Consider the following 144,179-nt stretch of genomic DNA (forward strand, 5'->3'; position numbering starts at 1 on the left):
ACGTAAAAGTTTGACCAAAATGAGATGAAATGCTGCAACGTTCTGTGATGTAGATGCCTGCGGACCAATGAGACAAAGGTATAATTGTGATTTTGGAAACGTTTCTATTTTTTGATGTTGCTTTCTCTACCCACTCAAGTTATTCTGCAAGGAAGTATTTAGTTTGTACAACCAAATTAATATTGGACTACAAATGAATAAACTGAACAAACACAACGTTCACTTTTTATTTTAATAAAGGATGCCGATGTGTAAAACGACAGTACAATCAGTACAACATACTCCCAAAGCATACTGAAACACCAACGAAGATAAAGTCAAAGAAAAACCAAACTAGCAAAATTCATTTTCAGTTATACAACAGCAATCTACAAACCAGCACTAAAATGGCCATAGCCCGTTACAATTGAGTTGGTTAAAAATATATTTTTAAACATTTCTCAAATCACTGGTCATCCAACACACCATAGTTTGAAAACGCAGAAACACCTAAATGTGTTTCAGCTGGTACCGGACTGGAAGTGGCATTCGGCTACTTCAAAGAACCGTCACACATTCATGCATGATAGCAATGCATATGCATGACTTAAACCGCTCTCAAAACGCAACACTTTACCACCCACTGCTCTGACTAATGCGAAAAGCTTTTTTCCTGTTGATCTGTCAACTCCGAAGCAGCTCATTCGAGGTCATCCCTGTGCACAGCGAATCAAGCATCGTGGACCGTTCACAATTAAGAATTGATTTATCTTACACAAAACACCTACTTAATAAAAGCCTAAGCTCAGGGAAATATTTCTTTATCATGTACTGCAACAGACGAGCTGATAAACTCATTAACTAGCACAGCCTTATGAAGAATATTGATCGCTGTGATTTGGAAGCTTGATTAGGGTGTTGTTCGGGATTGCTGATCTCATTTATCGTCGGTGGTGCTTGGCAGTGAGCGGATTTCTGGTCCAGTCCATCCACACCCATTTAACCCTAGAATCTTCCTCCTTTTAGAAGCACTCGTCTAAATAAGAGGCGCGTTTATTCATTTAATCAGCATCTGAGTCACGGAGGATGGAGGAGAGCAGGGGCCTAAGGCCAGTCTATTGAATATAAATACAGGCCTGAAGTTTGAACTCGCTCGGGCTCTCCATCTCACTCTCGTTTAGCGTTGCCCTGCTGAACCTTGTGATTACTAGGGGCATTATTGAGATTGTTTTCTCTTTAGACAACTCTAGTGACTGAGCCAAACATCTATTTTGCATTTCTCAACTTCTACTTAAGTCCTTTTGTTTATCAATGCGGGGTGATTGCAATATTTTCCTGATAGAAACAAATAGACATCTACAGTATAAACATTTACAAATTACTGTTGTTAATCAAAGGGGTAAACAAAAAAGTTATGAAAAGGTTTATTAAGCATAGCAAATACAATGACTTTGGTCTTAAAACTGACACTAAATATTAAATGTCTGTTGTCTATTAAAGATTCAAACCAAAACACAGACTTTTGCAAGTGTTACAGTCAAAGTTTGCATAGGCATAAAGGGGAAAACCCTAAATCACAGACAGTAATGGGCAAAAAGCCCTTAGAGTGAAATATAAAAAAGTTCTTGTAAAATACACTTAAAAAATACAATAGTCAAATCTAGCATAGAAATGTTTTGCCTTAAATTCAAAGTGTTCTCAGAAAACCTCACATGTAAAGATTTAGCAGAATGTATTGATGTGTAAATAATATATCGATTGAAAAACAGATCTTCGTGTACTCGACAGCCCTTTTTATGAAAAGGCAGATTGGTGACTAAGGTTCAGGAATGCGTTTAATATATACTCGCTAAATCCGACCGATTGTAATAATCTACATTTTAAGTATAATCTATTATGATCTGGTGAAATGGTATAAGGGTCGCTGCTTAAATACTATCCATTGCTTTGAATTCGCTCAGAGCCTGCACGGGGTTTATGTGCTTCTTCTGAGAGGATCGCTTTACTTTGTTGGTCTGGCCATCATCTTGCTTCTCGCGCTTGACCAGTGGCTTCTTCTCGGGAGCTTTCATCCTCCAAGAGACGCCAGGCATGTTGAGATTCTGCATTCCTAGAGTCTTTTGGTATTTGGTGGATGCCACGTACGAGGCTTTCACGGTGGACACCACAGCATTCATCAGATTCTTGGCCGCCTGGATCAGAGACATGGCGCTGTCCACCTGTAAATGAAAAGAGAAGGGCGTTTAGCTGCAGAGGTCCAGTGTGTCATTTTTTGGAGGATCTATTCACAGAGATGCTATATAACTTACATAACTATGTCTTCAGAGGTGTTTTAAAACCTTGCATAATGAAGCATCTATACATGCACTGCTGGTACCCTTACAAGGAAACCACCATGTTGTTTCTACAGTAGCCCTAAACAGAAAAACTGCTCTACAGAGTGTTTTGTAAAAAAATCTTTAGTCCTGTGTTAGCCACCGTAGTGCTTCAAAAAGGAGGGGAGGAGTGAGCCGTTGGTTGCAATTCGCGCCCTCCCTGCTAGATGTGGCAAAATGTCATACACTGGACCTTTACTATTCACATGGGCATTCACAAAATGTTCAAGCTTATTCTCCAAACATTGTTTTAAATTCAGCTATGTTAATTTTTTATTAAAAAAGGCTATGCCAATACAATTACAATGAGCAAAGTCTCAATATAAACTTCATAATAAATTTGGCCGAGTAATTAAGGTTAATGAACTACAACTAAAAAATAAATAAACTGTAAAGCTCTATAGACTTCACAGCTTGCCTGTTTAAACCATAAACAGGAAAATAAATGAACTGATGCACAAGTTGTTCTCAGTGCAGATGTGAAAATAAGGTCCTTTCATTGTACTTCAGACTATCATTTCTTTCAACTCAGACCCACAAGTCTTTTAACCCTCTTAGTAAATATAAACACTTACCCCAGACACCACAAGCTCTCCTCCCAGATTCTGCACTTCAGCTTTGACTTTACTGCAGATATTAAGCTGGTGGCAGTACAGGGCGATGCGCTGCAGATAAGCCAACAGATCCTGCTTGCACGCTGAATCTGGACACTACAAAAAAAAAAAAAAAAGAGTCAAACATTCACATCACGGTACAGAAAAACCATTTAGGAACGACAAAACATTTACTGATATGGAACCCGACAAGAAACCACAAACATATAACTAAACTGATATCTAAAGTGAAAACAATGTTAAATACCCAAGTTGTTTTAAGGATACTTGACTTTTGCCTGTGGATACCACAGTGCTTCGGCATTCACCTGTCTAGATGCATGTAGTAGTCAAACTCACTCCGTTTCCCATTATGGCAGGTGAGCTGGGCCACCAAAGGCTCACGGCACTAAAGATTTTTTATTTTCTTGTAAAATGTTTTGTGTTCTTCGTATTGAATAGATAACAGACTTTGGTGATATTTACCATGTAAACGACATGTAACAGTGTTTGCCCTAATAGTTTGGAGAATGGAGAGAATATTGATATTTTGACAAAGTCACAATATCTTCGATAATGTTTAGAAACCCCTGACTCCATATCTTTACAATGAAATGCTATAGACAAGTAGTACTTTTAGGGTGCCTGATCAAAATGACAAAACAATCTTACAACAGTGATTTTATGCTATTTGTGAAGGACTTTGAGATAAAGCATCTGGTGAAAACGTCACATTTCAAGAATTCAAGTATTTTGAAGAACAGCTTGTTTTCAGATGCATATATAAACAGCTTGGGGGTGTAAAGATGTTAACAGATGTCATTTACATTTTACAAAACAGCAATCACGGTTTTTATTTATAATTGTAGTGCAAACTGTAGTTTACACTTCAGTGCTCCGTTACACAGAAAACTTTTACTAATGTTCTCAAGAGAAAAAAAACGCCCATAGATGTAGAGAAATGAAACTAGTCCCATTAAATCCTTCAAAGGTCCAACGTATTTTTTGGAGGATCTACTGACATAAATGCAATATGCAAAACATGACATCTAAGACTTGTCAGCCGCCGTAGGGTAGGGGGAAGCTGTTGGTCAAAATTCGCAACCACACCGCTAGATTGCGCTAAATTTCATACACTTGACCTTTAAATCTTCCTGCGTCTACATCATCGACTGTTTATAATACCTTACCAACCAACCTTTCAAAAACCCACTTATTACAGGACGTATTTCAGAGGAACACTAAATGTGACCGACACGATGCTGATTCATTAAAGGATGAGGCAGAAACTGTCTCCAACCTTAAATTCAATTCAAGTGTAATTCAAAAGGTTCTGCAGGTATATTGCCAAATGAGCTCTCAGCATCCATCTCTTTTAATGTCCGAGGCCAGTAACTCACGAAACAGAAGTGGAACGTACAGCCAAGCACTAGGATGTCTATACTTTATGCCCCAGCATAAGAAACCAAATGGACAGAGAGACGAGGGCATGACAGCAAGACTAAAGGAGAGGGCCGATCGAGGAGAGGTGTCAGAAAGATGAACACTGTGATGAGGAGGGTAACAGACGGCTCATCTTTCATGACAGAGTGAGAATTTGACGCCCTTTGACCACCGTTCTCAAAGCTTATTTTAAAAGTGAAGTGTGCCATTACTGTGCCACTAGCGGTGCCAAATGGAAGAGCAAAAATAATGATCGCCCCTCATCGTTCACCCAGAGTACTGCCACTTCCTCAGATTGTATTAAAAAAAATCTATCCAAAAAACAGTGCAACCATCAACAAATAAAATACACTTACTACAGTAGACACATTTATTAGACCAAATGTTATTACTTTATGATTTTTTTTTAGATTTTTTAAGACAATATTTTTGGTCCAAGAAAAGAAACCTAATCTGGATCTGCTTCGCCTACAGTATTTCAGTACTTGCTGACACTACAACTGCAGGATACTAAAAAAGCGTAAAAGCTTCGGCGGTGGGGATTACATTCTCAGCACCACAAAAGCCAGAGTTTTCCTGCCTATGAGGGGTATTTCCATTTCTCACCCCTACATCAAACTGGGGAGGCTTGTTGATCCAGCAACAAGCCTGGCCATGCTGTGAGCCCCAACAGAGCTGCTGGATTATTCAGAGGCGTAGCTCAGACAGCCTTTGCGTTCATTTTGACCACTCCAGCTGGCTCAAAGCATTCTGGGAGTTGTAGTAAAGATTATCCAGCTGGGCACCCATCATCGTCCCCCAGCGGGAAGTCAGGATGCCTGTGCACGACTCATATCTCGCCCTCTAGCTTCATCAAAGTGCCAGCAGGGCAACAGAAGTGTCCTTATTCAAACCACAGCTCGCACTGAGCGCCAGCCTCTCGCGTGCTTTACTATATCACCCTTTATTACAGCAGTCATTAATAAAGCACCCAATTTTTATCAATCACCGAGCTACCCTACAGCGAGAGAGCTTACCGCAGAGGAAGTCAGATAAACAGCAGAATGAGAGCGAGAAAGAGTGTGTGAGCGCGCGAGAGAGAGAGAGAGGGGTGAATCAGAACAGAGCCCTGCTAAGCATACCAATTAGAGGCGCGACTCCTATTTGAGACAGCTCGAATTGGCCTTTTGAAAGCGTCGCTTGTGCATGCTCAGCTGCTGAATTCATCCACGTCGAACAGGAAATGAAGCCAGCCTGCCCTGACCTCCACGCGTGTGAATGCATGATCCACATCTCACACAAAAGTCTTACTCCGCTTTCTTCCTCTACAGTTTTTTCACATGTGTGGGCTGCATGCAGATGACGGTTCTGCCGATGTCGTGGCTTCCAGACACACGCACCAACACAGAGGTGCGGTGTACGGTAAATCCCTTATCGGGTCTGACCCACGTGCCGACTCTGCATTCATTCATCACTCAGTTTCAAAATGAAACTTTCTATAGAAAGCAATATAGCTTGTGCATTCACTAACTGTACATTCAATATGACCCTGAATACAACCACCTAACTTATTTAGCAGCACTGTTTCAAAGTAGCAACATAAACTTTACTGCACATGCACAATTTTTGGCCCAAACGCAACTTCCGGTACACATCCGCAAAGAATAGTCCCTCTTGATTATTTGTGAAAACAAGCCTAATAAATAAATTACGTTAGCTAGCAAGTTAAAAGTATGTCTAGCCAGCAGTATTTTGGGTTACCAGTAGAAGAACTTGGATAGATTCAAATGAGGAAAGTTAGACTACTGATCCAACAAATTGTTTGTTTATTTAATACAATTATTATACAATCAAATATGAATATAAATTAAAATATAAGTAATTTCGGGCCAGGCGTGTGCATCTGATGAAACCATCAATCTGTCTTGGGCACATCAGTTAAGTTTTTTTTTCAAAAAGGTAGAGGATAACAAAAATGTATTTTAAATTAAATGTTTTATCTTCACTGAGAAATGTTTTTTATAATATTCCCAAGAGGACTTTTATTTTAAAATAATTTCTTTTTTTAAATCAGCTCCGGCTCATGTATGCCGACTTGTAATAAAACAAATGCTTAAAAAATGGATTGTCCACTTCAAGTCCAAGTTCAGTAGGTGACAAGCCTGACATTTATATTTTTTTACCTGCTAACAAAGTGCCAGAATTATTAAGGAACAAGGTGACAGAAGAGCCGTTCTCTTTGTTTCGCTCACCTGCTTATTCACAAAAGAGATGAACTCATGATAACGAATTCACCTGGGCCAGCTCAAGTTTGTACAACAACACACAAAACGGCTACCAAAAATGAAAATTCCCCGGTTTTCTCTCATCCAATTGTTTATAAAAATAACCCATGTTTTCAAAAACCTCTCACCTCTTGCATGTTCCACTCCCGTATTGAAGATGTTCCATCATTTGCATATTTATGAAAATAGAAATGTGTCAAAACCGTTTGCTTTTGCTCTCTATTGTGCGAGTGAAACCAAAGAAAAAAATCATCGGAAAATGAAAACGAGAGGACGTCGGGACTGATGAGCGGAAGAGAATGCAGGTGTTGAAAAATAAGGGATTTCACACTTCAGCGTTAAAAATATCACGCTATAAAAGTGAGTAGGAAGGTCAGGCCGCATCACAGAAAATGTCATCTAGCCTGCTGAATTCCATTCTAAATGGGTGAAGGTAGTAGAACAGCGCGGGCAGGACTCTGACCTTTCTGAACACATCAGGGAGGAGAAATGCCAGTTTCCCTTATTCACTGACACTGCATCATTTCAATGCAGAGAAGCCTCGATTATAAATGGACCTTCTGAAATTCTTTTGTTGCTTATGCCCACTAAGGCCAGGAGATATTGATACTGTGCTGTTCTCTGGAGAGGGGACTGAAGGAGGCGTGCGCTTTCTCTCTAATGAACACAGCACATGACATATGGTGGCGAATACAGCGTGATGGGTATTCTGCATGCAAATTTACAAAGATATGATTAACTGGTGTTTATATCAGTCCCAAAACACGACTTGCCCACCACAGAAGAAGCCAGAGTCCACGGTTTAATGTTGAAAGATTGTCTAGTTTATTCTCAGCAAGAGGAGAGAGACACGATGATCAAATTTAAAGGAACGGATCATCAAAAATTAAGATATCCCTGAAGATATGATCTTCATTTTTGGGTGAACTATCCCTTTAAATTGCATAAGGTTTGTCCTAGAAAAATCCATCTGGGATAAGGCCTAAAGGTGAAAGACATTTATAAAATAATAAAAGTGCCTGGAGAAAGTAAACATTATTTTACATGATCATGTCGAAGATGCATTTGAGAACAAAGTACTGACACAAAGACAACGACCTGTAAGAAAATAACTTCTTGACCGCAAACTTCCTCCTTCAACACATCTCTCAGGTGTGATCTCCATCCTAAATTGTGTTCACAAGCTTTGCAACTGTCAAATTCAAATACAAAGCTAGGCCGACAACAGCAACACCACAGATATTCGGGCTGAGATCCAACACCTCCAAAACGTGAAGATGAATCGCACAAACAACCTGCGAAGGACCTCATCAACATTCAGCGTGTCAACTAGAAACAGCAAAGTACTCAAGGCGATCGACGATTCATTTTAAAAGCACCAGTTAATATCAAAGTCATTTTTTACAGAGATAAAATATTCATCTGTAGTTTCTTTAATAGAGAACTCTGATGCACTTGAAGAGAACAGTGTCTCCTCATGATACTAATGTGTTTTATATTACGTTTAAATGGTCTGGCGGTGCTCATGTTTTTTGTAACGGCTAAAAATAAAGCCATCATGGGCCTTGATGATCAATCAAGTGGCATTTGAAACTGAATGATGATCTCGCTTTTATCCCACCCAATTACCCGAAGAACAAAATAAAGGTCTTTTAATATTTGCCTGTGCCAAATCAATCTCTCATAATAATGTCCTGATCTAGGACCAGAGAAGATTGTTAACTTAATAATGTTGGGACAGCGACTTCAATTTCAAGATTCGAGGTTTTCTGATAGTGTTGTTCTCACTAATGTGCATCACTGATCAGTCGGCATTTGAATAGCCACAGCGTGACATGGCAAAAGCTGCCAACACGCCTGCCAAGAAAGACAACCACTTCCATATTAGAGTTATTAATAGAACCGCCGGCCTCAAACGCATATTAAAAAGCACCAGTTCATTTCAACAAGTTACAAAAGACTACATTCAAATTTTGTGGTGCGTGTTATATCCTTACTGATGTACATATCATTCAACCGAACCTAAATAAATTATTTTGATATGAAATTGGCCTTGGAGGGCTCCAGACTCATTTCCAATCCGTTCCCAGCAAGAACGAAAGATAGGCGAATGCACTTAAGTTTTGTTTTACGTTATATTTACATGCGTTGTGAGAACATGAGTAAAAGTGTCCTTAATACACAAAATCATCGTAAGAACATAATACGAGGCCTTTCATTTTGCTTCAATGAGTAACACCGTAAACTATTAAATCTATACTTTTTGACAAGCACAATTTCTGTTGGTTCAAATTAATTCGGATTACGGTCTCTCGATTTAGCACCAATCGATAAAGCTTCTTTGTAGACTCTGCCTCTTTAAATGAGCAGAACCCAATCTGCTGTCATCAAGCTACTTATTTGTCAGTATCAGTTAGAGTTATTTTGGGAAAAATGTAAATAATTGATTTGCAGGGGGATTTATGTTGTGTCCCTTTTTGCATGCGCTCCTAAAGTTATCACTCAGGGTATTCCTAGAAAAAAAAATTAAGTTGGAGCTCTGCCTTGTTAAAAGTAAATGGGCTGCTAGCACGAAAAGGTGCCGAAACAACCACGATGCACAAACACAAAGCCTAGGAAGGAAAGCTCAGTCTGTTAATAATACGCAACTACTGTATTCATCCAAAACGGTTTTGAGAAATAAAATCCATCTAAATATCCAGCGGCACTTTCTGCAGAAATGATAGGGAGATTTGCGTCAGATTGCAAAAGCATCATCCATCCAGAGCAATTTTTAAAAGGTGCCACAGAATCTCAACTGGACTGAGATGAGCACGCCTGAGCCATTAAAGCACTTTTGTTCTTCGGCCATGCTACCATTTATTTGGCCTCGAGTTCAGGTCACCGCCTTGCTTGAAAATTGAACTTGCAGTCTTGCTATAAAAAAACTGAGGCTTGAGAGAAAGTGTTTTTCATTCTCACAGAAAAGCCTGATGGGCAACTTTTCCTAGGTGTTTGGGTGGATTGATATTGTGTTCTTTCAAATAACGGATTTGACTGTTCCCAACGGGACACTTGGATAGCACTAATGGATCTCTTTATTTTTGGATTTCTCTTTAAGTGCTGATTTTCATAGCTAATGTCAGATTAACTGCAAGGTTTCGGTTTAGAAAATGTTGTAAAAAGATCTGCAGGTGCAAAAGGATTTCTGAGGCAGTAATGTTATTAATAGTATTTATATCGGGTCAATTTCTGCAGAAAAAAAGCAAGTACAATCAAATTGGCTGATCATTTCAACTTACTATTTTACCTGTGGCGAGTTGGTGCATTTCTAAATTTTTATTATAAAGTAATGTGAAAACATTTCAAATAGAAAGTTGAAATTACTAAAACCGTGTACATGTGAATTTGTACTTGCTAAACCATAAGTGTCAAAATATTTAAATTTGAATGTAGCATTTGTAATTTCACATTTAAAATGGTTGGAGATTAAAATACTTCTGCATGAATACTTTTACATGGCACTATGTATATATATATATATATATATATTCAGATATGTAAAACATGCCAATTAAAATACCCAATGCAAATGAATGTCAGATTCCGAATGTCACCATAAGACATGGGAATACCATGAACTGCTGCTAATAACCAACCGTTGTGACATGAAACCAGACGTCCAGGCTGGTGGGTGTCCTCTAAGGTACCCACCATTAAAAACGCTGAGCTGAGATTTTGTGAGGTCTCCTTGATTTTCTGCTCTTCGACAGTAGAGAAAAATTTACAGGCCTGTCACCGTAGAGCAGCCAGGGGCCAGAGCTGGGAATGATCCAACATGTGCTGGTGTCTATGGATCAACATAAATCTTAACTGATTTAATGTAAATTGGAAAAGTACACTATGTATGTCAGAATACATCACCAGAATAAAGCCCACCCGCAAGCCTGATATCCTATGATTGTATCTGCGTGTTATGACTTCACACCCTCGTGTGTACGGGTGATTATTTATGTGCGGCTTGGTGGCATGCAGATTTATATTATAAATCTCAATTACACGGCTGTGTTTGTTCAGCGTTTGGATGAAGCCCCTCGTACGGTGCCCCTGCAGATATCTGCTCGTAAATTCTTAATAAACTGCAGTGCAGACCTTTGTGTGCCAATGACCTAAATCCTGCGTCTTCATCTTTGCACTCCACTAGTTCCTTTAAACTTTAATGGAGGTCCGTTACAGCCATTTAAACTTGCCCCAACATTTCGTGCAGTACCCTGAAAACTAAAAAACCTGGACAACAACAGCGTTACGATCTGCTTTTTGAACAGATTCTAAACACCTGTAGGGTAGATTCGGATTCTCAGATAATTCGTACCGCCCGTGGATTATGAAAAGACCTCTCTCCACTCCTCACCAAATGCCTCGCGCGGGTTCCGCTGTCTCGTTTGCATCTTTGGTCGGCCTCGAGAAGCAGGGGAGTACATTTGTCACATCCTCATTTTGATTAGCTGGATTTAAGTTGTCAAGCTTGCAGCTGGGACGCATCCTCTTGTCTTTTTCCTTCACTGGCTAGACTTGCGCAATACGCCCCATGCTTGCTCTTTTCTAATCTCATTTCTATCCCCGTCCCGATTTAACCCACCTCCTGTACCGGGTTTCTAAATCACGGCATGTTCGTTTGAAATGCTCTACATTTTGGGGCCTAAGAAACCTTTGAACGTGTGTAGAGGCATCTGTCGCCAATCCCGGCTGTAAGGGCGCAACATTTCAATGACATGACAAACTAGACAAGCAGACAACAGTGATGCTTTGGCCCACCGTTGTGTATTCTGTGACAGGCCTTTGATATGACAAACAAGAGTGAGAGCGCGCGAGAGGACAAGACTGGGGAAATGAACGTCATGATTATTTGCTTTCCATCCCTCCACAGGCTCCGCTGAATCTGATGAATCATCCCTCCGTATAAGGAATTGCATTCTTTGTTCATCTTTTGGCAGTTATTCTCTGGCATCATCGTCTGTGCAGAAAAGTTGCGAGCAGCGTCTACATATAGTCCTGCGTAAATATAGATATAAAAAAACTGCCACCTGGTAATCACGCTGCTAATTAAAGACGAATCACACTCAATGGATTCAGGTCTCACGTGGGGCTTCCCATATCTCTGTAGGAATTAAGGGCAGTAGGTGAACGAAAACATTCACAGTCAGGACTGCCACTAGATAAGCTTTCGGTCATACCTGGGGTCGCACGGAGCTTGGGGGAGGGATGCACACGTTTAAAAGCACTCGGGCGTTTACACAGCCAATGCACTTAACTTATTAATGCATGTAGCACTTCGGACCCTTCAGTTCCGCTCATACTGTTACAGTACAAGTACACACAAATCAATCCCATTACTAAACACAATGTTGGGATTACACCACTACATGAATGCATTTTCTTTGACATGCCAGTTCAGGCACACACTCATCTGTAGACTCGCACGTCGGAACCTGAACAGTACCCATCTGTTATCTGTAGGGAACATCACTGTATTCACAGCAACATCAAAGACTATGTTGGATGCGGCTGGCAAAGCTATCCCAGTCCAGTCCCTGAAACGGACATTTAGTATTCCTCTCCAATTGGGTCAGCACAGGTAGCTATACCAGAGACTTGAAAAGTGGAGCTGCGGCTTGCTGGATCAAAGTGTGATCTAAATAAAATATCAAAAAAGCGCTGTCGTTCGGGCGAAGCCTGCTTATTATGCAAGATTATGTTAAAGGAATCTTTTTGAAAGCGCACTGCAGATGTTCACTGACATGGCTAATTAACGGCCGTAGCCACGTGGCAAATAAATAACGTGGGGTATCCCTGGATACCGTGCTGCATGGGTAAAACCGCCAGTCATGAACACGTGCACTCGGATGCGGGGTATTAATATTTAGCAAGGTCAGGCGACGTCCTCTACGTTGCTGAAAAAAAGAGCATTCTTTGAGATATTACAATCACACACTAAAGGTGCTATTTACACATTGAGATGTAGTTTTCGGGCAACCCAAGCACTGCACGATGCACGGTTTTAATTAAATGACAAACTGAGAAGCGATGCCTTCACGGTGGGATGAGTGATGGGCGATGATTCTGCTTTGCAAAACCCTTTTCTGAGCTCTCCATATTCCTTTCAAGCTCGCTACTGATTAGAAAAAAAGAAATCAAAATAAGCGCTCGCAGCACGTGGTTTGATGTTTTCTGGAAATGTTCCCGTATTATTTTCACGAAGCATGAGAACCTGTCATTGTCACTCGGCTTCAGGAAAGAGCTTTCCAGGAAAATAAAGTGATGGACTGTGGGGATTAAATTTACAACAGTCCCGTGGTGGTGCCTGTACAACCACCGACTCATTCACAGCGATTTGGCTGGGAGATCAATTATGGACTGTTGTGATTCACCAGGGGGTCTCGGAGGGACTCAATTCTTTAAGTAAAACAAGAACATGGTTAAAACCCTGAGTGATGATGTCATGCAAGTTGAACTTACTTGGTCTGCTATTTTGCGCCCCAGTTTGTCCATTCTCGAGCCAGCTTCGGCAATCTTCTTCGCAGCATTGATCACATCAGAGGTGTTTTTGAGGCGTCCTTTACCCCTGTGTAAAGAAAATGACAGTTTTATTCACAGTTACTGTTCTGTATGAGTCTCCATTGACCTGTAACTGTATGCGTGCAAGCATGAGCTACAGATGATGCGTGTCAAGACGTCAACACATATGACAGCTCAGGTGTGTATTTGTTCTCATATTGACAAGGTTAAAGAAAAACCCCTTTCGCAGCCTATTGCTCACAGGAGCGCAGCCTAGCGTGCACAGCTATCTGGCCAAGACATCATCAAATCCCTTCCGATTAATTCAACTCATTAAAAGGAACATCCCCTACAACATGCTTTCATTCACTCATAGCCTAAAGACACCGGGGGTAAAGCAGCGAGACAGACAGAAAGATAGACAGATGGAGCGAGCTAACAGCAGTTCCCACCCACTTCTGTGCTGTCTGGTCAGCTTCCTGGGGTCACTGACACTTCAGTTCATTTAATAATTCTGGCCTCATCAGTCCCAGTGTCCCATGGCGGCCCCCCGTAGCGCTCCGGCTACGAGCTGGCCAGCCATTTGCCAGTTCTGTGTGCCCACAAGGGACTGCAGGGCACAGTTGGCAAGTGGCGCAACCTGGATTCAAAGCTGCTCTCTTCAGGCTAAACTGAACAATCCAACCCACAACAGATGGAATTTTGTGTTCTCTCGCTTTCCCTAAAGTCACCCCTCCCCATTATGGCTGTCTCTCCCGTTGTCTGTTGTTCAGAGTGGGTCTTCCTAGAAGCACGTAATGAAGCGCTGCATCTGTCAAAACAGTCACGGGAATTCACCAGAGACGCTGTTTGAAAAGAAGAATAGACCAGAACACGTTTTGAAACATGGAACAAATTCCCTGTTCAGACTGTGACCGGCGCTAGGATTCAGGTGAGGGGTAACTGCAAGGGTGACTATTCCACTTGACATACCATACTCGGATATGCAAATCAGACCAAGCGTGTGTGAATCAGCCACTGATCCTTTCAGATGGGGGGTAGTGCAATTGTGTGTATGTGTGGCGTACAGCCACTCAAGCACCGGACCGCAGCATGCACCGACAGGTGGCTCCCAAATATGTGACAATTTGTGGCAATGCATGCTTTATTCATGAGCGCAAAGGGACACACGCAGAATTGGTGGCAAGTCGTTCCTTTGCAGATATTGAGGCTGGATAAAGGCTCCAAAAATCAATTTCCTCTTTATAGCATTAACCTTCACGGGACTGTGTACACACTCAAGGTCGGGGGGCAATAATTTGGGCGTGGACTGAATTAACTTGCAGAGACCTTCGCTCTTCACATTCTGCAGGTGACACATTGGCGCCGAGTGCCATTTCTCATGCAAATGGCACCAAATCTGTGCGACATCACTGACAGATGCATTGCAGCCTTGTTGCTTTTAAGTTTAGGACGATGACAGGTATCTGGGGGGCCTTCAACAATGTGCTATTGTCTGCGTTTAACCTTCAACAGAAGTAATACCATCAACTCAATAGATCATTGACGATAAATATACACATTACATTTATGGCAACAACGTCTAATGGGTAAAAAATGGTAATGAAAACAGTTCACAACAAAACGTCATTATTGATCAGATGGGCCGTGTGCTGTGGCATGGAAAAGCCTCGCTGGTGATGTCACTTTACAGTGGGGGAAAAAAAAAGTGAAATATGGAGGAGGATATTGTGAATATAGCACAACCACCAGTGCTTTGAATTTGCTAAATAAAATGTGCATTCATATTACCTTCTGTTATTGTGTACGTGTAAGGAACTACAAATGCGGCAAAGTGATGTATACGTCACCAGATGTTTTGCATCAGCGGTTAACATTGTGTATTTTAAGCTTGCCGTTTAATCATTTAACTGGTACTTTGATAAATATGCGTAACTAACATAAATATACATCACGGCCCTGTCTGAAGATTATGTTCAATGTTTTCATAAACCTATGTCATGTACAAATACATTTTGCCCTCTCTCATTGTAATGTCTGCAGGATGCCTGTCACTCCATGGCAGCATTATACAAAGTACAACATTTGCAAACCATATTCTTTGTTGCACGATACACCTAAATTTTGGTTAGGATAGACTGGAAAAATAGATAAGACTTTCTATCGGTTTCACACGCACGCGCACACACACACAGTGTCCTTTGGGAGAGCAGATGGCAGTCTCTCTCATGTGTGGGGTACATGGGTTGGTCACACTTAAATTGTCCCTTTTTGCCATCATAAAGCGAAAGAACTTTGGTGACCTTATCTTCTGCTAGAAGCTCGTCTCATTTCCTAAGGGAACGTTTGAGGAGTAAATACATCAAGACAAATGTATTTAGTAAGAAGCAGCAATAAAAACCGTCCGTATTTATTTGTATGTCTATGAAAAAACCCCAAATAATACTAATTCTACTATAGTGATAGTAATTAGCACTTATAACCACAACTTAACCGTACGTTAAGTTTTCTTCTGTTGTGTAAACAAATAAAAAGTAAAATTAATTTCTCATCCCTTCAATGTCTTTCACAGACGGGAGAACGCAAGAACACACATATGACGGAAAAACAAAAAGGCAGGGAAATGAGGCACGTAAAAAGCCAACGAAAAAAATCCACAGCTCATTTGCTTCCACTGAGAGGGAAGAAAAAGTCCATGAGATGGAACCAAGTGCTTGTCTGAGTTAATATTAAGCCTAGCTAATTGATGGCCGATTTAGGCAAATGACAGGGGAAATTAGGTATAAAAAACAGACCCCGCTAGCCCGACTTTCAATATTAGAAAAGGTTCTCCCTCAAAAAGGCGAGGGTACATTTCATGGGCAATGCAAACTGCCATACAAACCAATATAAAGCTGAACCACTGAGCCGGCACAGTGAAACCGAAGCAGTAATGCATGCCAGAGAAGCCTATTGGGTTGAGTCTAGGTGTGTGTGTGCGGTCCTTTGACAGACTGTCAGGCAGGAGGTTTGCTCTCACCTAGTGAAGTCCGTCATCTCCATCATGATCATACACATCTGCTTGGCCAGAACGATGATGTCATTTCCACTGTCATCCCACTTGGACACCTCGGCATCCAGCTTGCTCTTTTCCTCCTGGAAACTGGCCACCTCCTCGGCAATCTTCGCCTTTGCCTCCTGTGGTAACTGAGCCATGATGGCCTGCCAACCAACAGAGAACATCACATATAAAAACAGACCCCCGCAGAAATCTGTGCATGATACGCTGATGTGTGACAGTTCGTGAGCAAAAAAAGAGACATATAATATGCAATTAAAAAGAAAATTGGTGCTCAATCGCCCTTCCCGGTTTTTTTCCTCTCACATACACCTCCTTTTGTCCTTCCTGTCTCGCTTTCATTTCTTGCATGACCGCCTTGGTCTTGGTAAGCAAAAGAATTTACAGCTTTGGCTGGTGGTGTACAGGGCTATGAAACTTCATTCCTCTAATTCTGTAAAAGGTTCTCAACCTGCTGAGCAATGCTTTCTACAGCCTTAGTAGTCCTGCTAAACACAAGGCATTGTTCAAGACTCAAAAGAAAATGAGTATTATAACCTATAAAATGTCTTAACCAGGCAAAAATATGGTCCAAACAATCTAAACAAGCAACATTTTCTATTGTAGGGTCAAATGTATTGCCTTTTGTGATGTCACTGGAAACATCCTATTAGGACACATTGTAATATGAATCAATAAAAATTCCAAGAAATGGGGCTGTCTTCTCCGTGACATACATTCTAGCCATCGCACTAACTAGGAATTGTAATTTTTGGCATTGTAAACTCAAATTGTTTTTCAAATTTGGAGCACCAGCACACACGTGACCCACATTAGCCGACTGACTGGGATTCCCGATGGAGCCAGGGACTAAATCAAAGACCCCTGGGGGTGGAACAGGAGGCAGGACAGTGATTACAGACTTATATAATCACATTCTCATTCAAGCACAACCTTCACGGCCCCGCTTCTACAACTCTTGAATCCAAAACACTGCTCGCTTTCGCAGCACAAGGTTCAATCAAAAACTTGAGCCATCTGCAATGCCTTTATCTATAAACAAGAGCCTTTCAGTTTGAGATTCTGCCTTCCCCAGATGATTGGGGCTGAATCTTTTTATCGTTATTTTCAACACGCAGTAACTGTATGGAGAGGGAGGGTGAGAGGTCTATAATTATAGTCCTTTGAGTTCCGGCAACACGGAATACGCGTACTGCACAGCGGCTGTAAATATGTAAAGATGACAATGTTCTCTGTCCATTATCAATGCTTACTATCAAATGTATTCAGATTAATATGTTGGACTATGTATGCAATGTTGGACACAATTGCGCTACCATTTTTGCAGTTGTTATCAGGTAGTCCAAGAAGTGTTTATACTGCAGGAAAGATGTCACGCTCACTAACAAGATCCCTATACACAACTTGGTTCACGTTACCGGTCTCTCTTCCTCTCAGTTTTCCACTCAATACAATACTGAATTAATAAAGGAAACAAGAATGCCAATCTTCAGCTGTGTGTACCATCATCGCATCTGTGGAATATTCAAACTAATAACTAAATAATAAAAATATATCTACGCGGTTCCTTCCAGCCATGTCAAGATGGATTTTTATAAGCATTACCAAGGCAACAGAGAAGGGAATGAAGGGAGGGAGTAAGAGAGAGAGGAATGGAGGTAGACAGGAGCTGAAATTTGATGTTTGTTTCTCTGGTGGCGACATCGGGTATGCTGTTGACATAAAATCAGTACAGGATCTTAACACGCCAAAGATTCCCTGTGCTAATGGAGCAGAAGAGCAAAACACTGCTGGATTTGGCAGTGACACCACAAATCTGACCTGTGAGGATAGCATTAAGCACCTCACAAGTCTGCGACGATCACACTAAGTCTTTAAATAGACTGCGGTACAACTGATAAATCTCAAAATGAATAAAAAAAATTATTTTGGAAATTACGGGCTAATGTGACCCATCAAGTGCACTTGTGTGCGTTACACGGACAGTATTTTGCTGACCGATACAGATTCCCGGGGCTATCGGGGGACAACACTGCCACGCATCGTAAAGATAAAAAAAGATTCAATCTAGTGATGGCATGGCTCTCTGGTAGAGAACTACAAAAGCCCTATAACTCTTACCCGTGCGCTCTGTCCTGCAATAAGCTGATCGTCTTCTGTCTGCACGCTGGTCCTGCTGCGAGAATCAAAGTCATCCGTCTCAAAGTCCGAATCATCCAGTTCCTCTGGGGTCTGTGGGGTGAGAAGAAAAGAGAAAGGGTGAAAATGAAAGCGATTTAGCAAATATATCTGCATTTCTTTAACAAGATCCAAATACAATTACTATTAGCAACATGTAGAACAAATGTTTTTTCATTTAAAAATAAAACACATTTGTAAATAAGAATGCCGTTGCTAGGGTGTTCTGGTCTGCTGCCAGGATGTTCTGGGTAGCCGTTATCCCTCAGTCTTCGATATTTTTTTCTCTCTCTTTTTTAATGCGACTAAAGGATTTTCAGCCAATTTTATGCACGGTGCAAAACTTGTAAGATCTTTTAAAAACATTTCTCTTCAAAATGCTGCAAGATGAGGTAACATTCATGTGCAGCATAAACGCAGTGTGGGAGTACGAGCAATACCAAGAAAACTCTTAGATGAGCAATTTTAATAATGGCACTTGTCTTAACCAGTAATAAAACATCATCCATGCGTCTTGAATGGAAGCGAAATGATGGAAGTGCTAAAACAGACCTTGGAGAAGAAAAGGAATAATCTGGTGCATCAATGCAGGGAGTGCATCACATTTTCCCAGTACTCAACTAAACTAACTCCTTCTCTCTAATCCCTGCACTGAATGCAAAGCATGCCTCTTTTAACTCCGCTGCTCTATTAGTATGCACTTGTGAGCAGAGGGACATGTTTGCAGAGGGAAATGGTGGAGAACGGGTGGTGTGGGGGAGAACCCTCACTGACAAGAAAATGCATTTCAGGACCAGATATAAGAAGATGTGGATGTATTATTTCGCCAGGGCTGCAAGCCGTGCTTATCCGACTGTCTGAACAATCCATTTATGATCCTGACTGGCTCACGATGCAGCTGTTCCAATAATAGACACATCTAGAATCCCAAAATCTGCGGCTGAAGCAAACACGGTGAAAACACTGTCCAGGCCGGATGCTCTGGTCAATCGGTTTTTGAATGACATAAAATCAATAAAATAAGTATTTTTAGGGTACCAGCATTATTCTGTATCTTACTCCCAAGACAGATCTACTGTACAAAACCATCCAATGATTATGTCTATAAACCAGGGCAGAAGTGGGCAGGAGTTTGAATGAACAGTCCGAGTTGCCTGACGCAGTGGAGGTAAGATACAGACAGGACCATTCCTGGATACAGTAACCGCTTGGCAGAATGTGTGCGATGGAAGGGCCATTAGTACCAGTGACATCCCCTCAATGGGAGTCGAGGGCTGGCTGGCTGTCAAACATTAGGTGACGGCCGACCAGCGAGGACTGCGATCACAGTACTTACTGAGGTTAAAGACTCTGTCCATCTTAAGTAGCCCAAGTCGCACACTTGTCTGTTCGGATCGAGGAGTTCCCGCATGGCTGGGAAGTTGATGCCCACTGGGCACTAGTGCTGAATGATTGGCTAGCGCTCAAGCTCTGTCTAAACGTGTGAGCTTATCCTTGCATGCTTGGAGGAAGTAACTTTAAACTTCACTATTAAAGTTGGAATTTTTCTTTCTTGCCATCTCGGGATGTCTGCAGGGTATATTACACCAGGGCTCGCTGACTGCACCCCATGAAGATGTTTGCCAGGCCTCTGGGTGGTTTCTTATCGGTTTGGACAATGTGGTTGTGTTAGAACAAGGGCCCAAAAGCACTTGGAAACAACAGGCATTATACAGAACGGAATAAAATGCATAGCAAAAACCATACTTGCCTCTGCTTCAAAGTCGAGCTTTTCAGCATAAGGGCCATGTTAAACTGGTATCAAACAAGCAGACTCCGAGAGCCAGAGGGCTTTTTGTTTTATAACAATTCGATCAATCTAGATAAAACTAGAGGTGGATGACTAGATTTGAAAATGAATGCAGTAATATAACCCTCCAAGGACTCGAAAAGAAAGGGAAAATGCTAATTAAATCCCTTTTTGAAATCAATTACTTATTATAATGCAAATACACAATGTAACAGGTCCCCCATCTAATTTGGTGTTTATTCCAATTCAAGCCTTCGGTTATTACAAAAAACAAGATGTGTAATTCCAGCTGCCTCAAACTGCCAATATGAATCTTCTTGCTAGTCTGACGTTTGAATGAACAGGGTTGGCTGATGTTTTCTGTACAATGGCTGCAAAGAAATAGTCAGAGGTGATTGAAATTTGCAGATCATCAATAGGAGACAGGTCAGTGTGCGTATACGCCATCGATGTCCGTTTTTTCTCTCTTTTTAATCACATTGCTACTTCGGCTTCATTATCCGGGTCATGACCACACTCTTCGTTTTAACTAAAAGCGCTAATACATTCCAAAACACTTCCTCATGAGCCAATTATTCAAACTCTGTGTACATTATCTTCGCAATTAATTGAAAACTTGTTAGCCTGGAACTATGAAAGACGATATTTGCCTCAATTAATAGCTTTTACCCAGTTGCTCCCCTTTTCTGTGAGCAGCGTTAAGGGTCTGTTCGTTTCCCCGTGCGACGGGAAAGGACTGTTGTCTGCTCATTGTCAGACTGTTAGCTAACGCTTCACTGAGAGCTACAAACCATCTGTCCGACGTTACATTTCTGCTCAGGCGAAGACCATTAACCCTCAGAACAACTACAGCTCCCATATTAGCGCTGTTGGAAAGGGAAGTCTGTTCAATTAGGTTACAAGGTGCTTAAAACAAAATTTCCCATTAGTTAGTAATAAGCTGGGACATACGTTATATCTTTCCTTTCACAGTTTCTCTTACACGTATACACAGAAAAGAGTTCAGTCTTAGTTGAGTATCATTATTATTATTTATAGCCACTCGGAGCAAACCATTTATTTCCATTGCCCGCTACTGCCTCATGACTTTGGATACATCGAATTGGAGTTTACCTTCATAATAAAAGCTTTCACAGGGGAATAAGAAAGGACTAAGAGCACAAGGAACGGCATTACGTTTAAAGAGAGCACTGAAAATGCACTTTCTGATTGACATAACTACATTATACTGTAAAGAACAAATACACTCAAACGCTCTTTAACTACTCAATGAAATAATAGAAAATTGCCGTTCTGAGGTCATCTTTATTCTGAAGTTCACTGACACGGCTACCTTCCACAAGATGTGAATTTAAAACATTGTTTTCGCTCCTTTAGGAAAACAGACCAAAATAGAGATTAATATTGACTCTCCTACAAATTTGTATTCTAACAAAATGTAGAGAATAAAATGTCCCCATAAATGCGTTATTTAAAGTTCCCTGGAAGTCATACATTACTGTAATTTTTGTTGATTTCTCTGATAAACTCAATATTGTCAAGATCCTAAGAAACAAACATAACTTGTGGCCTCAGTGGCATAACTTAAATCTTCGTAGTGTTAATGGATACGGTCCAACACTGCATATTACTACTGCACAAGACTGCACACAGCATCCATACTAAAAGAGACATTCAGATTGATCCACTCGTACGGTTTGATTTTGGAAATACTTTTCTAGCCTGCCATCTGGATTGAATTGTTCTCCATCTGCATGGGAGTTTTACCGGGAGTTTTACCAGGAGTGCACGGTTGTGTAGACGAAGCTTTGGGGGAAAACATGTTTGGCATCGTGATTGTCCAACTGCTTTCGTTGTATGAAAGACTTGCTTAAACGTTTTGCAGAACATCTACTTTTGGCATAAGAGGAAATAATAAAATGCTAAGTGATCTCTTTAACAAGGCTTCTCCTCACCCTGATCATAAGCACCGCCTTTCGGATGTCCCTCACGCCGTCGTAGACCAGTCGGGAAGCATCGATGAACTCATTCTCATCCACAGGCCTGCCATTGTTGGTGCTCAGAGCTTCCACGGCCGCCTCCACCTGCTCGGTAAAACGTGGCATCACTGTCAACAGACACAGAGGGACACACAAGGACACGCAACAAGGTCAGAAACGTTTAACATTAATCTAAATCGAAAACACTGAGATTAATTTCCCCGGGAACATTTCCATTAGGACTCGACAAACACGAGTCAACTGAAGTACGATTCAATCAAGACATCTCGCCCGTAGAAATATAGAACTCAAATTAAGATTTGATGAATTCAATTTCGACACTTCTCATCCAACTTGGAACGCCCGAAACATAGCCGAGCCAAACGGCAAAATTCATGGATGTGATGGTGGGTTTTAATGATTGCTCAGGGCAGACTTTTAATCAGGCTTTACTTTATGCCAAGTACAGCAGATGAGTACACTTAATCCAGAGACACGCTTAAATAATTCAATCATCAAGACAGGTGGCAACAAGACCTCTAAAACATCACAAAAAACCCTATTTGCTTTTAAAAATGAAAGACCTGCTGAGGGAAGGTTGGGGATTCCTAAGAAAGAACAGAATAAATCTTTTTAATTTTAATATAATATTCCCAGATGAAACTTGGGTTGTATTTACACTTGGACACCTTCATGCATATTATCGTCTTAACGCACGCTCCATTTGCACCTGGCCACATAAATGTCTTCACAAAATAAACAAATGCACTATTCCTGAGCTATATGCAAACACAACACTGTTCACTTCCAATTACCGTTTGATTTTTTCAGCTTTCAAACTTGTTGACTTAAAACCATTTTATCGTCACCCAAATTCAATTGGTTTTATGGCTGAAATACGGTTACTGCTGCTATTGCAATCCCTGTTCAAATCTGGGCTGATTAAGAGCTGGGTAAATGTAGTCACACCGGGTGATTTGGGGCCAACCCCAAATTTGGTGGAATGAGATGCCCAATTCGAAATGATCTATAACGGTTTGCTCAAGCTTTTAGTTAAGCCGACCCACCAGCTACGCACTACCTCCCAACGTAATGGTCTCTCCCCATAGGCACAGAACACATCTACATTAATACCAATTCTCATTCACAATTTACAACTGCACTGGGGAGCAGCAGATGGGCCGCAAGGAGGAGATAACGTAGAAGACATACGTAAAAAAGAAAGGAAAGTAGTAGTGAAGATTTGGGATTTGCAACTACAAAAGGCCAGCCTGCTGGATAACAGAAAAACGGTGTACAATAATTAAACCATCTTTGGCGAACATCATCTTTTTTGCCAATATGACCCAGAGATTTCATTTCAAGCACACCTCAGCGACAACATTTCCCAATGGGAGATCCTGCACTGAACTGGATGATCTTGTGTCCCAGTAGAATAAACAATCCGTTATGAAAACGTTCCAGATGGCATTGAAACACAATTACATAAGCACACATGAAGTAATATTACACTGTTGTCTTAACGCAAGTAAGATTACGTGAATATTATCCTAACAAGGCTTGATTGCAGTCAGTGATGCCCACAATCCTGCAAAGTTAACACAAGTCTAAAGAACAGGCTAAATAACCTTGTTAAGTCAATGTGTAACCTTGAGTTTAAATCAGCACTTTTACACCTCCCAAACCTTACAAACAAACATAAGGAAACTGCCCAGATGGCAACAGACCTATTTTCAGATGCCTGTGTAGCATTTTTTAGATGTTAAAAAAGAACAATGGATTTAAAATAGAAATTAGTCACACAAACAGAAGTGCCATTTCCAAAAAAGAAGATGAAACACTGATCTAGAGTGCTGATAAACAGCTGTGACTATACGTTTTGTATTAATTATTCTTGGCAACAAGGGATAGTTCACCCATAAAATTTTATTCTGTCATTTACTCATCATTGAGTTGTTCCAAATCTGTACATATTTCTTTGTTCTGATAAACACAGAGACATATTTGGCAGAATGCTTGAAAACAAACCGTTCTTGGACCCCATTGAAGAAAATACTTTATAATTAATTTGTTATAAATGTGTTATAACACATTTTATAGAATGTAGGAAAGCAAACCGTTCTGGGGCACTTTTGGGTCCAAGAACTGTTTGGTTACAAGCATTCGTCCAAATATCTCTCTCTGTGTTCAACCAAACAAAGAAATGTATTCAGATTTAGAACAACTAGACCGTGAGTAATGCATGAAAGAATTTGATCCTTTTAAGCAATATAGACAAGTCTTTATTATCCTTTTAAAAAGCAAAAAGAGAATGTTTACTCCTTACTATACATGCTATAATAATCTGTCTTCGCTATAGACATCGATCAGAACAGATCTGAAGTCATCTATGGTTTGTGGTAGGAGTTCTGATCTTTACCTGTATTCGTGAGAAGCTTAGTGGCTTCCAGAACCTTCTCAGTGTAGACTCCTGGTTCGTAGTTGTCCATCTCAGAGGTGACCACATGGACCACACGGGCAGCTCTTCCGCGGATGGCTCCGGCAGTGCGATCGAGCCCATCAACATCCTTCTCTTGCAAGGCGATCACGCACTTGTTAACATCCTCCAGAATGTGGTTTTCTGTATGAAAAACATAAGAAACAATTGTACAATAACCCAGGTTACACAACCAGTCATGGAGCACTGCTCTACCCACAATGCAAGGCATAATGACAGGAAATCCCCATCCTTCATGCCGCATTTACATTGTGACTTAAGAACATTAACGGGAATCACAAGGGCGGACGGAAAAAGATTAAACGCAGACACTCAGACAGTTTAGTAATGGGTCTCTTGGAAATGCAAATCAACATGGTAAACTGTAATCTGTCCTTCAATGGAGGGCGAGGGCAGTCAGTCAGCCCAAAGCTTTACCAGAACCCATACAAGCCTCATCTGACGGGGGGCTTGTGAGTCTTAATATACGTGACAGAATGTCAATTCCACAGGGGAAAGTTGACAAGTGCTTTTATATGCTCCCGAGAGGCTAGTCAACATCTTTAAAAATGCCATGGCTAAACATTGCATGATCGGGAATAGCCTGTGCCATAGAAATAATGGTATAAAGGCTGTTCAACTCCTCTGCACAAAGCCATTACGGGTCAGATACAAAATAGTTATCAGAGAAGTCAAGCGGACTCTGTTAGCGGCTTTCAGAGCAGATTGAAAACATTCTGTAAATGGTCTTAATGCTGTAAAAAGCTTGTTCGCCATGACATGTCATCCGGGGAGAGCAGCTTTCGCATTCTATTGCTGAATCATACTTTGTCGGAAATGCTTTAAAAAGCTTTCACAAATGGCATTTATAAAATAAAGCTAATACAGTTAAGACGTTGAACACAGCGGCTTTAAAAATGCTGCCAGTATACGCAGGTAATTTTTGCATAACACCATGTGTGCCATGGTGCGTTCATTCAGCGGGTTTGTGAAACACTGATGTAAACTTTCAATTCTGTGCATGGTACAGTGGGAAGATAAAAACTGATGGAGATGGAAAGATAATTCATTTATTTGACAGAGAAAACAAGAACTGTTGTCTATATTTGACTCCTTAAGTGAAAAGCTCTTGAGCTTGTTTTAGACTATCGGACATGACCTTATGGTGCTTTGGAAAATTTAGTAAAACCGATTTTCTCTAGCGGTACCTTCATACATACTCTGTCAGAACTCTGTGAGCCAATATCACGCTACACGTTTTGTGACGCCAACTTACCAGACACGCAGAGAAAGTCGTCAATGGAAGTGATGTCATCGACTGCGTCAGTAAGCACTCGCACCTGCTTTTCCCACTGGTCTTTAAACAAATCCATGTTATCCTGTGCCACCTTGCTGTTCGGCTTTGATGCAAGGGCCAAGGCTGCATTAATCACCTGCAATTACCACAAAACAATCCAGTCATCTAGTAAACCAAAAACACTTGTGTGGTTAGACTGTGCGAGACTCCCCCCTTCTCCATCTGTAAAATACAGTATGATTATTGCATATTAGGACTGAGATTAAGCCGTGTTTATTTTGATGGAAAACTGCACGGACAGAGCACAGATTAAAATGAAAACATTGAAGCCATGAGGGCAGAGTGAATGCGCCACGGGGCATCCGTGAGATTCGGCATACCTGAGGGCATAGCGTTTCCAGCTGGGAGGCGGCCATCCGCACCAGCTTCACTCCTTCCTCATTATTGGAGATGGAGCATGCAAGGTTGGCCACCTGAAACGGAGCAGAATGCAGCGTTTTATGACATGACAAATGAGCGGTGAACAGAAAACTGTTTCCCCTCGCTGCAACAAACAATTTTAATAACATAATACACACCTGCTGTCGCCTGTTAGTCCGATTATTTGATAGAACTGTAAAATAATATGGCAGAAAAGGGACTCCTGAGGATTAGCTCTAAACACAAACTAGGCCTGAAATTGAGGTCTGGTCTTCTGCCCACATGGGGAATATATTTCATATAATTCACAGGCTGACAGCATCAGGGACCGGTTCCTACAGATGATTAAATCACCGGTCCGCCGAGTTGCCGTAACCTCAAGAAACCGAGAGTGGCAAATATTCCTGACACTTTCAAAAACTCAAATCGAGAGTGCTGCGGTAAGCAAGTGCTGCCTGTTGCTGAAATCCACAGCGTTATATATTGACCCACAAACCATTCTCTACGAATTGTGACATTACTTTCATCTATTTATAGTGGCTGTTTTTGGAGGCAAGAAATTAAAACGTCATTTTCGAACTGCAAGGGATGCGCTGCCTTGCGTCTGCTGCGCGAGTATTACCATAAACCGAAATAAGCACAGCACGCTGCAGAGTAGTTCATCACTTAAGAGAGTCGTTTTGATTAAACGTTACAGAGAAGATCTTTGCTCTTATTTGTTAAGCGGAACTGCTCGGCGTCACTCTACCTTTGTGTAATGTGCGTGAATTGGCTGTGCCAGCAAAGGGGAACCCAAAACAAAGTGGAGTGCAAATTTGAACAGAGCTCGGAGTAGTCTCAGAAAACGCCCCACTGACTACAGGAGTACCAGAGCCGAAGCTCTGCACTCTCTTTCTTCCCCCTCAAGCACCACAGTGGGAATCTCTTGAGCAGCAGGGTGCCATTAGCAAACACACTAGTGAAGCATTAAATACATGTATACATGCCAACAGTTTGAACAACGAGCACTTCAGTACGTGCAACAGTGTCGAGCCACAAACTCTCATCTGACAAGACTCGAAAAGAGCGCAGGGACCACCTCCAGTGCCCAGGTGAGATTCTGAAGCACAGTGTTGTTAATGTGGTCACCATGACACGCACTCGGCCAGAACCATCTGATAGAAATCTGCCTTGAGGGCCACTCTGCAGCGTATCTATTGGCCACTCTAGATTACAGCTCAATCACAGTGTGTGATACCGCGGCAATTCAGGGGGGAGAACTATGGCCGACTGTTTAAATCAACTATTGACATTATAAACTGGGGTGGTTAAGGCTCCCAGCCGGTAACTGGAAGATTGCTGGAACAAGTCTGGTGTGGAGTGATCTATTAGCGTCACACTTTTGTCCCTGAGCTGGATACTAAACCCCAAGTAACTCCAGAGGGCTGTGCTAAGGGTGTCATCCCATGCCAACATCTTCAGGTTCACCAGCCTTGGGTACAAAATATATAGACCAAAACTAATTTAATCTATGCAGGGTGCAAATACTAATAGCAGTAGCAAATCACCTTGCAACCCATAAAGGGATAGTTCATCCAAAAATTGAGGATGAGTAACTGAAGAATAAATTATGTAATTCCAAACCTTCTGCAGAACACAAAAGATATTTTGAATCATGTTGCTTACCAAAAAACTTTGTATGGGCACACAACCACTAATACATTGCTTAAAATATATGTTCTGTACCATAGTAGAAAGTCTAAGGGAAAATTCACATTTCGTATCTGTTGCACATGAACGTTATTTTAAATGCAGACACGCACAGGCGAGCACAAATAGGGAGCAATTTGGTCGTGACATGCAGATCGAGATGAAAATATTTCATATATTCAGAGTGCCGCAGAAGCACCACAGGTCATGTGACAAGAGAAAGCGGCGCCGCTCTCATTTTCCGCACTGTTTTAGATGCAAAATGTGAATCGCACCTTATACATGTTTTAAGCAACACGAAGGTGAAAAAAATAAAAGGATTTTTATTTTTTCGAGAACTATCCCCAAACACGTTATAAATAACACATGCCCTTTTGTTGAGATAAAAGATTTTCTGCTTATAAAATGTGCTGCAGTAAATTCAACATTTAAGCCATGTCTGCTCCTATCATGAACCAAGTAAATAACTTGTTGAAAAACACAGATCAACCGCAGAAGCCTTTAAGGTGTAATACTGTACAAGCCTACAATGACTGATTTGCACAAATCAAAATGTCAATCAATAGCTTGCAGCTCTATGTAATTTGTAACTAAACCAAAACAGTTCTATTCAAGTATCAATCTAGAAACTGTCTTTTTCTGAGCGTGGCGCTTCTAAGAGCAACACTCCATCAGAATGGCTGGTATTTCACCCCTTCTGTGGCACTGCTGGGACAACGGAGGGGCAGGTTTTCTTCTTAACAACCTGCCTGGCACAAGCACATAATGAGGACCTGAAGAACTCCACTGACTGCTAGCCTCATCTGCAGCTAAATGTCAAGGAGATTCAGGCTGAGAAACAAACTCTTATTGTGAGCCCATTTTCATTTCCTCTTCAGGTGGCTTATAACTCATCGGTTACAACACACTGGCCGGTCTAGATCTCTTCAAACAGATTGAATGTGATGCGTCGAGCGTATGTGTATTAACAGTTCCTCTTTCATCGTCTAAAAAATTACCTTTATTTAGCAAACAAACAGGTTTTTTTAAACCACATTGTAAAGTATATAGCGTGATGTGACATAACATGTAAATTAGCATGCAACGCCAACTAATGTCTGTCCCTAGCTCTCCCTCTCTCTCCTTTCTTCCAGCCTCGCTCGCTCTCATTTTCTGTCACACATGGCAGTTTAGTCCCTGCACAATCTTGCTTTCCTTGAGCAGCCAAGAACCTTTGAGAACAAGGCCTGGAGGCAATAAAACTAAGCTTGTACTATTTTTAGCCTGTTTTAGAAACGATGTGACTCACGGTATAAGGAAAAAAACTAACAGCCACCGTTGACACTCTCTGGTAAGTTATTCCTCTTTCTGAAATCTTAAGTTCAAAGTCAATAAAAGCAGAGACGAAAAGGAGAAATTTACAAAAAGATAACAAGTACCCCCATGTGTGCAGGTTAGACACAAGTTGACTACAATAAAAAATAGACCTCTAAAAATAGAAACCTTTTGAATGAATGGGGTGGTACCCGAGAACCTAGTTGAGAAACCGAAAGATACACAGCACTTTTTACAGCCCTGCAGAGTGCAAAAAAGGCTGCGAGTTATGGGAAGAGTTGGCTGCGTTTCCACTCCCGCTGAATTCATTGATGCGTCATTGTACTGCAAGTTAAACGCTCTCCCTAAAGCAACAGCCACATCCCCATCTAAACTCTGAACAAGGAAATAAATCCAGCAATACATTAAATCATCTCACTTAGAGAAATGTGGTATACAGTAATTTGTAAAAGTGGGTTATCATTTGTCATTATTTTTGCAATTCCTCTGGGGGATGCTAGTGGAGCAGAAATTACACGCTATTCACATAAAAAATTAAACAACACTTTATATTCGTGTACTCAACGACAGAGCCATTATCATTTTCTATCCAAAAGCTTGGAAACGGTTCAGGGTCATTGTTAACAGACCGAAGGTCGAGAGCTGATCTATGCTCGGATTAAAGAGGTTAACGTAATATCTCTCATTGTAAAGCAAGCCTTCACTGCCTGTCAAAATATATTACATTGCCTTTACGAATGAAAGCTACTGGCAAACAAAAGCATTACCATATATGAGCACATTTTTCAACCTACTCTGTCCATACTGCAACAGAAGGCAAACAAGTGAATGTAGATATCAGAAATATCCTTAAAGCACCTAAACACAGTTTCCTTGTCAACAGGTTGTATACCAACCAAAATATAGGCACTCCAGCCATTCCTCTTAATGTAATAATTGTTTTTAGCTTGCATATATATATATTCATACCCTTACTATATACCTCAATGATATGCAAGAGGCTAAAAAGTTCATTCATAGTCATAAATGCTACACCGCAATAGAACAGGCTTAATGCATTTGTGGTGCTTGAGGAGATTCCCCCTTCCATGTAAAGCACTTTGAGTACCCAGAAAAGCGCTATATAAATGTATGAATTATTATTAATTATTTGCGCCATACTACACACAATCCACAAAAGCTCTTGTGATTTCATCACGGCTATAAAGTGTTCTTAGACAACTATTCAACAGCAATAAGACCTTACTGCTCAATAAGTATTATATTATATTAAATACTATTAATTGTATTGTGTTTGTAATTGTGTTGAATATGTGGTTTATGGCGTAAATCACGTAAAACTGAAAATTCTGTCATGAATAACTCGGCCTCTGTATAAATGTCTTCAGTTGAACACGAAGATAGATTTTTGGAAGAATGTAAGCAACTGACATTTATGGCGCACCATTGACTACCATAGTAGAATATATTTTAATGCTAGTAAAATGTGCCCCAGAACTGTTTGCTTTCCTAAATTCCTCAAAATATATTTTGTGTTCAACAGAACAAAGAAACATAGAAAGGGCAAGTCATTTTTGACTGTAGTATCACTAAGTTACTGCATTGAATATACAGAAATCATGGAGCTAAATTGAATACTTTTAAAGACCTTTTTAAGACTCTTTCCATTCATTAAGACATCATCGCCCCTTCAAGTTTTAATTGGATAAATTGGTGACATTATTTTCTGACCCCTGGGTTGTTTCAATCCTGTATACATTTCTTTGCACTGTCAAATACAAAAATTCATAAGAATGTCAGCAAATTTCAGTCCTAGGACGCCATCCACTTCCGTAGTAGGAAACAAAAGATTGCATGTTTTGGTCTGTTGAACACGAGATATTTTGAATAATTTAGGAAAACAAACAGTTATGGGGCACCTTTGACTACCATTTAATGATGATGTTCCAGATCAGAAAATTGTTAACATTCTTCTGAAAATCTTTCTGCGTGTTCATCCTATGTCCAATTTATATGGGTATGAAATTACAAGAGGGTGAGTAAATGACAGAATTCAATTTTTGGGTGAACTATCACTTTATCTTACATTTACTATATACTGATTGTGAGATAGCACAACTGAACAGTCGCAGTTTGTGATAACTCCTTATTAATGCAACATCATTCAGAAGAGTGGGAACTAAGCCCCAGAGAATTAATTGAGTGACAAACCAAATCCAAGGTTTATTAAAAGAGAAACGAGGCTACGCTAATCGGCATGCGACACAAAGAGCAGTACGCCTCACAGTTATTCCCAGACACCGCCCTCTGCCATGGTTCCAACTCCTTATCCTCCAACCATTTGCACGAAAACTTGCATTTCCCCATTAGTCAAAGATGTTGCTTAACAACCGGGTATAAATGGACCTCCCTCTATTCGCCTAGGCAATGATCAAATTCAGGCAAACTTTAGCGTATGACCTCTTTTGACATATGAAAAGATACAAAATGTAATACCTTGGAAAACAGCTTCAAGCCTTTTTAATACCTTCTAAGGGCCTTCATTTTTTTTCAAAAGGTACTCAAAGTTGGTAAATAAATTTAAAGACCAAGCGGACAACATGAACTGATTCAGACAAAACGATCAATTGGTCTGGAACTACAAATGTTTGAATTCAATATGCAGGGACGCTTACAAAAGAAACCTTACCATTACACAAGCAAAATACACAAAACAATCATTTGTAAATGCCTCTCCAAAGGAATTATCAAAATAAGCCCATGTTTTGTGCATGTAATCCGTGTTTGGATTACAACTGGTGTCCATATGGAGCTGGCACTGGCTGGTATCATGTCTATGCAACAAAGAGTGAGATGTGACGGAGATGTTGATCTTCAGCCCCCATTGAGACTTTTACTCATTCACCCCCCCACCTTGATTCCCTTCAGCAGTTTTTCCTCTGTACACAGCATGTCACACCGAGGGCCAGGGCCACCCCCTGTGGGAAGAGGTCAGTCTAAAATGTCTGCGAATGACGTGTTTCCAGAGGGACAGAGATGAAGATTTGAAAATCTAATGAGGATAGCTAACATTTCTGTCATCTTGTCGCTAGCCCTGCCAATGTGAGCATGAGATATCAAACCCCCAGCGATTCAGCTTGAAAACGTCTAGAAAATAAAACTGCACAAGAGACGAGGCCTATTTATTTGCAGTGAATGCGGGTGACGCAAACACACGCTATGCAGATTTATCGCAAACTCCATCAGAAAAGCCCAGGATATCCAGCAGTTTCATTTTTTCCCCCCCGAGGCAGCACTTAACCTTGGGCTCTAAGGAGTTTCACTCTTTGGCGGAGTTTGAAATGTGATTCACAGTTGTGACTCCCCATACAAATGCAGCGATTCCCTGAAACCCACCAGCTCGGCTGCATTTGTCTCGCGCTATAAAGTATACGTTTGTTGACTCCTGTCTGACACATCTCCAAAAATATGATGCATAAAAGATAAAAGGCGATGGCACACTCGCTTAGATCACGCATTCATGACAGAGCATCCCTGCATAAATAGCGATTGTGCAGGCTTGCGTTTAAAATTTATTTCTGCATCGGTGTGCTTGTTGATGCTCAAATATTTTCCACTTCTTTCAAGTGAACACTACCCATTTCCAGTTTGTGTGATTTTTCTCATCGGCTAGAAACCACAGAGACATCTCTTACAATTCACACTGGCATGCATATTTCTATGTAAACATTTCTAATTTGGATACAAAGGTATTTGGTTATCAGCTTCATCCCACAATCACAAATTTGCTCTGCCCTCTAATGTTCTCTCCCTGAGATTCAATGTTTAACAAAAGAATAGCCAGTATGAATGAGCACAAATAATGTTCCATCATTTGTTTTGAAACTAGAGAGGGGATTTTAATTGGCACTTTACGCTGCAGAAACAGGTGCCTACCTCAATCAGTTTGTTGGCGTGCTCGCGGAAAACTTGGGCATATTCCTTCACCTCCTTTTCATTACCATTCTTGGCAGCCTCGATCAATACCAGCAGAGGAACATTGGTCTCCAGAAAAGAGTCGGACACATGGTCCATCACAGCCTTCCGGAGCTGAAAATATGAATATGCAGAAACAAATCCTTAACTGGTATATTTACATTTAGTCATTTAGCAGACGCTTTTATAAAAAGCGACTTACAAATGAGGTGGACAAAGGAAGCAATTGGAACAACATGAGGAAGAAAAAGCATGAGCGCTATAAAACAGGTCTCATATGGCCTACCACACTACACAGAGCTAAGGGTTAAAAAAAAAGTCAGAACGGATTGGTCAGGCCATGTGTTTTGGATTCGTTTGTAAGATGCATTTAAAAAATATGCATGCAAAAACAGATGTGATGCTCAGACGCTGAATCTCAGAAGTGTCAGGAACATGTCCTTGACATAAGAGCATAAAATATTTCAGAAAAGACTGAAATTATATTTTGATAAAACTTCCCAAAAAAATCATCATGGTGCTATTTATGTAAATGTACTATACAAAAACCCAGTGTAAAATTATTTTAAAATAATTATTACGTAGAATACTGTTTAAACTGTAAAATTACAGAAGACCATACATTTAAAAGAAAAACAGGGTGAAATGCAAAAAAATAAAAACAATAGATATGTTGACAAATATGATGGCTTTAGAGACAGATGGTGTAAGTGGTGCGGCGGAGTAGAAACCTGTCTGCGCAGGTCACGGGTCTTCTTAGTCATCTTGTCAATGGCCGTGTTGAGGGCATCGCTCTTCTCTTTCCTTCCAGCCTGTAAGAAAACAAACAGGAAAATAATCTTGAGACCCTCATCTTTTTACATTTAAACTGGTTACCGCCGTGCTCACTATGGAAAAAAAGGTGGAAAGCTATCTGAAGGCTGAGAGGACACGGCAAACTTGTTAAGATACGTTAAGTTACATTTTCCACATAGGGAGGGAAAAAAGCTAAACAGCGCGAGTCATTGGATGCTTATAACCCCCTGTGGCAAACATTTCATTTCAATGTCGAACACTTTGTGGGGGTTTATGGTTCCTTACCCCCTTGGCGATTACCGTTTCGTCTGACTAACGTGGCTTGTGGTACTGTCAGGAGGCACCCGCCTACGTTCTTTCACCGGTACATTTTTCAGCTCGAAACAATCCTGAGTTTGTGTCACTTTCTTGAGCGTGGCTTAAGTAGTCCGTGAAATAAATCATGACACCAATAGCTCTCCCACAGCGCGTGTACAAAAAGGAAGGGAGAAAAGCACATTCGATTAGTTACAAAGCAACTGAGGCTTTAGAACTGGTTTCCAAACCCCCAGCCCTAAAATAAGTGGATTAAAACCCAGGCACAGGGCTCACTTTAAATTAAACCATTTTGCAACCAGTCAGACAACTCTTGACAATGACCAAGGGTCAAAGGAAGGTAAGCAGGACGAGTCGAGTCCGGTCAAACAGAGTTCAACATGCTCAACGTGATGATGGGCATGACATGTCAGAGATAAATCAAAACAATTTCCAGCTTTGAAGGCCAATGGCCAGCATCAAACCACTCTCACCAGTCAAGTCTATTAGAGTTGGGAGGGTGATCTCATTCACATGCCCCAGACAAATTGCTCATGTGCAGTTGGTAGGTAAATCTCAGCACAGGGAGAAGCCAGAGGGAAGGCCGTCACAGGGGCACAAGCAGCAAAAGTGTGACAGCCAATGAAATACGGCAGTGGCAGCGGTTAGCATGCCCCCCTCCACCCTCATACCCCACTGGGTGGTAACAAGAGAGAGACTATCGAGTGTAAGGGCTGTCAATTCCACATCATTCAGACATGTTGTGCATTGACAGAGCGCAACTTCATCCACAACAACCACCTGGCTTGAACAGGTATAGCTTAAATAAAGTTTATAAACTATACAATCACATATTCCCCTAAAGGCAGAATGTCTTCAGAGTAAAATCAATACGGAGCGAACCAAGAAGCTCTCTTTAATTGGGCAGTCACACTGGTTTGTGTGGTGTTTTCACACATCTGGTTAATGATGGTCAGGTAAAGCCTTTTCGAACATCCCCATGGATCGGTAGAGGGGAAAAAACCCTCGGCAGCCATTATACACAACTGAGACAGCGCCAGTATACAAAAAACAGGAAATAGGAATATGACCTACGGATAAAAATGACAAACAAATAAATCACACGCGCACAAAATGGCCCGGGTCATTTTAGAAAGTGACCATTCCCAAAAAAGAAACACAGATGTTCAAATAAAAGCACAAAGGCACTAAAGCAATTTTAGCCCTACCTTCTCTATGTACACCGAGGGGAGGCAGAAAATAGCTAGGGATCTAAAACCACCCGTTTTCAAAACGGGTAAGTTAGTAGGTTGTCTTTATTACTAGCTCTGTATAAATAATATGGTTTGTGTCCGGTCCAACAGAATCATTGTGAAATGCGTTTGTTTATAGGCTGCATACAAAAAGCGTTCAAAAACAGATTAAATGGCATCTTAAAAACAGTAGCCAAAAACAAATAACATCTTTGTATCTGTACATAGACTACACTTGAAAAGCGCATAGAGAATGCAAGAACGTTCAGTGCTTTAAAAGGGTACCTCAGGGATATAGCACATAAATGTATAATATAAAGAAATGTTTAACAAAACCGTCCACAAAACAGAGAACAACAGATTATGCACAATGGGAAAATTGCTCCAAGCTAGCATTTTGATGTCAGACAGTTATTGTTTTGAAATGTATTGTTGAAGGCGGGTAATGTATCGCAAACGCAGTGCTTTGATGGCTGTTGAGGCATTGCATTTGAAAGGGATGAATTTAGAGAACAACCCAGATATAACTGTTTTACTGTCAGAATGCCAAACCCCCTCAGAGAAATGCCAACTTTAAATTCACACCATTTAAAACACCACAGCCAAAAACGAAAGAAATTAGTCAAATCTATAAATCAGTTTACGGACCCCTTTTTGAACTATCCTAAACCCATGCAATGTTCAAAGGGATTTTAAAATCACATATCAGGCACTGTTGAATGAATTAGATTTGTGCTTGCATGCATTTACCTGTACCTACTTATGAGACAGTTCAGCAAACTCGAATCAACAAAATTGGCTTTAAATCAGACGAGCATATACAAAATCCAGACAGAGTTGCGCATGTCTTGTGTTTGGTGAAATCTCCTGTGGGGCTATGCAGTCGGAATTCTTTCCGCATTTACATTTCTCCCTGTGTGTTCAGCAAAACAAATAAATGTATAGAGGTTTGGAACAAACTAGGGGCGAGTAAATGACAAATTCAATTTTGGGTGAAGTATCCCTTTAAGTCAAGCATTCAGATGGTTCCCGCCACCATGGATCCACAGGAGTATAAAAGGTCTCGATGACGTCGGTTTGCTTGTGACGCGTTTCCTTTTGGAAACCTGAAAGGGTGAGAGAGTAGGGGCCACCTAATTACAAGTCACGTATATCAGATTTTGCATAACTGCAGCCTGTGCCAAAAGACTTTAAATCCAAAAATGTGTTTATACAAACAAAGGTTCACTTATTCAGTCATTTGATTTATGTTAATTGACTGCTACAGAGTATATACAACATACAAGACATCAAATGTGACCACACAGGAAGTGGACGAGGACATTTGCAGATTGCATTCAGACTGTGACGAATCCGAGGGAAAAAGTAAAGGAGGGGGAGGGTACGTTAAGTCAAACGCAAAAGCACTGTGCAAGGCGGAAAGCGAGCGAGCCAGGGAACAAACCAAAGCGCGCATGTGAAAGAGAGAGAGGCAGCGAGAGAGAGAGAGGCAGCGAGAGAGAGAGAGAGAGAGAGAGAGAGAAACTGCAATGATGATCGACGCCAGCCTGCCACCACTCTGTAGCAGAGAGTGGCTGCAACAAAAGCACAGAATAGCATCCCAGCTCCTCTCCTCCGCTCCTTTCCCCTCACCGCATCTCTCCTCCTCACCGAGAACTCCACAGAGCACAGCAGAGCCGTGCGGTTCTCGCTTCCCTAGTGCAGCCTGAGCCTGCCATCAACAAGTTAGGGATGAAGGACGTTAAGCAGTGAAAGAGGAATGCGTGATCTGCAATTAACCAATTGAGCTGACATCATTGCAGAGGAAAAGCAAAGAGGCAGCTAAGGGACGGGAGGACCTGCCTAGCAGTGTCGCTTTGGATGCAAATCGTCAACTTCAAAATTAAGGATTCCTGGAAGGCGACGGATGCTGGTCTTTTCTTATTCTGGGAATTGAATAGCAGTAGGGAAAAGCAGACTGACTAAAAACAGCATCCCAGGACATGGAATTCCTGAATTTGGTTCAACTGGGGGGGCTCAGCACTGCTTTATTTCTCAAGAGCCTGATTCCTTTTGTATTTAGTCAAAAGGCTTTTTTCGCTTTGGATTTCTCTTCCATCTGGTTGCTCCAAAAGTCTGCGGGAAAAGACAGTTGAATGCAGCCTCCGATGTACACAAAAGAATGGGTAAGTTAGCCCTTTTATTCACGGAGTCTGGACCTGAATAGTCAATGTGGTGAATGGGCAATGTAATGAATAGGAGGGGGACAGTAGCTGGGAGGATCTCTCGGAACATCTATATATACTTAAAATACTGTTTGCTTTTGCGGTTTGCAAGAAAAGTCAGGGGAGCAGGTTTTTGCGGCAGATGAAAAAGGTGACTTACGAGCCACGTAAAAAATCTGACCGCTGAAATGGAAAAGGCAAACTGGCAGAGCAACGAAAAACTGCATCATAAAGAATGAAAATGGAAAATGTTAAAAATGTAATCTATAAACCTGACAATAAATTGTAGTGATGTTCCAATGTTGCAGTTAAAACATCAATGAACCATTAGTGCATTAAAATGACTACAAATTAGAGATCATTTTTTTAAAGCATTTTAACTCACACTTGCATCTTTTACATGGCTAACTATATACTAACTAAAATATTTTGCTACTTGGATCAACAAGCTGACTGATTTGACTATGTTGACAAATAGAAAGAACGCATCATAATGAAAAGAAAATTCCTGTGTACTGCAGAGATTAGATTTCCCTCCCCCCGGTTTATTTTCTTATCTTTAAACCCACCCAGGTTTCCATTCAAGGTGGCCATTGGTGGGACGAGCACCAGCGGCACTTTGTGTGATCAGCATGCTACTGTGCCTCCTTCCTGTGTCATGCACAACATGCCCCCAGAAATGCCGATGTGAAGACCTGCAGTTTTACTGCGACACGCAGGGGCTCCTGGCGCCCCCAGACAGCGTGGATAAAGGGGCCCTCGGACTCTCGCTCCGACACAACACCATCAGCGATCTCAGCCCAGACCAGTTCTTCGGTTTCACCCAGCTCACCTGGCTCCACCTTGATCACAACCAAATAACCAACGTGCATGAGGATGCCTTCCAGGGGCTGTATAAGCTCAAGGACCTTAACCTGAGCTCTAACCGCATCACCAAGCTGCCAAACACAACCTTCATCCACCTCATCAACCTGCAGATTTTGGATCTCTCTTTCAACCAGCTGACAGCTTTGGAGCCCGAGCTCTTTCACGGGCTCCGGAAGCTGCAGATCCTTCACCTGCGGTCAAACTCCTTGCGTACAACACCTGTTCGGGCCTTCTGGGATTGCCGGAGTCTGGAATACCTTGGTCTGAGCAACAACAGGCTCCGCAGCCTTGCCCGGAACGGCTTTGCCGGGTTAATTAAACTGCGGGAGCTCCATTTGGAACACAATCACTTGACCAAGATTAACTTGGCACACTTTCCACGCCTGGTCGCCCTCCAATTCCTTTATCTACAGTGGAACAAGATCAACAATTTAACATGTACCATGGAATGGAAATGGACGACTCTGGAGAAACTGGATCTAACTGGGAATGAAATTAGAGTACTGACACCAGAAGTTTTTGAGACTCTGCCCAATCTCAAGATCTTGTTGCTGGATAACAACAAACTGACCAGCCTTGACCCTCAAACCATGGATATGTGGAAGTCCCTAACCTCTATCGGGCTTTCCAGCAACCTGTGGGAATGTACCAAAGGGATCTGCAATTTAGCAACTTGGCTAAGTATCTTTAAGGGCCGATGGGAGCATTCTATCCTCTGCTATAGTCCCGAGTATGCACAGGGTGAGGAAATACTGGATGCTGTTTACGGATTCCAACTTTGCCAAAATTTCTCGGCGCCGGTCATACGGACCAGCACCACCACAGAGGCCATGCTCCCAGAGCTCACAAGCTCCCTGTTCGGAAATATGCAGACCCCAACACAGGACTTCTATCCAGAGGATTTTGGGAGCTTTACGATTGTAACTACCACTACAACCACCACCCAACTGCCGAGCACTGCCCTGTCTACTACCCTAACAGTGGACGGGGCAGATGTTACGGAGGACTACTCCGCCATTGACAACACAGTGCTGACCCAGAGGGTCATTATTGGCACTATGGCTCTGTTGTTTTCATTCTTTCTCATCATTTTTGTAGTGTACATATCACGAAAATGCTGCCCTCCCACTATGAGGCGGATCCGCCATTGCACGGCCATTCAGAACCGCCGACAGATGAGGACCCAGCAGAGACAGCCAATGGCAGACCTGGCCACGCAGGTGCCCTATAACGAGTATGAGCCCAGTCACGAGGAGGGCGCCCTCGTGATCATCAACGGCTACGGGCAGTGCAAATGTCAGCAGCTGCCTTACAAAGAGTGTGAAGTATAAACTTTATTTATTCCCGCAGTTAATGGGTTTACCATTTGTCCATTTCAAAACAAACAGGGTTTGCTTCTGGACTTTGTTTTCCCTTTTTCGGTTTGTACGAACAAGCATATTTCTTTGGAATTGTAAGCTTTGACATCCATGAAAGCTTGATGACTGGGATGAATCTGAAAGAGAGGAAATATAGAGAAATTCACAAGTTTATTTTTGTAATACAAATGCCAGGTTCATATCTAGCTGAGGCAATCAATCTCAGCAGAGGAAAGCTGGATGGGAGATGTGTCACGGCATCACCAGTGTGTGTACTATGTATTCTGCAGCACAGAGACGACAAAATCTATAGCCAAACAGCCAGGAACCCTGTGCTTCAGACAACGGTTTATAAAAATGACATATCTTCTGATAAATGGTGACATTTTGTTTCATGAGAAAAGTGTTACATATGCTGAGCAGTGCAAATTTTAAAGGATGAATAAAAACAGATTTTTACAGTGCACGTTCGAGGCGACACTATAGATCTCACCTGCATTTACGTTTGGGGAGAGGAAATTAAATTACATAAAAACACATTTACCTTTTCTGAATTGAGAACAAGTACTGCTACAAAATTATGCCACGTAATGAAATCTAGATTTGAACAGGGAAATCAGACAACTCGCATTACTTGGCTTCCTCATGTGGCAGAAACGATGGTTTCACTTTGACCGAGACCTAAATTTGAACTAATGAGAACACTTAACGGCCTTCCCGTTTCTGCATTTGATTAAATTCAATAAACTCGGTCTACTTCCCTGAAATCTTAAAGCCTAGCACTTTGTGTAAAAAGGTTAATGTCCAATATGGCTCTGAACTGGTTGTGACTAAATCTCTGAAAAAAGCTCTTCAACAGGAAGTTAAGTGAGAGGGTTGTTCATTCATCACTGCGCATATCTTTTTTTACATGAGATTGCTTAAAACACTGACATCCTCACTGTGATAGAACGATGCTGCTTAGACCACCGCAACATGAATTAAATGATCATGCTACATTACCAAAACACCAGCAAGAACAGACCTTTCTAGGAAAGGGAAACCAAGAACAAAACATAGCATGTAAAAAGGGACACAGGCAATTTTCTCCTAAAAATAAATGCACATGAGCCGCATCGCACAGCTTGAACGCAGCAAAGATCGTAATCATACCGGACAGCTTCAACATTGAGTCAATTAAGCCTGGGGATAGCAAATCTAATATTCCATCACCCAAACCTCTGCCCCAGCAAGACGCAGCCTTCCCAGTCATTACAGATCTAGAACTTGCAAAGAGAGAACACTCGCTTCATGGAAACAAGACAGTTCTATTACTTCATAGCCACGGTCCCGTTGGTCCACAGTGTCAAAAATGCCTTTTTGTCAGTGTGAGAGAGAGAGATTGAATATAAGAGCAAGGACAAGAAAGGGAGAGAAAGGCTGAACCGTAACGCATATCTCAGGAGAGCACGCAGAAGGCTGGGTCAGGAGGCATTTGTATGCAGCGCTGAGAAGACAGACATTAGCATCAGACTAAAGAAGCCGCTGCTGCAGTAGCTCTCTGTAGTGTTGCAATCAGGAGTTGAGGGGAGTGATGTGCGGGGAGGGGGACTTCGGGGTGCGCAAACACCAGTCAACATCTAAATGAAGCGAACGTGGAGTGTCTGAAATAGGGGCTAAAAATCATTAGAGGAAAAGGGAACTGCATGACAGTGACTGACAACACCACAGGCGAGTTAACCATCGCAGGCGAGGCGCAATAGGGCATTTTGCCTCATTGCAGAAAATTATTATTCATCGAGCTATAGCTTAAAGGAAAACAGCTAAAAATAAGTAACACATCATAAAGTCACATCCTGGCAGAGGTTTTTGGTGGTGCGCTTAAAGCTTGTTCTGTGCACCTCATGAAAGTGTTTGACAAATATGGCAGAGGACAAGAGTAACTGTCCAACAGAAATTAGACATGCTTGAGGAGACGGGTTAGGTGTCCTCTAGAGGGTGCTGTAAAAACTGAGTCGAGTTAAAAAAAAATTAAGACACACCCTCACATGTTAGCACTTTTGTCTTATTTAAAATCATGCAAAAGACAGCAATTCATTTCTTGATGGTCCAGACAAACACAAAAAAATAAATGTAGCTAATCATGTCTGTGAATTCGGTGGTGTATCTGGGAATTATTACATCGTTTGAAAAATGAATTCATTCATTTTTAGAACAGAAGAATCAACATTTCCCGAGCCAAGAACATCCACCGGATTATGTCTTGGATTTAGCGAAGCAAACATTTACTTTCTGCATTCCTTCAATTCTCCTTGCATGTTTTTTTAAAACAATTCAATTTACACGCCTCCCATAAAAGAAAAAAAAACAGAAAGCCTTATATGCTGACCTGATCAATAAGATGTGGTGGGGAAAGCTACTTTCAAACGATATAATGGCAAATGTTGTCATCTCACCATTTAATCAGCTTATAATGTGACCGCAAAACCACTACTTTGTAGAGATCCATTTGCACTCCTGTAAACGTTTTTTTAAACTCTTATTTCGCCACACGCTGACATCCTGCTGCTCACACTGGCTAAACCATGAACCCCTTTGAAACCACCATTCAAAACTTCTTTGTGCAGAAATGAATGCTTCTCACCCACCTCTCCCCAAATCCTGCTTTTTCCTTTTGTATTGTAATATGTACTATTTCATATCTGTATAGTGGGTAAAGATGTGGCCAACTGAAAAGATTTTTTTTCCTTAAAACGTATATTTTTAAATAAAAATGTTACAATTTATAAACGCTTTGGTCTAATATGCTCTTCAGCTACACAATGCCTTGACATTGGAGAAATACCGTAAAGCTGGCAGTATTTACAGACAAACACTGGCAAAAAGGTTATCCTGTAATAAGCGTGCTGAATACAGGAGATGGCTGAAAGGCTTTTAAGGATTGTGCTCAAGGTATTTGGGCTTCAGGCAAGGTGCCCTTCTGAGGTGATGGCTTCTGATATCATTAACATTATCATAACCCGGCACTCACCTGCCCTTCGAAACCGAGATAACAACCTGCCTGAATGACTGGCATCATTTGCAACAACACAGCCGAGAATCCACTTTAGCCCAGAGCAGAATTGCATTCAAATCAGCTTAAAAACACCATTATAAACACAAAATGATTGACACTGCTTGAAAATGATTATCTAGCCCAGTGGCTCTGGATTTAAATAATCTAAATGCCGGTGGTTGGTTGAGGGTGGCAGGGAACACTCTTTGCTCAAGAATTATGTGACTACTCTCACGTGTTGCACACAGTAGTCAAACTGTGTGTACATCCATCTGGACGGGTTTTTCAGTCTCCGCTTGCTTAACAAAGAAGACCTCTGAGGAACGGAGAACGTAAAGAGGTGCTGACGCATGACAGCACCAGTGGGAAATTACGGGGTCTCAGACGCACGTGAAAAACTCCCTTTGAAAATAAATGAAAGCAAAGTTAGTCATTCTGAATCCACATCATCCAAACGGCATTATTCCGAGAGAATAGCTGTGTACAATTTGGCCTTTATCCAGCAATTGCAAGATTTATGACGATAAGGTGACATTCAGGCCTTTGTTGAAAAACAAATGCTTTGAACTTGCAAAAGTATCAAATGCCTACTGTTGGTGCTTTACATAAAATAAGTTACTGCTTAGAGGAAGGAGGGGATTTATAGGTATGAGAACAGAATCTAGCTATATACCAACTAAGACTATAGCATCAGAATCTGCAGAGGTTACAGGAGTGAGATTGGCAGAAAGCATATGCCACGGCACAACAGCTACTCTCTTGCATTATATACAAAGAACTGCAGGGCGAGCTGCAGGAAAACCAATTTCCAGCGCTGAATGTACAAGACCATAAAACATAAATAACACCAAGACTGCATCTATATGCCTAACCTTGTAATGCCTATATATCAGGTACACTGAATGGCTGCTTTTATAAAGCCGTTTTAAATGGCTTTTCTATAAATACATTCAATTATCCGGACACTTCAACAACACTGATGTTGTGTCGTCCACAAATAGTGCCTCGCTATTAAGAGACGTGCAGAAAGCTTTAAATCTGCTATTGCAAGTATGCTGCGGTCACAAGACACAATGGAACGATACCCAATCATTTTACTGTAAGTGTAAAATAGAGAAGCCGCATATGTTTGATTCCCACATCATATCACTCTCTCTCTCTCCAGGCGGCTGTTGACCACTGGTTCACAGATCCTGTGCCTATAGACATTTTCTCCTGGGAAGGAGGATTGTTGTGGAGGGAAGGCAGAACATGATTTATAGAGGGCAGCCATTTCTTGGCTGGACCGAGTCTGTAGAAGAGGCTTTGAAGGCTTTTCACTCACTGCAAAAAAAGAAAGCTATTAACTCCAAAGGTCACTTTTTAATTTGGTTGCAGCCCTCCGTGGCAGAGGTCTGTCCTTTTCTTACGAAATGAAAACAGAAGTGATTTAACTCTGGGGTTTAAGCATAAGCGAGAAGATATTTTAGGTCTCTACATTAGGCTTGAATGGTACGGCATGTACTCAAATATTAAGGTTCGTTTAAAACACACAGGAAGTCCCCGAACACGCACAAAAGACGGACAAATTCGAGACCAGATAGAAAGAGGCTAATAATTTAGAGGACTACTCATTGTACTGCGATGCTAGTTCTAAACGTTAATTTGCCAGCTCTGTTTTTACTGGATGAAGATGACATCTTTTTCTCCGGGTATCATTTGTGTCAAGAAAGAGTTCTGAGAACAGGCTCTCAGGGATCATGGTGGATAAATGGACACCTCTTTTCAAAACAAGTCTCTCGAAATGAACTATATTAAAGCAAAGGGCCGAAGCTCCATTAGGCACCAAGGGTAGTCATTCCTCATCCACTCCCTGATCAAAGCATTCGACAAAAAAGAAACGACAGCAAGGGGAGCAATGAGGCAGCAACCGCAAAGTACAAAAGCATTATTATTTTGGTTATATTCAGCTGATGCACTTATACCCTTGGACGATGCTAAATGTTCCGGTGCTAATTACTGGCTGTGCATGAAGTCAAGCACACAAGCCCTAATATGCAGTGGCAAAAAGATAAATAAGGATGCAATCACATGCAGAGTTTTTTTTAGTTGACACTAATTGTTTTCTCAGTGCACATCTAAGCGTAAATGTTCTGTGTATCTATGCTTTGTGACGGTACATTAGCTCCCTACAGGGTTAAAAAAAGCTTTGTCATTGGATTAGTTGTGTATACATGCGTGTGAGTTCAACTGAGACTGTTAGTTATAAAAAAGGTGTCAAAAGCCCTGTAAAAGTTTACAACTGACATTTATAAAATTCCTGATGCAATAGAAACGCAACTAGCGCATGAAAAGGAAAAGAGAACCAATAGATTTACGTGTTTATGCAGCTTTTAAATCAACTCGCATTAAAAGCACTTCAACGCAACTGCAGCCATCGAATCTGATTTCGCCATTGTTAACTATGGCCATCACTAGATGTGGGCGCGCGGGATTTAAATGACAAAACGCTCCATTTATCGCTCACATGGTTGCCAGGGAAACAGTGTTGAGCCAAACTGAATTCAGTGTTCATTACATCCAGGGTGTGACGAACAAAGAGATTCATTATCCTTGTTCTGACCACGAGTAACTTTATGTAGCCTCATTCTCAAGAATTTTGAATACAGTCGAGCTTCGGAAAGAATCAATGAGATAAAAAGGTGCATGCGGAGCTAATTCATTCAAGGCTAATGCGCTGCAGAAGGTTAAGAAAAGAATTGCAGCAATAACTTGTGACTTGTAAACCGAGGTGACCTTCATGCTACAACACGACAACAACAGGGTATGAAAGACAATGTCCCCTCCCAAACAAAGACCATCAGCAATAGCCATTTGATAAATAAGCTGTGTCAATTACATAATCAGGTTAGGCTGAAAGCAGAACTTCGCAAGGACAGAACGCATAGGGTCGCTTGCCGCCCCCCACATGGTCTCCATAACCAAAAGTGAAGCAAGAATGCTATAATTAATTATTCCTATCTGGATCCCATCACGTTTGGCTATTATTCCTCACATCTTCATGTAAGAGATTTGGATCACACTCCACCTTGAAAATGCAAGCAGTCTCTTGACTGTATTAAGTCAATGATATTCAATTAATACCTGTAGAGCCCTAAAAAGGCGCTCTTGAAAAGCAATCAAATATATCGAAGGGCAATTTCCACAGGGATCTTCCTGTCACAAGCAATGAATACAGACCATTCCCATAAGTAATATCACCTGATCGTTCTGTGTGTTTTCAGCCAAAACAATAGTAGGCATGAAAGATAAAGATTCAGCAGGCATGAAAGATAAAGAAAAGATGTGATTGAGCTACTGGAAAACTACTCGTAGGGTTCAAGGACTGAAGAGCTGCTCGTGTTTGAAGCGTTTATGGTGAGCTACCAATTAATCTTGAAAGCGGTTACTAGGGTGGATGCATCGATCTTCTCATCAGCAAAATACTTTAACGTTTACTACTTTAAACATTTACGCTGCTTTACACGGGCCGCTGTTGGATCCAAAAACGCTTCTTGGACTGGAACATAGAAAATCAATTTAGCTTGGTTACAAACTCATAACAAGAAGATATACAAGGACGGAAAGTGCCAGAACCCTCTTCTTTACCATAAGTCATGGAAGATGAGGCCCATTGACTTTCACTTTTGCCCGGAGCGGAAAAAAATGGCTTAAAGTAGTAAACGAAAGTGAAATTACACTAACATGCATTAGGCAAAGGGTTGACTTTATAATGAAGGCAGATATTAACGAAGTCAACGAAATCAAACCTAAGGAGAAACAAAGTCATCCAACAGCAATGTGAAAGACTGACAGAATAACAAGACACATAAAAACTGATAAAAATCTTAATTATATATAAAAATCTTTTTTTGAACTTTTTCTAAATACATGTACAAATATTACTGTTGTACTGCTTAAAAGTGAATATATTAGGTCTAAAAAAATAACAGCATCTTTTCGTTTTTTCCTGTTTCTCCTGTTTTCGAAATTAAAACATTTTTATTATAATTTTATTTAAAATAAATATAGTTAGTAGTTCACTGAATGAAACAAAAGCGATAATCTAACTAAAAACATACCTATAAACAGATAAGAAAATTCAGAGATGGTGCTTTGAAGTGGTCTCTTCGTTTTTTCTGCGACCATTTATGTGTCCATACAGATATTGACTTGAAAAATCTATATTAAAAAGATTAACTGGTGTAAAAAAGCTAAACTCAGTCTGTCTATTGGACTAGTCGATAACTTTAGTCATCTCCTGACACTATATTTAGAAACAACTTTAATGTCAGCAGAAACCGGTCGTTTCATTCTGCATACATGCTTGACCTTTTTCACATATACCCGTCACAGGTAGAAAACGGCACTTACCGAGCAGCCAAAGACGAAAACATTATAGCACTTAAAGACCCCAGAGGACATGCATGACAATCCCTCATCTGTATAAACCCAAAAACAGACCAGTTTCTCCATCCAGTTACCATCTTCTGCTCGGGTTGAGGGGCATGCCAAGCTTGGCAGCTTTCATCGGTCTTCACAGAGCAATCAGTCGTGACATCCAGTCGCTGCTGGCAAGTTGTACGGAGCCGTTAATAAACCTAGCATGCTATCCGTCTTTATACTGTCAACATTAGGTTGAAACCTGCCAGGAGGCCGATTCCAAGGTGGGTTATTGAACCTCAAGGGTCTAAATGCCAAAGCTTTCGCTCACTGTGGGAATCTCTTATTTTGTTTTCACAATTTGCTTTGCGATCCGTAACAAAAATGAAAAAGCCATCTCGCCAGGAAAAGGTGACGAGATCGCAATTTTGATTTATTAAGCATGTTGGACACAAATTTATACTACCGCTCACACGCTCTAATTATCGGGGGAATGATCCTTGGCCACTCTGAATAAAAGCCCATACGTCAAACTATGCGCATGCCTGTGACACCGCTGCCCCTACTCAAGAGCGTTTAGTAAATCCCACGCGACAGCTAAGAGGAAAACAAGCGAGATTTTAAAAGCTTGAATCATGAATAAATATCTTGCACAGAAAAAGTTCTGCTGTGCAAGGTGAAATCTAATTTCTTAAAATGTTCACCTCTTGCCCTTTCCATTTTTCATGCATAAATATTCATACTATGACTGTTGCTTGGAGACCATGACCAAAAGAGGAAAACTAAATTCGAAAAATGTCTCATTTTTTGATTAAGGGAATTACACATAAAGGCCGCAGTTGTATGTAACGTTTCTCTAGTAAGCAGAGTCAGTTAGATAGGGGAGCTTAGATTCAATAGCTTAAGGGTGCTCTGATGGATCGGTCGCCAATCATTTTCGACCTATAATCCCTTTAAATAGATTGACCGGAGATCTCTATAACGGCCAATCAGATGACAAAAGGATAAACTGTAGGTGTGTTCAACTGCAGCGCTGTGCAGACCAAGCTGCGTATGAGGTCTGGACAGTTCCAGTTGGTCATTCACTTGGCTGTCGGTTGCCTGTCACTCCTTTTTGTTGCAGTCTTATGTAGTCTGATACTGGTTAACCAAATTTATCTGCAGTTTGTGTGATATCTGAATTCTACTATTGAATAAACCCCCGAAAATGCAGATGGTGACAACAGCATTTACTAAAACTATACGTAGTGTGTACGGAACCGAACTCAATAACTGTGCATTCATTGCGTATCTAAACGACCGTCAGGTGTTTTTTTCTGTGAGGTGCTAGAAAACAGCAGTGAAAGAAGTCTTTCCTTTCGCAAATTTAAGACGGGGCTAACGTTTAGTCACGAGCCCTTCGCTAAGTGACAGTGTTGGCCAGATCTTCATAGAAAAAACAGCAAACAAAGACGATCCCAAAATAAACATTAAGCACAAATAATTTATATTTTATAGGACACAAAAATCTCATATATTCGCAACTGACCATTTTAAACCACCTAAAGTGTTGAGCGTTATGATATAAAATAAATAAAGATAAAAGAGCTTAAAAACAAATGATCATTGCAACACTGCAAAAGTTCCCTCCAACAAAACACAGCGCATCTTAGATACTTTAACCCGTTTATTTTGTCCATCGATTAAACTACATACTTGAAGCTATGAGACGCTTGCCATGGTTACTAGTGTCTCAATCACCACAACTGGAGACACATGGAACTATTAGGGTATTCACTCCAGCTTTTAAATGGGGTTTTCATTCCTGAAATGTTGCAGTTATGTTTGTTTTATTCTGTTTTTTTTTCATAATTATTAAAAAGGAAAGCTATATTTCCGTGGCTGCTATCATTTATGTTTACTTTCTAAAAGGCGAAAGGAATATATTGTTTGAATATGTCAAGTTGTCAAATTTATGATTCCTTTTCATCTCTTAATTCATAAGGTAATATAACTACACAAGACTGCTGTGATCGGTAATCTATGATCATATCAGCCGATGCTGGTTCTAAAGATCGTAATCCTGATCGGAGTACCCGTACTATGCTTCTGTATAATCTGACGTGATCACGTTTACCCAGAAAACTACAGTATTTCACAAAAACAATAAAACAGCTCAAAGGCGATAAACCATGCACCACCCACAGGACATGGAAGTTGTAGGTCATATTTACGACTCGGTGCTAATTTCCAAGTAGGGTCATTTCACTGCACTTCAATGGCATTATAAGCATTTGGTAATAACACAGACCTTGAGCTGAACCCGACATATAACGGCCCACCTTGAAAACTGCGACACATCATCGCAACACGTCTACAATGTGTTCAAGACGCACAAGGACCAGCACAGGCTATTAACTTTTAATATGCCATTTGCAAAACAATACTATGAAGTCAACAGCATTAAACATCTCATAAAACAAGCAGCTTACAAGATTTCTTCATCCCAACAGCAACAAAATCAACAGTGCACACATAAGAAATGAGGTTGCAGGCATGTAAAAGCAATGCCAACACAAACTGCAGTCTATCAAGAGACTCTAAAGGCGCCACAGTGGCAAGAATCAAGCTGGTGAGACCAAACAACTGTTTCTTACTGGATCTCCACAATATGTCAAGAAATGTGTTTTCCTGTCCTACCTATGAGAGCAATGGTGCCCTTGAGTAACTCCGTTCACAGCTAGAAATGTTACATCACTAAAAAGTGAAGGCTTTTAGTTGTGACAGCAATACTTAACATCTGGTCGAAATCATTCTCCCCCAGAAAAAAGCTAATAATTTCAGCTGCGGTGGATTTAAAGGGGTAAAGCTGGGACACTTCATATCTTTTTTCCCGCATAAGAAAACAATAAGCGTTCTCATTTTAACTGCCAACGCTCGCTGATCAACACCAAACTGAATGAGCCAGCTAGCTGTTGAAGCCTGAGCAAGCCATTGATTTGTGTTTACACACCATTCAAAGCCTTGCTGCTTGTGCACGGCATAAACAAGTTTGTCTTACTCTGCAAGTTCCAGTAAACGCATGACAGAATAAGAAACTACTAATCGTGCTATTATTTTTGCTTAGCTACTTTAATGATTACATTTTCAAAAACACGCAATTATATTCACATATACAACACATCTTAACTTTAAACAAGATATATTTTGTAGGAAACTTATTCTACAGACAGTCACACAAAAAGGAGTGCAATGGAAAGCCGAGCGTTTAGGCAAAAAGATAAATCACCCGTTCATGTGGCTTGGTGGATTTTGAAGGCATGTAGCATCGGTTGTGTTTGGGTCAAACTAATTGAAATATTTGTTTTGGGGGTTCAGAGGCAATTAATCACGGCCTAACCTCGTTTATCTGCTGGAAAACAATTTATTCGGTTCCTCTGGATATTTATTAAATGCAATTACCAGACATTTCAGGGAGAGTGTAATGCAAATTCCCAAGACCTCCTCTCCTAGACTGCTACATTCACACCGACATTTAGATATTCCAGTTGTAACATTACACAAAAAAAAAACATTTGAAATTTCTAATGCAATGATTTCATTGTGCTACAGCAGTCAATGATTCATGTTTCTTCAGAAAGAGACAATGCATTAAAAACCCGGCGTGCATTTCAAGAAATTCTTGTACTTTTCCTTGTCAAACTGTTGCTGGCTTTGCATACACCATTTAAGGTTTTACTATCATTCAAAAGTCCAGGTGACAATGCACATGATGGAGTGCACAAAAGAAGCAGCTGTGCACATTTTTTTCAATAAGTCGAGAAAATAAGCTCAAGGTCAGTCAAATTAACACGCAATCACCCGTAGGCAGGAAACTGTTATTTAATCTTTATTCAGAATAGGAAGACTCAAATGCTGCTTATGAATTTCAATATCGTGGTTTCTTCCAACTCATTTTTCCCACAATGCCGCGCCTACACATTACCACACAATGTTCGGTCAACAACGGACCAATCATATATAAGCTGAAGACTAGAATCAAAGAATAAAATGAACAAATCTGCAATGAATAAAATTGGACATTCTAGAGAACACCAACAATATAAAAAACTGACTTTGTTAAATAACCTGTGAAAGGAATGAACATCTGCACTCACAAATGATAAAACATTGTGTTTATAGAGTAATAACTTGTTGGAAAAGTCTCAATTGCGGATATGCATCCACATTCAATGTCATCTTTAAACCAAGAGGAGATGCGACTCGATGACAGCTCAAGCGCATCGCGCTCAATACTTAACAATGGATTGAACTCTCTCACCTTGCAGCATAGAAGGCATGTCTTCCCCATCAACAAGGGAAAAATAAATGTGATTTGTTCCATTTAAACAAGGCTTATGATTAACTGTCTGGAAAACTACATCTGACAAGGAAGGTGACAGTGATAAGCACTTACAGAGCAACTAGACAATTATTACCAATGCAAATATACTGCAAACATTTTGCCAAATGGAAAATGTATATACTTTGAAAGCAACAATTTCTTGAAAAATGTGCATTAAAACGTTTTGGACACACAGATATTTGGATGGCGTCAGTAACTATAAACACTGCATACGCTGACGTCCGTTACTAATGTCACAAATCTGCCAACTTCTTTGTATGAACCACAAAAAGCACGGACACATTATCTATCAAAACAATCATCCAATCAAACAATTCAATTCCATTTTAGATTCTCAAACAGAAACCTGTGGTGACCGCCACTTAAAGCTGGAATTACCCTTCAAATGAATATAAAGTTACTTTCACCCTCCGGATCAATGCAGAATGCTAAACACAGACATCTCTCTTACTATAGCGTTTTTCAAAGAGAACTTTGCCGGTACGAGAGGCCACACTGTTATTGTGAACAGACACAGATGAAAGTGATTGTTGGGCGTGTTGTGCGGCAAACCCCTCAGCCGTGAATGTTCATAATATAGCATGGCCATGTCGTATCTTATTGCTTTTATAAAACTATATAATGAAAACATTATGGACACCAATTTATTAATATTCTAATCCAGTGGTTCCTAAACTGGGGGCCATGGCTTTTATCCAAAGCGTCTTGCATTGCATTATACTATACATTTGTTTCACAGTATGTGTGCAATCCCCTGGATCAAACCCATGACCATGGCAGATGGATTAGGGCCATATAAAGTGCATCCGGAAAGTATTCACACCGCTTGCTTCACTTTTTCTCTCTGGTCTGATGAAACAAAGTTTTAACTCTTTGGCCTGAATGGCATTTTTCAGCAGCAGGAACTGAGAGACTAGTCCGGATAGAGGGAAAGATAAATGCAGCAATGTACAGCGACATCCTCGATGAAAACCTGCTCCAGAGCGCTCTAGACCTCAGACTGGGGCGAAGGTTCATCTTCCAACAGGACAATGACCCCAAGCACACAGCCAAGATAAAGGAGTGGCTACAGGACAACTCTGTGAATGTTCTTGAGTGGCCCAGCCAGAGTCCTTACTCGAACCCGATTGAACATATCTGGAGAGATCTGAAAATGGCTGTGCACCGACGCTCCCCATCCAACCTGATGGAGCTTGAGAGATCTTGCAAAGACGAATGGGTGACAAGCTTATAGCATCACACTCAGAGACTTGAGGCTGTAATTGGTGTCAAAGGTGCTTCAACAAAGTATTGAACAAAGGCTGTGAATACTTACGCACATGTGCCTTTTTCATTTTTAATAAATTTGCAAAGATTTCAAACAAAGTTCTTTCACATTGTCATTATGGGGTATTGTTTGTAGAATTTTAAGGAAAATAACTAATTTAATCCATTTTGGAAGGAGGCAGTAACATGACAAAATGTGGAAAAAGTGAAGCTCTGTGAATACTTTCCGGATGCACTGTAATTTTAAGTTTTTCTCAAATTAAAATATGTTGCACTGTACCGCCCTTTAACAGAATTGTAATAGAATCTTATATTTTGAATATGTTTTTGATTCAGAGACTATATTTGGGGGGGGTTCGCAAAGTGAAGCACCAAAGGGGGCCTTACAACAAAAAAGTTTGAGATCAACTGTTCTAATCAAATTCATAGGGACATCACTTTGCTACTTTGAATACACACCCCATCATCAAGAATCTAACTAGTAATGATGTTAAGGTTGGCATTTTAAGGTTGTATTAGCTATTATTTGTTTATTTACCCTTTTAAACTATGACAATAAACATCTGCAGCATTGCATTGACCAAACCAGCACCCGGGAGAGGAACGGTTTTAAAGTTCACCATACAAGGAAGTTTTAAATTGTTCTCTCACCCTGGGTGGGTCTGGACTCCCAAGTCGAGCACAAAACCAAAGGATTTCTTTCCTTCAAATGAACACCGACTGCAGTAAATGAGACACATCATGATTCAACTGAGTGAGCATAATCAATTATTGCGTACAAGACCAGAGCTGCAGAATGGGAACATTTTCCCAATCACTGACGACGGCTGAAAATAACCATCATTCCGAGCCATCACTTCTAGTTTTAGAGTCTGCAGCACTCATTTAAGTGTTGGCCAAGTGTCTTGGTGCCAAAAAGAAAAAAATATTACAAGGAGAAGAGGAAAATAGAGCAAAGTGGTCTTTTATTGTACAGTATGAATCCAGCGCTGCCAGCCACTGCAGCTTTTGAGCTGGAACAAAATGTCCGTGGCCCTTTCATTAAGAAAAAAAAATGGATGACAAGTTCAATTCTGTTCAATTCAAAGCCACATTAGCAAAGACAAGAAAAAACTGAGAAAACACCGGAGCGCTAATTTCCAGTACAATTCCTTCCTATCCACCACTATTATTAAGGTCATTTATTAACTCCATTGTAACCAAACACCACTGTATTCAGCTCTGGCTCACATTTTGTCCTAATGCACATGAACAAGGAATTGTCTTCGAAGTACATTTTCATTTATAAACCAGTTCTGTGAAGAAATAATGCCGCTACATACATATGCAACAAGAAAGCACAAGGCAACTTGGCACAGCAGAGGTCACTTAGCATCCCAGAAGAGGTGAAATGGCACCAAACGTAAGCTTCAACATGAGTCTGAGCTGTCATTTAAACGTTCAACAGCACGTCAAAGACGTCAAGGGGCTTTAATAGAAACTGTCAGTCACAGATTGATGCCACGGCTCTGCGGCGGCAGCAGTCTAAACCCAGGAGGATAAGAGAGATGAATAAAAATAATGGAATCATCAGTGGATCGGGACTCTCTCGCTCACTCACATACACACACTAACACAAACTCAGAGTGCTACAGTAAATGTGACGAGACTGCAGAGAGCAAGCTATAAATCTTGCAAGTGGCACGCCTCCGCCGCCTAAACATGCATTTTATCAGCTCGTATTTAAACCTTAACAGCAGAGGTTAGGCCAGCTCTAGACCGCTTCAACATAAATTTGCATACGACACGAGTTGATGAAAGTGGTCAATGAGAATCAGATTACATCACAACCCAGGGCCCATAACAAATCAAATGTCATAAAAAGCCCAAGACAAACTATATTTTTGGTTATGTGGTCATAATTTCCAATAAAGCGCGTAAATGACCAAATAACCAATGTAAAACTTATGTGTGACTTATGTTGAACGATTTTTATTTTGTATTTAAAAGACTTGCTAAAGAACATAGACAAAATTACTATTATGATATTGCATCACCTTTTTACGAGTGAATACAGGGTGCCATTTAAAGTCTTTTGCTAAAGTGATCATTTTATTTTGAATAAATTAGGCTTCAATTTCAGTTAAATAAGAATGAAATGGACATAAGAGCTTTTAGAAAAACAAAAGAATAAGGGAAATCCAAGCAAGCTGGACAAACACGAAACAACTTCAACGGAAGGTGCATTCAACAGCTGAATAACCAACAATTCATATCAATACCCTGAAAGATGAGGTCACCACACAAAAACTGATGATTTTTGTTAATCATAATTCATAGTGCAAGACTAATGTTTACAATTGCTAACTCTTTGCTGTTTAGATACAGATGCGAGAATGAAAAAGAGAGGGGAAACGACAACAGTGGTGTATGTATGAGAGCGAGAGGAGGAGAGGGAAGGAAAAGAGTAAAGGGTGCAGAAAGACACTCTGAAATGGACAAACTGCGTTTCCTGCCATGTGCAATTTAAACCGCTTGGGTAAAATTGTACCTCATCCATCTCCCTGAAAAGTAAGAGACTTGATTTAAACAGCTAGATGATCAAGGACCAGGTATGGGAAAACAATCTGACAGCCCACGTGTGACAGATTTGCATTTGCAGATTACAGAGAGCTGTAAATTTAACCAAAGCCTCTGGGACAGAAAAGCACTCCCTAGATGCACTGGATGGGGTGTCATTTTTTTTATTATGCATTTATGATGAGGTTACAATGGAAAAGACCATCAAAAGTTGTGCTTGAAATAACCTGAATTGAATGGGAAAAACAAGACAAGTTGATCAAAAGTGGACTGGCTTGGCTTTTTCAAACATGCTCTGCAGGAACTCTCAACTTAATTAACACTGGCAAATATTGGGGAAACCAGAAGCCAACAGGTTAGCCAAGGACTCATTACGGCTTAGCTTTAACAAGCAAGTGTCCCCACACTGAATTTCTGGTGCAGAAAATTGCAGCATAAAAGGTCACATGGTAATGATCCGCACTTACTGTTCAAATGCTATTTCTATTTATGAGAAAAGACAATTATTCTAGAGTTACCGCACGCGTGAGTCAAAATACACACCGTTTGTGGAAAGACGAAAAAAAAGAGTTTAACAAAGTTGTCAAGAAACAGGACCAGCTGTCAATCTTGCTAAATGCCGATGGCAAAGAGGAAAATGTGAAACCGAGAACAGAAGAAAAAGACAGGAGGCATGTACGTGTAGATCTCCAACCCCCCCCCCCCGCAGTCCACGGATGTCTCGGAAAGCTTGCGGGGAACCGGCGTCTGTCTTTTGACAGATTCTTCAGATGTTTGCATTCAAGTTCAAGAATTTAAAATGTCAAAAGCTTGACATGTCAAACCTTATTACTGCCAGCTCTCCTTGTGTACAATCACCTCTACAGGAGAAGTCAGAAGGTCTGCAATGTATTAATAAAATGCCGCAGAAATGTCGCGTGAAGTAGTCACAAGAGGATAGTATAGTTAAATCCGAGCTTGAACCGCAACACTCAAACCCATGAGCTCGTGCTCAGCAAAGTGGAGAGTCTTGTTTATTTAGCTGTGCTCTGCATTGTTAATCATTCGACTAATCAGTCTGGGTTAGACTTTTAAGTCGAAACCTCAATCGACGGAGTTTGAGTTGCAGGAAAGACCAGGCACTAGGTTTAAGGTTGGCTGTAACAATTACATGTTTTTCCCAGTAACGAAGGCCGGATCAATCTCGCCACTAATCGGCCATTAATTGTGATCTATTTTTGAAGCGTCTGAAAAAGCTTCTGAAAGCATCAGCTAAAATAGGAGGCAGCAGTCTATTATAATTCAACGCGTGTCTTCGCGTTCTGCCTACATGCACCGTTTCTACTCAAAGATAAATCAAACCTCTTAAATTCAGGTCACAAAACTGTGATGATTAGAAAAGGCTAAAAGTTATTAAATTCTCAGCAAGCTTGAGATGTCACAATTAATTATTTTCTATTTCTTGCTATTAAGATTATAATAATTGTTGACCACAAATTGTTTTCTACACGTAGACTCGTCACTGAAATCTGTCGAGAAAATGTAAACGCTGTTGTGCTTCCATTCAAACAAAGTACTGCTTTCCTACTCACGGTGTTTATAGCGCAGTCTTGCAGTTACATTCTGCGCAGACGGATCACCGTATAACAAAATGAAGCATACAGCATTTGAAAAGCATTTCAAAAGCATACGGAGCAGTCCGTTCACAAATAGCTGTCAATGTACTTGAATGTCATACGCCGATCGGTCTGGGATCAAACATCTGTCTGTGGTACGAGGCGGCTGCAGTAGCCGACGAGTGCTCTTCTACGTTGCACTCATGCGACAGTCGGGAATTGTTTCAAAATAACAGCTCTTTCCTCAACGCAACAACCTCTCTGTGTGACATCCCATAACAGGTGAGTGAAATCATAAATATATGTATGTGCCAACTATATAGTATTTATACACAACCATATGATCAGACGTTTCAGAATACACCTGTTTTTTGCAGTTTGACTGTTTATTAAGTACATAGTGTAGAAAGCACTTGTTTTAGCGGAGATGCAAACGAATATAATGAAGCTTTTGGGGGTAAATGGTAGTGCAAAATAAACAATGACTGTCACATTAAGCTATTGTGTGTTTACATTTAGTTAAATGTAGTGCTTTATTTTTCATCAACTAATTGTTGTTTGTGTTAAATGGTTTCCCAACCCATGCTACATCAATTGTCTGTAATTTACTTACTTATTTGATCATGTTCAGTTCTTTAACTTTTTCCTCAGAAGTTTCAATATTTTCCAGTTGAGCAGCAAAAATTTTAAATATGTATAAAGATATTGCACATTATAGAGTTTATTATTATGTTATTTGTTATATTTACATGTGTGAAAATTAACTAATTTTTTTATTGTCAATTACAGTTATTGCTATAAATATTGTACTCCTTACCAACAGACCAAAGCAGTGAATAAAATACCAGGCATTGTAAACCAATGTGTGATGTTCGAAATGAATAAATATAATGTTTTGTGAGATGTTATCTAAATCCCTCTTTTTTTATCTCCATGTCTTATTACCATTGTGTGCATTGTGCTTTTCTTGGAAGGATTTGCTTGCTGGCATATTACAACATTACCACGGGGGTAGGCCTTGCTATGAGGGACTACTTTTTTGCTGGACATTCAGAAGAAGAGTATCAAGCTTCAGCTGTCTCAAGTTATCAATTATGCCAAATGTACCATGTAAATATTAGTATTTATATTAATTTATATTGTGATGAATTTGAATAAAAAAAATTTATTTAACATTTTCAAAGTACCTAAAGTTTTTCATGATTTATACCTAGTCAAGTAAACTTTGTTACGGTTTTGTTAAGATAAAAATATCTAATTTATAAAAAATTTATCAACACAATATTAATTATACATGTGATTTCATGAATATAGAATTGAAATATACAATATTGACCATTCAGTGAATATTTATTCAATTAAAATTATTGTTGTTTATCAATAAACGGTTTGCTTTGTATTTGGTTTTATTATTTCTGCTTATTAAAATATTGTGAATGGCAATCCAGCAGAACGATACACTACAGTGGTATACAAAAAAAATAGGATGACCTGTAAAATAGTGCCTTGAAGCACCCAAGGAGGTCTCCGACCATTTTAATAAGAGTTCCTTCGTGAAGCTGTGCCTTGAGTTTCCCCTGAGGGTTCCACCGGTGTGGAAATGTGAAGAACCCCATATGGTTCTACGAAGAACCTGTCATTTTTACACTGTATCAAATAAAATGACAGTTTGCACCAGTTTTTTTGCAAGGCTACAGCTACAGAGCTCAATTTCCAGATTAACCTCCCAAGACCTCTTATTTAATTTAAAGAATATTGAAGTCGGCTTTAGGCAGCTGATTTGGGAGAATGACTAAAATATACATACATTGCCAAACCTCTCATCTGGAAAGTGAAATACAATGCATTCTGATGACTGTCAAATCAAGTGCTATTACACCGCTTTACAAACTATTTATTATACCGCGGACCCATGGAACATTTTGATCAGATGTATAACTTAAACGAACGTCGCTAGGGATAAAAGGATCAGCAAAAACACAAATGTCAGTTCGGTTTTTCTCAACGGTTTGTAACCTTTCCACACTAAAATATATTTTTAAGCATTTACTTCTGTTCTTAAATATGCTTTTAAGCTTAATCGCTATCAAACATTACGCACTTTAAAAAACACCTGTTCTTGTCTTTTATCCAAACATTATTTCCACTCTCAGGACAAAAAAACAGCAAGCTATCAGCACCATGTATTCTTTATAGTCCTTTGCCAATTTATTACACATCTAGCTGTTCCTATAAAACACAAAAAATGATACAGTGCCAAAAAAGTAGATTACGCCATATATAATAAGTATTGCTGGCCAAAACATCTGGATGCTCCAGAAGGACACGCTCCGGAGCCGGCGAAGCAAAAAAAGGATGGAAAATGGACATATCATGTTCCTCATCTATTCCTCCTGTCAGAGCGAATGAGCACCCAGCACCTTGTCATGTTAGCTGTGCATCAAGACTGAGGAGCAACGCTGTGTGTGTTGGGCCAGACACGAGGCAAAGGCCTAGTCAAGTAGAAAACAGGCCGGGCACTGCTTGGATGATTCTGTGGCTAAAATAAACCTGCAGCACCAAGGGTAAGAATTAAAGTGCCGACGGTAATGTACATCTCACGAGCAGCACCCATATGCATTAGAAAAGACAAACGTCTCCACGGAGACACAAGGCTCCATGTCATTATCAGTGAAGAGACATCAGAACGCATAAATAATTCTATACATAAGGCTCTTCTAGGGTCTCATAAGAAGTGGCTCTCTAGGGTCTTATCCAATTTTGTTAGCGTGTCTCATGCAGTCACTGTAATACAGAAAAACTAGCTTATTACCCAGATAGCTGCACATTAGCGATTACCTTCATGGCTGGAATCAATCTAGTATGATTTTTCAATTCCTGGCATGAGCACTCTTCGAAGATCACTTGAAACGGCACTAGAAATCGAATGTGTAATTTTACTTTATTGAATGCTAATGCCTTATCCACGCCAAACTGCTCGCTAGATGTTATCAGAGAGCCATTTTAAAAATGGACGATAATGACAGAGGCGCTGCTCAGAATCGTAGTGTTTTATGCTGAACCTGCGATGAGACATCTGGAGCGTGTCAGCTCGTGTTGCCGAGAACACCGCCGTGCTCTCAGACAGTGCCGGGGACCTGCTGCTGCATGATGTTTAGTAAGAATGACACAAATAGTCAGTGACACCTGTAAGAAGTTCTCCATCCCCAAAACATCTTCTGTGATGTGGCACACTATGTTAAGATACCACACAATACATGGCGCATTACACTTTGTGGCATAGACATTATGGGAAGGAACCGAGGGAGCTTGTCTATATATCTACACAATATTTACAACGATCTTCAGATTTTCCTCACTTGTGGATGGAACTGTCCCCAAATACCTTGAAAGAAAGGTTTGTAGTTCATCCCAACAAAAAGGTAGAACGGATTACACGGGGAAAGAGGAAAATGCTGGATAATCCAGAAACAGGGAAGCAATTCCACAAGACGTGAATGAAGCTAGAGGAAAGCGATGGCTAACACAGACAGACATACAAACACAGTGAAAGTACACATTGATCACTCGTACGTTGAATTATTGCGTGTGGTAATTGCATTGTTAATGTTCATTTATTAATTCACGAGTTAAGATAAAGCTTATTTGGTGTGCTGTCTAAATTTTGGCGCGGACCCAGAGTAATCCCCCCTTCAAACTGGGATAGATATCAGTAGAGAGTGAGGCGATAGGGTGGAGGATGGATGCTGCAAAACTGCCATGGTACAGAGATTACGGCAGGCTTTATATAGGGTCTACTCCGCTCTGATTGGTTTGATAACATTATCCAGCTCCTCCAGAACTTAAATAAATGTAACTCCATATGTAGTTACATTTATTTGTCAATTGGTTAAATACTGGAAAGGCATTATGTATTCATTTAATTGTGAACATCAATCGCATACCTTACATTGTGCCAAGAAAACCCCAAAAATGTAGATGATTCTAAGAAATCACAAATTTGCGGTGAGCGAAGACACGGTGTTCAGTACATTTTCAATTGACACCTCAAAATGTATTCCATTGTTCAATTGAATACTACCAATTTTAGTACGCTTCATGCCAGTTGGGCAAAAGAAAAATGTCAAATTTTCCTAAATTCAGCCCAATTTTTCAATAACTGCAGCAATCACAGATGAACAACCCTGTAAATACTTGATTTACCCAATGAACCACAAACCCATCCTATCACCCACTGAGCTTCATGCAAAACACTTCCTTTCAAATGATGTTTTTCATAACTAATCATGCCTGGCATTGAAACAAAATGAATGCAACTGCAGGATAAAAAAACAGATAGGCTACAATAAAAACAAGCAAAATGTAGAGGACACAAAAAACAATGTTGGCGAGCAAACAAAGTCAAACAATACAATGCACAGATCAGTAGCCCAGCAGGGAGCTTGTGTGCACTGAACTCCTCTGCTCAAAAGCCAGTCAGCACAGACAAATTGTGATGAACCTGGAGGTCTTTAGAAAACACCAACCAGAGAACGTGATGTGTGCGCTTCCCCCCCAAATAAAACTCGCCGCAGGACAACGCCTGTCTAAGGTAGCAGGTGAGTATACACTGTTGCATTCGGGAACCTGTAAGCTGGTGACTATTACAGGAAAACAAAAAATTTAAGTGCACCTACATTGCCCATGTACTCGGAGAGCAGGTCCTGGAGGGCCTGGCGCACAGAATTACACTCGGCCACGATGCGCTCGCGGCGGTCATCACGCGTGCAAGATGAGTCGGCCATGAGGGCGGCGCCACTTATAATGCTCTCCAGACGCTCCTCCAGGGAGGGGCGGAACCTCTCCTCACTGAAGCTCAGAGGGTCCACGATGATCTGCTTCTGTAGGGGGAGAAAGAAAAAAACATGTATAAGCAAAACATGAAAAAAGGAAAACAGACAGGAAGATGAAGCACATTCATGTACTCGGATGATGCCATTCAGCATTTCTTTGCAAAGGGAAAGTGTGAATTACTGGGATAGATACCAGTAGAGAGTGAGGCGATAGGGTGGAGGGTGGATGCTGCAAAACTGCCATGGTACAGTGCGAATTACACCTTCTCATACCAAATGTTCAACTTTAAGAGTTTGACAGATACATGGTCATCACTATGAGCTGCATGAGAAACATGCTTAATCAAACGTGGAATCTGTATCTCCTTACACAGAGGCATAGACTATGATATTAACTGGACAAATCAATAATTCACAAGTTCTAAGATGATGGTCTGTGACCCTGATGCAATTTGAAGCCAACGGGTTTGCTCAATCACAGACCGCATTAACTCGCCTGTGCACCTAAGCTGCATTTTAAAATGAGCTGTGTAACGGGCAGTCTCTTAAAAGCCATTTTAACTATCCACTGAGGTCAAAAAGAAGAAATATGCAGTTCAACTTGATTTTTGTTCCATTTATGTAAATCATTGATCTAGTTTAACTGGTACTACCAGTTAAAAAAAATCTAGTTTAACTGATACTAGAGCTTCAAACAAAACAACGAATATCTCCATATAAAATAGTCCATCAGTGTGCAATATGCATCAGACGGCCGGCTTAAGCTGTTTTACACGATCTGTACATAAGTGAAGAGCATTGGCAAACACTGCCGTTTGTACAAGAGAATCTTTAAGGAAGCAACTAACCCTAAACGCCACAGCTATCAGAGTTCAGCCCGGGGCAATAAAATGCAGTCGTGCATATAAAGCACTGCTATTTTTCCTGTTCAAGCCGGGATGACGTTTTGGATATCCCTAGTTCCTCTGCTGTGCAATTCTGCGAGGTACATTCATTTAGGGACAAGGCATTGTCGTTTTGGAGACTAAACTTGTCAGCGTCGGGTGCAATTAAAACGAATGAGAAGCCGTTGACATGCCAGAAAACCAATAGTAGGCCAAGAAAAAGATGGCCTGCACAGCTAGCAGCAGAGAGAATCAATCCTCAGCAATGTGAAGAGCCTGTCTGTCTGATGTCATATAAGCAGTAAAATATTCAACAATTCAGTTGTTAGACTCCGAGTTTATTAGCCTCGTCTCATCTGACCTCTTTTGCTCGCGTGTCATGTTGGCATGGCAACAAGCTTCTCTCTTCCTCTCTGCAAAAGTTGCTTCAGCTTCAAATTAAGCAGCAAGAAGTGATGTGGAGAAAATGTGCATGCGTGCTGAAGTTTCTGCACGGTCAACAGGAAATTAAAAGATGCGCATGATCCGAGGATCCAAGCATATCTCTCACATAACACACACACACACATTTTTTGCTGCTATTTACACAGATGCCATCTGGGCTGGGCAGAGGACGCCTCTCCTTTGTAAGGGTGTCTGGCTTTTTGAAAACACTACTACTAAGAATAGAGCAGTTTTATCACCAGCCTGTATCACCTCTGTAAATTATAACTGTACTATTTAAACAACTGTTAACTGCCTTGTCAATGCCGAGCCTGCAGCACTACAAACAAATGCAAGCCCTCATTTAGATTTATATCGTTTACTATTGGGTGTGTTTGTTTAACATATCCCACAAGCCTACATTAAACAAGTGCACAAGTGAAGCAGTTGTGCTTAACTACATGAATCTAGTGTTTGTGAGTGTAAGATGCTTTTTTTCATTAAGTCATTCACAAGGTTAATCAACAAACTGGCAACGCAAGACACCATCTTGTGTTTATCAACTGCAAGACGAAGCCCATACGAGCAAAACAAACGGAGGGCATGCAAGGCATGTCTTATTTAACTATTGTTGTAGTGTTTTGATTAGCGATGCAAAATGATTGGCTATTGGCAAAACCTTGCTGATGTAGGTACAGTATGTAGATGCAGTATTTATGAGTGTAAATTATAGGAAAAGAGTATATTGTTTGAATCAGACTGTCAAGTCTTTGGACCTGTTTAAGTTTTTCTGGGTTGCTTTGAAAGAACATCTAATTTGTTTATGAAATAAAAAATATTGCAGAAAAGTTTACATTAGTTAACGATTCTTTAACCTTTGAAGTACATGATTTTCAGAAGGAAAAAGAAAACTAATGGTGACCTTGTTTTCTACAGTGAATGCTTTAAAATAAATCCATTTGTCCACTTTTTGCCTTTTGTTTCAGTCTTAGGGAATTTTATATTAATATTTAGATACTGTATATAGGCTTCCAATGTCAAAGGATCGGTGCATCCATAGTTTTCATGTAAAAAATAAAGAAACTGGGAACATTTGCAGGACGGAAAAGTTTTAAAGTGTGACTGTGATTTGAGGCAATGCAAGGTTGATATTCGCCAATTGAAAATGTCTAAAAGATGACTATAACAGTTTTTATCATCACTGGATATTGCTAAAAAGGTAATAATTCAGCTGCGCGCAGATCGATCTGGCGAGATGAGCTCTACGCATGCTTTTAAAACTCTCCAAAAAAGCAGCATGCAAGGTCAAGAGTGAAAACTGGGCCAATCACATAGAACAGCACAATCAATATAATGGAGGTCTGAGGGTGCCGATAATTCTAGCGAGCACAGGTATGGATAGAGCTGTGGCCCGCCTGCGGCTGAGAAAAATCTTGGCATGCTTTGTGCCTGGTATTGATTAAATAAAGAGAAAAAAAGAGAACATTTGCTTCACTTACAATTAACCATTATGTTACATCATTAGCCTTAGGTTGCTGCGAAGGCATCGTTCTGAAACCCCCTAATTCAGTTAAATCACTTGAGATTTATTGCTCCTCTCCAATACATTTTGATAAAACTAAGTACGAGGGACAAAAAACCATATGTAACAATAAAAAGGAATCTATAAAATTTAATTTTGTTGCGAGCTTTGAAACCATTCAGCGGTCTGGCTTTGTATGATTAAATTGTCACTTCCTAATGGGTTTAATCTCAAAGGAAAGGACAAGAGAACGGCGTACTACAATACAGCTAGATGCAGTGTAATCTAACCATGCACATAAACAAAAGGGGAAAGATGGTCTTGATAAGTCAATCGACAAACGTGACAGTTTATCAGGGCTCGGGTTAAAGGCAGAAAAGAGAGCGTCGGTTCATTGTTGTAGAATGACGGAGGATAATTGCGGCATGTAAAAGGGAACGAGAGCTGGGTGGAGGGGAGGGAAAGCGCGAGATCGACTGACTCACGCTGCTACACCTACAGCTCCCTATGACTAATGAATTCTACATTAATCTATAACATCCAGATTTATTCGCAGTCAAGTGGGAAGATGATGAAAAGCCAGGTGGCTTTACTTCGAGAGGGTGAGAAAGCAAAATACGAGACGAAAGCATGCGAGCCCCAGAGACAAAGCTGATTTTGAAGATCACGGCTTTCTGAAGGGGCCCCTGAACTCCCTGAGCCAAATAACCCGAGACAGTTTTGGAAAATCAAAGGGAGCACAAAACCCCAGAAACATGACATGAAGCTATTACTTCAATAATTAATGGGCCCCAGATTGAGGATGAGAGCTCACGCTTGCAAAAAGAAAACATCAATGGCCAGACAACAGAGTGACAGGGTTCGATTTGATTTGTCGCGCTCTCTTTAGCGGGGCGACACCAGCCCTGACACCGCTGTGTGCTAAATCATTCAACAGATAATCGAGGCACAGGGAACCTGATGAGCAAACCCACTCGCCACAAGAGACGAGTACCTACGGTGCCTGATTTGCTGCAAATTTAACAGGCAGATGCGTCTGAAACATTGACTTTGTTTACACGTATAATTAAGAACGGTTTTGCCTGGATAAACGTCTCCCATACACCCTCTCTCAAAAGGGTGCCGTTGCTATAAGCAAAACTAAAAGACAGGCTCTAATTAAGGATGTTAAAGATTAAATGAAGTACTGTGGTAATCTCTAAAGCCTTCCCTCATTATTATTTAATGACAAAGCATCAATTTCAAAGCAGCAAATAAAAATTGTGTATTTTGCACATCAAGTGCAGCCTGTAAACACTCCTCGGGCTGTATCAAGCATTTATTAGATCAGGGCTGTATGCTACAGAGAATGTACATTTATTAGTACATAAAATATGGCGGCAAGCTTTCACAAAGATACCAGCAGCTCACTTACACCACTGCCTCAATCCACATTTCCGCATCAAATTCTTGAATTCTTTAGTAGACCCGATTCCACAAACCTGGCAAATCCAATGCATTCTGGTATTCGGCTAGCGCAAATTTTCCAATATGCATCATTGTCACGAATAGTCTGTGGGCAGGCCGACTGTGTCTATCCACATAAGTGTTCATGTTCCTAGTTTAGGGTCTGTTACACAGTCTACACCAGACGTGGCACGATGCGACACGAAGCTTGTTCTAATGGGATTGCCGCGTTGCGCCACGCCGCATCCAGTGTAGAAATACAAAATGATAATGGGTTCTACTACATCACATCTCGACTGTGTTACGGTTACAACACATAAAAAAAATTACATTGTCAGTGGCTTTGAGTGATAATGCCTACTAAAAGCATAAATGTAGATTTGTTTTTACATTAAATCAAACACTGAAAAAACTCCATATGCAAACCACTAGTCTGAATCTACTGGAATTTGTTTTGGCAAATGTAAAGAGTAACGTTACATTTCAACCCTACATTAGATGCACCTGGTTCGGTCAAAATTACAAAAGCAAAAGGGTTACTTGTTCTCGACACGAACACATCTAAAAAGGGAATGTGTCTGGACACTCAAGTGCAAAAGAACAGTACAGGTGCCATTATAATCTACTTTTTCTCCTTTTATAAGACCTCTATGAAAATATTACTGTTCATGCATATCATTTGAATACATAAATTCACTAACTGATTGTTTAAAATGTTGAGAATGCAACAGACCAAAACCGACTAATGGTTCGCATCCTATTCCAGAACAGACCAAGACACGAATAAATGAAGGATAGCTAATGATCTAATGCTACCGTTAACCTCAAATTAAATTTAGAGGCTCTGATCGGAGTTCATCAGCACTAGTCATCATCAAATAAATTATTTATTCCTTGCAAACTATTACCATAATTTTTTGGGTGTTAAGGTCATAACACCACGGTAGTGACATGACTGAACCTATAGCAACTAGGGGAGATCAGATTGGTCTCGCGAGAACACAATATCCACACCTTGGCGTGATGGGAGTGCTGGGCTTGAAATTGCCACCATTTTAGTCGCATATGCTCCCTACATTTAACCTGTGCGACCTCAAAATATATTTGGGGAAAAAAATTGGGATAAGCGTCAGTTCCCTAATAGCAACACAAGTTTAAACTCTGAGGTCAGTAGCTCGGCTTTGTTTAGACAAACAAACGTAATCTGATTCAGTCCAGGATTAGCATCTCCTCTACACAGCTCAATCACACGCAGGATGTCAACACCTCTCTGCTCTTGCACTCTTTTGTTGATAAAGCCAGCATCAGTAGGAGTTCAATCCTACTTACAATATGATCGCCTATATCGCAGTCTACAAAAAATAAAATAATTATATTCTATAACCCCAACCACAGACTGAGAACTTCTAAAATGGCTCTCTTTAGTCTGACCATTCTGGTGGCAATCATATCTGGTGCCTACATATTTAACTTGTGTATGAATTTCCAAACATTTACTGTTACTAAAAGTTCAGACCCCGATGATGAATTAATGATTCAGCCATTACAGCAGCAGTTGCGTTTCAATGCCTCAGGTCTACTAGGGATTGTATATTTCACAATGCCTCATTTCAACCTTTCCCATTAATATTTAATTTGACACATTTCCGGACCTAAATCGAGCAGTTCTCTGTAGAAATCCACCACTGCATTTAAGTGTAAGCTTTCCACATACACTAAAGTCTAAACAATGCCATTCTACAGTTATTGCATACAAGTCTGTCCTAAAGCAATCACCGCACCACCTAAAATCTGTTCACTAAATGACAATGCTTACAAACTTAATTCGCTTCAATTACAGGGAAGCAGCTTCTCAGTTTAGCCCTTGCAGTGATGTGGAATGCCAATTCTCCACTCACTTATTAGACTGCTATTTCGGTCTAAATTAGAGAAACTGATCCAACTTGTGACATCCAATGCAGGCTCATTGACTTACATCAAAGTTGTTGAGGGCGTCAGCCAGCTCTCCTCTACCTTGAGAGTGGGAGAAGCTGGAGTCCTCGCTGCTGGTAGCCTGGGCCGCGTTGGATATGCCGGAAACAGCATGCTGCAGCTGCTTGTAGATGAGGTCCCGGTTGGCCTTGTAGGCCGCTACGTCAGGGTGCTGCAGGCAGGCACGTGAGGCTGTGTACAGCATGGGAATGTTCCTCTGCAGGATGCCACGGGCCGCTGCCATTTGATCTTTGTGATGAACGTCCTTGAGCTCCTGTCATACGAAGAGGAGAGTTCAGAGGTGATACAGGCCTGTCATAAGGTAATTGAAGCAACCCCCAAAGGGTCAAAACATGCAGATAATCAGATCAATGTGTTATAAAATATGTTCAGAGTTTGTCACACACTAGAAAAGTGTGTTATTACCCACCCACCCAAATTTGACTCGTTCATATATAGCCTAGTGGGGATTTGGGGGATTTTTATGGGACGATTTGTATTCAAGTTGCGCGCGATATTCACCAATAGATCAATGAAGCGCGTCACAATCACCCTTACATAATGTAAACCCATTGATCAACTAAAAGTTAAAACTGTCCCATAAAGCAGGTAACATATGCAAGAAGTTAAAATGATGGTCATCGCTGACGAGTTGTGCCTCATTCCATAGAGGAGATGCAGAAAAGGCTGATTTAATCCCCAAGCAATTTGCACTTCGGAAGTAGGGCCAAAGCGTCTACAGAATAATTTAAGAAATTATAAACTTGGAAGGGCCCAGTGTAGCATGAGATGCGAAATCACACTGAATAGATATCAAATGAACAGATACACTTCACATTTGAACCGATAAATAATTAGCATTGTGAAGAAACTATAATCTCACTCAAAAGATAGTCAACGTTCATCCCATTAGTCAGCGAGTTCACCTGGAAAATTCATCCCAAAAATCCATCACTGCTGACTACTGCTTAACTTGATAAGCCTAAAGACCCAATTCTCTTAACATTTAAATGGATTTTGTCAGTCTAGCTGCAACAATCCAGTTCTATTATCCGCTCCCAAAACGGTATTAAGGAGATTGTTCATGCTTAAACACATCATCTTTAACTAGTGGTACGTAAAACGCCATGCTATTGGCTGACAGTACATCCTCAAACAAAAATTCTCTTCAGGTCAAGAGAACTGCTAGTACCTGCTGCCTCTTGGCTGCCATCATGTTCAGTTTGTCCACCTCCGGTTTCAGAGCTTTGTACTGGATCCCCAGGTCCTGCTCGGTGCCAGCGTTACGCACCTTCAACAGGTTCTCCTCCACCTGTTGGGTAAGCATGAAAAACAATTAAAGAAAAAAAGAAATCAAAAGATGCAGGGAGCAAACCCAGTGCGGAACTATAACAGACACGCCCAATAATTAGACATGCCACCTTTTCCCAAAAACCTTGCCCTACAAGGACACTATTGTACCCAGAGACAGTTACAATCAATACATGGAGCAGGAGAGCAGCAGCGTCATTACACGTTGTCAAAAACGACTAGGAAAAATTTACAACGGACATTCTGACACATTTCATTAATCGAGACAAGTGACAGTGGATAGGCAATTTTGAAGAGCAAGAATCCCGGAATAACAGGACCAGGAAACGAAAATAGAAGATACGGCAAAGTTTATTTCCGTCAGAAATTGTCGTCATCAAATAAAGGTAGCAGGCCTAGCTCAATCCAAAGCTTGGCTATTTTTTGTTTAATAAAGTAACATGTTTACGTGAAGTGGGGACAGTCTGGAGCCCATTGACAGTTAGACCCACAGCAGAAAACACCCTTTTAGATGGCACGGATGTCTGGGAATGCATAAATCCTCAGGAAGCACGCTTCATTTGCTTTCCACCAGCCAGGATTAATATCCAAAGAGGGCACTTGGCCACAAAAATGTCTTTTAGCAAAACAAATATACATCCGATCTGCTACACCAGTGCAAAATACAAATATTTATATTTCACATTCATATTTTTACGTTAAGTCTAAAAGGCGGCAGGGCTATTAGCTTTACTGAGCTTCATTTCGCTACGGTGTAGCGCGATTGTTGCACGTCTACATTTCAAACAACAAACTTGAGCTTGAGCAAGGCTGCCAGTGACGCACAGGAGTAAAACCCTGACAAATGTGGCATCAACAATCAGATGAATTACACTGTCCAGTTTTGTCAAGTGGTTTGCCGGATTGATTTGAATTTTTTTTTTCTTGAAAACATTTGCGAGGGCATTTACACCTGGTTTCACACGTCTGCACACTCAATGAGTTGACATATGTAGGCTAAAGCATATTTTTCTTTCACCACACAGAACCCTAAAAAACATGTATGCTTTAATAGTAATTTAAAAATTTATTATTGAATTTTTGCTGAATGAAGAGATGTGTTTTCAGCCTGATTCTAAAAGACGGCTACAGAATCTGCTGATCTTGTAGCAGCGGGCAAATCATTCCACAAATGTGGAATCGTGTGGAAATACATACTTTAATAATGGGTTGGAAACTTGTTTTTTAAAACTGTGTCAGTAGTGAACCTTCAGGGCCCTCTAGGCCTTCTGTGAGGACCTAAAATATCGTAAAAAATGTTATTTTAAAACTTTAAATATTATTCTCAATAAAAGTCAGACGATTTTCCCTATTAGATATGTATATTTGACTTCCTGGATCGATGCGGACTATCCACGTGAGATTTCCAAGTCTCACGAAAGCAATTCAAGATTACGGAAAAGTTGCAGTTCTGTGATGTCATACACAGCTCACACATGCTGCAAGAAGTTCGAATGCGTGCCATCAATGAGGCTACTGCTGACAGTACTGTTGGGTAATCAATAAGCGATATTAATTTGGAGTGACAGTTAAACTGAACAATCATATATTTCTTAACAGTTTTGTTTGCTTTGTTCTTTGCTAAAACAAAAGTCTCCGCAACAGTTCGCCCATGTGATGCATGTTTGACTGTCCCCGTTTACCATAGCGCACTATGCATGTCCATGACTTCATCCACTTTCATTTGCTCCGGTTAAACGTTGGTAATGTTAGAAAGATGGCCAGTGCAGTCCCCAACAGTTCTCGCGTTTCATTCACGCATTTTTTATCCATGTGCGCTGATCAATGATTATATGTGGATAAAAGACAAATTAAAATGTGCTGATCATATAAATGTATTAATGAGAATGATGAAATCAATGAGAAATACATGTGAGCAAGAATTAATTAATTTTTACATTGAACAAGACTAGACTTTTTTAATTTAACTTTAAAAAAAAGTGTGTGGTAAGTGTGTGTGTTGGGGGGGTTTCCAAAATGAACTAATTTCTTGTTGACAGCTCACGTATCAAAGAAACAAGTTCTTTCTATATAATAAAGCAATAACTAGTCACTAAATGTGCGTATCAATATGAAATGACTGCACCAAGACAAGCGAAATGTAATTGTTGAGCTAGAAAACCTGCCATCCAATTGTGATGGGCGTGACTGCACAAAACTAAAAAATTAATTTAATCCTGAACTTGAACTATAATTAATTTCATTTTAATCAACATTTGTTCGAATTCATTCAGCAAATGCATTAGTCATAATCAAAGAAGAGAAATGTTTCATGGTTACACAAGCATACTTAAAACCCTTATTTGTTCATTGAAGCAAAGCTCTCAAAACTATTTGATGGGGGAAAAAAACAGCGCCTACTCTTCCACAAGAAAGCTTCTACTCCCACTTGCACAAACGTCCATCATGACTTGCATCAACCGAAAAGCACTGGCATAAAAACCTAATCGTAACAAAAACGGAAATCCACTCATGTCAGTATCATACGTTTCCAATGAAATCTCACAGAGGGGAGCAATGCTTTCAACATGACTGCCAATGTAGGGAAATCGTTTTGTGCACAAACGTGACAGGACCTCTCTACACCATATCAAGGACTACACGGAGTGTGATTCAATAGCTTGTTGCTTTCAGGAAGAGAAGGCGACTGTAATTTAGTTTGTAGCAGCAACCCATCGACTGAACGCAAACAAATTTAATATAAAACCCAGGCTTACGTGTCCCATAAAGTCCAGGCTACAGCAATGCTCACAACATGCGTAAAACCCAACCCAACTACTCACAGCAGTTAAAAGGCAGCTGGTTAATATATATAAAGCCGTCCATATAAAATGCACAACACTAAAACTGGGTCTGCAATGCATACGATCACAGTAGGAGGAAGTTGAAGATAGGGCTGAGCGATTCATTGAAATTAATCGCCATCGCGATGTGAGACGTTGCGATTCGCTAATCGCAACAGGCTGCGATATGGACGCAATTTGAAAAATATGAAACGCATCTGTTCCAAGCCCGCTTTGAATGGCATTCTTGCAAAGTGAGCCCACACCTACGTTATGCCCAATCTGCACTGCGTGAACGCAGTGTAATGTAAACCAGAGGTCAATGAAAGCACCAAAACCAGTGCAGATCATCAAAGGGGTAAAATGAACTACACTCAGGCCTCTTTCTGTAAAACCTCCACTTGACCAAAGCCAGTTTTCTGTGGTAGCCCATTCAGCTTCTACGAAGATCCAGAGACTGAGGAGGGTTAGAGATAATGAAGGGGGTTATAAAAAGAACTCTATAGACTCGGTCTGAAGTGCTCGAGCAAGATATGAAGGTTTTAAATAACCCTGATATCGGCCAACTTTGAACCTAAACGTTAACACCACTTAAACCCCCAGAACAGTCCGTCCAATATTTAGCCTTAAAACTTTTGTTCCAACCAGTGTTACTTGCTTTTGAAAAGACTGGGCAGATATTCTGCCAGAGAATGTGTACTAGTTGGTATGAGATGAGCCACTTCAAAAAGAGATGGAGGGCCAGCACCCGGAAATTGCTTGATACATTCCCTCTACATTTCCACATAAGCCCTCGAGTCACATCTTGACTGAACATACAAAATGAAATCGTTTACCAAAAAATGAAAATGCTGATGGTTATTGCATGTGCCCCAACCAAACGTGACGCAGTAGATAACATGTTGCAAATGGCATCTGAGAACTACGATGGAGAGGACCATTATCAGCGAATTATGACTTTGGCCAGATCATTACACAAACCTATCACACAACTTCAGAAAATGTAGAATATATATTGCACAAACTACTATTACAAGTCTTTAGCAGAAGTCATGCAAGATAAAGGAACTGTTCACCAAATCAAGTCTTCATTTACTCACCCTCAGGTTTTTACAGATCTGCATAAACTTCTTTGTTTAATGAAGACAGAAAGATATATTTGGAAGAATGCTTTTAACCAAACGGTTCTTGGCCACCGTTAACTATCATAGTAGGACAAAATTGTTTATGAAGAATGTTGGAAAGCAAACTGCTCTGAGGCACTTTTGACTACCATTTTCATTTTGACTATGGGAGTGAATGGTGGCTGAGAACTGTTTGGTTACAAGCACTCTTGCAAATATCATTCTCTGTGTTCCTCAAAACTAAGAAAGGTTTTGAGATTAGGAACAACTTGAGGGTGAGAAAATTTTTTTTTAGGGTTGTCCTTTTCAGAGATCTGGATTTTCATTACAGTGTAAACTAACCTTCAAATTAAAAAAAAGAATGTTATGTAGGTCTCACCAGTTTGAGCTGGAGCAGGAGTTGGTATACGTCAGCCATATCAGCCAACACAAGCAGATGAGTGACAGCAGAGAGAAGGGCACGAGCAGCACGCACCATGTTGCCTCTTTTCACTGAAGAACAAGGATCCTCCGCGAACTCCCCTGATGCCAACTTCATGGATTCTCCTGGAAAAATGGCATGCGAAATCCCATTACAAATTATAACTTTTCCTAACCTAATGGCATAAGGACTAGGACAACTATGACTTCCAAATGCATCAGTCAACACAACAGATATCTAAACATCTGAAGATGCAATTACGTTCAAAGCAGCCCTTTAAAATGCTGAAGACTAGGACCACGGTCACTTGCATGCAAGGGTGCAAAATGAACAAATAAAAAACAACTAGCCCAAGTATATCAGAGTTCCTTACCAGCGGCATGTAACTGTCTATATAATGTCATAGAGACGTTTTTTGGAATAGAGTAGGGCTGGGCCCAAAATCTATTAAGTTATTTAAAAACATCCGATTCAACATAGATTCCCAAAAGCTGTGAATCATTTTTCTTATGCATGCAAGCACTGAACATTCATGTTAATTAATGTTATTGCTACTACTCTCCACTAGATGTCAATTTTCCTTTTACAACGGGTTGATGTAACAACGGAGCATATCGTTCATTTATTGAAATGGATTTATTGCTTAATTAAAATAGAGGATGCAGATGTGTCATCTAATTTAACATCACCTTCACATAAAAAAATTGCAGCCCCTCTTTACAGCTAATTTTGTGAATTTTTTATTATACTGCAAATGTACAATAACCCGTTCCGTTTCAACATACCCAAGTGTGTTAAACGTTTCATATACAGGTTTGTGGCTCTTCATTTTCTTTTTTTAATTCACCATTGTATTGTGATATTTACTGATCTTTTCTAGAAACTTTATTCGATTTGTATTAAATCGTAAATCATTGACTCTGATATCGAATCGAGTCTTGTGAATCGGAATCAAATTGAAACATCAGAACAGTATTACTCTCCAAAAATGTCATTTCAGATCCTGTCTGCACAACAACATGAATACTATAGCAGTATGAAGAGTAGCTGGTAAACATCAATTTCATGCTGTGCAGGAGCTCCAGAATTGTAACTCTTTATCCTCCAAACAAGGGAGGCCGCAGACTTTTGATGTCGTAGCCTGGCCACACAGTGCAGAGTAAACACTGAGACCAACAGGGGAAAACATCAATAATACTCTATTACAAAAGAGTTACATAGGGAGCTGTGAAAGTCAAACCAACAATTCTGCCGGCAAGTCTGATTCAGCCACTCTGTGGACCCTCACAAAGCACAGACATGCGTTCTTAACTACACAGTGAAACACAGAGCTAATCACTTTGGCAGCGAGTGTGCACGGTCAAGGATACATACCAGTGGCTGGAGGGTGACAGGTTAATTGCATTAGGATGTCATTTTGTGAGCAAGACGAGGAGAAAGTAAGGGGCAGAGAAACACAGTGCCTTTCCTGATGAAAGAAAAGACTCGCTTCATGTCTCTTCACAGTCAGGGTTCGCTGACACACGCTAGCGCACAAAGCCAGGTTCTTCAGTGAAGGTCGAGTCCCTGGGATAACACTGCAGTCTTATCTGATGTAGCTGCAGAAGGCTGTCATCACTTCGCATCCCATTCGGCTTATGCGCTACTGCTTTTCCCTCCCTCTTTAAATCTCTTTAATGCAACAAAGCAGAACATTTTAACAGCTCCTTTGAGGGGGGGAAACATTAACAATCAAAATATAAAAATGAAGCCAGACAAACAACAAATCCCATTCGATATGGTCTTGGTTTGCTTTAGAGTCGCTAAATGAACTGAACACATTCCTGTGGATCTTTGTAGATAAAAATGGGGAGGCCAAGGGCCTGTATCATGAAGCCGGTTTTGGATTTTACCAAGGTAAATTTAGTTTGAGCATATTCCCGAGTTTCCGGGCTCAAGAAGGTGGATTGGTAGCTATATGTTAGTGACTTATTTCTATGATGTTTTGAAATAATGTGCAGAGCAATTCTTTAGGAAACAGGATGTCAGTGCCACAAAATTATAAAAAAAAATTGATTTTCTGGTTTATTGTGCCCTCATCAAACTGAAAAGCAGTTCCTGGTTAATTTTACCCATCCCTTAAAAATAGAAACGGCCCACAACAGACCATACAAAAACCTCAGGAGCTTGGAATTCTGGGACTGTCATTCCCCCTGAGGGAAAAACATTTTTACAGGGCTGATAGTGATCAGAGCACACATAATAAACTTGCATCTATCAGTCCTAAAGTAGCGCTTACGAGAGGTCCACAGAGGCTCATGATGAAATGTTTAAAGTGGACATCTGAGGAAGGCAGAATAAGCAACCAGATCTTCTTGGAGGGAGGGCAGATAACATGATCATTCCCAGCATCCTTCATCTGTCCTATTGGAAGGTGTGAAGAAACCCATTTCGACTGCTACAGTAAATAAGACACATTCCACCCAAGAGAAATGGTAATGTTGCACGTATACAAGCAGCAGACAACTGCAAAGCAAGAAATTGTTGAAAAGAATCAGTGGGTTTTAATGTGCATTATGCAATGATTACATTTGCCCGACACCTCTTCTGCTTTCAGAACAGCTGGTAAACCACAGTTGGGTGAAAGGCATCTCTTTTCAATCTAGGGAAGCTTTAACCCCACTCAATGGCGGCATTATCAGTCGAAACACGCATGGCTGAGCGAAACTGCATAGCTGACAGTCCCCGGCACAAGCGAGCAACAGCGTCTGGATTCTGCAGCCAATGACAGCATTCCAAAACCGATGTGACAACCCTCTGCATCACAGCAGGCTATTGGCCGGCGCCTGACAGATTTTACAGCACAAACTAAGCCAATAAACATAGAGTTTAAATGTAGAGTCTGAAACTGACAAAGATGTTATTCTAACAAGTGATAAGTAGGTTGAGTCTGCAGTGCACGCTGCATCTCTGAACTGTGAAATGCCAGACTAATTCCAAAGGAGGGGCAATCTAAGTCAGAAAGCCCACTTTAGATAAGAACACTTAATGACGAAGCTATATAGTTATTTCCATCACATGATGACAGGAGGTAACAGACTCCATCTGTACACAAGTGTTGCCTTATCTGCATCTGACACCACCTTTGACAACTGGCAGACTCCATATACATATGCAAGTTGTTTTCCACTTTTCTCATTCTTGGCAACCGAGCGAAAATAAAAATATCTTGATGGATCGCCCCAGCAAGTCAAGGCAAGCTGTTCACTAATGATTCCAACAATGCCTCTGTAGCACAGGGAGCACAAACACATACCTGGTGTTGGTTAGTAACAGGTGACTAAAACTCTACCTGGCAATGCCATCACTGAAGGCTTCCTAACGTGTGCCAATACAATGAGGCCTTTGTGTCTTATTCAAACAAAAGTCACAAATAAAGTCAGTGACTGCACATTAATGTTCGAATATTACATAATAAAAGTGCATAGCAAACAAGACACAGAGAAATGAGAAGTGCATTTGACAAGGATAAACCCTTCTATTAACCTGCCTTCGCTATCCTCTCTGCATTAAGAGACATGACTGAGATACCAGCAATGTTCTGTAATGAGAATTAACTACATGAGATTGAAGATATACAGGGATATACAGGACAACAGTCTTGGGGGAAGTACACACTCCATTACGCGATAGTTACAGCTCTGATAACACAAGCAAAGCCCTTAAATAAAATAAAAAACCATCCACACATTCAGATAAGCACAGCCAGATAATGAAAAGAGGAAATTATACCACAGATTGAAGGCATTATTTAAATTATGATATTCGAAAGTTCCTCGTTCTAGTTTCAGAGCTATTTCTGAACTCTTATCGTACAGTTAATACCCTTCTCTTTATGTACCTTGCTTGCGGACATCTTCCACCGCAGCAGTCAGCTCCTCTTTTAGGAACTGGCTCTCTTTAGCGATCTTCTCTCCTTTCTCCAGAAAGTTCAGAGTTGCCGTTTCCACAGAAGCTGCCAGAACATGAGCCTTCTTGGAGCGCCCCTTTTTCTTGTTGGATGGGCCTTTGTTGCTGGAGTTCACAAGTGTGGTTACCTAAATATGAAGAGAATTTCAGTAAATGATTTGGCTTTGGTCCATTCCCAAATGTTCCTGCAGCTCAACTGGTAGCGCAGCACAATAGGTTGTGGGTTCAATTCATAGGGAACACACAAAATGATCAAATGTGTAGCTCGAAGTTGCTTCGAATAAAAGCGTCTTCCAAGACACACAAATGTAACAAAGCAAGAGATTGAACGGTTTTCTAGTACAGCACCGGTGAGAAGGAAACAAGAGCGATATAAAAGTTTGCTAACCTGTGTGACCAGGGGCTCCAACAGTCTTTCCACAGCCAGTGTGCGGATCTCCAGGCTCTTGGGATCCCATTTGAAGTTGATGTTTGCTGTATTAATGCTTGTCATGTTTCTCAGAGTTTCTGAGGAGAGAAAACAGCGATCAATGGATTAAGAGCGGTGGTGAGACAGGGACAAACAAGAGGCCTGGGGCTGTTGTGTCTTTTTTCAATCAAATGTCATGACGACACATTAGGCTTCAATTTCTCTGCCACAGGACAGCCTATCAATTTTACAGGCTTCAACGCATGTAGTTTTAAGCCGCTGATGACGTAAACGCTGCTAACCAATAGTAATTCTGTCGCACACTTTGCTATTTTCCATTCAAACAGTGACCGCAGCTTTATTGATCAGCCATCCTGCGCTGAAGGACAGGGATAATCAAGCTACCCCGGGGGTTTCGCTGTTGTTTCAAGAGCCGGTCAGTACTAGATTGCTGGTCTAAATGTACATTGTTTTCTATATAGGTCAGGGAAAGCAGACAAAGGGGGCGAGGCAAAAGCTTCATGGCCATCACATTCCAAATGAAACCTTTTAAGGGAAAAAATTATATGAGACAAAAGCCCATAAACTTCTACAAAACTGCATGTTTATTTTGTAACAAACCCTGTTTTATATTAAAGAAATTTTACACATTAATACATATATTAGATATCATACATAATCATGTGTAGCTTTGTGTACTGTGCTAGGCTTCAATAGACTCGTTTTGATACACTTATGTATTTTGTTGCCTATGTTGTTATAATTGCTTCCAATGTTTCCTCATCTGTAAGTCGCTTTGGATAAAAGAGGATGTAAAATGACTAAATGTAAATGTGTCATGCATTGCATCGTATGTTTATTTATTCCCATCTTAATAGGGAAATGTAATAAAAAAACAATACACACACATCACATTAAGGTATACATGGCTAATATTAAAACGGGTTAAAATATAAGAAATGGTTTCACAATTAATCATTTCTTGTTGCGTTAAGACTACACACTGCCTTCCGTGTTATTATAAGGCTGAGCTCCCAGGAAAGGCCTGAACTGTTGTTGATCCTGGCTTGTGGTTTAGGCGGAGCCCTCAACTCAATACGTGCATTTTACTTTCTCACATACTTTCATGATCATAGCAATTTTTTAAAAAGTTACAAACTAAAGTACATCAAAATATGCGTCAACATGTTCCCGTCCTGTGTCGATTAAACGCTTTTCTGGAATACGATCAAACACATTTGCTTATGTGACCCGTACGGCTAACTGCTAGCTGTAGCATTCCCTCTAAACTTTCCAGGACAGTTTGAATACTCCAAACGGCTTATCCGACATCGCGCTTTCACAACCTACTGAAACAGTTAAAGGGCGAATAAACGGAGTTGACTTTGTCCACAAGAGTTGTTTGTTTCTTTATTTATTTAGTGAAACGGTAAACCCCAGACAAATATTCCAAACATCCAATGAAGTTAGAAAATGCGCTAACAATGTAGCCACAAACCTTGTACAGATTTAACACACGGACACAAAATAAACCTCACGAACCGATTCTGAGGTAAATACACCTGTGTGTATAAGGTTAAACTCAGCTAAAAACCAGCCAAAAGAAACACCCGCAACTTACCAAACTCCCGAAATTCCAGTCAGATTCAAAATGGAGGGATGAGACTTTAAAATACCGTGGTTAAGTTTTCCTCTTCTTGTTAAATGAATCCCTCCCAGCGACTAAACACCGACCGAAAGTTCTCGTCCACAGAAAGGTCCCTTTGGAGAGATTAATGAATGACTTTGAGAGTTGTTAATGGCAGTTTCGGTTTGTCCCGCAGGTTTAATGTGGGGATGATGGCGGATCAGCGGCAGTCAGTATTATCAGGTGTGTTGTTTAGGGAGTGGCTCGACAACTCGAGTAAAGTTCAGCTGCATGTGAAATGAAGACTGGTGATTGACCGGAAAGAGATGTAAATCTGTCAAAAACTAAGCTAATATATCCCCTCTATATAACTCTATATAACTACGGGGATTATGTATAATCACTTTTATAAAATAATTAACATTTGATATTATTAATAAATGGACTATTGGAAATGAACTAGTAGAGGGAAAAAACGCATATGAAATGGTGACGAAACTGCATAACAATGGCTTTTTTTGTAGGCTATGGTAGATTTGTAATAGCTTAATCTCTGGTGTATTTACATTTATGCATTTGGCAGAAACTTTTATCCAAAGTGCATTGTAGTATACATTTGTTTCTGACGATGCGCAATCCCCTGGGATCGAACCCGTGGGGCGGTGCCAGCAGCATGCTCTAACCACTGAGCTACAGGAAAGCTTATAACCTGTCCACAACAGCATTCTTTTGTGTTTAATCTCTCTTATTAATGATGATATTTTGTCATCGACATATTCATCCATTCCTTCGAATGTACACGTAACAGAGGAAGCAAGGAGAATACGGGCAGCTGAGATTGTTTTCCTGTGAACTGAGTGTGACGCAAGGGGTCTGACTCATATAGGAAGCTATTGAGATCCGAGTCCGTGGCGAGTTGTAGCACGAATAGTAATAATCGTACATTCTCAGCGGTTTACACGGAGAGGGTATAGTGTTCTACAATAGAGGTGTCTGGATGATTGACATTTCATTTGTTTCGTATTTTTTAAACGCTTAAATCAGACTGTGCTTTGGAAAACATGTCATTGTTTTGTTTTTAAGAAGTAATATTTGATGTCGTCTTGGATGCCCAATTCTTCTCATATTCTGTTCTCACATCACATACACACACATAAAGACAGATAGAGCTCACGGGCCACTCATCAAAATCATAACCATCATCAAAATCAGGCATTTATTCCCTATGATATAGTCATACTGACTGTACGTCATGCAAAACTGCATTTAATGTGTCTATATTCCTATTGGGGGGGTAGGTGAACTGATCTGTGTGACAATGAAATGCACTATATGCACTGCTAAGCAATTTCGGTACAGGTCTGGAATATGGATGACGAGTAGGCCTACTTTGTCTTCACAAGCCTGAATACCAATGTGAAATATAATAAGCAGATATGCCATACCCAAGTGTTTTCCTAGGAACTTAATGAAGTGAAGGAGCAATACACAGGTTATTGGGAGCACAACGTATTAAAAAATAAACATGCGTATCTCACGTATAATAGCCTTACAGAAAAGATGACGGTGCATGAAGACAGATCTTTTATTCTCTACAGTATTAGTTTGAGCAGCTATTCTGTTTTATTACGGTGTCATATGGTCATTTTCTCTTTATGGGATCATTAAAATGCATTGAAGTAATTGACAGCTGTGTTAATTTAGCTTTAGAAAATGTAAATTACGCAAATGACGTTTTATGCCCGCCGGGAAAGCGCCACAGATCCCCGCGGTGGAAATAAATAAATAACTTCGACAAATCAGGAGGAGCCAAGCGGTTGTAATGCCAATTAGAGAGAAAACGGAAATTGCTTTAGTGGAGTACAGACAATAATCTAAAATCAGCAGCTAAGGAAGAGAGAGTATACATTAACAACAGTGACTTCTTTTTCTGAAGGCACTGGAGAAAGAAAACCTGCAATGAGTTAGATGGCTGGACAAGACTTTAATTAAGAACTTCCACAAGCTCGGTGATAAAGAACAGCATCAGGTTATGTGAACATCACAGCCTTAAAGAGATTTAAACAAGTCTTATTTAAGCCCATATGGGTCATTACGGGGTGGAGGGATCTGTATGAAAACAGTATATTCCTGGTCCTGAAATTCACAAGAATGGCCATTTTAATATTTCTAATTATATATATATATATATATATACTGTACCTATATATACTGTATTCAAAAATATTGTAAATTTACTATTTATGTGTTTAGGTAAAATTATCATTTTGTTTCGGCCTGTAAACGGCTAACAATATTTCTCCCATATGTCTATTACACATTTTTATTTGCAGAATCTCAAAACTTTAGAAACTGGTCTAAATAACATGATGCTCTGTAAAATGATGTGATCAGTTTGTAGTTTTCATGTGTCTTGTCATGCTGTCCATCTTTCACATTGCTGTTGTGTGACTTCACGTCGCTCCTGAAGTTAGGTTCATCAAATAATGCATAATTGCACAGTTAGCCAATACCAAAATAAATAAATAAGGAAAGAGAAAATGGTGATCGTATATTTTGTCTTGTTGTGCATACAATCAAACATATAATAATAGCACAAATTAATTTGTCAGTTTGCAGAAGCTAAGGTCAGTTAAATTCAAGTTCATATAAAAGAATACAACCTAAACCGTGACTGACACAAAATTACAACATTACATGCACGTTCACTTGCGGGGATAATGCTTTGTGCAGACTATAATTTCCTTTGTAAAGTAAATTATTAGCTGCAGAGAGCATTAAACCATCTAAATTCATGAGATATTCAGAAACCAAAATGGTCAGTTTTCCTGTTCGGCATAATCATGTTAATACTTTTTTTCTGTTTGAAACAACAATTCGAGCTCTACAGTTCATGATAATATTAATAAATGTCAATGTTTGATTTTGTGGTTGTTTTTGATATTGCATTAGATCACCACTTGATTTACAATCTAGGTTGAGAAACAAAACCAGTTGAGTTGAATTACTGCCATAAGCCCACATGAAATCACATACAAGTGATACTGAAACGTTTTTGGAACCATAATAAATCGTATTTTGCTAAATAATATACAGTATATTATGTATTATGCACGCAGAAAAGCTTTATATGCGGTACTGCAGTTATGTATGGGTGTATTCTATTGTACATTTGAATATAAGACTCAGTACGTGATCAATTATTCCTTGTTGTTATGAGCACATTTACATGCGAGCTATGCTGAATAAATAATCAATTATCTCCATTGTAATCAACTGTGAAAAGATACTGTCCTCCACAGGGGTTCCAAGACGAAGGTTTCAGAGGAAGGGGTGTATGTGTGGGGGGTTAGGGGGATGTTGTGTAATAACGTCTGTGTTGATGATTTTACCACACCCTCCTGAGTCACCCCTGCAGTCTCACATAGATGACTATGATGTCATCGACGAGAGCCCTTATCACAATGGCGCAGTCATTTCTATGGTCACAGCAATCCGCTCCTCGGGTCTGCTATGTGATTAGTAATGTTATGCTCGCGTTTGGGAGTACATCACTCACAGGGCCCGAAGCTGCGTATCAGTACTGCCTTTCATACTAACAAGGGTCCTGGAAAATCTGGGCTTCGTCCCAAACAAACACAAAAATAAATGAAACTTGGGGATGCTACTGCACACAGTGCTATAGAATTAATTATTATAATAAAGTGATTGTGTCCACATGGAGGCCGTAATGAGGCCAATTGTGCGCTGATAAACACGGCCCTGGAGACAAGTGGAATGCATGGGTGTTTTGTAGCCATTCAATCAAACCTTAGGGAACGATGTTGACATGCGTTTGCATTATTTACCATCGAGCTGACATTTCTGAATCAAACTGTGATGTCTGTAGTCTTTGATTGGGGTCTAGTGAGCTCCACCTTGTGGCCCGTGTCTATATATAGAAGCCATTTTTATCAGGAAACACAAATGTCATGGCTGAGTAAAGGCAGCAGAGGTTTTAACAGAAAAGAAATTATGAGTGCCTAAACCTAGTGCAAAATTGTCGGGCATGGAAATGTCAAGTTTTCAGCTTCTATCCCTGTAATGCAAGTCATCCATTCGCAAGTACAGAACTAAATGTTCTTTAAACACCATGTTGTTATGAGTAGTTTAAGATATGACATTTTAATATAAGCCGACTGGTCCGTTCTAGGGTCCGTGAGATAAATGTAATGTTTGACATAATTTCGCATGCACGCACGCGTAAGGCTCTCAGTCAATGACTATCAACCGTGGCCTGTTCCACGTGCCTCCAGCGCTCTCCTCTATTAGGTTCATCCGCCGCACAGCCCCATTTTCTAAAGCCCGTCACTTGGGACCCGTTCCATTTTACTATAATGTCCACAAGGGAGCGAGATTGAGAAGTAGGTGAGTGAGATGTAGGAGTTTAAAAAAATCATTTGAAGATTTTACAAAAGTACGCACAGCGCCTCCCTGAATTCGTCTCCGGCGGGTCCCTCGGGTGTAATAGCACTTAGCTTTTTATAGGATTTCCGAATCGACTCCTACTTAGTGCCTAAAAGCCACTGATATTTAATCGTATTTTGCAATGACTGGTGTGCGGTGATAGACTGTATGCTGGATAATGATCTTATTGGTTGTGTAATGTCCCTCTTGATTTAAGTGGAAGAAGTTAATGAGCTATTCATGGAGGGGTCACATGCATGGAGTGTTTCGCCTTGAGTCATATTTCCCATGTTGAGAGGAGGTCCGCTAGATAAATAGCTGGTTAATTGTGGCTGTTTCTGATAAGAAAGTGTATTTGATTGGTTACAGACAAGAGTGTTCTCCGAACACTAGCGCATATGAAAAGGAACGCGAGTCAAATAGAGCACAGAGCAATTAATACGGCGCATTTCGATCGTCCGCGGTAATGACTGATGTCTCTTAAGGAGCCTACTGTTGTAGTGGCTTAGTCGTTGCTGATTCACCGATAATAGAAAATGGATTCAGAGTCTCTCATCGACTTACTCTAGAACGGAGGCACTGCTTTTAATGACTGAGACGCCTCTCTGACTGTCATACATTTCTGCACATTTTCACTTTCCATGGTAGGCTGCCACAGAAACTGTCACTCAAAGTATTTAGCTATTTTGAAGTCAAGTGGCTTAGAAAAAACGTATTAGATTGAAGGCACCAAGAGAGACATTCATTTCCTGTTGAGCTGGGTCAATGCAAGGTTCTCTTACAGGCGCCCGGTGAGTCATTGCGGATTAATACAGCCTCTGTGAATATATTGAAGATCGGGTTCATTTAGGGTCTTGCTGGCCCAATGTGATTGAGATCTATCAGACCGCTCCACAGGGCTTCGGGTTGCTTCACCTATTATTGACTCGCGCTATTGAACAGGACCAGAGAACAACGCAATCACAATAGCATGAAGTCATATGCATTTCTCATGAGTATCAATACCAAAGGCTTGATAGATGCTGGGTGATGACCATGACTTTTTGGGTTCATTATCTGAATAACAGGGCTATTATGAGCTTTGGAAGTCAGCCTGAGAGAAAGGAAAACTGTGATATATAGGATTAGAAAGAGAGTTCTACAAATCAGAAGGCACGTCTGGTGATATTTGAACTCAAAAAAAGTGTTTTATACAGCCATTCAAAAGTTACTATGCAAAATCTAATTTCATTTTATTCCATTGGATGTAAATAAAAATGTGAAATGGAATACAATTTCCCATGCTGCCTTTTTTGTCACTCCGAAAAGCCGCTAATGAAAGGATAAAGACCATTCAAAATGTTTTAAAGGCCTAGAACAACAATAATAACTATAAAGAATTTTTTTTTTTAATTCTAAAATGAAGAGAATAACTATACTACTGAATAAGGTTAAAGATACGGATGAAAAGTCAAATTGGGATTAATTTATTCGAGATAATAAAACATCGAAATCCATTTGATTTGAAAGGGTTCACACATATAAAATATGAAACTGTCATGTGAGAATATACAACATATCATGGTTTTTACATTAATATGGTAGAGTTATCATTCTCGGTGTAAGCGGATAGTTCCACTTAATGAAGATAAAAATGAAAAATTAACATTTACTCACCCGCATGTCATTTAAAAGCTGTATATGAATTGTTCTTCTTAAACACAAAAGAAGATATTTGGAGAACTGCGTCTGTGGTTTTGTGTCCATACAATGGAAGTCAATGGGGGTCCACGTTGTTCGGTTACCAACATTCTTCAAAATATCTTCATTTGTGTTCTGCAGAAGAATGAAAGTCATGCAAGTTTGGAATAACATGAGGAAGAGTAAATGATGAAAACAAATCTTATTTTTTGGGTGAACTATCCTTTCAACATGCATTATTTTGAGTGATTCTGTACCCTGTGTGACCTCTAAAGTTCACTGAACCACTGAAATACAACACATCATGTTTAAGATTCCAGACAAGTCTTCACAGCAAACCACGGGTGACTCCCTTAACAACTTCTTTACTGGCAGCCGCTGAGATGTAACCAACAAACCCCCGACTGCATGTCTACATGTGTTTATAAGTTTCAAGTCATCTCATAAAGCTCTCTTATCACTAGACCATGTAATGTTCAGTGTTTCATTTGTAGAACGTAACATACAGAATCCAAATTGTGTTTCAAATGCGCAGTCATCCGTGTTTGTCACACTGATACAGTATGAAGCGGGTCAGATGGAACAGGGCAATGTCACACCTCTCCCAGACCACAGCAGCGTCACATTTCACAATACCTTGACACTCATGCTTTCCGATGATGGAGCTTCATATAATGGAAAACTGCACCGGAAATGTGCTTGTAAGTTTGTTTTTCGTTTCTGTAAGTATCCTAGAATCACAGACGATGTGTAGATACATCACACACTGGTGCAGAGCAGCATGAAGTTCACTGAGTCACAGGACAAATGTGCAGCTGAGCATGGGTGAAAGTCCAGATACTAAGAGATTTTCACACTTATAAAAAGGTGATTTTTAAAGGCAGGCTTCGCTGGCTAAAATTTAATCTGAGTGTGGAACAGCTTGATGAAAAAAAAGATCTCTCTCAGTCATTTCCTGACTGCTTTTTTTGGTTAAGTTAAATATCAACATCCTAAAAAGATCATTTTACTAGAAACTTGTGTAAGATAATAACTTAGATGAGAAAACTTTTCAAAGAATATATCTTAAAATGTTTTATTTCCAGTCTACTATATGGTTTTGAGGTAAATTTGTCTTAAGGAGGTCTTTAATATTTCTAATATTAAACTGCACCATAGATTGTTTTAACATGTAAAAGTCTATATATTGTATACAATTATGATGTGTTAAAGAGATAGTTCACCCAAAAATAAAAATATTCTGTCATCATTTGCTCACACTCTTCTAATTTGATAATTATTATCAAAACTTGTTTTATAGTTATTCATTTCATTAGGCACAATGTCTAACATGTTCCAATTAACTAATTGCAGTCTTATTAGGGTTTTCTGCGCATTGGATATCAAAATAACACTGTCCGGTTTGGTTTACACCATGGGAGAAATATATTACAGCATTCATTCAGTGTGTGTGTGTGTGTGTGTGTGTGTGTATTAGATAACAGATCATAAAAAGAAATGCCAGTCCGCTCACTAAAACTTATTGACTATTCAAAGAAACAGTTCATCAGTTTTATGATGCAAAGTTGGTGATTTCCAAGAATTATTCAGGAAACTTTATATTACCAATCACAATATCAGTCCTCAGCCAGACAGTCCAAGAGCAGATACTTCTGGGAAATCTCTGTCTGCAGTGGTTCGGTGACAGCTCAGTGGATTGAGGCACAATGGTGAAATACAACCCGAACGGATGGTAATAAACGGCCAGTCATGGCCCCCACACCACACTGTAAACAATCCATGACTTGTTGACAGTAGGGTATATCTTCAATCGTGGCAAAATGACTACCTTAATGTACTGTCAAGTGCAGTTTATCCTGTTTTATTTTTTCCTGTCAATGCATTAAAAAAGGAGGGAACAGATGGTTAATTTTGTAACTTCCCCGGCATTTATTGCCGGTAGCAAGGCAATGCGACAAAATGGTTGCATGTGATATTTTTGCCGAAGAGTCACAATTGCATTTTCAGACATGCTTGCATGATGGGAGAAACTGTCTGTTTTTGACCGACTCATAAACAGCTTTTTCTCACGTTTCTAAATAGCAAATGTCAAAAGCACTGAACTTAGATCCATTATTAATGTATTATCTGTAATTATCACATACATATAAAGAGGCCACATTTTCAGGCCACAACAAAAAAACAGCTTTTTTCACATGCGTTCTCTAATTGACAGAAAAACAAAATTTACGCTTGTGTGTCTTTTTTCCCGCTGCTGGTTCAGACTCCATAGCGCTTATTAAAGGAAATTTTCACTTTCAACATACATTTATATGATAATTTACTCACCCCTGTTGTCATCCAAGATGTTTATGTTTTTTTTACTTTAGTCAAAACATTTTTTTCATGTAAACATTCCAGGATTATTCTCATAGTGGTCTTCAATGGACCCCAAACAGTTGAAGATCAAAATGACAGTTTCAGTGCAACTTCAAATGGCTTTAAACGATACCAGACAACGAATAAGGGTCTTATCTAGCAAAACTATTGGTCATTTTCTTTATAAACACAAATGCTCGCCTTGCTCTGTTCTGTGAAGCGCGATCACGACTTCACATAATACGTAATTACGTTGAATAGGGCGTACTGAGTCAGTGTTTACAAATGTGGAAGGAGGACGACAATGACACTTATTCAATAGTCTTTGTGTCGGTTTTTTGTTTAAAATGGTCATTTCATGTGTGTATTCTGGATTCCGCTTATGCCTATGTCATTTACATTTTGGATGACAACAGGGGTGAGTAAATTATCATGAAAATTAATGTTGAAAGTGAACAATTCCTTTAAAAACAATTCTAATGGGTAAGAAAACATTTGAACCTTCTCACGGAACACATTGCTAATTCATTCTCTCCCTGCTGCTCGCCGAAACATTGAAATATACGAAAACTAATTTGCGTTTGATTCACCTGTTTCTTCCCATTCTGATACAGGGATCAATTTTTTCCAATTATGAACTAAAACCCAAACGACATCTTTCATGCTTTCATTAAATTTGACATCGTCACAAACAACTTTGCACTTATTTGCACACAAGCAATTACGTAAAATGAATATAGTGAAGGTTGATTCAAATGACTTCTCTCAGCCCTCTCTTATTTATCGGGATGACATTTATATCTAAACCGTAATAAACATCAAGAAATGCAGGCAGGAGCTTTTCAGTGGCTATTAGGCCGTATGGGTTCATCAGAGCAGCATTTGAGCTGCAAGCTTCCGATCCGGCGAGGTTCTCTCCCTCTCTGAAAACAAATCAAAGATACCTTTTTGGCTGTCACGTTTCATTTTCATCCATGTCTTTCTTTGTACTGAATCAGTAAATGCTTTCCCCTCATATTTCATGAAACAGAAAAGCAAAGCAATAGATCCAAGCTAAAGAAAACTGTGTTCATTATTGATGTACTTCATTACAATGTCCATTTGGTTGTTTTATGTCCCTACTACTAACTCACAAGTGCGGTAAAAAGACAGAGAGAGATAGAGGTGAGATCATGGGTCAGTGAGATGTTAGGAAACATCGTAATGGCTGCCGAGAGCCTTTAAACCTATGTGGATCACCAATGCTCGCTCAAACACGAACTTTTTCCCGTGGCCCATTCCTCACCGTGATTGCGATGGCTTTTTTTCCATGGTAAATATTTCATATGCTGTTCGAGGTAATGTGCATGAGAGAATCGCTGATGTGAAATATTGATGCAAACAGATGTTTAGGTTTGCATCCTTCAAAAAGGAGCTTGTGCATTCAAAGGGAGCGGCATTGATTAAATCAGTTCAAAAGCCTTTCGTGTGATGTATTGCGATGTATGCGCCAAGTTTTTCAACTCCGGTTGGTCATCCAGACAGCAGATGTGTCAAGCCAACTGAAGGGATTTTTCATTGCGCGTGACGTCGAGTAACTTCTGAAACGTCTCTATTAAATACTATTGTGTAAAGGGACCACAAAGAGGTCAGTTACACAGCTTCTGTGCTCTTGGCATTTGTCCTACTGTCTTTGTGACCGGGCTGCTCCGTAAGCAGCTCTGTAATTGGTAGCCGCTATGCAGAGAATTATGGGTAACTAGCAACAGTCCCATCAGAAAGGGCAGGAGACTGGCAGCATTTAGTTAGCTGTCCTCCACCAGAGGTATCAGTGCTCTAAATGTCTCCGGAAAAATCGAGGACATCAGCAATCCACATCTCACTAAAGCTTGGTGTATGCACTGTGACACAGCATAAGGGGGTGCCTGTCAGTTTCGCCTTCAATGTGTCTCTATGTGACGGCTCCGCATGTGATTGGCTGACAACAGAAAAATGGGACACGTATTCCAAGGTTATTGTGTTTTTATCACTCAAACGTGGTTTGCATATTTTCTGTGCCATACAATTAAATAGGTCATAAACTTACCAATAGGTAAATATTATGGCTGCAAAGTGAGAAATTGTATATGTCTCAGAGGGAAAATCCAAATGGTTTTGTGATTTCTGCCTGAAATGGAAAATTGTGGGGTTTTAATCTCTTTTCTCTATTTTTTACTTTGATCAGGTGAACTGAGGTTTACTTTAGAAATACTTCAGGCGCCAAACCAAAGAATGACATAAAAGCACCAATTGAATTGTGGGAAATGTGTGCGTTGAGGCATTAAGGGTGGTGATCCGGTCAGTGCACAACATGCCAAACAAAATTAAAATGATAACCTGTGCCAGTTGCCTTTACTTTGTCACAGCCATGATTTTCTTGCTAAGTCTTTGGTACAGTATTAATAAAGAGAAGAGACATTCTCATTTCATTTGACATAGATTTGTGTTTTGTAAGAACTTACAAAAAAAAGCATTTTGTTTTTTATGACCCTATAATAAGCTTTTTTCATCTACCTACACCACCGGTCCCCTTGCACGGAATTGTTGTTTCTACAGTAGCCCTAAACGGACAAAGTGCTCAGAGCGCGTTTCATAAATACCCCATCTCCGTCAGCAAAGACACAAAAACGTGACGACATCTTTGTTCTGTGTCAGCCTCCGTAGTGCTTTGAAAGGGAGGGGTGAAGTGAGCCATTGGTGGCAATTTGCAACCTCACTCCTATATGCTGCAAAATTTCATACACTGGACCTTTACAGTGATAGTTCATCTGAAAAAAAAACCCACAATTCTTTCATCATTCATGCCGATCGAAACCTGTAGGACTTTCTTTCTTCTGTAGAACTCAAAAGAAGATTTAAAAGAATGTTGATAACCAAACAACACTGGCTTCCATTGATTTCCATTGCGTAGTACAAATATACCATACATGTGTCCTATGGTGCACATGCAAAATTTAGGAAACAAACAGTTAACAACATATTATTTTATATTATTCATATTTATACCTTTAATGTAGCCTAAAGCATTTACGGTTTATTTGTCAACTTCCCATTTACACAAAACCACTGAGACATTTCTCAAAAGTCTCATATATCGTTTTTAAATGACATGAAGCTGAATAAAAAACGACATAATGTTATTTTTGGGTGAACAGTCCCTTTAAAAGTAACCAAGCCCTGTGCACAAAATGAAAGAGAGAGACACAAACTAAAGGCCGCTTTCTCTGTTACATGAAGACCATTATTGTGTAGTATTTACCTACTGCAGCAAATGGGACACTGTACAAACATACACATTTATTACGATTAAGAGACAGCTAGATCCAGTCCTTTCCGTACACCGCCTGATGAGGCTATATCACCATAATCTGTTATGATGTTGTTTTGCCTGTTATTACTGGTTTCCCTTTTCACCTCTGATTCATCAGAGACACACATTAAAAGACCCTCTCTAAAGCACAAACACACACACACACACACACACCACACATAAACTGTTCAAGGTCCCTCCCTAACACATGGGTCATGAAGTAAAATCATTTCCTCCTCTCACAGGACTGTGTGGCATCATTAACCATTTTCTACTCTCCTACACCCTTCCATACTACAGTACACGCAGGCACAGTTGGAACCCACGCACACCCTCCAGTTCTCTAATATCCTCCTGGGAGATGCCGAACATACAGTCTCCAGGATTTCAGATGCCATCTACATCTCCATTACTGCTCACAGCACCGTGCTGGTACTACTGGTCATGAGTTCCAGCAGATGGAGGGAGCGGTTCTGCTCTGTAAATGTCGGCGGAGATGTTTGCCCTAGCTTTGCCATGCTTAAAACTCTTCATTATTAATCAGCTCTCGGATAATATATTTTTCTTCATTCTCCTTCCGCGCCAGACCCCCTACGGCCCACGTGCCGTAATTCACATGGCTTGATGCTTTTCGAATCCATGCCCAGGAGCGCGATGAGCTACCTGCAGATTAAAGGTTTATAGGGGGATGTAATCCCAATCCCCATCCCCAATCCCCATCAGCATTCTGCTTTTCTGTCTCTCTTCCCTTTTTGAAATCAACACAGTTGATGTTCCCCATCGAGTCACACTGCAAACACAGATGCCCAGATGTTGCTTCACGGAGCAAAGCGTGCAATTCTCTGCTTAATGATCCCGTGAAATTGGATTTTGGTCCATGTCTGTTAGCTTGAAGGCCATATGCAAGTGTAGCCTACTCTTAAAATGGACAGTTTTCTTTAGCAAGAAATCACATTTAATATTAAGTGATCAAGTTTGACTCAGTTTTTGGGTCCGCTATAACCTTCCTCTCTTTTTAGCTTAAACTCTAGTGATGAGCCCTTTAAAATGGTACGCCTGTTTGATTCTCCTTCGCAAAGTGAATACTTCCCATGACAGTATGGCAAATACTGTTAAAGGAACAGTTCACCCCACTATTTTTATTCTACTCACCCCCAAATCTGTATGAATATATTTGTTCTGATGAACACAGAAGAAGATATTTGGAAGAGTGCTTGTAACCAAACAGTTCTGGGGCACTTTCGACTAAATTTGTCGTTTTTCTTACTATGGTGGTCAATGGTGCCCCAGAACTGTTTAGTTCCATTTTTCCCCAAAAAACTACTGAACAAACAATTTTAAACAGTGTTGAAACAACTCGAGGGTGAGTAAATTATGAGAATTCTTTTATTTTGGGGTGAACTATCCCTTTAAGAGAATTGGAAATGGCAACAAATACTTTTTTCAATACAATAGATTTACTTGGTTTGTTGCATAGATTATTCGCCACTTAATAAGAAGTTAAAGCTTTAATAGCAAATATGTCACTGCGCTTGTCAAAAGACAGAATGAATTCCTTACATGTGACATATCGTTTAATAGATTCTCTTTACATTTGCAACATCCTTCTTTAATTCTGCTTCGTCTCTAATTGCATTCCCTCGCATTTCTCTTTCACAGTGATCCAATAAATCAAAATCCACAGATTCCAATTTCATCTTAACAGTGTGCGCATAGTTACTCAATTTCCTTATTCTCATCACATCTCTTTCACAGTGAGACACCCGGATCCTAAATTAAATCAACTCTGAGTAGGCCGAGGCTATTTTTACCACTATCAGGAGACCGCTAGTCAATCTAAAGGAGGATGCTTCTACAGTAAATGAGATATAGACACACCATATTTTATGTGAAGAAAAAATAAACAGTGTGCAGCACATTGTTGATCTTCTACTCTCTAATGCACATACTGTAGGGCTGAGAAATGCACAAATTTAGATTTTTCTAAACATTTTTCTGACAGCACAGCACCGGTCAGGGATAATGAGATAATCTGTCCCCTTACACAGTGTGAGACTGGATGTGATGCATGAAGAACCTCAGTAGGGAGGTGGGACACTATTATCAGATTCATTATGGTGACTTTTACACTCGGCAGAGACCTTTACATCTTCTGTGGCATTTGCACAGGGAGGTTGACTCGCAGAGGTCAGCTCTGTACCCCATGGTCAAAGTTAGAAGACATTTTTATTCCATGCTTACTAAACGTAACATGGTGTGGTGACACTGTGAGTGAATCCTCTTGGGGCTACTGGGAGAGAAAACTGTATTAAATGAAAGTGCACAGTATTTTCCACAGTAAAGTTTACACATTAGTAAATGAATAGTTCTTTTGAAAAATAGACTTACTAAAATTAGATATACTCACATGAGATGAATGCTTCAGCCATATCAGTATAAAAGCTGCTTAATATTTCATTAGAGGACACCCTATAATTCTAGGTTGTTACCCTGGCAACCACTGCTTTTTCCCACCAATCTGCATCTGAGCTGAAAAAGAAGACATTACATAAATGAATTTATATATGTCAAAAGCAATTATTCACATCAACAATTAATAGATCATGAATTACATTCCCGTTCAGAGATTCATACGTTATGCATGTCTGAAATCAGCACTCATTAGTGTTAAATGAACCTGCTGTAGCCCATTTTTATTGCAAATCACGACACTTTGCATAAAACAGAAAAATCAGTTCTCTTCATTCACCTAACAACCGTTTCTCTCGAATCACGGCAAAGCTGCAAAATGTCAGCCTGCTGTTTGAGCAGTGACTATGAATCCTCCATACTCTGTTAGCTTGTGTAAATATACAGAGAGACCGACGCGTGCGGTGTGAAGAGGGAAATAGAAATGTCACGTTACATTTGGTTTAACAGGCTCATGGTAATCTACACGGTAGAAACGGAGGGTTAAATAAGAGTGCAATGCACAATGCATGGAGTCACACAAATGGACTTCATGAAAAGTACACGCAAAGCTGGAGATTGTATTTAGTTCCTTAAAACACACAGCAAATTTTCCATTGCCAATGAATAATAATAATAATTTAGATCTTTTTTAACACTTGTTTGATTTGATGCAGTAACTCAAAAGATCCTCTAGGTGGCAATTTAACACAGGGTTGATCCTACTGATCTGGAAGGTTTGGTGGAGAAACCACAGACAATTTGGTTTTACATAAAACTAAGTTGCATGAGAATTCAAAAGTATTTTAACCCTTGAGCTCAGTAGGGAACCCAATCATTCTTAACACACAGTCACTAAAGCTTTAGCTTTCCAGTGACCACTAAAAACCCTCTAAGGATCTAATTAAAGAGAATTATCCCTCTTATTTCCATACTTGCTTTTTACATATTAACAAGAGACTAGACGAAAAGCCCGGAGGCGTTTGCTGCTGCTTTACTTCTGTGACCGTAAATTAGTTCATTTTATTCTTTGCCAAGACATTAAGATAAACCACGTCCAAGAAGAGAATACACGGTCAACCGTGAAAAAACTTGCGCTTGCCAAACCAGCAGATTTAACAGATAACATCCATTTGAGTTCGTCTGTAAGACATCGTAGCTGAAAAATATAGATCTTCAGAAAAAAGATTTATTGGTTAAATTGACATCCTGAAGAAGACAGGGCAGATGTTACAACTATAATGACCTCTGTGGGTTTCTGGGAATGTATTGGGTGGGATGTTATCTACCAGATGGGAACCAACAGAACACCATTAAATCCAACTGAAGTAAAACCCAAAACACATTCCATAAAGGAATTTTGTGATGGTTTTAATTGTGAACGGATGATAGGAAATGGGAATTTATATTGTTTTATTTCTGCAGGGTTTGAACTAAAGCTGGAATATGAAGTTAATGTGTGAACATAAAATAACACTCATTTAGAGGTTAGAGAAAGAAGATACAACCATGCGTGTCAAAACTCAGCTACTCACTCTTATCAAACAAATAGTGCTCTACTGCAGTAAGTATAAAACTCGCCATATGTTAATCATAATTAACATGCACAAAACAGTGTACAGCAAGTCAGATTAGGCATTACATTTCTGGAAAAAGCCTTATAGCTGAAAAAAGCCCTTGAGACTTGAAGGTATTACGTTTTAAATGAAAGCCTCCAGATTTTAAGCAGCCAATTCAGTTACCAAAACCCACAAAAGAAAAAATGCATCATCAGTTTTTTCCCAAGTTATCTTGCCCCCAAACTCTGTAAACGTACCTTGCATCTGCAATTTTCCGGTCAGCTGAAATCCTGAACACAGTGAGAAATTAATGGTACAGTCTTGCATGACTTTGCACACGCATTACATGCTTCGTCCCCCAGCGCAAAAGAACCAGCTGAGTCAGGGTCATTCGATAAAAATGTGTTTTTTTTCACCTGTGTGCAGTGTGCAGGTTAAAGCAAGTAAGACAACCTTCACATCTCATTCCACTCAGTGGAGCATGTGTGTTCAATATATATCAAGCATGGCTTTTCATCTATGTAAACATCACCCATCTTGACCCATAGAGGGTCCGTAGAAGTCTTTAGTGGGCCTATCAACAACTGTTTAAACACAAACGTTCAATACACTGTAAAAAGAAATGTTGGTTCAAGTACCTGGTTACCTTAAGATTTTGAGTTAACTTAAAAATATTAGTTGAACTAACAAAAAGATTTTTTTACAGTGTAATATTATTAATATTATTAAATAATAATAAAAAATATAATTCTTTAAAAAATTATAATAATCAAATAATATAAATAATAAAAAATGAATAAATAATTCCATTTAAAATAAATAAATATCTTTTTTATTCAAATACTTATCTTAATACTTTGCTACTGTACTTGCACCTTGATGTCAGCCTGGTTCCTAGTTGCAAGTGACTTTAAAGAACCTTTCTTGCACATTTCATATAAAAAACAGATAAATCAGCATCCACGTCTGTAGCAGAGTGACTGTTCAGTATATATTCTGATGCCTACTATCTCCCCTGCTGTGTGGACACCATGTTTTGCATAAAATAAGCTGAAAGAAAGCAATTCTTTCCACTGCATGCCAGCACTTCACACAAACAAATAAATCATTTTATGCGATCAATGTTAATGCTGTATTTCAATGTTGTGCTATGTTTTCGAAGCTCCAGATGATTTTCAAAATTGCATCAAAATTCGTAAATGGAGGTGAAGCCGTGACAGAAAATTTATGCTGCGTGAACCAGCATTTTGGTTTTTGTTGTCTGAAAAACAGTCTAGCCCATCCCAGTTAGACTACATTAGTCGGCCACTTTAACCAGCCAAACTCTGAAAAACGTATCGGTGGTGGTAGCTTAATGGTTAAAGATCTGAGCTTGTAACTGAAAGATTGCAGATCTGAAACCTGTAAGGTGCGGACTTTAAACTATCATCATTGTGCCCTTAAGCTAGGCACTCAACCCCATGATGGAGAGCAGCAGTGGGGTTTCAAAATCAATTCATTTTCTCCATTGAAAAATAGATTTTAGCAATAACATATAAACCTTTCAAGCCAGACCAACTGAGGGCTCAGAGGTTGTTAATCGGTATGTGATTCTGGAAAGAGAAATATTTGTGATTTCAACTTCATTCCTAAAAATATCTAATTGGCCAATTCTCATGTGAAGCACTAAACTACCCATAATGCTGAGCAGAGAATATAACTTTTTGCTTCATATCAAAATTCGTAATGCTTTGATTCGTCGGAAATACAGCCCAGGAAAATTGTAACCTTGAAAAATATTGCATCAGTTTAACTTTTTATTAAGTTGTTTTTTATAAATGCTTCATTTATTTAATAAATGCTCAAAGGGATAATTCACCCAAAAATGTGAATTCTTTCATAATTTACTCTCATGTCATTCCGAAGCTGTATGACTTTCTTGTGCAGAACACAAAAGATGATATTCTGAAGAATGTTGGTAAGCAAACAACTTTTGCCCAACTATACTTTACAGCAAAATTACTATAGTGAATCAGATTCATCCAAAGACTGTAAAAGATAAGTCAAAGCAGCATAAAAAGGGCGATTCCCATTGAATAATAATAATAACAATTCATTACATTTATATAGTGCTTTTCTAGGTACTCAAAGCTCTTTCCATTAAAGAGGGGAATCTCCTCAACCTCCACCAATGTGTAGCGTCCACCTGGATGATGCGACGGCAGCCATATTGCTCCAGAACGCCAACCACACACAAAATACACACTTAAATCGTGTATACACATTACATTATATCTGAAACGAAGGATTATATTTGTTTTAGCTGTGTTGAACCCTTTAGATGTAAACACGGCAGAAATAGGGATGCAACGTGTGAATCTGGGCCTTGTGTTCTGGCTGGGACATTTGTGTGCCTGTTTGTGTGCATGCAAGGTGATCAAGTTCAGAGATTTTGCTGTGCATTGCAGGACCAGCATCTCTCTCATAAGCTGAAATGTGAAACCACAGATCCTGTCCGATTGCGTTATTTAACATTCCATCAGTACTACCGCGATTAGATTGATTAAACTTGGCTAGAGCTTTTGAAACAACAGACCGTGCGATTGGATCAATAAAATTAAATAATTTTGGCCAAACTCACTTTATATTCCCTGCAGCTCTTTTTGACATTTTGATGAGTGGTTATAAATCCATTCATTTTTTCTCTTTCTTTCTTTCTCTCTCTCTCTCTCTCTCTCTCTCTCTCTCTCTCTCTCTCTCTTCAGTACACAAAATCTGAGAAGAAACTAACATACACAGCCGACGAATAGGCACTGGAGGATGGAATTACATAGTCAAAATCTCGTTTATTATGGCTTGTTGAATCTGATTCTTGTGCAAATCTGTCAAACTATTGCTTGTGAAACCAACAAGGAGGTTTATGATATTTGGAGAAATCTGTCAGTATTGTCATTCATCTCAGTATTTGAAGGAAGAGCACAATACTGCACCTTGCCCCCTCTGCTGGCCATTACGTTTTTCCTCATATTGCGTTGTCTCAAATCCCAGTGTTTTACCTCTTTTTAATAAAGAAACACAGGAGGATGGAGGTCAGAAGGAATGCAGGGGTCGAAAGGAATGCAGGCTTAAAACAGGGATTGTTATCTTCATTCGCCAAACATGTTCCAGTAGTAAAATACCTCATATGATCTTAGTAGGCATGTGACCACAGAGTAAAAGAGCCACATTATCCGTCTCATCTAGTTTCCATTCCCCCCCAGGCCATTAATTTAGACGTCACGTCCATGTTTTTTCCTTTATCATTGAGGGTTATCTTAAGAAATGCTCATCTGAACACTGTCTCGTCCGTGATCTTTAAATCCTCCTTATCAAACGAGATTCAAGCTCATATGTTACATTTTCATGACATAATCATCTGAGTAATACGCTCTGCGATAAACACACATCACATAAATGAAAATGCATGATGCACTACAGTGTAATTGCATCCGAGATAGATTTTATATCACAACAATTTATAGGAATAGAAGACGCTTTCTGCAGGATCCAAAAAAGTGAAGCAATCTACTTGTGCTGATGACTGCGAATGAGGACATGCATTAATAACATGAATGAATCCACATGTATCAACAGCCACAAATGACATTCCATAATCAGCAGACTTAGAAAAGAACGGCACAAACCGACTGTGAAGTAATGAGACATGCTAAATTGGAGATTTTGATGAGTTTTCCATAATTACACTGCTCCATGAACAAAGCCTTAACTTTCCTCCAGCAAATTACAAAATGTGTGGTGCGTACCAGCTATTCCCAATAGGGCTATCCGTGCCTCAGGGGTACCCGAGCAGGTCCTATGGGGGTCCTTGAAAAGACTTCAATTTTACAGACCTGCAAAACAGAAAAATCAATAGATTCAATCTTATGCTTCTTCTGTTCCTTTTTAAGACATGCAGCCGTGGATCACTCAGTTTTACCTTTATTCAGCATTTCTGTATGTATTGTGGCCATTTCAGTCCAGTGTCTGTTGAACTTACAGTACAGAAACAATAAACCTCAGGAATGAGAAAGTCATCCAACAGCAATGTGAAAGATTGAGAGAATGCAAAAATGCCCGAAAGTTTAAAGAAAAACTGGCTTATTCCATCTTTTGTATATTTATACATTCAACCGATCCTAAAGAACTTTTAAATGACATTAGCACGGTATTGGTTAAAAATGAATATGATTTTTTTACTTTACATTATTCAAGTTTTTGTTATTTTACACAGTTTGTCCCATTAACATTTTCTTCAAATAAAAATATAAATTATAATTTTGGCAGCTGTATGTGTAAATACAGTAGTAAAAGTGATGTCAAACATCTTCACTCTTTAGTCAAACATTTGATTTAGCCATACAGCCTTATTTAAACATTTCATTTTGTTAATTTGATTTGAGAAGATTTAAGGACGATTGTCAAAAAAACGAAAGGTTTTAAATCCATTGCTCAGGAGAATGCCTGTAAAATATTGCGAGAAGAAAGATCAACTAAAATAATTGATACAACCACAAAATGACTCAGTGCACGTTTTTTGCCTGTGAGCTTTTTGTTTTATGCATTTTTGGTACACTAGACTAAAACCTATTCCCTGATATGCTTGCCCCTTTACCAAATAATTTAGTCCAATAAATACCTTAAAGAAAGTAAATAAAAAAGTCAATTGTACAATTTTTATTTTATCATATGCATTTGTTGACTATTATTTGTTCTCTTTGACCAAAGCGGTTTGCCTATGAACTACTATGCCCAGATTTAGTGAAACGTACTGTAAAAACCTTTGTTAACTGTGAAATTCACTAAAACAAAAAATACCTTTTCTCACTTTACATCTATGTGTAGTAACTACATCTTTCCTTTGTAGGGCAGTATAGATCTATAGGCTGACTATAATACATGCATTGTTTACCCGGCTGAAGATGTCAGAGTGAATTGTCAGAGGATGATTTGGTCACCCATCCAAATCACGAGACAGACAATCAACCTCAGGCGAAGCCACCGGAACCACTAAATGTTGCTCGGGCTGTTTGATTTTAAAGAGGGATAAACACAGACACAGACATTGTGAAACAAAGCCGGTGACTTTTATTAACTCCTTTTGAAATGTTACGTGTTAAAAACTAGATGACATTTCAACAAGTATTGAGGTTGATACAGTGCATTTCTGACAGCGGTGAATGTATTTATGTGAGAGAGTGAGAGCGAGAGTGGAAGTCAATGAGTTTGGATAGAGCGCTGATGTGTGACAAGAGAAAGCGTTTTTTTGTGATGGTGTAAAAAGGGCTTACGGCAGCGTAATGTACACTTTGAAATCACACACCGCCACAGTGCACATGGGCTCGCTCATTCTATGCACACACACATTTGCACATGCACATTTGTTCCTCTGTGTTATTGAGAAAAGATTTTCATGATCAGGCTTTTCTAACTCCTAACCCTACCTCACATTTACTTAAGATCCTTGGATTAATTTGATTTATCTTATTTATGAGTTTGTTTTCTAGTAAAAAATGCACACAAGCTGTTTTTTCCCCATAAATTGACTATGTATGATCACATTTATTTTTTATTTGGCCCTCATAAACTGATACTCATCTAGCTGCCCTCAAGTCCTCAAATCTGGAATGTGTAAGTGACATCCCATGCTAAACCACTGAATCCCTTCAAAGTTTTTCTTTCACTGTAGCACAAGGGTGGATCTTAAAAATCCTCCCACACCAGCCTTCAAGAAACATCTAAATATGCATCTCTCCTGTGAGCACTTCATTCCCGATTCATCATGCTCTTGTCAATGCAAAACTCATTTGTAAATTGTCTGCTAAATTAATTCGCAACAACAAACCATTAAACATGCAAGATAAATGAATATAATTTGCATATTTTGACACCTGATTAATAGTAATCCAAGTAAAATTTAATAGACCATCATTGCTTTGCAAAAGTCTGTGTATGGGAGTGTTGGACATGGAGGTGAGCACATATAGCTCAGTTCGTCTTTTAATCTGTTCTCTCTCTAAAAGCGTTCCCTGAAATCGAGACAAGATGATGGACTGCTGACTTCTTCAGGAATGAAGTGACACTAGTTAAGAGCTTGACAGATAAGGCTTTAGTTTTAAAGTCTGAGCAAATTAATTGGTTGGGCTTTACCTGTTAATAGACTATTAAACTGTATGTGCTGCTAGATCAATTTATCAATGAATCGTTACAATCTTCCAACACAATGGAAATACAGACAATGCGCAGCCAATCGGAATATAATGCACATGGAATTATTCAACTTTCTATCAAACGCCATGAAACACAACAAGAAGATACGACAATATAGTCATTAAAAACAAAGGCAACAAACACTGTACCTCACACATTTGTTGTGATGCCGAATGGTTTGAAATGGTAACTGTACAGTTCTTTGGGGAACCAAAATTGATTCTTCTATGGCATTACCGCAAAGAACCCTTTTGGGCATCTTCGTTTTAAGAGTGTAACAAAAACATGCACATAACCTCATGTAGCTTATATTATAGAAACATTTGTTGGAAATTAAAAGATTCCCAGGATTAGAAGGGAATGCACATTAGACGAATGTTAAATATTAAGTTGCATCAAACAATTCCAAAATGTCATAAAGGAATGACACATTATTGTCATTGAAGATATTACATTAAAGCACATATCTCTTCTTGGATGCTGATTTGGAGTCAAGGGAAGGGTGGGAGAAGGGTGGAGACACGCTGAATCTGTTCAAACAGCTTCAAGGAGAAAGACGCACAGCATCCAGCTGCTGCTTTCCGACACTTGAGTTTTCAAACGGTATTTCAAGACCAAATTTACAAAAAAAATCTTGATCTTGAGAACGAGGCTGGCATCGAAAGGAAAACCTTTACAACTTTCTTAGGAAAGGACGCGACACCGCTGCGCGTAAAAACTTGCGTAATTGATCTCGAACTCACGCTGCAACTTTTCCTGCGGTTTCTTGTCGTGTTTCTTTTTGGCGCAGATCGATTTTAAGCGTTCACAATGAACTCCACGGGCATTTTTTGCGATCCCGAACTTACCAACTCGTCTAACTACTCGTGCGTAAACCGAACCACCCCGTCCTACAGCGTGATGGATATCGCGTCGTTTATGCACATTTTCCCCACCGTCTACGGCATCCTGTGTTCAGTGGGAGCGCTGGGCAACAGTTTGGTTATCTATGCTGTGGCCTCATGCAAGAAGAAGATGGTTTCTGACATTTACGTGTTGAACCTGGCCATCGCAGATCTGCTCTTCTTGTTGGTGATGCCCTTTAACATCCATCAGCTGGTCCGGGACATGCAGTGGGTCTTTGGGCACTTCATGTGCAAAGCTGTGGTTGTGGTGGACGTCAGTAACCAGTTTACCACAGTTGGGATAGTAACTGTGCTCTGCATTGACAGGTGAGAGTTTATGAAGTGTCATAATGCAAAGTAATTACAAAGTAATCCTTAGGGTTTTGTGTCTTTCTGTGAATCTCAAGATAAACACGTTCAACAAAAATCCTTTACAGAAATTGTAAGGGATTTAATGGCCATAATGGGAATTTTTTTTATTTAAATCGGAAACTATTTGTGGGTCCCTATAGATTATGTGTTGGGTTCTGTTGGTGGGATGTTATCTGGTGAATGAGAACCAATAAAACACCATTCAATCCTATACTGGAATTAAACCCAAAACACTAAATAACTTAATAACATTTCATAGGACAAACAGCTTCATTGTGGTATCGGCAATGGAAACCCATTTCCAGTTTTTTAGCATATGATGCTTATTTTTACCTCATTTCGCACATTGTTTGTCTTACAATGTGATCAAGCACATTCGATTCTCATAATTGTTTAGTTTTTTACTGCGTTACAATCTTGAATTTATTCCAATTTAAATGTATTCTAGTAAAGGGCAACAAATATCACCATTTGCACGTTTCACATTACAGCAATGAGGATGAGATTACTTTTTGCAGCATTGCATTAATGAGAACTGGAATGGAAATGTGGGCAATAATCTCACAAGGCAAAATATCTTGATGGTCATCTAAATAGGCTTCATGTTCTTTAAGCCATTGAGTTAAATGCAACACGTTTCATGAACATGTTGACAAGATTCACAACATCATCAAACAGCGATTTTACCTGCATTTATATTACAAAGAACATATCATCTGAGGTTAACAGAATAGAATTCTGTATTCTACTCAGCACCGCACATTTACACGAAATTATTCCAAATTACAGCCTAGCTGTAATCACCCCTGTTAATCAACCTCTTCATCTAGATTTGCCACTGAATACATGCAGAACAAATCAATGTAATCCTCAAGGGTGTGATCCACACCGCGTGACCTTGAAAAAGTGTGCACCAAGCATCGATCATCCCTGTATCATTAGGCTGCAAGTCTGGAAAACAACAACAAACAACGTGTGACTAAAAAGACTCCTCTTAAATTGATGAGACACAAAGGCACTATAACTAACACGAAATATGTCACCACACGCCTGGATGCAAAATGATCACAGACTAAGAGGGCAGAACAATCTTTGTTTTGTTTTGGGGAGCTTTAAGCATACAAGGCATTAAGAAGGCCTATGATTGGAATGTAATGCATCGCTCCAACACTTTTTCATATAGTGTTATTGCTGTATCCCCAAAGACCCCACTAAGAAAAGAGATTCTGATGCCTAGAGTTACTTAGATGAGGCATCTTAGCTGCACATTTTCATTATCTTTTGTTAAGGCATATAGTATTACATTCTGTTTAAGGGTGAAAGTTAAAGTCACTTTTACTACTGAGAGAAATACATTATGCATGCAGCCACTCGCTACCGTTATTGCTGGCTGATGTCTTCTGTTCCCTTTATAAAGAATCACAATGGGATATAAACAAAGACTAAAATAACAATGCTACACTATAATGAGTGACACAGACATTGTAGTGTATCTTCGCATAAAATGTAAAAAATCTCTTGATGCACAATATCTGTTTTTAATATAGATGAATGAAGGAACTTCTTTAGAAAGATTTCTTAGAAACTTTGCTGTTTGGTCACATTGAAGTGTTTTCCAAGGACTTTAACGCTTTAGGACATTCGATGTTGAAGTCCTTTGTGCATCTTTGAACATATTTTCTCCAGCAAAGTTTCAGATGCAAGACTGTGTTCAGAAAAAATGACCCCTTAATTCAGAAGTATAGAGAAATTACAAATTGACCCTAAATGATCGTACCCGCATAAAAAATACGTTTATTCAAGTGCTTAAAGGGACAGTTCATCCAAAAATTATAATTCTGTTATCACCCTCAAGTTCTCGAGATCTGTATACATTTTTGTTCTGATGAACACAGAGAAAGATATTTGGAAGAATGCTTGTAACCAAACAGTTGTCGGCCACCATTGACTACTTTAGTAGGAAAAATGACAACAGTAGTCAAAAGTGCCCCAGAACGGTTTGCTTTCCTACATTCTTTAAAATGTTCAAAACATTCCTCATCCTTGTGTTCAACAAAACTAAGACATTTAGAAAGCACATTTTCCTACTATTGAATCAATGGTGCCCAATAACTGTTTGGTTACAAGCATTCTTCCAAATATCTTTCTATGTGTAAAGCAACACATTCATGTCTCAAAAACTTTACTCAAAGTTGACACATAAGTGAAACATAACTGAGCTCTCCATAAACGAAGCAAGAGCAATGAAAAAAAGCCACCTGTAAGCAAAACAAACTTCCATTATGATGACCTCACTTTGAATGCATGCTTTTAAATGTTATTTATTTTCAATTTCAGGTACGTTGCCATTGTACATCCCACATCTGAAAAGAGGACCATTCACTGGACCATCGTCATCAACATTATGGTGTGGGTGGGCAGTTTCCTTTTAAGCATCCCTGTCATGATATACGCCAAAGTGGACTCCAAACAGCACATGGACATGTGTATGATTTACCTGGATGGACCTAGTGATATGTACTGGTACACACTTTACCAATCCATGTTGGGTTTCATCATTCCTCTCATTATCATCAGCACATTCTACACGCTCACGTTGTATCACGTGTTTCGCTCCATCAAACGCGTCAAACGCAAGCAGTCGGTATGGGCCAAACGCGCCACCAAGACAGTTGTAATGGTAATCGCTTTATTTCTTATCTGCTGGTCTCCCTACCATGTTATCCAGGTCATCAACCTCAGCATCAAGCAGCCCACCACCACATTCGTCTACGCGTACAACATCAGCATCTGTTTGAGTTACTCGCACAGCTGCATCAACCCCCTCATGCTGCTCATCTTTGCCCAGAACTATCGCGATCGCCTCTGCCATCGCAAAGAGCTTCGTTCGCAGATCACCACGTCCAAAACCACCATGAAAACCGACGGTGCATCGAGCGTCAGTCCGGACACCACTCATCGGTGCACTGCCATCTAACACCCGCTCGACCCACTGAAAGGCGTTAACTATGAAATGTGGAGGCCAGAGTTTCAATGCGCGCTCCTCTACGAGTGTCAAAACACACGCCAGACTGATTCTCAAAGGGGAAAAACTGTGAAACAAGACGCCGCTGTTCTTTCACGAGGGATTGGAGTGAATAGCGTGCTTGAAGCTGACAGATCGCTGGACTGGAATTGTGGTTTGGGTCATGCGATGGCTAAATGCCTGTAATGTCTTATTGTATTTATGGGTACTGTTGATATGTTGTTTTGGTACTTCGTGTTTGTTGGTGTATTTAGGATGTATTTTGTTAAATGTTAAAGACCAAATGATTGAAGCATCCGACTTGTCTTTGCTGATTGTCAAATTAAATGTCTTTGTAAAATTAAAAGTAAGAAGTTTGTAAGATGTATAAAAATTCTGACCCAATCTTGCATTTTGTCATTAGTGGAAATTCAATCAGGTGTTTATCCATTTACATTAAGCAGTGGTTCTCAAACAGGGGGCCGAGGCCCATTAGGGGGCTTTATAAAACTTTCAAAATGACTTTAGATTATTTAAAATAATTAAATTAAATTCTAAAATCAAAATATAGATATACAGTTATGATTTAGCTTTACTCTCATTTTAACAATCCTATACGCTACATGGGCACATTTTCCTTTTTTTATAACTGCAAATAGTTTTTATTTATTATTTATTATTATTCGTTTAATCTTAAGCTATTGTTCAGTTCTATCTGTAACAAAAAAGTCCCTTGTGTTCCGTAAGGGAGCCTTCTTCTAAGCATTTTGGCGAATAAAAACGCAAGGTTGTGGGTTCGATCCCAGGGGATTGCAGACACCTATGTAAAATGTATAGGATAATGCTATGTAAGTCGCTTTGGATAAAAGCGTCTGCCAAATGCCTAAATGTAAATGTAAATGTAAATGTAAAAAGTTGTTTCTCTTTTAAACAGCCTTTATACTTCATACTTGAGACTTGAATTTCCAAAAAAAGTCCTTAAATATTTACCTTGACCTCACATTCAATCTTTACTATCGTGCATGCAGCTACTTGGCTTTCATCTTTTTCTGTTAAACTATTCTCACTTTTTTATTATATAGATGGGCAAAGACGTCCAGTGTGAAATTCCCCAAGTTGCTGTTTTGCTTCCCTATCTAAGAAGCCCCTGCGGCGCATGCGAGAACAGATGCGCTCTCTGTTAACGTGTGACACTTCAACCATGTGTGACTAGTCACATTTCAGTCTTGCCACCCTCAATCAACACATCATGAAGCCTCACAAACAAACAACGAACTGGGTATAAAAGTCAATTTCTTCCCCATTTTCATGGAAAATATTTATTTTTATCCTTTCTTGGTAGGGAAAGCAGACAAAAGAATGAGCTGCTGATTGTGTGAAATTGTCTTTAGAAATGTTTCACGAAAATGATGTGCATGACATTGCAAGTTCAAATTTGATTCATGGAGTACAGTATATGCACAGTATGATTTCTTATTACTAATTTAACATGTACCCCTGATTCTGTGTGGAATGTCCTGAAGGCTTTGTCACTTGTGTACCTATGTACATCAAAATAAAGTCAAAATAAGGAAACACCCTTTGATTATACAGTATCAATTTACTTCTAAATTCATTTCAAACAGTTCTCGGCCACCATTGACTACCAAAGTAGGACAATTGCTTTATTCATTTCTTTGTTCTGTTGAACATAGATGAGATATTTTACCATTGTAATAATTCCTACTATGGTAGTCAATAATCGCCAAGAACTGTTTGGTTACAAGCATTCATCCAAATACCTTTATTTATGCAGATTTGGAACAACTTGAGGCTGAGTAAACATTTTTCATTCATTTTTGGGTGAACATATTAAAGATTTGCCAGAAAGGAATTTCCATTTTATGTTTTAAGGTTGACCTGTTCCTCAAAGATCTGCAATATGGATTTATATTTATTTACGTACTAGCAAGTATGGATCACTTTTATAATACACAACGCTGCATTTATGTCTGTTCGATTTTATTGAAAAGCTCTTATCTTGTGCCCGACAGAAAAAATAAAACCACAGAGGCTGTAACTTCATGAACGTGAGTAAATGGAAAAAATATATATAACTACACTATATACAAAGTTAATTTATTATTCTGTTACTGTCCAATATTTCTATTCGGATATTTAGGTAATATGTGGGCCAGGATTAGCTATATAAAGATTGTCTGTTTCTCTTGCTCAGACGTAATTCCTCCCATCTTCTTCTTAACTGCAATTTTTCTGTAATCTGTTCATTTTGTAATTGCTTTCGACTGTAACGTAAAGTACAGTCATTTTATTCCAGAGCAATGGAATAAAAAATAACATAGTCCGATAAGTCATCTTTCAGCTTATGGCCTGTTACCTGTCCTACTTTCACACATGGTTTATTTCATAAACCTCATTATATCCCATAATTGCACAGTGTATAATCATGCAAAAGCCATTTGGCAGCATTAGGTGTACCATACATTGTAAACATTATTCTCTCTTTGCTTTCCATATTTCAAGAAGATTACTGTACGACCCATAAAGATGGCTGAATGCTTTCAAGTGGTGTAAAAGATCCTCGGTCGAACATATTCAAACATTTGAATCAGTGAAATCGTACGGCGAAATTGGGAATGAAATAGCTTTTCACCTCCTTAATGTTTTAAATAACTGGGGGCTTTTATAAAAAATGTCCGTTTTCATTTTTAAATTGCATCGGGTGAATGGATAAATGTGGTGTGATGGCACAAAGCTTAGAGAGATAACCTTTAAAGATGAGCCCAAAATATCATAAAATGCATTATCACAGATGCTATCATTACAGGGATTATTCACAGTGACGGTAATTTAAAAAAACACATATGATCAGTTTAACTGCTTCACTAAAAAACACAACAGACTAAGACTTTGACCCCGTCCATGTAATATAGCCTGTGGTCCTTTATGGTCTAATGAAATTTGGGAACAATCTCAAAGATTTATATACGATTACCATGATATTGAAATGCATTAATGTCTTTATAAATGGAAGTTGTGCTTTCGTAATTTGTATACAAATAATACTGTATACAGTTTTTTCTTTCAGGACTGAAGCGAACCAACTCACGACACACACAACGCCGTCCTAACAGTTTCCACAAAATAGCAAACAAATAACATTTAATCTAATATCCAAAGTATACTTCATAATGAGGAACATTGGGTTTACAATATCTAACTACTGGCCTGGTGATAGAGACGAAAAAAGCAGAACAAAGATTCCCTTTTGCGTCAAGTCCTTGTGCAATCCAACCGCAAGAGCCTACAGGGTATCATCACCAAATGAGAGAGATATTTTACATGCCTTGTTCTTTAGAGGTCTCTGTTCGAGAGAATGGGTTTGATAAAGAGATTTCTTCAAAATGATAGATGTGATGAAATTGTGATAAACAAACAGAAATCCCATGAAGCCCTCACATGCTCAACGCGAAATGAGAGGAGGATAAAAGTAAAAAAAAGGAGAAACAGTCCTTTCCAGCACAGTCTCAGGTGAAGAAGATCTCAACAATTACTGCAAGGTCACATGCAACACAGCAATGTCAAATTCAACGGTTCTGGAGTAATCGATGGTTAGCGTTGTGACCTATTCTTGGCAAATGAATCATCTTTTAGTGAATTTTTATTTAATCACTTGCTAAACGAAATGTTGCTCCCCCAATGGCGGTAATGAAGAATTTATGTCTTAAGTGTTAGATGCTAATGCTCTGTGAATGATATGAGGCTTGGTAGAACTACAGTGGCTAAGAGATGGACATCAACAAACAAGAGTAAAGTACATCAATTTCAGAGGTCAGATTAGACTTTGAGCATGCAAAATTTGTTCGGAATCTGCTGTGGGCGTACCGATTCCTCCATCTTTTACATTTCTGTACCGAGAGGTCACGCTGTGATGTTTTGATCTATTGGACTCACGAGAATTCGCAGATCAAAGTTGACCAAACTTTAACTTTGCTGCAGCGAATTGCGAAATATCTGAGCAGGGTATTCCTGCAATACCGGAGAGTGCAGTTTTAAGACCTAGATTCTTGTGACAGCGCCACCTACCAGATTGGTAGATCATGAACTGCATTTCTAGCGATGGACGAAATTTGAAGTTGAATTTAACTTTAATAACAACTGTTGTGTATTGAATTTGGTAGCACAAAGTTAACAAAGTTTTTTTTGTTACGATATATCAATGATGTCATATTTAGTATATGTTTCCATCTGCTGCTAAGGTAGTGTAGGCGTATTTGTTACACACACTATAGCGTGATATCCATTTGTTTATGTATATTAATGTACACTGTCCATGTGTTAAATAAATAAAACAAAACTACAATAAAACTACAATAATTTAGCAGTGGCCCACTGTCCTCAGTGTAAAGGGATGTTTTATAATCAAATCATCAATAATCAATTGTAAAAATGGTTTTACAACGAAGTTTAAATAATCTTTTTAAAATAAAAATGTGATGCGTTGAGCTGTGAATAAACTCAGTATTTGATAAAATATTTATACAGTGTTGAACATTGAATGCTTACACCAAATTAATGTCTGATATGGCATAAGAATGTTGAGTTTGACCAATTAAATTAAAAAGATGCACCACATGCTGCATGTACTACCACGGCACATTTTGTAGTGCAAATGTTTTCCCCCAACTAAACTGATCAAGGTCAGACAGCCATCCGTGCAGTTCTCCATGAAGGTAAGCAGTGAATGAAAAGAATCCCTGTCTGGTTTATTTTAAATAATTATGTGATCATCATAATACTGCATTTCTATGTACATTTTTCTAGGGTATACCATTCACAGATGTGGATTAGCTTGCCGACCACAACAGCACCGCATTTAAATTCATGCATTTGGCAGACAAATCTGTATAAATGTCTTGGTTCTGATGAACACAGAGAAATCTATTTGGAAGAATGCTTATCAAAAGTGGCCCAGAACTATTTGCTTTCCAACATTCTTCAAAATATCTTCTTTTGTGTTCAACAGAACAAAGAAAAGTAAAAAGCAATTATTCCTACTATGGGAGTTATTTTCATAGTGGTCCCTAACATGGTAATCTGCATTTTTGGGTGAACCGTTTTTTAAGACTGTGAAGAATGCAACAATATCATGCAAATACCGAGTTAAATGTGCACAAACATGTTATTGTTTCTGTGGAGCTTGTTTAATATACATTTGGCAAAGGATAGAGAGAGAGAGAGAGAGAGAGAGAGATGACTAATCACAGAAACGATCATAGACTGGATCTCTTTGCTCGCTTGAGTGCATGTGACTGTCTGAGACACAGATTAGCAGACAACATGCAAGCAGGGGGTCAATTTGGACCTGCTCGAGCTCATGGTCGCCTGAAAACCAGTAGGCACCAATCTTTATAAATTCAAGCTCCAGCTTTTATTACAAAAATTGGACAGAGAAACTAAAATCAATCCAGTTATTCACTTATATCACAACATATTACTGAGAAGTGGCGTTTAGACCAATTTAGTTGTCAAATACTTGTGCCGATTTTTTAAGCAGAGCTATTGAAAGGTCAGAAAGAGAAAAAGTCATCGAAATTCCATGAAGCAGAAAGCGTCAGGACCTACATCTCTTTGGCAAGAAGCCTTTCTCCTCTGAAACAATTGAAAGATTACTAATACATGAAAACCTATTTTACCTTATTATGGATCTGGTTCTTACCTCGCACGATACCACAACCTTCAGAGTGAAATTTGCCATCACTGATAAAGTGAGCCAATTTCATTCTTCAATTCATATAAACTTCATCATTTAGTTACGGGCTGTTGAGCACGTGCATAAAATGACCCTTTAAATCACTTTTTAAATAATTCATGTTCAATTCCTGTTGAAAGACCACGTGTGTGTTTTGAATGCTGGTCCCTAGGATCCTGCTGGTTTTGTTTTCTTCTGATCATGCTTTAAACCAACAAGTTGAAGTCTGTTGAAACTTTCACACAACGTGAACACATTATTTGACCAGCTTTACCAATAGGAACCTGCTGTTTCGCTTTCTGCAGTGGGAATGTTGATGTTATTGCGGATCTTCCATAAGATAAACATTAGCCATAATCAGTGTAAAAATAATTGTGTATGGTAATCTAGTTTAAGTGTTTATTTTGTGCGAATTGCAACCAATGGCTCCACCTCTCCCACCTACCATTTGTAGCACTACGGTGGCTGACACAGGAATGAGATGAATGTATGACGGTGTATGTAGATAGGAACAACAGAACAAACACACACACTATCAGTCTTGCAATCAACATTTATTTAGTAAAATGTATCATACAATAAATGTATTGAAAGTGTGCGGGTTTGTTGCAAAATGAAATACATGCTAGTTTTGAAGGTACAGCATCAAGACTTTATTCATCATTTGCTCATTCTCGTGTCATTACAAACCTGTTTGACTTTCGTACTCAAGATATTGTTAATAACGCTGATAAGCAAAAAACATTGGACCCCATTGACATCCACTATATGAAGACTAAAACCCTGAGACATTTCTCGAAATTTCTTCTTTTGTGTTCCACAGAAGACAGAGTCATGTACAGGTTTTGGATGACATGAGTGTGAGTACATGATGACAGAATTGAGATTTTGGGGTGAAATATCCCTTCAAATGTTATTTTAAACCCTCTGGAATGCCTATGAACTATTTTAGTTTTTATGAAGTAGACGTGTCAAGATTAGTTTAACTTGCACATTCGTGTCACATATACCGCAAGTGGACAGGCACGACACCGCCATAAAACAACCAAGGAACAAGGAATTCCTGACAGTCCACGACATTTCATTACAATAGTTAAAATGCACATCATTTGATTTCCTAACCTACAGCATATACTCCTCAAGGCCGCGTGAGTTTTTCTGTCTAGACAGTTTGCTGATACTTCTTGCGCATTGCACTCAGCACACAGTTGAATGTGGATGTTTACCATGATTCCAACTGTCAGGCCAAGTACAAAAAGATAATACCCACTTACAACCCCTCGTTGACTATCAACAGACACCAGAATGAAAGGCAGATTAAATATGAGGCTGGATCTTGAATTGCCACACTGCAACTTGAATCTGTCACCGTTCAAAGGTCTTCCCACTTCCCATCTTCTAGCATTTTATTTATAAGAAATTTCGTGTAATCGGTGCAGTCTGGAAGAAAGATGTTTGCTGTGTTTAGAAACCCTTTCCAGCCTTCGAGGTCCAATCTGTTGATTGTGAACTTAAAGTTGAGCTAAAGTCGGCCGCAGATCAAAACAACTGGATGTTCATTTGCTTGGCTAAATGTGCGTTTGTCACAAGGTGCTCTTTATCCTTATTACTGCACTCTTCAAATTTTTTTCTTTGAATTGTTGTGAATTCCTGTGGTTACATATCACATATGCTTTATAAAATAATTATAAGCATTTAACCAAATACTGTATAATTTACATACAGTATATGTATGTCTATACATAATTTTCCATAACATTACATGTGTTTTCTTATTACGTATCCATCGTTTTATCTTGTCACTGTCCTTCCAAATCTCAGATGATCAAATTCATTGCTTTTCAAGAAACAGAAAAAACCCTACTTTGTGTGTTATATTTACAGTAGAAGGATCAATTGACAGAAATGCAATGCAAGAGGTGTATAAAGACCTTACATAAAGAAGCGTTATGTTTTTATTTCTATCTACATACACCGCGGGTCCCCTTACATGGAATTCACCATGTTGTTTCTACAGTAGCCCTAAAGGGACAAACTACTCTACAGAGCGTGTTCGTAAATACGTTACTACTCGTAAATGCGTTATCTCCTTCTGCAAAGAAGCGAAAATATGACAACATTTTTGTCAGCCACCGTAATGCTTGGAAAGGGGGGACGAGCGTTGGAGTGAGCCGTTGTTTGCAATTCGCAACCTCACCGTCAGATGCCACTAAAAACTCCACATTGCTCCTTTAAATACTGCGTTGTTGACAAGCACGTTTTCTTGGATAGATTAGATATTTGCAAAACCCACTGACAAACATTAAGGGTGATTCAAATAATTATGATTTATGACAAAAAAATGAAATCACCAAATAAGAAGATATAAGGTTTCGGAAGGACAGCAGCAACATACAGCATTAAAATAAACATTTTCACTGTAAATTGTATAATTCGTCCTACACATTACTTTAGGGGTTGGCACACAACCGAGCTGAACACTTTAGTGTGCTAAAAGAGAGGAACCGATAAATAAGTAAAATCACATTGCATTCTGCTTCACAGGTGTGCCGTAAAATTTTAGAGGGCGGTAATGCATCCATATAAAACAGACATAACAATAAACGTGATAGAAGCGAACAATGGGCCAATGTGCGTAACATTACACGTGAAAATACTTCAGCGGCAATAAAAGCGTATGATAAAAGAGGTGTAATTAAGTGACGAGAGCAACACTTAACTGAGAGGGAACATTTGATGGGAACGCTTAATCAAAACCCCTCAGTTTACCAAAGATCATAAAACAGATATTACGCATTTACAGCTCCAGCAATCAAGGTCAATTCATGTCTTGAATTGCATAATCTTTGCATCTGAACACATAGTTGAGAATTTCTGCTTTATTGGTTGGGTGTTTCTACAAATTAAAGCTTCTAAGGAAGTTATCGTTTGATATAATGCATCACTAGGCTCTTGTATCATTCTGTGAAGCATCAACCTCCTATTGAAGAATAAGAGCAGTAAACTCTTAATCACATGAACTAATCTTCCCATTAATTGAACATCACTCTGATTCAATTGATTAAAGCTTCCCGGCAGCCCCTAGAAATCCTATTGAATTACCCAATCATCCAATAAATCCATTAAGAGCAATAAATGCCTTGTGTAGGATGGAGGCATCTTGCACTTCGACCAGCCCTGGGACAGGAGGATGGGACGTCTGGACAGTGAATGCTGTGAAAAGTGTGGGAGATACAAATCAATTGCGGATCGTTTGCAGGACAACACAGGGAGCCAGAGAAAGAAATGGTATGCTTCATGGTACAAAAATCTTCTCCAGCCTCCATAGGAGACCTTTTCTCATCTCATCTGGTCATATAAATCCTGCAAGGATGAAAGGATTCAACACCATCTACCTCACTAGAGCATTTAGTATCCCCTTAAATGTCACCCGTCTCAGAGTAACCACTTTCATTCTCACATACTAAGTGTGGCTGATTTTATTTTCCAAAGGGATAAAGATAAACAAAAATGCAATCTGTCAAAACACGCACGCATCGCCTTGTTCTTCTCATTAGCATTCAGAAAAGTGGCCTTGCCAAACAGAGCATTAAATATAACCTGCTGTGCTTTTCTAAGATGGATTGCTATAAAGCGGTGCCAAAAATCCAAACGCTATGCTTTTTCCCTCCTGGGCGGATACAGAGCTGAAAGAGTTTCTCACATTGCACCCACATGAAACGGCAAGGAGCTAAGCACTGTCATGTGATGGCCGCCTTTCTGCAGTCAAATGACGCAGGTTTGACGACATCACTGGCTGAATAGAAGCTTTTGAAAAGTAAGCAAAGGTGGCTCATGCGCCCCGTAAACAAAATCAATAGTTTCTCTGGCATGACAGCATTTACAGTCTCACTTAACAGACTCACCAGCTGGTGTAACAGGACACACGTCTGGGGCTTTTGATTTCAGTGCCTTGTATTAGTCAGTTCAGTCACAAAAATTCTATATTCATGGATAAAAAGCCATTTTCACATTCCCTTGTGAAAATTAACCATACAGTAATTTAACTATAGATACGGCTTTATTTGTAGTGAAACCATATTGAACATACAACTACTCTAGGATTCACAATAAGCAGTGGTGTTTGTAGTTCAAATGTGCTATACAAATTTAAATGTAAAATATATATTTTAAAGTTTTACTTAATTGCATGGAATTTATAGTCAGCTTAATATTTCACCTGTGTTTCTCTCTCCTATAGCGTAAATGTGTGCTTCTCTGTGATAACCACTGTTTGTGTCTGCGTTAGTACACGTGCATATTGCGTGTGTGGAGTTGTGAGTCCTTGTTTTGTTTGTGGGTGTGTTTGAAACAGTGTGTATGTGTCTGTCTTCTGTTTTGTTTTTACTCGCATAACTTTACATGTTTTGCTTATAGTCAATAAGTTTCACGTTCAGCTGCTTTGTAACAATGAAAAAAGCGCTACATAAATAAAGTTGACTTGACTTGACAAAAGCTAACCAATTCGCACACATGGTTACTTGCCCTTTAACTATAATTAAACCATGGTTAATTTGCCTAGAAATAATTAAATCTGTTAACAAACTAGTTCATTGTTGACATGAAAAAAAGACAAGTTTAGTTGTCAAACCACAAACCACACCGTTACTGATAGAAATGTATTAAAAGAAAAATACTGTATAAAGCGTTCATCTATAGATATTTAAATATCTAAATGTTGTAAATAATAAAACAAAGACATATGCTGCTAATTTAGAGCATGGGTTCTCAGACAGAAGTAAGTAAACTTTGCGAGGGATAATGTACATCCAGCTACTTGCCACATGAGACCTTCTGCGCAGAAATACGTAGAGTGCCTTATTTTTCGGTTTAATCATTTGTAAATATAATGTCATATATGTTATTAAATGACATATATATATATATATATATATATATATATATATATAAATTGTCAAAAAAAACTGTCAAAAGGATTTTTTGCATCCGGGTTATCAGTTATTAGTTATCTGGGAATAACAAACCGGCAAATATTGCAACTGGCCAATCAGAATCCAGCGTTCCAACGAGCCGCGTAATAAATTGAAATAACATTCAAACAGAGCTCATGCATTTATGTTTGTCAAATGTACAAACAACAAAACGCTATCAATAATGTCCAATAAGCGGTTGATCAAACTAGCCAATGTCTTTTGACATAACGCGTCAAAGTGCATAGATTCGGTATATTAGCTGGATTTGCTTCGTTGCACCTGCACCCCGTTTCTAGATACACGTACAATACATTGTGCGCGCGCTCTCACGCCGTAGTTTTGTAGCATGTTAATCGTTCTCCTGCATCTGTCGATCCCACAATCCACCTCGAGAGCTCAGCGTAACACTTGAGCTTCTGTGAAAGTTTTCAATATTGAAAATATTGCCCTCGCTTTAAACGCGCCGTGATATATTCAAATATAAATATTCAAATACAGCAGGACAAATACTTTTCTTTTGGGCGAAAAATCTTAATTCGAATAAATACATTTTATACAAAATTAAGTGATGGTTTTTCACACATTTATTTCCAACAACAGTATACGATTTTCCTTTATTTACAACAAAAAACAATCTACATAATGTAAAGAACATTCTTGATAGGCCTGTCTGTAATAAGGTCATGTCAAAGATTGAAATCAACGTTTAGGAAGCTTACGTTTCAGTATTATGAATGAAACTTTTAACTGTATCTTAAAATCATATAATCTATCATTTGCAGTGATAAGAACACATGACCAAGTCATTTTATGGACTGCTCTGATGCTAATCTCATACAGATTTTGAGACTTTAACCTGGATTTAAGCATTATCTTTGTGAATCTAGAAAGAGGGGTCAGATCCATTACTGTTTGTCTGTTACACCACAATAAAATAGGATCCAAGCAAATACATTTAAATGTAATTCTGCGAAAAGTTAAGTTTCTGTATAGTTTCGTCAGTTTCATCAGTTTATCTGTCAGAAGAAGGTTGTCAAATGCGTTCCTGCGTCTGTCTCCGTACATTGTCTTCACTGAACCAAAAACTCAGACATAACAAGTTCTATATTAAATGTCTGTAGCAGCTCTTATAAAACCATATTTTGAGGAAAGACAGAAGAAGAGTGAAAAGGCTCGTGAATTGAATGTCTGGGCTGCGTAACGCTCACTTTCACATCAATAATTGTAAAAATAAAAGACCGTTTTGATGATACAGAACAAATAAAAGCCTTTGCCCCCCATTTCATCCAATACAGGTGCCATCGCTTCTAAAATCTTGGCTTCAAGAAAAGTTGTAAGTCAAACTAGCAATCGACAACGTCGTGTCTTTGAGAATATATAAAAGTGGATTCAGAATGAGTCACTGCAAAAATGTCCAGCGTGGTGAAATTGAGACACTGTGGTCGTTTCAGTGAGCAATCTATCATCAAGCAATCACGTTTTTTAAGGTTATACCAGCGTAGAAGTTTGTACCAGGGACATCTTGAAATCCCATCGAAATGTCACAAACCAGCTTTGAGGCTTTCAGTAATCCAGTCGGGGTTCAGCCATATGTGGAAAGGGCACAGGGCACATAGGAAAGCATCAGAAGCTCGCTGGAAAAGAAAAGCTACAAGGAATCCGACTGCCCTCAGGCAACGCTTTGATGCACCTCGAATCTACTGATTTGATCAGAAACATCCTCTCTGGAAAATATCAAATACATGGCTATCTATGAGACTGGCACACCAGACCAAATAATCCCCTTCTGGCATATAAATACAATATTTCATCATTATTTGATTAACTCTTAATTGGTGGAACATGTAAGATAAGCAGAATCTAATTGTGGCAGTTTATCTAAACCGTTTTGGCTTTGGTCTTTATAACGTCAATGGGACGATTGGCAGCATGCACAGATTGACAGGACCTTGTAACAGAACTTTAAAAGACAGTTAAGCACGTTAGCAACTAACTAAAAAGTATTACCCATTCAAGAAGTTCAAGTGAAATCAACTAAGCACAAAATAATCCGCTTAATAAAAGGCGGCAGATGGTGTGCACGTTATTTAATGCTGCATGTGCAGAGAATTCATGTCAAAGAGCGAATGCATACATTAAAGCATCTGGTTAACGGCGCTCATGCAGCGATTTTGGTTTTAATTTTCGTCTCGATATGCATTAAAGGGACAGTTCATTCAAAAATGAGAATTCTGTCATCCTTTACTCGCTCACCAGACTGATCTCATCCCAATAGCAGGGAAAATAAATACAATGGGAGTCAAAGGGATCTTAAGTTACTGGCATTCTTCCAAATATCTTTCTTTGTGTTTCATCCAATGAACATGAAATGAAGTGTTTGGTTCCAAAATGAGATGTTGATTTTCATTCAAAATTCATGTTTTTTATTGTGTCTTATTGTGTTAGTTAGTTATCTCATTTTGGAAACAAACTCTTCGAATGTTCATTCATTTTATTTGTTCATCCAAAATTGGGACGAACTGTCTCTTTAAGGGAATTGCTGCAGTTACAAATTGGCAATCTGTGTCGCCATCTAGTGGCAGCAAGTAAAATCTGGTAAAAACGTACTGTCTTTTTGTCACTCTACTGAACTTCCAATGACATGTTGTCAAAAAGCCAATTTGATATACATATTTGCATTATTTCATAACTCAATTTTTTATTTCTTTAAAAAAATGTACGATTTTATGAGGTTGAAATGTAAATCCGATATTTCAATGAATAACGCAAGCATTTTTTGTTACCTTCCTTCCATCGTAGCTTGCCATCAAAGTGTGTTCAAGTCCTGCTTTTACTTTGTATGACCTTGTGTGAAATGAGATTACATTACATAACCGCACATTACGATTAACGTATGATTGATAAATTGAATTTTAAAGCATTTCAGCTGGCAACAGCCCATCTGTTCTACCAGACACTGATGTTCAGTAATATATTTGACAGACTTTGCAGATTAATGACACTGAAAACCCAGAAGGTCGTAATTCAATTTTATTCTGAAAAAGAAAAGCTTGAAATATCTTGTAACATAGTTTACAGTGTAACAGACCACCCCCACAAGAAAAGTCCATTTGTGTACGCTCCCCAAAAAACTGAACATTTAAAATAAAAAAGAGACAGAAAACAGTGGCATTGCTAGGATGATTCCAAAAACGACTTGTGATCTTGTGACAACTTGTTTATAGAGAGAACATCCGTCCTTATGGGAGTCAGGTTAGTACAATCATGTAATGAAGAGCGGAAGAAATGCTTTGGGTTTACAAGTGCAATATTCATTATCCAGTTAAGAGGGTATGTTGGGTTATGTTAACGTGTTGTTGATGGATAATAAATGCCAAGTCGATAAACAAGTCCTCAACTTGACAGGACATCTTAGTACATCTGAGAACTGCTTGTTTGCAAAGACCAGAGTCCTGGAATAGTGCCGTCCATCATAGGACTATGATAGCTTTAACAAACAATCCATAATAAAAACATGCTGTAACCTAAGAAAGAGTCACTTTGAATGTATTTTTTTGCATTCTGTGACTGTTTTTCTTTTTGCAACATAGTTAAGCCAGCAACTTAAAATGAAACTGAGAAGATCTGCTCTATAAGATACTAAGTGTGGTTTACATCACTGTTAATGTACACAACGGCTGCACCGGAGTTATGACTCCCATAATAATCACCCTATAAGTGATTTCTCCACGATGAGGTAGAATCCAAAGATTTCTGTGAAGACACTTTGATAAATAGTAAGGGAATGTAAACAAAACAACATCTTAAAGGCTTTCGCAATTCATATTTCCAAGCGTTTAAAAGTGACAAGTGTCATGTCAAGCATGATGCTCAGCTAAAGATTAAGACTACATCTTGTAATCTTAAAAAAATATTCTGATTCGCATTGACCAATCACAAAACGTTCACCTTCCACACAGAATTAACCTCTGAAAGTTCTGTACAACTGTTAAACGTAGACGGTTTTAACTCCGATATATCTGTGCTTAAAGAGAAACATCTGAAATGATTCTAATGTAAAAACGACCACAGCTGGCATAGAAAACGGTCAGCGCAAAAGGCTGACTAGTTTTATAACCATCATCAAAGCGGTTTCGATGAACCAGCACACAAAAACTGCACAACGCAGTTCATAAGAAATCTGCCAATGCATGCACATGGAATGTCTAATTCACGAACACAGAACTATGCTTTTTCAGTTGTGTGCATTCAGTCCGACAAACATTAATGTTATTCATATCAGTGTGTCCATTGCACTTAGAAGGATAAATCATATGATATATAGAGTTGAAAGATGATCTTTACATTCATGGTATGCAAGAGGTCAGGTAAAGGGAACATTAAGATCCTTTGTTTTGAAAACAAATATGTACAAAAAAAGTCAATTGCATGACAAAAGCAGGATTCAGTTTTGAACCTAATCCTCACAAAAACAGGTCACGGGTCACAATTCAGTCCCCCAAAAATGTGCATAATGAGAATGAAGCCATTTTAGGACATTTTTGTTGAATTAATCCTGTTCTCCAATTTTCTTTCAACCAAATCTACTCTGATATATCCATATCTAACTTTGTGATGATAGCTGTTTATGTTTAATAATATGACAATATATTATCTCTTCTCTGGGCCATTATTTGTAGTCGCAATGATCTGTTAACTGTTCATCCTCAAGGAATATAACCTCTAAAAGAAGAATACTTTTATAATTGAATTAAATTTCTTAATTTTACTTCATGTTGTGCCCTAAATGCCCTTTAAGCACGATTATATTCTCAATATATCACAGCTTCTCATACATGGCTCAGATGTTCATATTTATCAATAATATATTTTTTCAATAATTCATTTTAATATCATTAAATTGACTTCATGTTCTTTAATCAAAATGCATATTTTTTTAGATTTTGGGTTAAACAATGTGCCCAATAAAGAATCATTTGGAAAAACAAGCGGAAAATAAGCATCATCCGCAGCATGTAATGTGTGTTCTGTGCATAATCGATTTGTTTCTTATATACACAGGCAGGAAGTGTCAGCAGGTCCCACCCGCCCCACCCAGCTCTCCCCGAGAGACCACAGAAGAGAAATCTCACATTTTTCTTTTCACAATATCACAGATTATAACTGAGCTTTTCAATCAGGTCTACATCAGATCAGATCAAGATACCGCACTCTCTAAATACAGAACATCTGTAGTGTATCATCATTCTTTCTACATTATTTATAACGTCATGGCTCAATATAGACTTTCTGAAGGTAGACGATTAACACAGCAAGGTCAAAACTAGCTGCTATGGCATTCACACATATGGGCATGTGCGCGCGCGCGTGTATAAGTAGGTCTGCATTATCATGCATTTTTTATGTCTGACAGCATGCAGAGAGTTAGACAGAGTGAGAGAGAGAGCGAATACAATATTTCTAAAGGCCAGTTGGGTGACCATGTGCTGTGTTACTGCCATAAGCCTTTTCTATCACATCTATAGGCCTCGAGGCAAGCGATCATATGCGCGGCTGATTCAATCTGTCGATTTCATGTGGTTTCTGCAAAGCAATCTGCGTGTTTGTGAGTAATATTAAGTGTATTTCCCCAAAAGAAATGTACATCTCTAATGATTTCCATAGAAAGTTCGGTTGGTTAGTATAGCGATGTGTGTCATATGCAGCATCATATGCATAATAACACATTGTTTTGTGTCACTAGAGCATTTCATTATAATCTAGCAAAGGGAAAATAAAGATTCTACAGCGATTAAACTGTTACAACCAACCAAAAAGCAATGAGGAGAAGTGACCAAAAAAGAATACTCCACCTCCCCAATAGTAGTGGTAGAACAAAAAAAAGCATTACGTGTAATGATCAAGTACATCGTTCTGATGTGGCCGCCCCTGCCCAACAGAGGGGCGATCAGAGGTAAGAGTCCGACTGCCCATCATCTCGTACGGCCGACGGACAGAAGGCCGCGTAAAAAGCTGAACCCAGCCACGCTGCAATAAGGCTTTGTTTAGCTCCCGGCTCCTCTGTTTGAAGTATCAGTGGTTGTTTTAGATTCTTCTCCATATGCTAGTCATCCACAGGTCAATGAAAACATAATCCGCTTAACAATAAAAGAGACGGGAATTAGCGTTTTGAGATCACAGCTTGATCCGAGTATGTCATCTCGACTCCTCCTGGGAAGCGTCTGTAAGAGCTTGTTTTCATGAAAGAAACCACAAAGAGAAAATAATTATAGATGGAGAGTCCATTTTGTACAGTCAGCTTACATTAAACGTCCACAGGGTTAGGAGGGCAGAATCTTCCCAGCTCTGTGGCCTGTAAACAGCGCTCCTTTGCATTTAGCTCTCTGCCATGATCTAAAGAAGTCTCCTCTCGACCCCTGCAAAGGGTCACCAGTTAGCTTTCACCGCTCTGACGTCACTCACAAGGTTCTGAGCCAGGCATATCCCAAAAATCTGCAAAATGAAAAGTTAAAACGTCAAATAAGCGTTACTTAAACGTTAATAAACGTCAGTGTTTGCTTACATTTTGAAGCTTGTTTTTATATCGTTACAATATAAATTTATTGTTAGCGACTTTCTGTGATGCAAGAAAACCACAGAGACCTTCAAAATTATGCAGAAATCTGGTGTGAGTTTGGAGTTAAACCAGAAGGTGGCAGTGTGACCTACATTCCTGTGATACCATTTCAAATTTCCAGAAAAAGCAAAAAAAAGTGCATTCATAGTTACGTTGTCACCGTAAACTGTATCGCTTCACCATCCAAATGCATTCTGCTCACCTGTAACAACGCGATACCCACGAAAATCCCAGCCACAATGATCAGATTGTCCTGAAGCCACTTTTCGAACTGCCCCACGCAGCCCTTGGTATAAATGTACCTCTGTTGGTCCAGCTCCTATTCAAATATTTAAAATAGCAATTGTTTGTTAAATGTCAAACTGAAATAAGTAACTAAATCTTCGAGCAGGGCATGTTGCTCATCTCTCCGAGCTGACCTTTAGTCTTTACACAAGTCCAGGAAAAACAAATAGGCCTTCACCTGGTAAGACCTGTGCACTAATCTTTTTCCTGAACAAATATCCTCTCGGCAACACTGGAGGTAGTCACTCCTACGCTAAACAGATGAAATGTCACACAGATTATGTCCACCCCATATCATCAAACAAGATCCAGTTTGTATTACACAGCCGTACAAGAATGTCTTCAGCAACTGTCTATAGGATTCTGGGAAGGCAGATGTAATTTCATGTAATTTAGGGTTGACGGTGACATTTAAAGGAGAAGAAAAGATTAAGCCACAAACTCCAGCTATTGTGAGCCATGCAAACATGTTCCCCATTGAATCTATTGTTCCCTCAGGGAAGAAGACACAAAAGATGTTGGTAATGTACCTCTAAACCTGTAGGAAGTGAGAGGGATTTAGAGATGAATGACGAAAAACTGCTGGAGGATTTATCTACGATCTTTGGATGACATTCTTTTGTACTTCCAAGTCCATTACAAAGTTCCAAGCAATGTGGAGCATTAAAAAAGATTCTTCGAGTAGGTGTTGTTTGATTATGTGTGATGTGTTTTGAGTTGGAAGTCACAATAGGCAATTTAAAAAGAAATGGAACGAAATCCAGACAATGAATGTTGTGATTGTTATGGTGTGAGACATTGCTGTAGGTGCCCACCCTTATGAAAACTAACCATGTTTTTTGTAGTAAAAGTGTAGTGAGCATGGATTTACAGTAAACATGTTCTTGTTTGTTTTAACTGCGGTAAAACCATCTGCGGTCTGTCCATAAAAATCACCCCTTCTCTCTGAAACATGAACAAACATCAGAGGGTTTATTGAAATTTCTGTGAAAATTTATAATATCTCATCAAAATGTCCAATCAGAGTTCCAACTATGAGAAGATTTGTGGCTTGTCACCCAATCTGGTTCAGGAAGCTTGTCTAGTATCCCTAGTAACTCCTAAACTTATTCCAGGGAAGGCCCCATTTATTACGTAAGGTCTTTATACACCTCTGAAGACATAGTTATGTATAGTATATTGCATTTATTTCAAAAGATCCTCCAAAAAATGACACAGTGGACCAACGGGTAGAAGTATTGTTTATAGTTAGTTCATGTTAGCTAATGCATTAACTAGTGCTGTCATATAAAAAACCTTATTATAGTGTATATATAGATACTGCTTCTGTATAGATTGGATCTAAAGGTGAACCAAGACTGCGTGTATCCATGGATACAGAAGCAGTTCTCTGCACCCACGGTTCACCACTGTCTCTCAATGGCACAGTGTCACTCCACCCATACTGACAAACACAGGGCTGGCAGAACCCGCTGACTGAACAATTACAGAGCTCCACTATTTCCAGTGGCTAAAACTAGAAGCTAATTATCACTTTTAAAGGCTTAAACTGTTATTAAGGAGCCGAACAAGAGGAACTTCTTTAGAAAGTCTCTCAACCCTTCTGTGTTCCCTGCTGAGGGTATTCTGAACACTGCCTTCCCTATCTCGACATGATTCATGTAAAGGATGTATGGACAATCTGCCTACGGATAACAGACTCACCCCTTGAAGCCGGACATCATAGCCGCACTGTGTATTCAGGACATCCTCCTAGAGAGACCAAGGGAGCATTTTAGTTTGAAGGACACTTATAGTTACATCTAACAATCCTTAATGTTTAGGATATAAAAATGAACCATTGCGCTACACCCCCAAGATACATTCGGTGTTCATTCAGTCTTCTCCAGAACACATTAAGTCTTTTAATAACCTTATGAATGTATTTAATATATGTTCGGCAAATTCAGCTGTCAAGAACACAAAGCACACAGCCCGGAGGGTGAAGTGTGAAAGTGCTGAAACAGGAGCAAAGAGCATGTGTTTAACAGGTGCAGTGACTCACTCACCGCAGGGTCTTTGACGCAACAGGAAAAGGGAACGCCACATTTCTCCCGGCTGGGGTTTAAGTCCGTGCAGTTGAAATAGATGTTCATGTTCCAGTCGTTCGGCCCATGTGCACCACAGCACGACCACTGATGTGATACATGACAACATGAGTAACATTATCATCCTCACAGCTGTCATTCACAATAAAGTCTCATAAATTAGTAATCTTTTTTTTATTGAAATTGGGATATACAAGGGGCTATTTCGTAAAGTTCAGAATCTTTTGAACAAAATGACAAAGTATAAAATGTGCTTTAAATACGTTCTTTGCATTCTCACTAATGTAAGCAACAATAAGCATCACTAAAAATTGTTGTAATTTTTCAGAACCTCGCCCTTAATCGTGTACTTTTTCTTTTAAATAACAGTATGCGGTGGAAAAGAGGTTTTAGGACACTTTGTCTTGCCATGATTAATGCTTTGGTGTGCGTGCAATAAACACAATTCATATTTTTACACTTCCTTTTGTCCTAAGAAATGAAATTGTGAAAAGTTCTATATCAATAAAATCGACTTTATTGTGATGCAAAAAGAAAAAAGGATTCACGAGATGACAGAGAATCCTTCCTTTTAAGAATACTCTTCCCTGATACTGCAGTTTCCTTGGTAACCTTTAATAAAGCTTTATTGTAACGATTTATAAAATTGTTTTTTTTATTGTTAACTGTTTGTGTTATTTTGAATGATAATATAATCAGTAACATAAAAATGCATGCAGTTGAAAATCGCTAGATATGACTAAAAAGGCATCTCCTATTCAAAACACATTTATATATCCTTATTCAAAGTGTAGACCTAAACATAATACAGTACACGATGTTCCCCATCACAGCAGAAAATGAGAGAGGCTGACTCTGACTCACGTATTCTTGAGCGAAGTCAATAAGGTTCTGGAGATCAATGTCATCCCGATAGGCTTTAACATTGTTGTTGATAAAGAAGTTCAGCTGGTCTTTGATCCAGTCTTTAAACACAAATGCTAAAATACCAGCTGTGAGCTCTAGGAAAAAGATGAGCCCCAGAAACACTGAGAACTAGAGGAGAAAACACACAGAGACAGTGGAATTAGAATCAGATTACCATGTTCGTCCTGCTAAATATCCCTGATCTTATTCCACACGGATTATGTGTGTTGCTATTGGGTTACTCTTTAGAGGTGCTGTGCTGTGTGGAAGTATTACAACACTTTCTGTGTAATAACTTAATTTAAATTAAATTCTTAGATTTGGGAACTAATAAACCTTGAAAAGGCGTAACAATTTGAACCGTTTCGGGCACAACGGTGCACTGTAGAACCAACCAACTTGCAAAATGTTATCCCTACAAAGATAAATAAGTAACTTGAACAAATAGTTTTTAATTAAAAGTGTAAAATTGTTTCGCATATACTAAACAGAATTAGCCTAAACATAAAATAAAATGTTTATGTTTATATTATATTAAACGTAAAATGTGTATATTTTTCAATAGCCAATCCATATTCTATATTTATGTTCAGCCAAAAAACAATATTTTGTCGTTGTTACAACTAATGACTTCCACGTCATTTTTTAAGTTGGGTGAACTTCAGTCTCTGTTTGTCAAGTGAACTCAAAAACGTGCTTGTGATAGGTTGCCTTATTAATTTAAGTTGACTCAACTATTTTTATACAGTGTGACACTCACAAATTTGAGCAGGAACGTGTTTTCCCGGAGCGCGCCGATGCATCCGGCAAATCCGAGGATGAACATTACCCCCCCTACCACGATGAAGAGCCATACAGGGTCGAAACCGCCCAGATCTGTGATGGAGGAAATGTTTGACAGCACTCCCTGTGGGCCAGACACATCAGACAGAATTGCTGTGAGTTTATAGCGTGACCCTAAAATCCTTTACCACCTGCCAAGCCGCCGCATTTGTTTGGACAAATCTCCACAGGGATCCGTACTTTTCAAGTCTGGCTCTGTACACAAGGGTAAAATCTTACTGTGACCTCAGAACGAAACGTACGCTGTCACCGAATATATACACAATTTCGTTTTGTCCATTTTATCCCTCTTTTAACGTTTATTTAAAATGAACATCATTTGCATCAAATTAAATTAAAACCCACTTTAACTACAAATGCGTTTTTCGGCGATCGACATTGAGCGAATTAAAAATGAACCACATTGTTAATTATTTACATGGTTTCGCCAAGGTGTTCCCTAATTGGATGACATTAATACAAACTGCCATATGGTCTACAAGTGTCAGAGCAATCAACCACCCAATATGAGTAATTTCCACCATATTTATCAGCCAATTGACTTTTACGTTAATTAAGTCACCTCGAATTAGTATGAATAAATTACGTTCACCTTTCGTCTATGGATGCATAACAGCGAGGCTGACCTTTGGAGAGGAACGACGAATCAGAGACATGATAAATCTCAAACCTTTTTAGGTTACTGTTACAGGCGTGTCGCAAAAAAAACATAACAGTGACATTAAACTGCTGGGAAAATAAAGCACGCCACCCATATGCTCCAATGTGTCACGGTTTTACGAGGAAAACGCAGACATAAAGAGGGGAAAAGGTGTCATGGAGAGTCTCCGTACAGCGTTTAATCTGTTGCAGGCAAAAAAGAATCTTACTTCACTTTCAGCAGAATAAAATGCGAAGCCCAACAGATATTAATTATACTGCTTAAGCGGGCAGTCTGAATGAGACAACGGGGGGAATTCTGGGTAACTTGTACTGGTAAATAGTGCTGTTGTCCACTCCGCTATTTGTGTCCTAAGATTGTTGCTTGGCCATCCTCGTGGATAACGAAATTAAGAATTTGAAGAACCCTTGTGTAACTCTGTATACTTGCCTTTTCTGCCCATGCCCACAGTGCAATAGCGAGAAATGCGGCACCCAGCAACTGCAACACACAAGAACAAAACAGAATCCATCACATTTAAGCCACTTACGCAATTCATTCCTGCTCGAGGTTAGTGGTGTGCAGAGAGCACAGCATTATCTGACAGCAACCTGAGAAAAAGAATTTTGGTGGAGTTTCAGTCAAAGATCCGGAAAGTGGAGATCTTTGGCGTAGGATTCCTGAGAGGGAGCCAAGACTTGTTTTTACTTGAACGAGAGAAATGACTTGGATGTGTTGCTATAACTACTTACAGGAACCAGTGTTTTTTTAGCATTAGCGGATTACTGTATTCTTTATGATTTGGAATGTCTGTCCAGTAACAAGTCAGCGAAAAGTCAGAGACGAAGCAATTTCTCCAACTTTAACCTTTTGTTGACAGACACACGCACAAAAAACATCGTAGAAACTGCTGTCATTTTTCATAGATATAAAACTGAGGTATCATTAATAATTATTAACCGCTACGATAAACATCACTTGATTTGACGGTTTCAGCGGCAACAACATAAACAAACATTACGTGGCCCAAACTTAACTTCCGGTAGACATCCACAAAATATCGTTTTAATTTAATCAAATTAATATACAACAAAATATTCATATAAATTAAATATATTTTAAAAATAATTTTTTAACAACCAAACACAAACTAGACGTTAACCTCTGGCCGGGCGCGTGCGTTAATTTCACAGCAATTTTTGTCTGTTCCACAAACAGCTTGTAAAGTACCACATCATATCAAATAGCAGGTCTCAACGCTAAGGATTTTTTAATCCTCAATGCTAAAAGAAAAAAAGTGTATTATGCTGCTGTCCCTTAAGAGATGCACGGATCTAACATAATGTAACACATTCGTTTTCTTCCCGTAAGATATAATTGATACATTTTTACCAGGATACTTGTTAATATTGACGTTTTGGCGTGAAAGAGAATTCAATTCAGAATTTTGCCGCTCACGTATTTACGTATTTCGTAAGAACCGAATCCAGTCTTCTTTTGCATCTTCTTGAGATTATTTAAATGGGGAAGTCTTAAAAACGTACAAATTAGAATTTTCCATGACGATAAAGCACTGGCCCGAATAAGTTACTTCTTATTCTTTTTACACAACAGTCAACCTTTTGTGAAACAGAAAGGTTTTCTTATGTTAAAGAATAGAAACCATTAAGACAAAAAAATGGTTTTTCAATGGAATCGTGAGACACCTTTATCTTAGTCATAGTGTATCATATCATATCGTGTTAAAATCCAACACATATAGTCTAGAGGGGAATAAAATCGGTGCATGACCCAGGTCAGACTCAAACCTCCATCTCCTACTTTAGCACCCTAACCATTAGACTAGACCAAAGCAGTTTTCAGATTTAGTCCGATACCTCTCACAACATTATTGTCTTTTACTTTGCTTTAACGTGTTAAATACAACTACACAGAAGCCAGTCCAACAACAGCCCTCTGAAAGGTGTGTGTTTGTGTGTGTGTTTATGTTCCTGCGGCATGAGGAACATAAAAGAAAACATATGAGAAAGAAGGTGAAAGTCAGAGGTCGAATATCAACAGCCACAAATCCCCTAATCCCATTTCCCTGAGGTCTCCATTAATCCTATTGGATGGTGGTGACAGAGCTAGACCAGTGATCCACTGAACAACTCAGTACAGCAGTGCAGAATCCCTAAACCCCATCGTGAAGACAAGGGCCTATGTCCTCCATCGCTTTGTTTCTTGATCCGTGTTGTGTGGGGAGAGTTGTCCCAGCTGTGTGGATATCTGGCACATATAGCTATTCTGGCCAATCAGAGTCAAGCTGCCTGCTATCATAGGAACGAGATTATAATACTTACAGTATCTCTGTATTATGGCAAGCGCAGGCTTTGCCATATACACTCTTGGCATAAACTCTCGACTCTCTGACAGTAAGCAGAAGCACTTTTTCCACCAGCTGGTACTTCTATAAGAACAGCTTTTGCTGTTGAAATGCTTTTCGTAAGCCTTGTGACATCGTTATCTTTATTTATTAAAGACCGTTTGCATGGAAGCATTTAATTCGGAAACTCAGACTAGTGTTCTGGATTTACATTTATGTGCATATTTTAGGTTAGCGACTTGAGCAAATCCTGAAACAGAAATTTTAAACTCAAAGGCTATCCTCAAAAATGAAACAACTGATATATTTGACTCATCCTCGTGGCATTCCAAACCTGTGTGACTTTCTTCTGCAGGACACTAAAGGAGATATTTTGAAGAACGTTGATAACCAAACAACACCTCTGAGACATTTCTCAAAATATCTTCTTTTGTATTCCACAGATAAAAAGAACGAGGGTGAATAAATGACAGAATTTTACATTTAGGGTGAACTATCCCTTTAAAGATCACAACACAGATGAACAACTACAATTCAAAAATGTCATGTTTAATCTTCTAAACGGAGTAGAACATTAAAATAAATGTTAAATTAAAGAAAAGTCCACACCACACCTATAACAGTAAAACAAATGGGATGATATTGGGATCACTTCCGTGAGACATTGACAGCCAATCAAAAAGGGCTCACGCATGTAAAATGTAAAACTTCATAAACAAAGTTATTTTGTTAACTATAATCATTATTATTATAGTAATTTTATTTGGTGTGAACAGGGACAAAACTCATCCCACGCTTGCTACAGTGCTACAGACATGAATGATGCAGGTTTGTTGATGAGAGCTTTTATTGATTTCAGATTTTATCTTCTGGTGGACGACAAAGTATGTGGAAAAATGACCTATTTTAAAAGATTGACTTTAGCTATGTATAGGAACCAGAATATCACAGAGATGAGGAAATATGCCCTTTTATCCTGTGCAAATATCCAAAACGGCCTTGCAACCAAATAACAACGCTCTGGCAACCACCCAAACAAATCAGCATCAACACATCTATGTTTTGTGCAATAAACATGACAATTCCTTTCAGAGAATGCTAAATGCATTGTTGACATTATAAGGTCAGGTTTAGGTATACAGCAAGAAACAATGCAAATTGATTTTGGTTCTAAAAGATTTTCCTCTGGCCAGGTTTATGGAAATTTTGATGACTAGTTCATAGTTTCCAAGACAGGGGAGATATCTTGTGATTTTCTACACTCCATCTCAGGGACGAATCTGCAACACTCCCTGACAACATAAGTCCTATAATATATTAAAGGGATAGTCCACCCAAAAATGAAAATTCTGCCACAATTAAGTCATCCTCAAGATGTTTGGCTGAACACAAAGAAAGATTGACATTTCTGGGGCACCATTGACTACCAAAGAAGAAAAATATATAGATTTTCCTTTGTTGTTCTTCTTTTGTGTTTAACAGGACAAACAGTTCAAGGGCACCTTTGACTACCATTTTTTGACTACCACAGAAATCTCAGTTCCTAACATTCTTCTAAATATCTTTCTTTGCGTTCAACAGAACAGGTTCGAAATGCTGCGTTGAGTAATTTTTATTTTCGGGTGAAGTTTCCCTTTAAAACAATGCGCAACGACAGCATGCTTTATGTCATCAATGCTAATATCAGCCGAGGCTCAATATCAGCACATGATGGTTTGTTTTTAATAATTGATGGAACAGCGTGAGTCTCTGGGTTGATTCATCCGCGTTTGAGTGAAAATGAGTCAATGTGGGGCGTGTGTGTTAGTGTGAATGGGGCCTGCTGGGAAATGGCATGGAAATAAACTCCCTCGCAGAGGAACAGAGGAAGAGGGGGAACGGACATGTGGTTCCCATCTGCCACATGAACCTGGAGGATATGAAGAGGAAAAATATACAAAAACACGCACAAACACGAGCTCACGCAAGGCCACACCAGCACACAAAACACTTGCGCCCTGCGCGCTGCTAACTTCACAAATTTGCAATCTTTTGTTTAAAATATGCACTCGGCAAACACACCGAGTGTGCAAACAAACACTGCAGTCAAATGGTTTTGTTGTATGGGGGGCAGCGTGCGCGACAATAGCCGCCAAACAAAGCATTGAATGGGGTTTAATGAAACACACAAGACCTCAGCTCTCTAGCTTCTCGGATGCTCTGGGAAGCAAGAGACTCCTCTCACGCATGCCATTCCCTCGCCCCAAACATCTTCATTTGAACACAAGACAAGGAGCCTCGAATGTAGAGAGGAGGAGAAGATTTTGACGAGGAGAAATTAAAGGGTGCCGGGGTGGCCGGAATGGAGGGAATGTCAGGATGTCCCTGCAAAGCCTCTCGGGTAGATATCAGACTCTGGTTAGAAAGCAAGACAGCTGTAATTACAGGCCATCAGCCTCACACTCAAGCTCCTGAGCTGAATGATGTAGTCTGTAGGGATCAGATAGGTTTCAGCTAAATCATGCTGTCTCCACTTTAAACCAATCAGACGGGCATTACACAGAACGGGCACGCAGGTGTCAAAAAGTCTCCAAAGACGAAGGAGTCAATAGACAATAGGTTTTTAAACAAGGTGGGAGGGTTCATATGAGGCGGGGGGACGAGAAGACATCAGGCCTCGGTTTATTAAAGCAAGCATCACTATTACTATGAATCATCTGAGGGTTAAAACCCTTTGAGTAATAGTGTGAAACTAAACCAGAACTGTTAGTGACACATGAATGAAATGGGTAGTCCTTAACCGCCTAACGAAAATTAACCGTGGCTTTATTGTAGTAAAAGTGTAGTGAACCATGTTTCTTGGTTGAACTAGTTAACACGTGTTAGTATAGTTTTACAAAAAACGTTATGGTTAAAGTATGGTTACTGTAGAATGACAATGTGTAATTTGTGGTTACTTTGATTTGACTACAAATACCATAGTTCAAGTATGATTATTGTAGTAAAAGCATGGTTAGTTTGAGTGAGCACTTAAACGAGTAGATCATCCAAAAATAAAAAGTCATGTACTTAGCTTTCGGCTGAACACAAAAAATATATATTTTGAAGAACGCTGGTCACCAAACAACACGTTGACTTCAATTGTATAGGCACAAAACCATTGAAACATCTCTCATAGAAGTAAGATTCTTATACAGGTTTTGAATGACATGAGGGTGAAAACGGACAGAATTTTTGTGTGAATTGTCCCTTTAAAAGTAAGGCATGCAATTGCTGCAAAATGTAACATATAACACACAATAATAAGGTCTGGAACACACTTGGGGTGCCCTCTTTTGACATGGTGGTATGCATCCAGCCAGCACACCCTAGCAACAGACACACAGACAAACACTACTCCGTTTAAATAATGGAATTTGACTTCAATCGAACCAGAAAAACTTGAGATTCCAGGAGTTTTTCTGGTCAATACGGTCTAAGTTTCAACTCGACAAAGCAGGCTGTCTATAATGTGGCCACAATGGCATTATGAATGTCTGCGGATCATTATGCACGGCTAACATTTCAGACGGGACAACATTAATGCGTGAGGGGACCCATTACGAACACGCCCGACAAAGAGATATTCAAAACGCCATTCCACACAAACAAATGAAAAGAAACCAGGCCAAAATTTATGACATCAATACCCTTACTAGAAACAAGCTTAAACTTAGTCACAGATGCTTCCCGGACCAAGCGCTTCCTTCAATCTCACGTTCCCTCACTATCATACGTACAAACCACACTGGAACCGAACAATGTGATGAGTTCATCATCACAATGAGGTAATAAAGAAACATCAGTGTTAATTATACTGAGAAAAAAATCAACACTCAATGCAAGCAAGATTCTCTGGCGAAATTCATAAAATGAGTCAGGCTAGCTGGAAAAAACATGTATTACAAAAATCATACGCCATATGGTCAGATGAATAGATAAAGAATACGTCCATTATAAACGATGTTTACTTTTATCGTTTGTCTTTACAGTTAACATCACCGATAGACTTTGTTGTTCCAAATCACTGGGAGTTCAAGTTCACTGCAAAAAGATAGAAATAAATACATCAATTACAATACATAAATGGAAAAAAGCGTAATGTGCTGTTAACCCAAGATCCCTCATCCGAGAATAATTGACTCTGTCCACTCTGAATGGGATGTATCGGACGAGATAAGGTATAGTAATGAGATCCAACAATACCATTGTGATCAAATCCCAATGGAAGCAGGTAGTCTTCAACCTAAATGAGCATTTGAATGCCTATTCGACTTCATGCAAAAGAGACGATTTCCATACAGAAAAAGACAATATTCCCAATCATAGAAGAGATGGTTCCCATACAGAAGAACGTGTAAGGACACATCAAACCAAATACAAATCTATTCACGTAACATGAACATTGTCTATCCCGTTGAACTTGTTTTGCAATTCGGAGTTGTTCAGATCACTGAAAACACAATGAGTATCCCTCATCCCTGCTACGAAGGCAGCTGCAATAAAGGAAATGAAATTGACATGCAGGTCCGTGCGTTAAAATACAAAGCTTACCCAAAATATGATGTTGAATCCGAATAAGAAGTATTTAACACAGCAGCTGACCTCTGCTCCTTTAAAGTGATGCTGTTTTCTGCTCATTTTGTCCGGGCCAGCTCACGCTGTCGGGTTGATTCAACGACCAGCAGCGAAAAACTAACGTTAACGGATTTGAGACAAACTCTCAGTGATTCGTGCATCTATATTTGACGCGAGGAGGCTGCGAGCCCCGCTTGACGAAAAATCATCAATACATCGCGAACCACAACAACACGCCGTCAACATTCGCCTTTATACAGATCTCAAGCCGTTGTTCGACATTGATGCTCCGGGTCCCCGCTGATAAACCCCCGGCGCTTCGGATTGCTGTCATTGAATGCGTTTGATATTTTAACCTTGTTGTGAACGATGAAAACAATCCCGATCAGCCTAACAATCCAGCGGGAGCAATGAAGCGCGACACGGCAATCGCAGGACAAGACGTCAACGGGGCAGCATTTCATAATAAAAGTCATTCGGTTGAATTTCTACGCTGTTTTGTCATGGATACGTGACGTTATATATTTAAAAGGACGGGCGGAGTAGGAACGCGACATGAAATTTATCATTTATGTCATTTTGAGTATTTTACTCAAATTATGGTGTATAAACAATAAATGGTTGCTACTGAACATTACTTTTAAAAATAAACATTACTATAATAAAATCACGGATTTGCATCTTTCTTGTGTAATCGTATTTGATAAAACGTGACTTTAAGTTTTATGGTGTTTTGTAGGCCTATTGTGCATTTATTGATAGGCCACATATAACCCATATAGGTTTGTTTGACTTTACGTTACTGTAAGCCTTCTTGGTTAAATCATTGACGCTTAATGTGGATGCGTGTTTTCTACATTTGATCTTAACCTTAATAATAATACAGTTACAAAAAAATCAACCATACGTTACAGATGGACCGATTTATTTTGAAGCTTCCGGTTGTTGTTATTATTAATCGTGGCTTATTGCTGATAGTGGAGGAGGTCTCGATTGCAGCATCTCTGCAGCATTGGTGGTCTCCCCGGAGACTGTAATTCTTGTTTCACTGTTAACATGAGAAAATTATCAAAACTAATTATAAATATACATCTGAAAAGCTGATAGTAGCACACGAACAGTCCGTATTTATTCTGCTTTTATGAAAATATTGTTTTCAAAATAACAAAGTGTACCTTTACGCCATTTATGTTGTTGGGTTGGTTGTTTATTAATAGACAACTATTTTAAACACTTTTGTCTTCGTTTTAGTCGGTTTTGTGTTTTTTGTGTTTTTTATTCATTTCTCTTTATCATTAATTCATATTTGCTATATTATTTTGAACGCTCATGTTGCGGTTAGCTTTACTCTTTCTGTCCTACAGGTGGTGCTATTTACAAGGCGTTCGGCAGTCATTCTGAATGTAGGCCTATTTGATCAAAATCAAGGTAGGGTACCCACTTTAAATTAAAAATTGTTAACATGTATGTATCTTACAAAATGTCCACCCACATGCTGATTTAGAACAATTAACTCTGTAAAACACCCCGGGTAAAAATGTGAGGTCCATAGAGTAAATTTTAAGGTACAACAGGGTTTCACATCAAAATGTGAACTTCCTTTTTTAACCAGAAGCCTCACAAAACTATGCAAGTTTTTGCATTTGTCATTAAAAATATATTTTAAATTGTATTTATTTTGAATGTATATAATAAATATGAAAATAATTTTTACAAAATGTCCCCCCAGTGAATCACGCCCATTTCAGGACGGCTTACACCTTTAAAAAATACCACATAATGTCATGGCACATGTATAATACATTAGTCATTAATTGGAAAAATACCTATTAGATGACATCAATAAATACAAATCTTTATCCAAGGAGACAGTATTATTATTTATTTGTGTTTATTTCATTTACAAAGAATTGTAAAGACAGCGAGAGAGAATGTTGGAGCATGGTCCTTAAACATGACATCAAAAAAGTACATGGCAGTTAAATTACGCATAACAGAAGAGCAAAGGAAGGATTACACCAGCTCACTGGGGCTGTAAAACATCCCTGATGCTGTGAAAGAAATTCTAGCCAAAGGTGCCAAGTCATTCTGGGGCTGATGTCCCTGTCAATCAAACTATGTTTACATGCTCATGAACCTGCTGATGTACCAATGTAGAGAATCACTTTCTGATGTGCTGTGATTCAATACTCCAGTACAAAACATGAGTAGACTGGCCTACATGAGACTTAATCCTCACTAGTGCTCAATATTAGCAGAGAGACAGATTTCAGAACTATGGCATACAATGTTTCAAAATTATACTGTTAATGTCATTTTACTCAAACATAATACAATGTGTTTTGTGAAAAATATACCAATCTGGTGAAATGCATGCTGTGTACAGACGGACAGCTTCATGGGTGACGTTTAACTTTATATGACAAACCTTACATGCGCCCAAGAATATATTTGTCTGTGTGTGCAATGTGTAAAAAAGCTAATATACCGTGACTCCTTGCACCTTATTGTACCAAATAATAATAAAACAGCCTAAACCCCAAACTACTGAAGTTATTTTTGTGTGACAGTGTATAGTTTAATGCTGCTGAGAAATTTAGAATATATAGGTATCGGCAGGAAATCTCACCAGCAACTTTTTTTATGCGAACTTTCGTTATGTGTCGTGTTCTCTTCTGCCCTATTACACAGCAGATCACCAGAGCCATTTGTTAAAAATGACAACCTATTTTATTACTGTCCTGCGTGTCAGCACAAAAATAGAATGGAAGTTGCATTGGATTTCGAATTACCAGCATCTTCCATTTATAGTTCATGTAATGTAGATAATGCCAGCCATTCTCTTTTCACACTGTAAAAACTTTGCTGTATTTACTTAATATCTAGTGTAAATTGACTTATTATCAGCAATAAGTAATGTGTTCCTTCCAAGTTTCACTTGAGACCTTAGCATTTTCTCACTGTGCAACAACATTCCAATACTCTCAAAGCAATACCGTCAAAGCAATTCTGTACAAAAAAGCATTACCTACATTAAAAATGAGATTAATAACAAATACTTGCAACCCTTGCATATTAAATTTTTTCTTTGGTAATAAGTGTCAGTGATTGGGTACATTTTTGAATCCACATAATGCCTTCTTCATAAGATCACAGACAGCTGTATAAAGGCCCACATTTTGCTTTAAAATACTGTTACTTATCCACACGTCATTCCAAACCAACCCTATTTATGGACCTTTTTGGTTGCACAGTACACTAAAGGAGGTGTAAGCCAAAATGATTTTTTACTACATAATATAAAGTAAGTTAGTAGGTTGGGATGCTGGATGAAGGGCAACGGGACAAAACATTATTATTAACTAAAAAATACTTGTGTTTGTTTATTTAATATACGTCTCTGTAGAATATACATCTCTATATTGCTATAAAATATTTTATTGGCTAGAAATTGTGGGTGGTGGGACCTTAAAATGTTGTTTTAAACAATAAGGTCCACTGATGTAAGCAGTTCGTACAATTTGAGATTTCTTGATTTTACTTGATTTTACTAGCTACAACAGCGGAAATAATAGTTATTATTAGCAAAATAAGACTTGTTATAAAGAAAGAATATTCAAATATTCCAGCATACCCTTCCTATTCACTTTGATTGTACAGTATGCAAGAGTAAAAATTTGCCTCGCATCTCCTTTAGTGCCCCAAACAACTTGGGCAGCAAATCCCACATATTTTACATTCAACAATCAAATGTCTCTTTAGATCCCGTTCTTAATGAATTTCAGGCTGAACTACAACCGTCTACAAGTGCTTCCTACAGATCCTCAGGCACGCTCCCTCTCTTCACCTGCAAACCGGCGGTCCATCCACGGGGGCAGGTGTTGTAGCTGCGCGCCCCAGGCGAGCGCAGGCCAGAATCCTCTGACTCGACCGACGCGTCAGAATCAGTTAGAGAGCGAGTGTTATACAAGCGCACCGGAGAATGGATCATACGGGTGGGAGATGGACTGGTAAGGGTGGGCGACTGGGCGCCCAGCATCCGTGGTTGAAAGGGGCTTACAGGCTTGTGATCATAAGGTGAGGTGCCAGCGCTCACTGGGGAGATAGGCAGGCTGTGTCCACTCCGAGCACCTGGAGACGGACTGTTTTTTCTCTTGGCAGCGTTGATGATGTTTTTGGCCAAAATTCGGTGGTTGGCTTTGGTGTCATGGATGGCGGCCGGGGACTGGCACCTGTTTTCCCAGGGTGGAGATAGAGGAGAGGTGGCAGGTGGTTTGAAGATGGGTCCCGGAGATGGAGAAGTTGTGACGAGCTTATGGATCGGTCGGGGGGAATGGGTTGTTGGTGTGGGCTTGTAGATGGGGTTAGTGGATGTGGAGGTCACCACGGGGCTGCTGGTAGACCAGACTGCACTGGACAGCACTTCTGGACTGGTAAAGCGTCGTGTGAGGTTGGGTGTCCTGGAAGTCGGGGTTGTGGAACCAGGGCTGGTGATGGGTATCAGGGTTTCCTCCTTGATCTGTAAGAATATTGAATATGGTTATGTTAGACACAATATCTTATATATTTTACCACAAAGATACAATCATACTCTAAGGGAGAACCAACAACATGAGAAAACTTTTAAGACGTAAGATTTGCAAAATCAGAAACAAAACCACAACAAAAAAATCGATTTCCATGTACCATGCAGGTTTTGGCTGGATTAGCAAATCTATGAACACACCATTGAATCTATCAGGGCTTTTCATGCACTTCATGATTAAAGTGAGACGTTTATTCTTGTCCGACGTCTACGCAAGTCTCACAGCACACCAAGACATCATGCCAACTTCAGATCACCAGCATAAACGCTGCCGAGGCCACTAACCTTTACTCAGATATGCATTTGTGCCGCTGAGGCTGCTGGGTAGGTTTTCAACCCCAGCAAATGTGTTTTTCCAAGCATGAGCGAGGCCGTAGGTCGGCCCGTTTGTCTAAAGCTCAAGCCCGCAGGGGCCTGTTTTGGCTCAGATGTACGTTTCAGGGGCAGGCGAGGAATGCACGGGGCACATTCATATTCAGTCAGCGTTAGAAAAAAGTTTCTAATTTCATTTTGGGTCGGGGCACCACGCAGCGGGCAGCCCTCAGTGATACACACGGCTTTGTTTTGCTATTGCAAGTGGATGGAGTAAAAACCCTCTCTGTGGAAAAACAGACTTGCTCTTTTCTGCATTTAATAGTACAGATACTACTGTAAAAGAAGATTTTAAGAAGTTTTAGAGAAATACAACAAACACAGAACATATCTGATTAGTACACAGCAGAAGATAACACAGTGTGAAAATAGAGACAGATCAGATGAAGAGAATTTCTTGGTTTTAATTAAGACCGGCGTGGTCAAAATCGAACGAGAGGAAGCAGAGAGAAAAACAAAGATATAATATCAGTGCGAAAAACTGCACCGTTTGAAAACAACCAGCATAGAAATCCCCATCAGATATCACATATGTAAAGATAAAGTCAAAGTATACCTGCAGTGAACATTAAATACACACTGTAGTAAAACTAGCAAACTATGTCCTACAGTAATGAAACAAAAGCATACAGCGTTAATTTAAAGGAAAAACAGCACAGGTGTCACGTGGAAGTATAAACTCACATGTCTTTACTAAATTATTAAATTATATTTTGTAGATCATAAAAGGCAACACGCCATCTGTTAAACTGCTTCATAAAACCGTAACCAGACTGCCGCCTTAAAACTTGGAAGCAAACACTGGAAAAAGACACACTAATTTTGAAACCTAAAATACGTGGCATGAGCGCAAAACTGAATAAACTCTACTTTTAAAGCACAGCTGCACTAAATTACAATGTCTTGATAAAAAACTAAATAAGGTTCAATTACATGGCCCTCTAGTGGCCGGTCCATGGATTACAATGCTAAGTACATAGGGTTTGACATTCACAGCCTCCATACGCAAAACCAAACCAGTAAATAAACACAAAACAGATTGTGCAGTGCTAAAATGTTCTTAATGTTTTTTTTTATCAGCAAATATATCTAATAATTTACTTCAGAGGAAACAATGAAAAAGATTTTTAACTCTTAAACTCTTTTTTTCTCTTAAGTCGACATATCTCTAACATAACAGCATTTTGTTAGAAACTAAAAAACGAACATATTCTGTTAAACCGTTTTTCAAAAGAAATTCTCTAAAACACTCTTATACAATGATCAAATCCCATTGGGGTTTCATTTTTGCATGCATGGATTTTTCATCTGAGAGATGCACCACCTGTAAAATATTGTCTAATGCTCACTCAATACTTCTAAGCAAGCGATCATATTGACCAAAACACTTTAGTGTTAAGAGTACTTCAAGAATAGAGAGAGGGCCAATAAGTAATATATTAAAAGAATGAGGATGGTTTCCACACCTGTGGGGTGATACCAGCTCTTTTGGCTGAGAACGTGGGTCTGGCCACCTGGACGCCAGAGCGGGGCGATGCCACTCGTTCTGGAGCTAAAGGAGACACTGGAGAACTGATGCTGGAAATGCAAGGCATCATGGGAGGAGAAAAGCAATGGGTGGACCTGTAGGCAGCAGAAGGGCTGTATGGTGATGGCAAGGGACTTGTGGGAAGTGAGGTTTGCCTGGAGAAAGTGTGGTCTGTCATGACTGGCCTAGGAGGCGGGGCAGCTCTGGGAAGTGTGCTATATGGATCTTTAGTTGGGTTGAAGATGAAGAGAGATGAGTTGAGTTGGTATGGCTGATGTTTCGACAGCTCCATCTCGATTTTAGTGCAGCCATTCTCCAAAAGCACCTCTGGAGCCGGAGATGGTTCTGGCGTTTTGACCGGAGTCTTTTTTTGTGTAACGTGGTGAGCTTTCAGCGTCTTCGAAATCTGTGCACTGACATTTGAAGAGTTAACAATGGCTTTGACTCGACCAGGCATGTTGGATGGATACACCCAGGATGGCGGTAAAGACATTGTTGGAGAGGGAGACCTTCTCCGTTCTTTGCTATCATGGACGTACCTTTCCATCCTAGACTGGCGTTTGGCAAACAGTTCAGCTCCTTTCCCCGAAGCGTGGGTGAGGGCCTGCTCAGGCTTGTGCTCTGTCCTGGCATGCGTCCTGGAGCTCTTCAAACACGAGGCCCACTCTGGCACCAACGCGTCCTCGTGAACAACCTCCTCCTTGGCTAGAAAGTTTGAAGCTTCGGCGCCGAGAGCCAGCAGCTCCTCCTCTTGTGATGGATCTGGCTGGGCTTTCTGTTTCTTCTTCTCATCGGCTCCTTGCACCAAGGAGAGGAGCTCAGGGTTTGGAGCTACTTTGGGCTTTTCTTGAAATGTGAACATGGACTTGCGGGTTGCTCGGCGAACCATGCCCTCATCGAGGATGCCGGTTTTTATGGGCATCACAGATCTCTTCTCGGTCAAGAGCTCAGGAACAAATGTGGGTCTGGGGGCAGATGGGCGAATATAGCAGGAGGAAGGCTGGGGTGAGGGAGCGTTGGCCATTGGTGTAGGTGGGATGGAGTAGGATGGGAGTGGTGGAGTTGGATAAGAAGGAGGTGGTGGTGGAGAGAAGACAGGTTGTGTGTGTGCTATAAAAGATTGTGTTTGAGAGTATGTGGTAGGGAGCTCTTGGAAGGGGGATAACGGTGGGGAGTCGTAGGATGGAGCTGGTGGGATGTCCATCACTGGACTTACAACTTCTGAAGAGCCTACTGTAGTTGGGGAGAAAAATGGCAGAGCCGTTCGGTTGATAATGGAGCTTTTTGTTGTCACAGCCTTGGTTATTTTTACATTGCACTGCGTACTGTATCCGTTCAAATCTTTATCGGTTTCTACAGAGTGAGCATGTCCTCCATTTTCCTGAGGTTCCTCCTGAGCAACGCCGTCCAAAACCACCATATTACTGTCACTTCCAGAAGTAATTTCATCCTTTACTTCTGTAACACCTTCTGAAAGCTCCTCATCTTTCTCATTGACAGGGAGAAAGTGTCTTTCATGTCCATGCTCCTCGAATACATCCTCACGCGTAACATCACTTTCATCCTCCATGTTGCACCCACCAGCTGACCACGTGAGATTTCTGTGATTTAACTCCTTGTGGTCCTTAGCTGAGCGCGGTTTGTCCCATGGACCTTTAGAAGGTGAATCAATTACATTCTTGGACTCTTCTGCTCCGCCTCCTCCAACACTCACAAGCGTGAAGGCGTTTACTCTCCGTCTACGGCGATTGAAGAGCTGGACACCTTTGGAGTTGGAGTTGGCCTGGAGCTGAGCAGCGATGATCTGACTTTTGGTTCGCGCCTCCTTCAGCTCTTTCTCTGACAAACTGGCACTTCTGCTGAGGTCTGAAATAAGGGAATGAAACAGAAAGCAGTTAACAAAATGAAAACAGAAATATTCACAGCCTGCCAGTTTAGAAGGGATAGTGCACCCAAAAATGAAAATTCTGCCATGAATTACTCAACCTTACTGTAAGTTGATCAAAATCTGTATACATTTATTTTTCCGGCTAAACACAAAGAAAGATATTTGGAAAAATGTAAGCAACTGAGATTTCTGCAGCACCTTTGACTACCATTAAATATTTTCTTCAATGGTAGTCAATGGTGCCCCAGAAATCTCAGTTGCTGACATTCTTCCAAACTTCTCAACTTATAAGGTTGAGTAAGTCATGACAGAATTTTCATTTTTGT

At 39.5% G+C, this 144,179-nt stretch overlaps 5 protein-coding genes across 10 annotated transcripts in view; 2 read left to right on the top strand and 3 right to left on the bottom strand.

Moving 5' to 3' along the window:
- Positions 1 to 212: 212 nt before the first annotated feature.
- On the bottom strand, positions 213 to 80,443 carry ctnna1 (catenin (cadherin-associated protein), alpha 1). 2 transcript variants are annotated; one of them, XM_079479600.1, is made up of 18 exons: positions 80,108 to 80,443; positions 78,466 to 78,584; positions 78,010 to 78,205; positions 74,088 to 74,254; positions 69,644 to 69,763; positions 68,456 to 68,725; positions 62,050 to 62,253; positions 34,095 to 34,175; positions 33,325 to 33,477; positions 26,346 to 26,438; positions 25,945 to 26,101; positions 24,612 to 24,812; positions 22,169 to 22,320; positions 18,368 to 18,478; positions 16,208 to 16,389; positions 13,150 to 13,255; positions 2,930 to 3,064; positions 213 to 2,198 (listed from the first exon to the last, which is right to left on the bottom strand). In XM_079479600.1, exons 2-18 carry the CDS (start codon positions 78,568 to 78,570, stop codon positions 1,908 to 1,910), a joined length of 2,724 nt encoding a protein of 907 aa, XP_079335726.1. In that variant the 5' UTR covers positions 78,571 to 78,584; positions 80,108 to 80,443; the 3' UTR covers positions 213 to 1,907. The 2 variants fall into 2 exon arrangements, with proteins under 2 accessions (XP_079335726.1, XP_079335727.1); XM_079479601.1 differs by having other exon boundaries at positions 80,163 to 80,420.
- On the top strand, positions 37,266 to 42,899 carry lrrtm2 (leucine rich repeat transmembrane neuronal 2). Its single transcript, XM_079479602.1, has 2 exons — positions 37,266 to 37,870; positions 38,483 to 42,899. The coding sequence occupies exons 1-2, from the start codon at positions 37,867 to 37,869 to the stop codon at positions 40,105 to 40,107; spliced, it is 1,629 nt and encodes a 542-aa protein (XP_079335728.1). The 5' UTR covers positions 37,266 to 37,866; the 3' UTR covers positions 40,108 to 42,899.
- Positions 80,444 to 102,693: 22,250 nt separating the features above from the next.
- mchr2b (melanin concentrating hormone receptor 2b) lies at positions 102,694 to 106,810 on the top strand. The gene is made up of 2 exons (XM_079480469.1): positions 102,694 to 103,368; positions 105,751 to 106,810. The coding sequence occupies exons 1-2, from the start codon at positions 102,968 to 102,970 to the stop codon at positions 106,388 to 106,390; spliced, it is 1,041 nt and encodes a 346-aa protein (XP_079336595.1). The 5' UTR covers positions 102,694 to 102,967; the 3' UTR covers positions 106,391 to 106,810.
- Positions 106,811 to 120,155: 13,345 nt separating this feature from the next.
- On the bottom strand, positions 120,156 to 135,911 carry tspan17 (tetraspanin 17). Of its 3 annotated transcripts, none has more exons than XR_013787939.1 (9): positions 135,457 to 135,911; positions 128,970 to 129,020; positions 127,797 to 127,943; positions 126,995 to 127,165; positions 126,092 to 126,217; positions 125,748 to 125,795; positions 123,961 to 124,077; positions 122,048 to 123,634; positions 120,156 to 121,697 (listed from the first exon to the last, which is right to left on the bottom strand). XR_013787939.1 is itself a non-coding variant. In XM_079480195.1 (8 exons), the coding sequence occupies exons 1-8, from the start codon at positions 135,541 to 135,543 to the stop codon at positions 123,569 to 123,571; spliced, it is 813 nt and encodes a 270-aa protein (XP_079336321.1). In that variant the 5' UTR covers positions 135,544 to 135,889; the 3' UTR covers positions 120,156 to 123,568. The 3 variants fall into 3 exon arrangements, 1 of the variants encoding a protein (XP_079336321.1); XR_013787940.1 differs by lacking the exon at positions 120,156 to 121,697 and having other exon boundaries at positions 123,193 to 123,279; positions 123,446 to 123,634; positions 135,457 to 135,844; XM_079480195.1 differs by having other exon boundaries at positions 120,156 to 123,634; positions 135,457 to 135,889.
- Positions 135,912 to 137,340: 1,429 nt separating this feature from the next.
- synpo (synaptopodin) overlaps positions 137,341 to 144,179 on the bottom strand; it is a 17,277-nt gene continuing 10,438 nt past the window's right edge. For all 3 annotated transcript variants that reach the window (XM_079479220.1, XM_079479221.1, XM_079479222.1), the window contains 2 exons: positions 141,904 to 143,831; positions 137,341 to 139,999 (listed from right to left, as the gene is read on the bottom strand). In XM_079479220.1, coding sequence (XP_079335346.1) covers positions 139,295 to 139,999; positions 141,904 to 143,831 — 2,633 coding nt within the window. In that variant the 3' untranslated portion in view covers positions 137,341 to 139,294. The remainder of the gene's footprint in view (positions 140,000 to 141,903; positions 143,832 to 144,179) is intronic.

This window comes from Barbatula barbatula (assembly GCF_947034865.1).
Source record: "Barbatula barbatula genome assembly, chromosome: 18".
NCBI lineage: Eukaryota > Metazoa > Chordata > Actinopteri > Cypriniformes > Nemacheilidae > Barbatula > Barbatula barbatula.

Excerpts from the sequence above, each read along its gene's own strand:
- mchr2b (XM_079480469.1), top strand. The coding sequence starts at position 102,968 with ATGAACTCCACGGGCATTTTTTGCGATCCCGAACTTACCAACTCGTCT. Across the intron at positions 103,369-105,750 it reads ACTGTGCTCTGCATTGACAG|GTACGTTGCCATTGTACATC; the intron begins GTGAGAGTTTAT and ends TTTCAATTTCAG.
- tspan17 (XM_079480195.1), bottom strand. The coding sequence starts at position 135,543 with ATGAGCAGAAAACAGCATCACTTTAAAGGAGCAGAGGTCAGCTGCTGT. Across the intron at positions 127,944-128,969 it reads TGTGGGCATGGGCAGAAAAG|GGAGTGCTGTCAAACATTTC; the intron begins GCAAGTATACAG and ends TCTGGCCCACAG. Across the intron at positions 124,078-125,747 it reads ATGATGTCCGGCTTCAAGGG|GAGCTGGACCAACAGAGGTA; the intron begins GTGAGTCTGTTA and ends ATATTTGAATAG.
- ctnna1 (XM_079479600.1), bottom strand. The coding sequence starts at position 78,570 with ATGACAAGCATTAATACAGCAAACATCAACTTCAAATGGGATCCCAAG. Across the intron at positions 18,479-22,168 it reads AGGCGGTGCTTATGATCAGG|ACCCCAGAGGAACTGGATGA; the intron begins GTGAGGAGAAGC and ends CTCACCCCACAG. Across the intron at positions 16,390-18,367 it reads TTGCAGGACAGAGCGCACGG|GCCATCATGGCTCAGTTACC; the intron begins GTAAGAGTTATA and ends GTTGGTTGGCAG.